We start from the raw sequence: 144,179 nt of genomic DNA, 5'->3' as shown, positions 1-144,179 counted from the left end.
TTCCTCCAGCGTCGTAAGGCCAGACGGCATTCCAGGAGTGGCTGCCCAGCTGGTACGTCCATGCTCAGCTTATGCTGCCCACAGGGAAAGTTGAAGATCCTATCTCAAATTTTTTACCTGAAAAAAATCTAGGAGAACATTGTTTGGAAACATTTTGTAGCTCATTTTGTGGATTATCTGCCCTAAGATAAGAATACTACATTTCTGTGAATTCGCTCAAATCCAGGGTACAAATCTGACGGTAAAAAATGGCTTTTAAAAATTTTCTTTTTAGATATGCAGGAAGATTTTTGACAGGAGCCAGTACATTCTTGATGTTAATGCAGATTTGTTTTTATTTTCTTCTCTGACACTTTTTAAAAATTTTATTTTAGGTATCAGCCTTTCAAAGCTCAGTTCCAAGTGAACATCTCTCAGTTGGTAAATGATGTCAAACTTATTTTTGGAACATCTAGAAATACCATATGGGCCCACTAATCTTCTAATGAGATAAAATTACCTCTGAAGGATAAAATTAGCATGCTGGAACTTTTCCAGCAATTATATTTTTACAGCACTACCATGTATATTATACAGTGTGTTTCTAAAGAATCAGTACTTTGAAATGTATGTTCCTCATGTCTTTTGCCAACTATATTTTGAGGAAATTTTTAATGTGATATTAAAAAAAAAAATCTAAATTTTTGCAAATAATTATCCAAGATGTATAATCTTATTCTTGCAAGAAGTAAAATATTAGTAATGAAACAGGATTCAAGAAAAAATGTTTTAAATAATTTAAAAACATAACTTATGCTCATAAATGTACTCTAATTTTTCTAAAACAATTTTTTACAACGTTCATTTATCTTGACAGCTTTCAATGAGGGTTTTCTGGGAAGAGAGAGGAGTGTGAAAGTAGGAGCCTATTCTATTATTATTAGCCAGTCTTCAGGTAAAAAAAGAAAGCACGAAATAAATGACCCTGCCCAGATTCCAAAAGCAGGAGCGAGCAGAGTGATGCAGCAGACGCACATTGATCCCACCACCAGGAGTTCAATAAACTGAAAAGAACCTCTGCTAGCCTGGTTTCCCGAAATATGGGAAACAAAATATAGGACTAAAGGGTCAGTTCTTCTAGGGATGATAGGTTACCAGTAACAATTTGCTGTGCCCTGCACTATTCAGCATATTCATAAATGACCTGGAAAAGGGATGAGTAGCCAGGTCACAAAGTCTGATGAGGCTATCAAGTTATTTAGGTTAATAAAGATGAGACAACCTTGAAGATCTGCAGACAAGTTTATGGAAGGGAGTGACTGAGCAATAAAATAGCAGATGAAGTTCAATGTAGATAAATGCAAAGTGATGCACAAGTGGGAAAATAGTCCTTCAAGTATGAAAAGGCAGGTTCCGATCTGGTCATTACTTCTCAGGAGAGAGTCCTGGAGTTATGGAAATGGCTCCATGGGAACATCGACCTGGTGCTCAACAGCTGCCAGAAAATAAAGAATACTAGGAAGCGTTAAGAAATCAGTAGAGAACAAAATAAGTAATATCTTTTTGCTGCCACAGAAATCCGTTTTTTGCTTGCATCTTCTGTATAGGTAAAGAATCATAGAAACACTGGTTGAGAGGGACCTCTGCAGGTCACCCAGCCCAGCCTTCCACTTGAAGCAGGACTATTGCCAAGAGTAGATCAGGTCAGCTGTGGCTTTGACTAGCTGAGTGTTGGAAACCGCCAAGGATGGTGATTCCAATACTGCCTGGGTAATTTGTTCCAGTGTTGCATGTTCCTTTTGGTGAAGAAATTGTTCCTGATGTCCAGTGTGACCCTCCCAAGCTGCAGTTGCTGCAGCTCAGCACAGCTGCCTGTTGCAAGTCCTTGATTTCTACTTGCCACCGCCAAGAAGTGTTTGGCCACATCATCCTTCGGATGCTGTTCTGGTCCCTGCACATCAGCAGTAGGATGGAAAATAGCGATGTCTTTCATGTAAAGCATGGCTAACTTAGCTAGAATCATTCAGGGTGGGAGAGGGGCTACAGGGCGTATGATAAAGGAACTAGTGAGCATCAAACAAAGCTAGCAGTAGCCAGGTTGAAAATACACAAAAGGAGGCAGGTTTTTGCACAACGTGTGGTTGACCTGTGGAACTTGTCACCACAGCAGGTTGCAGATGCTACAGATCTATGTAGGTTTAAGGGAAGACGGGTGAGTGCCTGACGGAGAAATCTGGTGAAAGTTACTATGGCCATAGAAACTACATCTGCCTCAGAAAATCTCTGAGTCTGAAATACTGGGGGCAGCGAAAGTGCTGTAGGGGGCTATTGCATGACCTTGCCTTTTACTAATGCAACATGATATTGGTCCAGCAAAGCCCTTGGCCTGACCCAGTACAGAAGCTCTGATGTTCAAGAAATTGCTTGTAAAACTTTACGCCCGTATCTGTCTTGCCTTGTTAATTATACTGGGAATTCTTCAGCTTATTTTCTCAGGCACATGAATAATTATTATTACACTTTGGTTTTAAGTTGTACACACAATCAACAACAACAAAAAACAGAACTGCAGACAAAATCCACATTTTGAAGAAATCAACCTCAGTCTTTGAAATGAAACTGCAGGGTGCAGTTGCTGGCCAAAGCCTTATTTCTAACCTATTTATATAATTGGTTCCACTAAATTTCAGAAGTTAAGTCTTTTAAAGGAAGGATATGCCTATGATTAAGACAACAAAACAGCACTCTGGAGATCTCAGTCTGATCTCTAGCAATGCCACAAATTTCCTGCCGGTTTTGGCAAACCATTGGGCCCTCATCTAAGCGTGAGCCAAGTTTTCAGCAGATTAGCTCATTGAAACTCCTTATGTTAAGCACTTGCAAAAGTGCTTAGAGAACCAGCTTTTCGCCTTGCGCATCTATGTAGCAGTGGAAAGCTTTGGGGTAGTAGTGCACGGGGCTGATCCACGGAGAAAAAACCACCACCCAAAGCCTTCTGCCTTGGGACAGGAGACAAAAGGGACACCGAGGGAAGGGGAAGGCAGAAAGAGAGGGATGAAGAGTGATGAGAAAAGGAGGGAGGTGCTTCTCACCTGGTCTCTGAGGCCCTGAGGAGCTCGGCCGGGAGGAAAAGGGCACCCCTGAGGAGCAAGGCCAGGAGGGTCCCTGAGGAGCGGGGCACCCCTGAGGAGAGGGGCACCCCTGAGGAGCGGGGCCAGGAGAGCCCTGAGGAGCGGGGCACCCCTGAGGAGCGGGGCGTCCCTGAGGAGCGGGGCCGGGGCGCCCCTGAGGGGCGAGGGCAGGGAGGCGCGGGCAGGCCACGGCTCGGGGGAACGCCACTCCCCGCAGCCGCAAGCCCCATCCCGTCCCGAGGAGCCTCCTGCGGAGCCGGCAGCCACTCCTCGCCTTCCCCGGGAGCCCTCCGGCGGGACGGAGCCCCAGGGCGGAGCGGCCCTCCCCCGTGCCCGGCCGCCCCGGCCCCAGGCAGGTGGCGCGGCGCGGACGGTGCGGCGCCCTCCCGCCATTCCCCCCGGGACGGGGTCCCTCCGCCTCCCCTCTTGTCTCCGCCTCCCCCCCCCCCCGGCCCGGCAGCCTCTCCCGCCCCATCTCGGCGCGGGTCACCCCGGCTCTCCGCCCGGCGCCGAGTGGAAGCCTCTCCCGGGGCGCCGCGCCTCCCCGCCCCGTAGGCAGAGCCCCTTCTTCGCTTCCCATCCGCGGAGACACCGGGAGCTGCCTCCGCTCCCCTCGGCCCTCCCCTTCTCCCCTCCTTTTTTTTTCTTTTCCCCCCCTCCTTCCATCCCCTCCCCCGCCTGGGAAGACCTGGCCGCTCCCCCCGCCCCGTCCTCAGTAGCCGCGGGCGCTGGGCGGCGGGCGGGCGGGCGGCGCGGAGCGGAGCGGGGAGCCTGCGCCCCGGGGCTGTGACCGCCTTCCCCTCCCTTCGTCCTGCCGGCTGCCAGGTATGAAATAAACCCTTCCCGACGCCGGCCGCCGGCGGGGAGAGGCTGCCCGAGGGTCCTGGTCCGGGCAGCGCTGGGCGGGCAGGCTGGGAGCTGGGGCCGGGGGCTGAGGGGGGCTGCCCGGGGACGGGGCAGTCCGAGGTAACGTCCGTGAGGCGATCTCTTCTTTATTTGCGATGTCGTTCTTCCCACACGGGCCGTTTGAAAAAATATGATGAGGCTGAGCGATGTCAGTACCTTAGGCTTGGTAGCTGAAGGGTTTTGTATAAAGCTCCTGCCCCTTTAGCCTGATGGATATATTTTTGATAGGACTAAAAGCTGACAGTTTTCTTTGGTCCTTTTTTTTTAAAAAAAAATTTGAAGCTGGTTTCACAAGAATGCTAACGGGGATAGAAGCAAAGGGTATATTTATTGGGTTTTCAGGGTTTTTTCTCTGTGCTGTGTCTTCCGCGGGGAGGACTCAAGGAGCCTCTTCACCCTTCAAAACAACCTCTCCTTTAATTCTGATTCATCCCCTCAGCATTCGCGCTACCATCCCCGCGCTCTTCTGGAATTGACACTAATTTCATCCAGATTCGTCACTGCTGGAAGCAGATTTATCTTGGAATGGCAAAAAAAGCCGTGCCAAGGTATTTAACTTGCAGGCTGTAGAGAAAGGGGACTCCTTTGGATCAGACGCGGAAAAGCAGAGCCTCCCGCGGAAAGCAGGACCGGGGATGGCTAAAGAGCTGTTAAAGCCTTCCTCTCCCAACCCTCGCCTTCCTCCGGGAAAACCCTGGGCTTCAACACGCCACTGCATAGGAGCGGCCGGCAGAAGCGGAGCGGGCAGCGGGAAAGGGCCATCCCAGCAAAGCCCCGCCGTTCCTCCGGCCGGTTGCCGGCCGCTGCCCGCCCGCTCTCCTCCCGGGGGCCGCTGCCCGGGGCCGGGTGTCCCGCCTTGGCAGGGCTCGACCCCCGCAGCCCCTCAGCGGCGGAGCAGCGGCTGGGACGCGACCCTTCCCCCCCCACCCCCGCCACCTCCCCCCGGCCCGAAGGGGCGGGGAGATGAGGTTTAGAAGGAGCGGGGACTACCGTGGGGCCGGCCCGGCACCGGGGGGTTCCGAAGGCAGAGGGTTAAGCCGGGCCTAGGGCGCTCGCCGGGCCGCCGGCTGTGCGGGCGCGCCGCCCCGCGGCCGGGGAGGGAAAAGCCTTGTCGGAGACGGAGCCCCTGTCCCCGCGGCCGTTCATATCCCCCCCGCTTCTTTATTTCCCGCTGCGGGTGTGATTTCAGAAGTGAACTATCACACCTGCCGTGTAAAATTAGTTCTTCTTAAGCCTACTGAAGCTGCCTAAATTTTGTAAGAGCCGGTGGGGTTTTCTCCGTAAGTTGGAGTGGAGGACGAAATCGATGCACCCATATATAGAGCTGGAGGAGTGAAGGGCGCAGCGGCGGATAAGGCTAGGGTAATGTTTTTTTCCGGGGAGCGTGGGATTTCCAAAATTTGTTCTCTATTTTGCTTTGTCAGAGTAGAACTGTGAATTGCAACTTTCAGGCCATTTCAAGAGTAAGGCCAAAAGCAGTTAAAAGAGCTGGTTAGTGTAGCAGCCTCTAATATTTTATGGTCTGAAAATTGCATTTAAAATTATGTAAGCTTAGTTTGAAATGTGCTGACTTTCCTACAGTAAGAAAGAACCCCCAGAGCGAGGCTGCGCTGAACAGACCAAGATAAAATGCTGCCAGGTAGCTGGACACAAATTTTCTTCTGTCTGAACTACACTGACATGTAAATTCACTCTGGGGTACCCTGAAGAAAAACATACTCTAGTTCTGCTTGACTACCAGCCTTCCCCCGAGCATTTGAGATGCATTCTCCTGGAGTAAGGTTATACTGACAAATATTTGAAGGATATCCTGAAAAGTGGGTGGGTTTTGTCCTATGAATGCAGAAGGATTTGATGTTGGAAGCAAGAAGTGAGAAGAACTGAAAATACTTTCAATTGTATAGATATGCCTGGCAGCTGGAATGCCACCAAACAGGGAGTCCTCACCATTATCAGCTGGGTTTGGAAACTGGACTAAGAATTTCAACATTTTCGTGGAGCTGAGGATCCCTCTCTCACTTTCTAGTTTCCATCTTCTTTTGTCTCCTTTGAAGCACTTCATCATACTGTAAAGACAGAGCTGACTCAAGGCTTCTAATTACTGTAAGCCAAAATACAACCCAAAATTTGTATGGGAAAGGAGCAAAGGAAAGGAGAGGGCAGAGCAGCTTGGGGTTTGGAGGAAGAGTGGAGAACAGCGTGGCAGAAAGTGTAAGTTGTTGAGAGTTTTTTCTTGTGTCCAGCTTGTAGCCTTCCCAGGGCCTTTCCTCCTTCCTCTGGAGGCTGTATTCTCCCTCCCCTTCACTCACCCTGCAAAGGTGTCTTTGCAGCTGTCTATACATTTGCATCCCCATCGTCTGCCAAGAGGAACCCCTGTGTTCCCCTCTTGCTGGCAACCTGTACTGGACCATGGCAACCTCTGATGTTGCCTGTGCTTAAATAGTAGAGATCGGGTTAGTAAACAGAGCTGAAGCGCATGGCTGTAAATGACAATGCTGCCTAGTAGGACCACTGCTCTGGTCTGTAATGAGAATTGCCATTTTCATTGAGTTCCTCAGCTTGGAATTCTTCCAGTTCTACTGAAGTGTAGTCAGTTCATTACAAGCAACAAGTGGTTCATTATAAATGATGAAAATCTTGGCTTCCAAGACTGCCTTTGTAAGTAGTGAGCACTCGAGTGCAGTATTTCAAATGGGAGGCTCCAATGCATCTATTGAGTGTTGTGTGTTTTGGGGTTTTCTCTTTTTAAAGAGTGGCGGAAGGGATCTATAGTACTCCACCCATTTGCTTGCAGAAAGTCTCTCTATAAAGCAGACAGTTATAGGTCCAGCTGGGACAGCCATCACAGTGGAATGACATCAACCCAGGCACCTCTAAGACTTTCTGTATGAACTAGCAGTTAGTGAATGAACTTTCCTTGGGGCTCACAAAATTTAGTTAGAGAGAAACATCAAATACCCAGACCGAGAGGAAAGGCTGAGAAAGGGAGGCGCATTCTAGGAAAGAACATAGAAAAGGCATTCCTGAGCCTGACAGAAGAACTGGGTTTCTTAATTCCTTGTGTCTGTTCGACAGCTATATTAGGGCAAAGCAAATTAAAATAAACTTTTCTGCATTAATATCACATTATTTATCATCAAACCATGCTATTTTGTGACAGGCTGAAAATAAAGAAAAGGAGAGGCTTCCTCATACAGCATGTAGTTAAGCTGTGGAACTCCTTGAGACAGAACATTGTGGATACAAAATTTTATACGGGTTCTAGGGAAGACTGGGCAACTATGGAAGAGAAATCCACTGAAGTTTCCTTACACTACAGAAACTACCTCTGGCTTGAAGTCCATGAGGTGCAACTGATTGTAAGCTAAGAGACTAAAAGGGACACATATGGTTGCTCTACCCTAGGTATCCACACTTGGCCAGTGTCAGAAACAGGATTTGAGGCGATGTGGACCTTTGGTCAGTCCAGGAAAGCTATTCTTATGTTATCATCATAGTATTTCTTTATTTTGACACCTTATCATTTACTTGTAGATACGTAAAATTATCATTCCTCTTCAAATTTAGTAATAATTGAGCAATAACCAAAACAAAACTTTGAGAGTAACTTTGTATATAAAAGTTAATGTTTAAATATGTGCATTTCTGCTATACCAATAACCTAGACTGTTATGGTCAACTGGTGTCTCTCTGCAAAATCTTGCACCTGGGATGACTCTGCTGTGCTTTCAAAACCTTCAGAAATCTTTTAGTATGACCACATACACCCCAGAGTTTAGGCCTGTGAGTCATGTAATCCCAGATGTCTTAAGAAAGTCCACACGTCTTCAAAATGCAAGTTAGTTCCTTTAAAGCCAGGGCAAATATCTTTATACTGCCTATGTGTTTTATGTATATCCTAGTAAGTAAACTCTGGGTCAAAGTTGGTGTTCCATGCAAAGGTGAAAAGCATCGAAAGTGATGCTAAAACAAAACCACTCTCTGAATTTGGCGTCAGAAGCAACAAGCTGTGTTTGAACCGTGCTGCTTAGTTAGCTAAATAGTGGTAATTGTTACCTCTTATAGAGAAGGAATATGCCTATGTGGTGAGGATGCCTGAAACTATAGGAGTCATTGGTCCATTATACAGCTTTTAAAGTGATGTTACCACTTATTTTTCTGTGTTGCACACATACTCCTCTTTTGGCTAGCCTGTAACCAGGCTGTTTCACTGGATAGTGGCACTCATTCTAAACTAAGCTCAAGAAAAGGAAAGCAGTTATCTTTGCCCTGGTTTACACTGCCATTACGATGTAAACCAGAGAGCTTAACCACATACATATCCCTGAATTGCTTAGCTTTTAAAGTTTAATCATAGGCCCTTTCTTTCTGCACAGCTGAGTTTTCTGTGTAATTGGTATGAAGGATATGAGAACAGAGCACAGCTTTCCCAGTGGCAGCAGCCAGTAGTTGGTTAATGCCACTGATACCAATGCTGCCAAAGGAGAAAAATGGTCTTTTCAGTAATATTTTGAGCTCAGAATCAAGACTTGTGGGTTCAGTTTCTGGCACTGCCACAGACTTCTAACAATTTTGCATTCTTTCTAAATGTTTCCCAGCTACAGATGGGAATAATACTGCTTTTTGTCTTTCCCATTTAAAGTATTAGCTCTTTGTGTGGTGCCTCACCCCATCTAGGTGGGGCTTTCCACATGTGACCATAAGGCACAGGCAGCGCAGTTCCTGCAGCCTTTGTGGGATCCTGCAGGAAAACGGCATGTGATGAGTCAGCAGACTTGTCCCTCCTACTTGGCTGAGCTTTCCTGCATGTATATAAACAGGAGACTCCTCTAGACCAGCAACCTACTGCTTTCCTCACTCACCTGTCCCCTCCAGCCATGGGTTTTGAAATTCTCTGACATTCTGAAGGGGATTCAGACACCCACACATAGGAAATGAATGAGGTTTTGGTGGCTGTGGCACACAGGGAGATACAACACAGGATCTGCAGGAGACCCACCTCTTTCAGAGCAGCATGAGCTGAAAGTATTTAACATGGGACTTGCCACCTTGTTTAGGTGCCCAGGTTGCTCCATCTGTCACATCCAGACAACATAAACTTTGAAAGGGGAAAGGAGATCTTTCTTAGTTGGTTCCTTAGGAGAGCAATTAGCAAGGTGCCATTTTCCACAGCAGGCAGATTCACAGGTCTTAGCTGGGTGGGTAATGCAGAAACATTGGTGACTTTTAGGTCACTTAAAGCTGCTGCTTTTTGGCCATTACATGAAGGACCACGATTGGTCTGGTTTCCTAAGGGATCCCAAGTCTCACGAGTGTAGTCTATCTGCCCATCTCTGCCTCGACATCAAGTTTTGAATGTGACTTTTTAATACATTGGTGGTTTTCAACCATATTCTGGCTACAACCAGTAGCTATAAAGAAGTAGAAGCTTAAACCATAACTGCATTCCTATGGGATAAATAAAAGCAGGGTATTGTACAGAGTGGAATGACTCGGGCTACTGCCCCACTGAGGGAAAAGCAGGTAAAACTTGGCTGTTTCCGCCTTCCCGTAGGTAGCTCAGCATGGATGCTGACTGACTCGTCTGCACCCATCATGCTAGAGACCGCCGGAAGCATCAGAGGCAATACAGAGACTATCTGAGGCATTTCTATATTAAGCAGACTGTTAAATTCTGTTCCACTGATGTCAGTGCTAATATTGCATGATTATACTTTGAAGACACTAAGATAACTGTGTGTGTTTCCAACGCGTATTTTCAAATCTCTCTTTCTTGTTCTAGAAAAAAAAAAGAGGTAAAATGGAGCACGTGTTACTACTATTCATATTTTTCATACCTATATTGGGTCTCACTAATGGAACAGAAACTGAACAAGATTTTACTTGGCACTTAAAGAAGATTCCCCAGATTGTGAGTGAAAGAACTTTCTCCCTCGACAGCCCTAAATTTGAAGCAAAAACCGAATTAGAGCTGAACAGCGTATGTGGAATTGAATGTCAAAGAAAATTGCCGATGCCAAGCCCGTCTGACTTGAAGGACCTCTTATCCTATGAGACTGTTTTTGAAAACGGTACACGGACCCTGACTGAAGTGAGTGTCCTCGGAGTAGTGCTTGACCCAGCTGGAAACACAACCACACAAAGGTCTTCGAGAAAGAAGAGGCAGATCTATGGAACGGACAGTAGGTTCAGCATCTACGACAAGCGGTTTATGACCACCTTTCCGTTCAACACAGCCGTGAAGATCTCCACAGGCTGTAGTGGCGTTCTCATTTCCCCCAAGCACGCGCTAACAGCTGCCCACTGTCTGCACAATGGCAAGGATTATGTTAAGGGTAGCAAAAGATTGAGGGTGGGCCTGATGAAGACAAAATCCAGGGGCGACGGCAGGAAACGCAAAGGTGCTAAAAGAAGTAGGAGAGAAGTTCCTGCGGCCCAGGAGGATCCCGAAGTTGCCACAGAACTAAAGCGACAATCCAAAGGTGGTGGGAGAAAGCAGAGGAGATCTGGGAGGAAGCAGGGGACCTCAGATGGCAAGCCTTCCTTCCAGTGGACCAGGGTGAAGAGTACCCACATCCCAAAAGGCTGGTTGAAGGGTGTCTCCGGGGATATTGCCCTGGATTATGATTATGCTGTTCTTGAGCTCAAGCGTCCCCACAAAAGGAAATACATGGAGCTGGGAATCAGCCCAACAATCAAAATGATGCCTGGGAGCATGATCCACTTCTCAGGTTTTGACAATGATCGATCTGGGCAGCTGGTCTACAGGTTTTGCAGCATTTCTGATGAGTCCAATGATCTCTTTTATCAGTACTGTGATGCTGAGCCCGGCTCCACTGGATCTGGCATCTATCTCCGCCTTAAGGAGCCGAACAAAAAGAAGTGGAGACGCAAGATCATCGCTGTTTACTCAGGCCATCAGTGGGTGGATGTCAATGGTGAACAGCAGGATTACAATGTAGCAGTCAGAATTACTCCTCTCAAATATGCCCAGATTTGCTTCTGGATACATGGGAATGATGAGAATTGCACACAAGGCTGAAGAGAGCTGAACCTGACTCGCTTAGCACCCGTATTACCATAGAGTGAAAGTCTGCTGCAGCAGTTACTGGAAGAACATCACTCCACGTCAGGATGGTTTTGAACTCAAAGCTCACAAGTAATGTTATGGTGACTTGAGGAACGCTGAGTTGCTGGGGGATGGGTAGAATTGTCAAACAAAATAATTCTAATTGTAATCAACCCTAGATATGCACTTAAAATCTCAAACTAATTTATGTTTGCAATTTCGATATATTCAAATAATTCACATCAGAAAAATATCACTACACCTGTTTGTCTTTTTTTTTTTCCCCAAGGGAAGGATTGAAACATCTCAAACTGGTATTATTACACAATATCTATTTTTCCAATGGATTCACTTTTCTCAGGGTTCTGTTCCAATTCTTCAAATGCAAGTTGTGCATACAGCACATTACGTGCAGAATGATCTAGAGAACTGCATGAGACCAAGACATTATTTTTGCCATTCTCTGAAGACCACAGCTCCATGTTGAGAAGCAGCAGCCTAGTTCGTGCTTGTTAGTTTGGAAAACTTCCTGCTCTGGTTGCTGCAGGAACACTTCCATGGAAATCCCAAATTTCTGTAACTGGGGATTAGACCTTAAAGGCAAGTTTCACATGTAAAACCGGTAAAAACAGCAAAAAGAAATTAATGAATGTAGAAGATTCCATGTCTGGAAGAAGAAGAAACATCAGGACATAATTTAATGCCTTTAAATCTTCTTTGAGAATCTACAGAAGTCTTAAACACAGGCATTTGCATTCCAGTTAGTATTTGGAGAGCTGTAGGTTTAGTTTCTAGTCAAATGTTTAGCTTTACCATTGGGAGAAGTCACTAACTTTTGAAGTGGCTATTTGACAATCATTTAGAGCTTCACAGATGACAGATTTTTTTTGGGTGCTAACCAGTTTTGCAGTTTTTATAAATTACTTTTATACGAGTTCAGCTTCATAGGATAGTATGTATTGACTGGGAGTCAGAAAGCAATATTTTAGTTTGGCTTTATACGGTTTTGCAAAATGGGTAGTTTTAATCATGTCATATTCAGACTTCACCGTAACATGAGTTACAGGGTTAAACTAAAAGGCTCGCCGAACTAAATTACACCACCTTCTGAATGGTAGAAGAACTATCCTGTACATTAGAACAAATATCTTGTTAGGTAGCAGCAGTAGTTAGCAAATAATTTGGTTCAATATGTTTGCTGAACCATATATTTAATGAAAACACAAAGTGAGCTTGACTTTTACACACCTTTAAAAACAAAACACCTTTTTAAAAATTGTTGTTGTTTGCTACACAAGTCTATATCTTTTATTTTATATCAAGGTTTTGAAGTGCACAGGATGGTTATGGTGCTACATTAATCTAATAACATAAAATGATACTGTGTATTTCCAATCATATCCTTTCGGTTTCAATACTTTTAAGATTATCTAATGCAACAATATTTCATTTTTTTGACTATAAGTTTATGTTGACCAAAATACATTTTCTTCCTGTGCAGAAGAAAAAAAATATAACAAGATTTTAAAATACTGTTTGTTTGCTGGTATCTTTAAAATATGCTTGTAGTATCTTTTGATAAAATAAGATCATTTTTAATAAGCCACGTTTTTGTAGATGATTGAAAGTATAAAACCTGACACTGCGAATGTGCAGGCCACTTTCATTGTAATATTATTGCCAAAGCATAAAAATCTAAGACTTGCTTCCGTACTATAACCCTAACAATATTTCATGAATTGCAAGAGATCTCACTTTAAAGGAAACTATTTCCTGTAATGTCAGCCTTTCCAGGGAACACTTAACTTTTTTTTATTTTTAATTTTGTGTGATTGCAGAAAACTAGTAATAATTTTTAAAGTTTAGAAATTAATGTTTAAGATTTTAAGGTTTATTATTTTTTATTGTTTTTAACATCTCTGTTAAGACATATGGCTTCACTGACCGTAATTTTAAATCACCCCAGTCCAGTATTTAATACTCTTGCTCTATGCAATGGGCCTACAATATTCTTTAGTTAGCTCTGTAATGGTTTAATTAAGTGCCTTTTTCCATAGTTACTGTGACAAATAAGGTACCATATCGTTAAACCAGTACAAGTCAACCCAGGTCCATGGATTTTGTTACAATTATTCTCATTGTTGCTTTGGGTCCAAAACTGATCAAGATAAGGTGCATTAGTAAGTTCCTTGTTTTGGTGAGTCTTATTTAGGTATACTCCTTAGGAACAAGAAATAGAATCTATTTCTGCATTAGTCTGGGAATCAGGAAAAAGGTAAAAATTAAAAATGTTGATCTCAGCTTTCAAATGGCCTTGTTATAACAATCATCTGCCATAAATACCTCAGCTACGACCTGAAGTTCTCATACCAGGCTGATAACAAATGTTTATCCTCAGAGGATAAATATTAGATGGTCAATGCCTCATTTTATGGTACTAAGAGATTAAAGAGGCTGGCCAGAGCAACAGGAAAATTAATCAAAGCTAAATATATTCAAGCCTTTGTGTCTGAGTACACATGCACAAACACATGCAAATATACGAGCTTGTAGAGCATGGGCTGTTTTGGTTGAGTCAGCGCCTTCAGGCAAAGGAATGCAGGCACAAGAAGACATCGACAAAATGTTATTCATGTTTTATCTTCCTGCTGGGCAACATTTCAGTCTGCCACTTGGCCTGATGGAGAAGGAAATGCTTTATGTAGGCATTGTGACTGCTTATTACAGGGACTTCTGAAATAGTTCATAAAACGAGTGCTTACACACAGCCCCCAATGTCCTGGAGAGCTCTTGGTACCAGCCACTGCAAATGGGACAAGAATTTCTAAGCCGTGATCATCTCAGATTTCTTTAAAAAAAACCCCTGCAATTAGTATCTAGTTATTAGTGAGAAAATGCGAGGAGGGGGTGTTCTTAGTAGATCAGATCTGCTGTGGTCTAGGACACTGGCATCAAGGCCAGGTTCCCAGCCCAGAAGGGGACAAAGTCCTTGTAATGTTTCCCCAAAGGATTTTTCCCTCTTTCAAGTACCAGGCTGTACATCATTTGTTTTCATCAGTACTAATGCTTTTCTGTAAAAGTTGCTATAGCAGATCTTTTTCTTTAACTATAATCCTGGCTTTAGGAAAAATCAAACTCAGTCAAATCCCGTTTCTGCTAGGGAGCTACTGGGAAGTTGTAAAGTTAACGAGTAAGTTTTTCCCGGGTCAAAGAGAAACCTCACGTACAAAGTGTTAACACACCCAGCCCAGTTTCTGCAAGGCATTTGTGCATGCGTTTAATCTGGGGCTCTGAGACATACCATGGAAATCAAGGGGATTATCTGCAATGTGAAAAATTAAGTCTAAGTTTGTATTATCTTAACAAAAGAAAAACACAATGTTAGGTAGCAAAATTATTTCTGTCACATGAGGTATAGGGTACCTGATGCTTTAAAAATGGCTTAAAGAAACTCTTTGACGCGGTTAGTATTTACCATCCAAATTTTACAGATTTATGAGTCTGTATGGAGCATGAGCCAGCACAGAATATGGCTTAAGTAAAAAAATAATTAATCTGCATGTGGAGGAGAGAAGCAGCTGGGGAGTTCCTCCTGTTCTGCTGATAAGGGTGACCTGGCAGCAAACAGCAATTAATACAGAAAGAGAGAGCAAGAGAAGTAGATGGTACGGAAGACCAGGAAAACGGAGGTGGTATGCAAGGGATAAAGAAAGTGTGAAAAGTATCACATGAAATGGCTGTGAGGTAGCAGAGAGACTTATCGTAAGAAAGAGGAGGCAGCTGGTAATAGCACAACAGTATAAATTAAGATGCAAAAATCACAATTTATATGAACAATCTCCTTTTGCTGTTAAAGGGGCGGCTGTTCTTCCCAGCCCACAGCACCAAGGAAAGGGCTGTGAAAGGGCTCTGGTTCTTGCAGGGACCACTAGCAGGCAGGGGGTTTTGACCCTGATCTACAATCTCTGCCCTAAATCACAGGGGTTACGCTTGTGCTCGTGTAGAGTCCTCGGGAAGCAACAGATCCGTGTCCTGGCCAAAAGGCTCAGCAGCATGAACCTCCCAGCAGACTGGCTCACCAAGAGTGTAGTAAGTAAAGGGCGTTTCTTTCACCTGAAAGGTTCTCAAACCTGGCATTTTGTTTGGATTCCTGTAAAGGCTGTTCCCCATTGGAAAGAAAAATAAAGCAACCAAAAAAAAAAGCAACAAAAAATCTCAGACTTGAAGCATTTAAATGTTGGCTCCATTTTTTGCATGTACCTACACATTCTAGCCAATAAATTTTTTCAAATACCTTCTGTTTATGTTTGCTATCTTTGTAGAAATTTAGTCAACTGCTACTAATTTTACAGCACAGAATATTGCAGATACTTCCATCTACAAATTCCTGGATTAAAGAATGAATGGGGGGAGGGGGGGAAAGAATATTGTTAAATTGAAAGCTTAAAATTGCACACTAATCTCAAAGGATTTGGAAGTATATTTGAGTCCCTGTTGCACCAGCCTTTCGCTCTGAGGGTGAGATAGTATTTAGGTTAAAAACCTCCAGAGGTAGCCTTGATGATTCTTTAATGTTTTTAACTTTTTAAAGACTACAGCAAACTTCAAAAAAAGTTTTTATAATATTTTTAACTGCTCAAAATGACAACACATTTGGGAAAATAAATGCAAACCTTTGCTGTATTAAGATATTATACAATGCACATGCTATGTCAATAAATATTCTCTATTGTTTTTCTTTTCCTACGTCATGATGTAGTTTGTTAGCTGTGGTGGTACAAACTGCGTTATGTAAACGCTTGTAACAGGTCATCAGTGAATCATCTGGGACGTGGTTGTACAAGACATTAATGTCTCTTTAAATTTGTTCTGGGAAAAAAACCTCTCTGTCTACTCTTGTCTTCAAGATAATTACTCCATGAGCAAATCTGATGAGGAAAAAAAAATGGGTTCAGCAAGGAAATGACTCACAGGCTGTGCCATCACCTATTCTGAAATAAGTAATTAGTTCTGTTTCTGCTATTAGCTATTGTTGTATTTTCTACCCCAGAGAGCTGGTGAACCAGGCCAAATTAGAAGTGTGTAGAATATTATAATCTTGGTTCTCAGCATTATCTTAACTCTGTGCCCTTGAAACTGCTGCTGATTTCATCACTGACAGTAAAAGGAGAGATTTTTGGCAAGGATGAGAGCTGCTGGAAATATTTGATGGAAAGTTTAGGAATTATTACAGCAGATATTAACAATTAAACAGATAATATTTAAGAGGGGCCTGGCAAGGGCTTCCCCACCAGCTCTGGTGGTCCTTACACGGGGGAGCAGTAAGGGCCACAGGGGAATAAATAGGATCGACAGCTTCGTCACCTGGACCAAAGTCTATTTGGGGCTGGTAACAGGATCTGAGTCTTTTCATTGCTGGACTCTACTTTTTGCCACCTTCTGGGAGAATATCTTGGTGCCTGAGAAATGTTTCTCAGCCCTTATCCAGGGAACACAAACAGAGACCCGGGGTGACAGCTGTGTCCTCTGCAGGCCGCTCCCAAGCCACTGGGAGGGATGTGGTTGCTCTGATGGAAGATATGTTCCAAGACGTGCTGTGGGTCTTGCATTCCCGTGGATCCTGGGAGGCTTGAACTGGCATCCTGTCTAAGCTTCTATTTGGCTCTAAAATGTTCCAATACAGCCCAGTTCCTTGTGCAGGTATTTTCCTGTCATACTTCCAGGTCCCATCATCTTTAACACATGACAGCAACTCAAGTCCACCAAAGAAGTGGCATCTTATGCCAGTTATTATGCAGATATTCCTGACAAACCATTCATTCCTCCTACTTTGAATATGTCTCTAAGCCTTGATGATGGCTTACCCTTCAGCCGTTATTGCTAAGAGAAAAGATCAGATATACTGGAAAAGCTACATAAATATTTTACAAAGATTGTGCCTCTTGGCAATTAAGTACACGATGTAGTTATTGCAGTTGCTATGGCTCTACTTCTTTTCCATGTGAAAGAGTTTGAAAACATTGGATGAAACCAAGTTGGGCTGGTTTTCAGACAAATTACTCAGCTGCCCTTTGGCTGCAGTCGCGGCATTCTCCCACCCCTCCCCTCCCCTCCCTTCCAGTTTGATTTCCAACTTTATGGATTAAATGCTGGTTTCAGCTTTGCTTAATCAAAGACAAAAGCAGCCAGGAGACAGCACACAGCAAAGGACCCTTTCCGGCTGTACCTCTCCACAGGCATTTTGAAGCAGGGCAGGCCCCAGAGGGAGGAGGGGACAAGAGAAGGCAAAGGTGAAGGCCATGATCAACAGCAAAAAAAACCCCACAGTGCCCTACTGAATGGAAGAAAACATAATTTCTGTTTTTCCTACTGTGAAAGGCAACCTTAGATTTTACATTCCTTTGCCTTCTCATGAATGATTAACTCATCAGCTAACTATTGACTCTTGCAGAATGCTACGTGTCCCCAAAGGGATTTACTAGTAATACGAAGGAAAAAAATATCTGAAAAGGAATACCTTAGACAAGAACCATATTTTTATTTAAGTAAAACAGGGATATTTTGAAAAATATTCTTGCAAAAAGGCAATGGAGACTTTATAGATATGTGTGGCGTATGGGTTTTTCTGCCACGCTCGTCTAAGTGAGATGTGGGTGCTTTCCAGAGCTGCCATGAGTTAGGTGGCAGAAGAACCACCAGTTGCTGGTTGTCTATCCCACCATCTCTCCACAGGGACAGGGATTTAGTGTGCTACCAAACTCTTGCTGCTTACTGTGGAGTTTGGGCTCAGACCTGGTCTTCTTAAATGGTGGGCATGAACAGAGGCTTCTGGGCGCATGGCCACTGACATTTTAGGGTTTTATACATTTTGCTGTATGTACCTATGGAGGACATATGAAGTCATTTTTAATAATGGTGGGTTGAAACAGTAAGCTCTGGTAACCAAACACACACTGCATCACATTCTTCTCTCATTTACATTAGGGAACCTTAGAGAGACCCACTGCATATGACATGTATTTACTCGTAATAGAGTGTTATACACTAGGCATTTATGACCTGTAAATGGGTTTATTTCTTTTAGAAAGAAAGAAAAAGGAAGTCAATACTCAAAAGGGAAAGTAGCTTTGATAGTGATCAATTTACATATGATATTTCATTGCTTGTAAATTAACCTGTTACTACAGAGATCCATGGTCAAGTAATGCTGCTTATACAACTGACATACTTGGGTCCTTCACTTCTTGCTTATTGATTTTTTCCTTACTGGTTGGGACTAAAATCAGGCACCTGTGCAATGGCCAGTGTGAGGTTAGTTTTCTGTGACAACAGTGTCCACAAGCTTAAAAAAAATACAGCTGCCACTAATTTTATTTTATTACCTTTAAACTGGTAGAGATTGTCTTTACAGGGTTATGACTTTGGAAACAGGTTTTGCTGAGTTATTTTGATGTACAAATCCATGGTACACACACACACACACACACGCACACACGCACGCACGCACGCACACACACACACACACACAGGGGCAGCTTTAAACTCCTCTTCAGCTCGAAGGCTCTGCAGAAATTGCATTAGCTATCTCCAGCTACAAGCATAAAAGAAATGCCATACAGTATTTGTGTATTTCTTCTCAATTCAGCCTTCACCTTTGCATCCTTCACATTAACAACATCGACTTTGCCCCCACCCTATAGTTTACCCATTTATTATCAGGCAAATGAAGCACCTTTTCTTGCTTTTTCTTTTGCATATCAGAAAGTTTACATACAGGTCACTTCTGAACTTGCCGATGCACTTTTTTCACCTCAATCCTATCTAGGAATTTTTGTTCATGCCTTTGACTCTTATCTTATGGCAACTATTTTTATAGAGGGGGAAAAGTCCTGGCTTTCCCTGCTCCAGTAATGGTTGGACTTGCTGCTGCTGTTCCCCACCAGGACAGCTGGGAAATTTGTGCCTCAGTCCTACAAGCAACGACGTCCATCGATTCCCTGTCACTTCTGGGTGCCGGTTCAGACTGCTTTTCTTGGTCTTCAAACAGCTTTACATCAGGCATGCACACAGCCAAGGGATGAAGGTGACTGGGGAACCTCTCCTCTGCTTTGCTGCAGAGACAGACCTCGGAGGAAATGCAGCCGGGGTGAGCCCAGACACCCTCCTCCCAGTGTCTCCGTCACTAATGTACAGGCTCAGACATCCCTTGTCCTGTGAATCTCGTGCCGTGCCTCCCCCATGACACCCAGCACACCCTCCCCTCCCCTCCCATCCCATCCCATCCCATCCCATCCCATCCCATCCCATCCCAATCTCCCACCAGGAAAGGAAGCTCCCTGACTGAGCGGGCAGTGCCAAGCCAGGGCCGCAGCCAGCAGCTGCACTCATGGTGCACGTTCCCTGTAGGGCTCATCTGGGCTCCCCTTGCTCCAGCCTCTCCTTCAGCACCTCGGTTGACCAGAGCATCTTCACAGTCCTACTATGCCTGCACTTCCTTGGGGTCCTGCTTTTTGGGGCAGGGCTAGTCTCTCTCTCTGTGCTTTAGCTATTTTTAATATGGTGTTTGCAGTTTCATCTCACACTTCCCCGCCTGTCTTGGGTTCTCTCTGTTGCTAATTCCACTTTTTTTAATTGTGCCCACTTTGTGGTTTCTCTTCATTTTCTACTTAAACACCACACACTTACAATTAAAATAAATAAATAATGCCTGATCACTGGTGCTATACAGCGAGGAAGGCTTTCTGTCCGAGAAACCACTTCAAAGTGCTGTTAAGGTAACAGCTGCAAACAGAAATAGACAAATTCATTGCAAGCAAACCAGTGTTCATAGCTCCAGAACAACGCATCAAATCTGGAGCCAGCCTTTGGGAAATGCTTTCATAAGCTCTGAGTCAATGTAAATGCAAGCTGCCAGCTGGAGGAGCAATCTTGTGTTGTCCCTTACAAAATAGCTCTGGGCTGCCCTGCTGGCTCCTCCTGCTGCGGATGCTGACTGAGGGAGAGGTCACAGACTCTAGACCCCAGCAGCAAGCACAGGGTTTAATCTCCTAGACACATCCTATTCTCCAGGGGAAGCTTTATTTAATTTCACTGATTTAACTGACTGCAAAAATAACAATGACTTGGCACTATTAATCAGATTATACTAACTGGGCTGTAAACGGCTCCCATAGCCTCGCAAGATCCACTGGAATAACAGTTTCAAGTGAAAAGTGAACGACCCCTGGTAGGGAGATGCGCCCATGTGGAAGCCACATCTGCTCAGCACCTGGAGAAATTCAGCAGGGACCTTCTCGGTAGCCGGCTGCCGGTGAGGTTTATCACACCAGTTATTTAAGCCTGCTGCCAAGGTAATGTCTCGTTGCAGCAGCATGGCCTTCTAGGGTTAATCCAAGGACCAAGCTTGGAAAAGAAAAGCTGTAGATGTTGTAGATAGGTCTTATCTGCAGCATTTCTTTACATACCATTTGCAAAAGAGAAAATCGCAACTCAACAGAAAGGGTAAAGCCTTCACATTCCAGTATGTACAGTAAAGAGCACCTGCCTTTTCCCCCCTTCAGTATCATTAAACAGCATAAATTTAAAACACTGTAAATGTTGGAAAGAACTTAAGAAACTCCATGCTTCATTATATCTCTACACCAGCCCTTTTTTTAATGTGCAAGGTGGAGCCAGGGCTGTAGGCGCAGCCTGTTTGCTGAGCCCATGCTGGCCTTGTGTGCTCGTCTCTTGCCACATCAGTCAGAGCCCACATACAGAGCCAAAATTACATGGTCCTGGGACAGAGGGGTGCAGCCATGTACTTTTTCAGGCCACAACACAGCTTTTTTTTTTTTTTTTTTTTTAATATTTGGCGAAGACTAAGCTTTGAGACAAGTATTTTTAGACATATAAAAAGTCACATTTCTAGATCTAGAAGCCAGCTCCTTCCTCCTAATTTGAAAGCGAATTTTTCTAAATTTTTAGGCTTGTCTGGCAATGTCACTGTGGAACCAACTATATTTTGGTAGAAACATGTTAAAGATAAAGCTCAAGGACACAGGACTGGTGGGAAACAAGGTTACCTATGAAGCAGGTAATTGCTAAAATAACAGCTGTTGCGTTAATAGGTAAAGAAATTTGGCAGAAAATAAACCCCCTTGCAGTCCGGCTGGTCCTCAGATGTCAGAGGGGCTCAGGCAGCTGGGCTTAGATTCTGAGTGATACCCAGTTCAGCACTGTTAGTCTGTGAGGGATTCACCAACAGTAGGATCACTTAGCCTAGTCGTGCCCAGTAACTTTTCATGGCCAGATTCACTAACAGTGAAATACAGGTTCCTGTTAGTCCACAAGGGGTTAACGAACAGGACGATCACTATTAGTCCAGTCATGCCCAATAACGCTTCACAGCCAGACTCACTAATAGTGCAGTTTACTGAAGCAACAGAAATACAGGTTCTTATCAGCTTGCTGGTGATAAATGCACTGTCTGCAAAGCATGTGCAAGTATAAAGAGCTAAAATACAAAACACAAAATAACAAGCTCGTTCTCTAAATTTCCCAGGGAATCACTCGGTATAACCAAGTGTTTGAGTCTTACCCAATAGGCATCCCTATGGGGGAGAAGAAGTTCAGCCCGTTGACTGATGCCAGTAGTCCGTGATGGTATCTACCTTAACGTCCCTCCCTCTTGGGGTAATTTTTATACTATCTTATGTTTAGGTGGAGCTTGAGCGAGTCTAGTCACACATACTTTCATTATTGATTGGTGTAGAAATTCCTCGCTTTGATTTAAATGTATAGACCAAGAGAAATTCAGAGCGCACGCTCAGTGAGGGGTGGTCGTACCCTGAAGGCGGGTAACTTTGGGATGGAGGTGTGCATTTTAGTATTATAATGAGGTTATAATGAGCAAAGTTCACTCACAGGGCATGGTGTCTGGGCATGGTTCCACGATTCCATCCAGCCCCTGGATCTGCAGTGATTTATGGACAAGTTTGGCCACGAAGCCTTCGCCTCACTCCCTCCTCCAGTTACCTCCCTTAGATTAGGACACTGAGCTCCGCCAGTGTTCCTAACATCTAAGAGTGCAGATGGCGTTGCTTAGGGGACAATCACTGAACCAACTTCCAGCATGCCGACTGCATTCCACTTGGGAAGTTAACTTTTATGAAATGTGGATATAACGTCAGCCTCTATAATTTCAACCTCAGTAATCTCACCCCCGGTAATCATTCCACACCGTAAGACCCACAGCGATCCTTAAAAAGAATGCTTGACATGATTTTTTTCTACTACCTATTGACTAAGTGCATGGAAAGAAAATTTTCAAGCAATTGGTGGGTTTTGGGGTGGTGGTTTTGTTTGGTTTTTATTTTAGTGGGATGCCAATGTCAGCCTCCTATCAGCAGAGGGCTTTTTAGGCAGCTTCACCAATAACAGAATAAGGGGTTCAGCAGGTAGGGCCATGTGCCCTCGGGCAACACAAACGCTCCTGTTGGCGATGATGATCAACCTTCTACTGACGAGGGAGCCTTCTGGCGCATATCTAAACAACATCCAGATATTACGGCCACAAAACTTTCCATGAGAGCAGAGCAGTTCAGACATGTGTCACGGTCAGATCACAGCTGGTAGCTGTAACCTGCCTCTCCGTATGGCCCCTTACACGTCACGGCACATGAATGCAGCGCACGTAGCAAGGAAAAGAAACCTGTGCTCCAGATCTGTTCAGGCTACCACCATCCTTATTTGAGAGGCACCTAAACCTCTCCCTTCTGCTATTTTCATCTATTTGCATCATTGTGTTCATTGGGAGATTCCAGCAGATGGGTACATTCATCACCCTGCAAGCAAGTACCCTGCTGCTGGCCCCCCGCCCGCAGAGCGGGGCAGCTCACACCAAATGCGCTGCTCCATATGCTTTTGTATCAGGGGCAACTTCAAGCTTGCAACCCAGAGAAACGGCTCATACACCAGCACTACTCTGGCAAAAACCAGCTAGGGCTACCAAACAACATATTTTATGTTTTCAAACCTGTACATAGAAGCTTTGTTACAAAGAACGTACAGTTGCACACTTCAGAGACCCCGCTGAAAACGCAGTATCAAGTGTATCACGTATACGTGTATGTATGCATATATATGGTACATCAGTGAATATGCTATATGTATATATAACTATGTACAATACATACATAGTAGTGTGATTGTAAATGTGATAGTATCTGAAGAGGAACTAACGATGCTGTCACAGCATCTGAGACCCTCATCTTGTGCCCACACACTGCGCTGTCTCCATCCTCACCTCTCCCATCACCCTCCAGGGACCTGCAGCTTCTTGTTTCTGTGTCTCCTGCCAGGCTCCTGAGCAAGCCGCATGTGGGAGAAAGTTTGAGGTCCTGCATTCAAAGGGCCAAGGGAGGATGGACAGTCCCATATCCTACAGAGCCGCTCTGCCCTGCCACCTTTGCCGTACGCTGAATTCTCCCAGGACAACTCCCCAGGCACACAGAGATCCAGCCAGCTGAAAATCAGGGTGCGGAGAGACATTCAGCCCACAGCCTCCCTCCTCCTCCCCAAATTTCTTCCCTTGCTGAAAAGATTTAGCACTGTGCTGAGTTTTATTAATGTCACAAAGAGCCAAACAGTAATGCTCAATACTGAACTTCTTTAAACTGTCAAATTTCTTCCTTCAAAAAATTATTTCCTTTTTAAATTTTTATTCCTGTTTTCTTTCCCCAAATGGCTACACACTATGCACAAAAGTATGCTGAAGGCCAATTGCTTAAACCACAGCTCTTCAAGAAGGGTTTTAAGAGCATAGAGGAGCGTAGGCTGACCATGGCCCAACAATGCAATCCTGCTGGGCTCAGTGCAGATGCCACGCTTGGATCTATAACTGGAAGCCTGGCTCAAAAGCCCCGGGACATGGTATTTCTGTTACACACAGCACAGGCGTGCCTTCATTCAGCTGCTGTCTCCCGTTCTGGATGTTGCACTTCACGGGAGGCACAGACCAGTTGAAGAGAGTGCAGAGAATACCAGGGTTGATCATCTATCTAGAAAACTTGACTGGCAAGGAAAGACTGAAGACAGAGGGCATAAGACAGAAGAATGACGGTGGTAACTGTCCAAACATCACCTTTGCTGCTGCAAAGAACAAAGGGAATATCCCCACGGACAGAAGAAATTACAGTTCAATGCACAGTGAGGAGGAATCAGGTAATACAGTAACAGCAGCTTTTTCAGGATGAAGGTGGTGATGTCCTGCAGCAGTGTTTGGAAAGGCTGTAGTGTGATGGAGGTCTTTTAGAAAAATCTGTTGGGAATTGTACACTTACGGCTTTAGAGCAGGGGAATATAGATGGCTCTGTATTTTCTGTGATTTCTGTCCTATGATCCCGCCCAACAGTCTTAAAGTGCAAACTTCACAAGCTCTGAATGCATTGCCTTTGCAGTGGAGTGCAGTAAGCTGTGTTGGTCTTGTTTATCTGTAGCAGAGAGCCAACTTTTAAGTGAAACAGCGTGCATAGTTATACAGAACTTTTATATTGGCAATAAAATGCTTTGGCCAAGAGACAAATATTTTATTTCACACAAGAGTCTGTTCCAGTGCAGCATAGATTGAATCGTCTTAGCTCTTCAGTTTGGCTAGGGAAAATGATTTCATGTTACTTGCACCTCTCATCCACCCCTGACAGATCTATCAAAATGCTGGACTTATCAGGTAAAGTTTCCAGTCACTATAAGTTCAGTCTCCGATGGCAAAGCCTGGCTGGCAAGCTGAACTGCACAACTAGAGAAATAATATTCTGTAAGCCTGCCAGCTATTTTAAAGGTCATTAAATGAGAGAAGCACATCCATGATGGGCTCTTCAAGCAAACTGTGCCAAACTGGTTGGTAAACACTTCATACACAAGACCAGCTACTTCATTTTTTTGCAGATTTCCAGACCAACCACTTGCAATACTACATCGGTGTAAAGTGTTTACTTAAAATACAAGCGAGGGCTATTCCTATGTTAGTGCCAAATGGGTGAATCACAGAATCATGGTACAGCAAAGACAACTTCACAGGCTTGAGATGGGGGATTTTCCTTGCTAATGACAGAAAACTTCCGTGGGGTACAGCCTGGTGTAGGTATCGCTGCAGCTCCCAGGGCTTGCAATTCTCTTGCAGTTCTCTGTTCCTCTATTTGCATTTGAATGAAATATAGAGGATTTTCCCATTTCTCCTTATCTAAAGAGAGATGGTGGTTGTAAGTGATGTGTTAGCAAATTCTTTGAGGTATTTCTAAAAGCTGTTAAAAGCACAAACAACCCAAATCCAGCCCTCGACATCAGCTGGAAAAAAAAAAAAAAAAGGAGTTGTCTCAAAAATCCACAAGCCAGGCTAAATGACAGAGCAGGATTAGAGTCTATCTTGATAATCAGTCATGAAGCCAAATGTCTGAAGAAGCAAAATATTTTAACAGATACATAAGCTACTTTATTACAATAAATGTTTGCCAGGATCCTGAAATCCTGGGGAAATAAATCCTAGATATAAAATAATATCTTTTGGGTGGACAGAACAGTGTAACACTTTGCTAAATTACATTTAACTGCACTGATTACATATGTGCAAGAAGTATATACCAAAACTTAATGTTACATCTTACTAACCACCAAGAACATAATCTGTCAGGCTATGTTTTAACATCTTCAGAAGATACACACTTCAATGGGGAACCACAAGGTGCACTTTTTCTAGATAACTTTTTTCTCTAGGTTGTGGAGAAACCAGGAAGGCCTAAGCAAACACGGCAACAAGTTTTAGCTGCCCCCCCAGTGTCACAGTTTAACCCCAGCTGGCAACTCAGCCCCACCCAGCCGCTCATGGCGTGGGGGAGAGAATCAGTAAAAGTGAGAAAACTCGAGGGTTGACATAAAGACAGTTTAACAGGTAAATAAAAAGCCGTGCACACAAGCAAAGCAAAACAAGGAATTCATTCACTGCTTCCCATGGGCAGGCAGGGGTTCAGCCATCCGCAGGAAAGCAGGGCTCCATCACGCGTAACGGTTACTTGGGAAGACAAACACCATCACTCCAAATGTCCCCCCCTTCCTTCTTCTTCCCCCAGCTTTATAGGCTGAGCATGACGTCGTATGGTGTGGGATATCCCTTGGGTCATTTGGGGCCAGCTGCCCCAGCTGTGTCCCCTCCCAGCTTCTTGTGCACCCGGCAGAGCATGGGAAACTGAAAAAAATCCCTGACCAGTGCAAGTACCGCCCAGCAACAACCAAAACGCCAGTGTGCTATCAACACCACTGTCATACCAAAGCCAAAACACAGCACCATGCCAGTTACTAGGGAAGAAAATCAACTCTGACCCAGCTGAAACCAGGACACTCAGTAACACAGTTCTAGAGCTGCTTGGGAGAAACAGGTTTATTTAGTAGTATCTCAGGCAAAAAAGAGTGTGGAGCATTAGAGACACAAACACACACATCAGTTTTATAATTACTGCTTACAATCCTAAACAATAGCTGAGCATTGAAATAGAAAATCTACTTACTGTCACTAGGTAATTTATTTATGTCACTTTGAAAAATAAGAGTATCTTTTGTATGGTCTCTTTATTAATAAACGTGAATCAACTCTCTCTCTAGTCTGTACAAGGACTCTGCTAGTAAGAAGGTGATTTCATCTGCGTATCTTGGATTTTAAAATACAAAGGGAATTTTTAGAGAGAGAGAAAAAGAGAACAACTGATTAGCCAAATAACTAACTTAATTTTATTTCACGTAAGTTTAGGACGATGCTTAAAAATAGCTCACACACAAAAACAGATGCACTGCTGGGTGATGTGTATGCGATTGGAGTTAATGGAGCTTTTGTGTCAATTAAAAATTAGCTAAGAGTATCGAATGCTGCCTTGCCTCTCTCCCTGTCTGGGGCCGGACCATGCCTTAGAGAGTAAAACATTTTAGCCATCCTACGGGCATCACAGGCAGTCAAATATTTTGAGAGAGAAACAAATTTCCTTCATGACGTGCCTTGGAGCCAAGGGCTCTATAAGCAAATTCTGCACAAACAGTACTTCAAGTAGGCATAATGAGGTAAGCAGCTGGGTTTCCATCAATACTGTTTCTGAAATGAGCACGCTCTATCGAGCTATAGGAAAGCATTTTGGTCATGCTGCTGCAAAAGCTCGCAGGAAGAAACACAAAGTGAACCAAGGTGCTGGTGGCACAGGACCCAGGCACCAAGGCAAAGGCGCTAGCAGCCTGCAAATTTATATATATATGTATTTAATTATATATATATATATATTTTTGTATATTTACATATATATTTAAAATCAGGACAGCTCATGTCCCGCAAAGTGCAGGGCTGAGCAAAGCCCATCGTGCTTGTCCATCCCTGAGGAGCAGGAATGCTAGACAGGTGGTAGATACGGTCATGATGGGGTGGAGGTGAGTTGGAAAGCGGTGATTTCTATACACTGCTGGAAACCTTTTCTTCCAAGCACAAAGGGAATGGTGGGCTCTATCCCAAAGACATGCCCACAGAAATAGCTCTTAAAATTTGATTCTCCTATAAAAGTGGAAAGACAAAAACCTCGAAGTGGCTGAAGCCCTGTGAACAACAGAAGATAGTTTGTGCAAAGGTTCAGAACAGATCATTAGCTTCAAAGATGCACTAATACCTAAGCAAGAATTTGTATAGTATGACAATCTTATTTAGATGGTATGCTGGTCTCAATATTACTAATTTTTTCCTGTTTCTTCCTTTGCTAATTTACTAAACTTGGTTTTTCCATATTTCAAAAGAGAAGTGATTTCTTCTCCTTGATTTTTCAAAATAAAGCCAAATGGCCAGGTTTTGAAACTGCTCTTGCAGTTGGCTGGAGCCAGTATAGGATTATTCCAGTAAGAAAGGATCAGTAAAAACCCTCTTGATTGATCAACCCAGATTGACAAGTTATAATTATAGACACATCATAGATACATAAAGCATAGCCTTATAATTAACTTTCAAATTTGACTAGTCCTACCCTTGCATTTGAGTAGCGTTTCAAAAAATCCCCTTTATTTATACACAGATGGACTCAGAGTAGGAAATGCTGCTTCTTTTAAAGCCTGGTGTCTGCTTGCAGTCGTATCTTGCTCTTGTGCACAAAAATCTGTTTGCTGACCTTTAATACCCAAGCTGAAGGCTTGCAGCAGCTTACAAGGCTGAGGGCACAGAGCCGCCCACTCCCTGGGGTCAGTCTGTACCCCACGGCTCCATCACCCACCTCCCCTCTCAATTACAGACAACCTGCAGCCCAAAGAACACACCATCTATCCCCGACAGCATTCCCTTGTGCATCCATCCTAGCCCACTCCTCTTTCCCCTCCTTAGCGCAATACTGTCCCTACTCCCACACAGGCGGCCTCTTTCCAGGCCTGGGTGGGCAAAAGAACAGACAAGGGCCATGGGAAGGAGCAACCTGTTGTTCTTAAGAGGGCAAGGGAGGATTCCTCCTACCCCATGTGACAGAGATCCTACCAGCTTCTACAGAGTTATAATTTATAACAACTAACCTGTCTCCCAGCTACAGGTTTAACTCTGAAAGATTGACTCAGCTTTCCTCCTCATGTGAGATCACAGTTCCTTGGATCTTTGCACCTTTACCGTAGCGTCATGTAGCATGTGCCTTCACTGTATGAAATCTCTGCCTCCAAGGGAGTGGGTTAGTGCTTTGTCAAGACCTTCAAAAAAGATGGCTACTTCAGGTATTTATGAGATTGAGGTAAACTGACAAATCTCTTCCATCATACTAAACTATATTTCAAAAATATGGGTCCAACTTCACCATGTTCAGCCTTGAACATTTGGATGTAGGTGCTTTCCAGCGTTGCTGCAGGGCAGATGTTCATCAGACCCTTCATGGGTTCCCCTACACCACCAGGGAAAAGATTTGCTCTCCTTAGTCCCTGCAGTGTGTGTCACACCCACACGCAAGTTTCTTCGCTTGCTTCAGTTTCTGCTTCTGCTCTGCCACCTTCGCTAACTCCCAATGGCAACTGTTCTTACACCTATAATTGCATTCAGAGATCTCTTGGGCAACAGAAGAAGCATCAGGCTTTTACTACCCACATCATTTGCAGAGTTTAATTAAGGGAAAGGGAAGAGGTGGTAAAGCTTTAGGAGCCAAAATCTGGAACCGAAAAAATGGCAGTGCTGTCTGCTTTGAAATGCATCTAGGCTCTCTCTCCTTCTGTAATCTCATCTCTGAAATTCTTATTTCATCCCCTCATTACCACTCAGCGTCTGCCACTTCCCACATTGCTCACAGCACTAGCAATATACGTAGAAAAAGAAAGGTTTTTCTCTTTTAATAAAATTTGACATATTTCATGTTCTAGAAGAGCAGGATCACTAACTCAGTGTGTCATCTTTGTGTCACTGCCACTACTTCTACCACATGAAGTTTCAGTTGGCTTTTCTAGGCATTAAGAGTTATTGGGAGTTTTTTTCCCCGTGCAGAATAAGTTGCCTGAGCAGGCAGCTCTTATTCTGGAGCGAGAGATGGGGAAAAGGGGGCAGGAGCAAAGATTCATGCCAAAAAGACAAAATGTCAGCTGTGCTACTGGTCGTTTAATGAACTAGATGCTGTCACCCCTCAGTAAGTAGCACCTCATTTTAACCAAAGTATCAAATTCCTTTACAAAGCAATCTTCTCCGCCTCCCCTCAAACTACAGTTTTTGCTGTAGACTTTCCTGCTTGGTTTTTAAGGCAAGTCTCTAGCCTTTGCAGTTGCCTTACTTAATCTTAAGAAAGGAAGCTCGGGTAGCAGCTTGATTTGGAAAGCAGCCTGAAATGCTAAGGCGGTCCCCAGGGTCTTAGAAGACAGCAACAATTTTGTCCTCACCATCCAGGCTTTCACCTGGGGAAACACCAGCATCAGTCCAGACACCTTCAACTCAAGGTACAGTACATTTTGAAAGGCACTCATTATAAAGCACAGCTAAAAATCTCAAATAAAGCCAATTCAAATTAATGACGAATGGAGAAGAGGAGCAGGAGACACTGCTAACCCCAAACAGTCAAAAAATTAGTCAGTTCTGAGGGACAAGTTGGGGTTTTTTTGTTCAAACCTCTACAGTAAGCTGAGTTCATGTTCTCCAGGTATTTACCACTCCTTAAGGCACCCAAGGCTTAAGGGGGCAGTGGGGGGTGGGGGGCTACCTCTCATGTGGCCAGGGGTTCCAGTGTCTAAAGAAGCCAGCACACAGAACAGCAAGAGCTTGGGTAAGGGACATATCGGCTGACTGAAACTTCTCTTCCTCTCATGAAAAATGCAGAGGAAGAAGACAGTTTCTTCCTCCCACAGATGGGAGCCCCTCCTCCCCACCCACTGTTCCCTATACCTTGTATTGAGAAGCGGTTAGTCATAGCAGGACACAGATGCGTTCGTGCCTGGATGATGAAACTCAGATGATAACAAGAACATGTTCTTGTCTACAAGCCAGGAGACAACCACTTGTTTTCCTTGCAAGCCAGATTTTATAGAATCATTAGGGTTGGAAAAGACCTATAGGATCATCACAACTTCTTTGTGATGGGGAGAACAAGAGTCGCTTTTGTTTAGCCTTACTCAGCATACCAGGGAAATACATGGGGTTTACTTCCCACAGGGTGCAAGCTGCTTCTTGCTCTTCCACCAAGTCTGCTTTCTGTCTAGGCTTCTATTTTCTCCCAGGATATCAAATGCCACACACACTGCAGGCTTGCACAGAGCTTTTGGCCGTGACATATATAGAAGACTAACAAGAACAAGGACCAAGGGTTGTGGACACGGACGAAGCTGATGCAGAAAAGCATTATTGCATGGCAGGGTCGTGCACCTGGCGAAGGAAGAGCCCTCACGCTGAGGTTTGGCCCCTGGAAACGTAACATTGCAAATACTCATTTGCAATTCAGTGAGTAGTAATTCATCATCTTAATTTGAATGAGACACTAATGAACTGGTCTGAATATATTTACAGGATTGGTTATAACTGTCCTCTGAAAATGCTGTCCTTACTCTGAGAGGACGTGCACAACACTGTGGTGAGAAGTTGAGAGCTCCCTGTATTTGGCAACACACAGCACATGGGAAGGATGGACAAAACCATGGTAAGCACTTCTAGGGGTGCAGTTACTGACCTTGTTCGGGTGTTCATCCTCAAATAGCTGTGTTTTCTCACTATTTGCTGGGCCTTACAGGTTTCTAATCCAGAACACCCTGACTTAACATCCTAAGGCTGAAGTATAAAAGAAAATTCTTCCAAGGCCAAACCTGATAAATTCAGAATACCAATATAATAGCAAGAAAAAAAACCCCAAATGAATAACTAAAAAAACCTCTGAAGCAATGACACTACTGGTTGTACAACTTGGAAATGTCTTGGAAATCCAATTCAAGATTCAAACCTTACCAGAGCATGATCAAGTAATTTCAGTGTTTTGTTGTTTATGATGTATTTCGAAGCAGCCCTTGGCACTCAGTACTGCTTCATCACTTCATTTTGTTACTAAATCAAGGTCTCTAGTTAGTCACCTCATACCAGAGAGACTTTGATGTACTAAACTGTATGAAACGTTTTCTCCTCCTTTCATCCTGCCATAAGACGAACCATAGCACAAGCAATTCCTGTAGCACCAAAGCTGTGCTAGCTCTCAAGAAGCCACTGAATAACACCTCACAGGAAAGAAATCAGGACCAGCACTACGAACTTTCACAGTTCCAATATTATTCTAGTTTCAGGAGATGAAGAGCTTTACTGAAGCCTCCTGAGGTGTTGCAGATCGAACTAGAGAATTCTCTCCCTCTCCCCTCTTTGTGAGTGGCTTTGTGCTCAGTCTGGCTTCGTATGGCTCTCTCCTGTACTGCTTAAAGATCAGCAAAAGCCATTACCATGTGCAGACTCAGCAATCAGTGTCAGGGCCTATATGCATTTTTCCCTTCTCAAAGCGTATTATTGTGTGCAACATCTCAATGACTATGAAACTGGCAACAAGATATTTACTTTGATCAAGGTGTTTATTGCATCTCAGGGGGCACACATGCACTGGGTTATTTTTTTGTTTTGTTTTGTTTTTTAAACTGAAATACAAAGAAGAGCCATTTTGAAATTAGCTTTTTATAGAACTTTCCCATTACTGTGTATGTTATCCCCACAGCAAATTCAGATACAACCACTTTTAATGGTACCATACATTGATTAAATAGTTCATTTGTAAGACTTTAAGTGAATATCTTTCCAACCCGATATGCCTTTACAGAGAACTGCCAAGCCACTTGTAACACTGATCAACAGTGACCTCATTGAAGAGTCAAGATCTTACGCCAAGCCATCAGCAGAAACAGTATGAGAACAAATAAAAATTAAAGAAACACAGTATGTACAGTAAAGGGCATGGATCTCTGGATCAGAATTAAATCTAATCACCAATAGTACAAAAGCTACTCACAGCGCATTCGGGGCAATGGAGAACACACTAGCCTAAGGCATACACAGGTAAGCACTAAATTAAGAGATGTACGTAAGAACTGAACAGAGATGAGCGACATCACTTGTAATGTTTTGACTACAGATATACCAAAGAGTGCTCTCGTATTTTAAATCCCTTAATGCCAGCAGAACTATGGTTGCTTTTTCCAGCTACATGGAGAGAAACTGACCCTTTACTTATTTTCAGTGCATTTAGCAAGAACTGATAAATATGCCAATTTTAAATGCAGAAACTTAAATAATTAAAATAGATTTTTTAAAAAACCAGCAATAAATATGGTATTCAGATGTGATTTTTCATTCTTGGTAAATCATCGAAAAGGTATTTGTTATGGAAGTTTATCTTTATATTACTTTAAATTATCTTAACATATACAGTGCCACAAAAATAAAACATTTTTTCACAACAATTGAGATTCCTGTGACTGGAAAAAAAAAAAATGTATTCCACACAATTTCATAAGTATTTTCCTTACTATCTGGTATTATCACACTATGTTTTGTAACAGATAAAGGAGAAATCGATCTTAGGGAAATTTTAGGTGTCCTCAAAAAGTTATATACATTGAAACCTTCAAAAACCACAGACATCGCTCCAAATGGCTCACCAAACAACAGCTGCATAATCTGCCCCCGTGGGATAGGTTCAGAAAAGCACTAGAAGGCATCAGAAACATACATCCATTGTTTAAATTGTAAAACACAAATAACCCAAGTACACAAATTTCGAGAGTAGGGATAACAGCTAAGGTAGTACACATTCCTAATGTTCACTTTCACAGCTGTGCTACACGTTTCAGGAGGAAGAGAAAGTCTGAGTAAGCGCTGGGTTTGGTACTGGTGGCTCACTTTGAGACTCTGAGCATCTGTTTGTAGACTCCAAACGCACGTTTTTATCATCCAGTCAGAAAAACTGCAGCTGTGAAAAAAGAAAAGTATTAGGTGAGAAACAGAATAATGAGTTAGATAAAGCACGTTCTAGAAAAAGCACCAAATCTGTTCCTCTGTTCACCTCTCAAAGGAGTTGTTACCAGTTTTTTGTGAAGCAGCAGTCTCACCACAGACCGTTATGAATCTGTCTACTACAAACCCAAGCCAAAAGCAGTGAGTCCTAGCAATAAATGGTGCATCTCCACTCCTGGCCATCTCCACCAAGCACCAGTTACACTTCCCCAGGGCTCGAATTTGCAGAAGGGAGAAGTGGGACTGGGTGGTGTCTGCTGAGGGCAGCCTGATCCCATCCGCTGCTGCTAGCTCCAGTGCAGAGGGGGCTTAGAACAAGTCTTGGAATAAAGCTCTAGGTAGAAAGAAAAGGGACTTCTGAAGGAGGCTTTGAAGATACGGAATGACTGTCCTCTCCTCACCTGGCAAATTATTCTAGTCTTAGTTACAAAATGTCTACTGTACTTCTACATTATTATTTTTTAATTGGCTTAAGTGTTCAATTCAATCTGATGTTTCCACTTGGCCCTCTTCCACATCTTTCTCCAAAACCCTGTCAGTAATATTTTTGCCTTTTTTCCTTCCATTCTGCAGTATTTTTTTTACTTCTATGTTTTTCTTATTTACTTCTCTGTTCTTCCACACTGTTGCCCTACACAGCCCTGCTCAGGACCCTATGCCTTTAGCATCCGGAAAAGCAGTGACTTGAAAAATCATATGGTGGGGAAGAACATTAGTTAGCAGCAGTTAAGTGATACAGACAACCTTCCCTTGGTGATCAGGACACTGAAGTTTTTCCTCTTTTGATCCCTTCACACCTATGATACCAAACCTATTTCCACACCCACAGGACTGGAACAAGCCTCTTCAGCACTGTTTTGCCCCCAGTACTTGTACCCTGTTATGATTCTATTTGTTTTAGTATTAATTTCAGGGGGAAGGGAATGAAAAAAACCACCCACCAACACCAAAACACATGAGCCCTTGGACTGAATGGAAACAAGGCAAAAAAATTGAAGCTATAGATTGAAGATAACTTTTCCTGGCAGTCACTTTTAGCAAAAAAAGTAGCCAAAGGTCAAGCTTTCAGGTTAAAATTTAAAATTAAAATTAATTAAATTAATTAAATTAAAATTAAAGAGTGTGGACAGAGAATTCAAGTTTCTGCTTAAACCCCCACACTATCCATTCACGTTTCTACCTACGTCCGCAACTACAGTTTTAACAGTCATGTTCATTCTACCAGCCTAATCAACGTCTGTGTGCCAGACATGTACCACAGCGTAACATGCTTAGGCAGGCAGCTACAGAATACCTTATTGTTTACAAGAAATCCTTGATGTTAAGATCCGCTAATGGGTCCTTTGTTGGAGGTTTCTTGGGACTCTGAGTAGCAGGAGTTGGGCTTGGCGAAAGCTAACAGATGCCGGCCAGGAAGGCAGAAAAAAAACCAAAGCAGACAAAGATACACGAGCATTAGGTAGATACAGCTGGTCCCACACAAGCACACTGCAAGCATACAAAGTTCTAAATTTTCTTTGAGTTCAGCGTGTTGCCATTTTGCTCAAGCATTGTTTAGACTCCACCCTTACCACAGGGCTAACAATGTTTGGCTGGTTTAATGGACACTGCTACAGAAACTGCACATTCTAATCAGTGCAGCTTCAAATCACTCCTCTCCCCACAAGACAGAATGGTATTAGGATCATCAACCCAGACAGAAGTTAAGCGATTGTTAGATGTTAAACACCAAGGTGCAGAATAAGCAGAGTGGGCGCTGCAGAGTACATCTGAAAATCCCAGCAGCTGGCATTTAAGTACAGGTTGTTCTACATTGGTAGTGTAGATAAGGACCCAAAGAGTACCAGAGATGCGACTATATTATACCTCCTCCGGTAGGTATAAAAGTAATCAATTATTCCACAGAAAGTGTCAGTTTTTCGAGTTCCATGCAACCCTTTTCGCTATGGAGCCAAGTGATTCTCCCATCCTGACCTTATTTTCCCCTGCCTCCACCTTACTCAGGGAACCTGAGTGTTTTGCACCTACAGAAACCCAGCAAGCCACCAGTCTAAATGAGATAAACCTGTTTTTTAATGAGAAACAGCTGTCATCCAAGAACTTGAGACCTTAGCTTGTTCATAAGCAGAAGGTCAGTTTTCTGAAGAATCCCCTTGGTGAGCTGGGAGGGAAGATGCAGAATGCAACTCCAGTAAATGACAAGCTCTGAACAGTACAGAAATGCCTATGAGTTCCACTTTGAGCTTTACTCAAATCTCCCCCAACACCAGACCTTGGATGTAGTTAGCTGTAGGAGACTTTTCAAACCTGTACCATTGTCTTGTACAGGGAATCGAAAAAAATGAAGACAGTTCATGTAAGTCAATGGTTGGCTTGGACAGACGTACTCTTTGCTGGGTAAAAAAAACGGCTGGATGGCTGGGCCCAAAGAGTTGTGGCGAAGGGAGCTAAATCCAGTTGGCAGCCGGTCACAGGTGGTGTTCCCCAGGGCTCAGTTTTGGGGCCAGTTCTGTTTAATATCTATCAATGATCTGGACAAGGGGATTGAGTGCACGCTCAGTAAGCTTGCAGATGACACCAAGTTGTGTGGCAGTGTTGATCTGCTTGAGGGTAGGAAGGCCCTACAGAGGGATCTGGACAGGCTGGATCAATGGGCTGAGGCCAACTGCATAAGATTCAACAAGGCCAAGTGCTGGGTCCTGCACTTGGGTCACAACCACCCCATGCAACGCTAAAGGCCTGGGGAAGAGTGGCTGGAGAGCTGCCTGGCAGAGAAGGACCTGGAGGTGTTGGTCAACAGCCAGCTCAATATGAGCCAGCAGTGTGCCCAGGTGGCCAAGGCGGCCAATGGCATCCTGGCTTGTATCAGGAATAGTGCAGCCAGCAGGAGCAGGGAGGTGATCGCGCCCCTGTACTCAGCACTGGTGAGGCCGCACCTCGAGTACTGTGTGCAGTTTTGGGCCCCACACTACAAGAAAGATATTGAGGTGCTGGAGTGTGTCCAAAGGAGCGCAACAAAGCTGGTGAAAGGTCTGGAGAGCAGGTCTTCTGAGGAGAGGTTGAGGGAATTGGGGTTGTTTAGTCTGGAGGAAAGGAGGTTGAGGGGAGACCTTATTGCTCTCTACAACTACCTGAGAGGAGGTTGTAGTGAGGTAGGGGTTGGTCTCTTCTTCCATATAGCAAGCAGTAGGACAAGAGGAAATGGCCTCAAGCTGTATCAGGGGAGGTTTAGATTGGTATTAGGAAAAATTTCTTCATTGAAAGGGTTGTCAAGCATTGGACCAGGCTGCCCTGGGAAGTGGTTGAAGTCACCATCCCTGGAGATATTTAAAAGACATGTAGATATGGCACTTAGGGACATTGTTTAGTGGTGGACTTGGCAGTGTCAGGTCGCTGACTCTATGATCTTAAGGGTCTTTTCCAACCTAAATAATACTATGATTCTAAATCAGGCAGCTGATACTGTAAGAAAGCTCTTCTGCAGTCCTACAGCTAGAACTGAAATAATGCATACACACAAGCTACTTTCTAGAGAAATGGAGAGCAATTAAACACTCATCTATCAGTGACACTTACCTGTACACCAGGGCCAGTGGCAGCTCCAAACGGTGGCCTCATCATAGGCTGCCCGTACATAACTGGCTGCTGGGGCATCATGGGTACGCCTGTGCCTGCTGGGGGCTGTAAATTAGTGCAGTGTGAGTCGAGTTCTGGGAGGAGAAAGGAGAGCAGCGTAACAAAAGAGACTCACCATCCCAAATGCTGCTCCTGGCTGCGGGACAGGTGGAGTACCTCCTGTGGCAGGAACAGCACTGGCTGAAGGCACAGCTCCCGTCTACAGAATTAAAAAAAAAAAAAAATAAAAAAATTAAAAAATGGAAGAATCTCTAACATCAACCATCTGGAAACTGCGGGGAGTCTCCAGAATTCTCAGCGTTGTTCTGAGAAGTAGGACTGCTGTGTAGCAGATAATGCCTAACTTCAAAACCACAATGCTTCAAAGAATGAAAGAGTTGAATGAGTCCCTGCGCTGATGCTCAGCTTGCTTTTCCCAAGAAAGCAAGGGTGACAGACTCCATTCTCTTAATGAACAGAGTCCATTTACTGAACAGAACTCAAAATAGGCCCAAGAAAACATGTATTCTCCTCCTCCTTCTACATAGTATAATAAAGCATCATAATTTCATAATTGATAGATGACATTACACTTGGTGTAGCACTGTATTTTAGTAAAAGCTTAAGCAGATTGTAAAGCTAAGGAAAATAACTGCTATAATTAGTTTCCAATTTTAAAAAATATTGCATTTTTATGCAGTGAGATTCATTTAAGTTAAAGAATAAAGTTCACACACGTAAGCCACAATCACAACCATTACATACTTTACTAAGGAGTGTTCAGTGTATCTTGTTATGCTTTTCATTCATATGTTTAATTTGTTATGATTTTCATTCAAATAACACAAGGAAATAAAGGTGACCTTTCACTAGGATTCAGGAAGAGAGAACTGATAGTTTAGTAGTCTGACTGCATACACAGCACAACAGCATCTTTGAACAAGGCCACTCCCCTAGCGTAACCTACACATCATCCCTTTTGGTTCCCTTGTCTGTAACTTCCCATGCATAGAGTCTCCTTAGGGCCTTGAAAGCATCCAAGTCTCTCCTTTTGCAGAAGTATATACAATCCAAATTATTAACAACTCTGAAGAGCGGCAGGAAGGATTCAAGAAAGGGATTTGAAAATGGTAGTAGGATTTTTAGGAACCTCATTACTGCTATCGTATGGCCTAAGTATATTGGCACAATTTCTCAAGCTATTACAGAAGCTGTAGGGTCATGCCTGAGCCTCCACATCCTTACCGCCTACTGTTGGCCAGTTATATCCCACTGTGCTTGGAGAGCAGCTACCACTCTTTCAGTTCAAAGGACAGTGCGTCTCTGGAGATATGTTGGAATTACTCACTGAACAGTCCACTTCTGTGAATGCTGCATTTAGTGCCCTTGCTTGATCCTTGCTTCCAGACTAAAATATCCAGTTTCTGAAGAAACTGGAAGACATGTCAAGATAACTTGTTCCAAATTCATTAATCAGCAAACACCCTACAGTTTCTGGCTAATAATCATTAAACTCTTTTCCAGTCTGTAAGTTTTTTGGGGAGCATTTCATTTAAAACCTATACCGCACTAGCAGAACATCTCTCCCCAAACTAAAACCAACATCTGGACATTCAGGTACGGAAAGCAAGAAAAAGACAGACATAGATTAATGACATCAGATGCTGTGATCTGACTGCAGCCACAGGAACATATTGTAGCTCAAAATCCAGTTAGGCAGTTGCCAAGAAAACAGCCATGCAAACTGAATCTGCTTTTGCCTCAAAGCGCAGGGAGCGCTTGAGGGAACAGGATTTTTTGAAATCCTGATGTTTTTAATCCAGAAGGTAAAAGGTCACAAGGAAGGGAAGAAGTGACCAAAACTTAATTGGTTCAACAGTGACGTGAAAAAAGCTTCATTTTGGTCTCCATATCTATTTTTCCTGCAGGTCTGTTTTCTTTGGTTTCAAGAAATACCTACGTGCATGATTTTGAAGAAATAAATATATATAGCACCCATGTTCCATGAAATGCTATCAAAACCACACAGCTTTCCAGAAAGGCTAGTTACTTATCAGATAGTAAAACTACTACAAGATCAGGCTGATGTTTCAAAAGTTAGAAATTTCAGGTAGTACAAGTCAGATAGTTCATATCCAAGTAAAGCAAAGACAGTCCAAAGCCATTATTTTCAAGCTTATAGCACAGAAATGGTTAATCACTACTACCCTATTCAACACATTGCCTGAGAAGAGTTCACTGGACAGACAGTCCAAGAGCAGCCATGTTAGGTAGCTTCTAGGTAGTTTTAAGCCAGTGGTAATAACTGTAGCGCAAGTGAGGTGCTGTTAGTATCTTCATGTTTAGTAAGTATAATAAGAGATCAAAAAAAATTCACTTACACTGTACAGTATTGCCCAGCCCTTCTATTAAGAAAAAAAGTTGACGTTACAACTAATACATTCAATGCAGTACCAAGTTCAGGGAATTGTTGTATCTGCCATAAGGTTAAGGGACAAGCTGGAACATGCTTAGAGTCACAGAAACATCTGGTCGTGCTCCCCCTTGACAGTCCTTCCCTTCCCTTCCCAACCCAACTTTTTTCCACATAGATGCTGTTTTATGCCCTGGGCAACTTTGATGAGATGTGGTATGACCCCTCTTCCGATTACTCTCGTAGCTTACTCATGATCAAGTTGCTCTTGTGCCAAATTTAGATTTTTAGGTCAATTCAACTCTCTTCTCTCAAAGTTTGTGCCTTATGATACATTTTTACTGGGCAATCTTAACTTTTCCAACAGACTGCTTTACACTGCTAGGCAAGCTTCCCACTTCTAATCTAACATCAATCACCTGATCAGTATGAACACTTTGTAGTCTTTTGACCTACTTCATTCAGGAAAGCTTGAGAAAAACCTATTTATTTTCTCTCCTTCCTTTGGATCAATACCATTATCTTTTGGGCAAGCAACCTGGGCCTTGTACTGGCAAGACCTGTACGGCTAGCCACACACTTGGAAACATCCACAGGTAGCAAGTGTACGTGTAGAGTAACATCTTGATACATATGCTAGCGTATTTTCATTGTCCTGAACTCAGTGATTTATTCACGTCAGCTCTAAATTTGGTCTTTTATATAGAAGCAAAAACTTTTAGCTAAAGTAGACAGGTGCAGTGCCTACACATATGCTTGTGTAGTCTCATAAAATACTGAGGTTTCAACACCATGGTAGCGACGGATTAACCACTTACCAATGGACCACTTGGGACACCACCAGTTGACCATGTTGCAGGTGCTACTTTTGGTTGCCAGTTGGCTCCTCCTGTTAACTTTTTCTCTCCAGCGTTCCACTGAAGGTCTCCCCTAATAGAAAGGGAGAGACACAGAGCTATTATTTACATACCCTTACAGTGAAAATTAAAACCAATTGCAGTATACATTAACATTAGGCTTGCGGCTACGTTAGTTTGTGGTATATGCAGTTTAAGTTATCAACAGAAAGGTACGCTTTTAGTGCCACTCAGTTTCAACAGTTGTTAGCAGCAGACACCAGCACACTCTATACTGAAGTCAGTTGCACGAATATGGCCTTTGTGGTCAGAATTAAAGAGAAGTATTACTTAGTATTGACCAAAGGTAATGTAGTATTGCATATACCCTTGCAAAGTAGGAAGAGGGACTGCTACTGCCTATTCTACTGGGACCAGGCAGTACAGCTGCCTGCTAGAAGTCTTTGAAAGATCATTTCATTGCTGGAGATCTTGCTCAGACAGCTGAAGGAGGAAAGCACTCAGTTCTGAAAAAAGTTGATAGATACAAGAGAAACAAATCATTTCATAAAGTAAAGGGCTGTTGCAAAACCAGGTTTTGTTAGAGGCTGCTCTATCCAGAATATACTAGACCATTTGGATGGGGTAGATTGAAGGAAGTTAATTTTGGGGGATAAACCTCATGATGTGTTTACACATATCCCTCCCATCATCTCCACAGAGGCACAGCACGTTTTGAAGTACACACATCATAAACTGGTCTTGCATACAGAGGAAGACTCAGCACAGAAGTAAGCAATCAGATTAAGAAGAGACATTCAAAAATAAATGCAACTCTGTAAATATTTCTTCTTGCAAAAAGCAGCTTTTCACTGCATGGAATGAACTTCTTTCCTATTTTACAAGTATTCCAATGCCTACACGAAAGCACATCCAGTGTCTGTAAAAAGATAACAAAACTATTACATATTAGCCTAGATTACTGAGGACAGCTATACAGTTTATCTGGACTATTAATTCATTTAAATTGTTTGGAAATCAGCTGTCTGAAATGAAGACAGTGAGTTACAGGGTTTTTTTTTAGAGAGCCAGACTAAAGCCAGCAAATTTAAAATCTCTGTCAGGAACAGTTAACCTTAATTTTTCAGTAAACCTGTACAGAACATAATATTTTTTCCAGAATTTTTCTGAACTGATTTTTGGAGGGGTAGGGGCACATGACCAATTCAGTGATTCTTCATAAACACTGAAATACATGCAAGACTATACTACAGATTTGAAATTTTTCTTTTTTTAAAAGAACATAGTTGAACTTACTTTTTTGAAGTGGTACCAGAAATTCCAAGATCTGAAAATTGTAATGAAAAGAAGAGGGGGGGGAAAAAGTGTCATGTGTTTATTAAATTACAGCATGTCTAATTAACAGCTCAGACTTCGTTGCACATGGGCTGGTACAAAGTTTTGGATGTCTTCATTTATAAAGCATCAGAGGACTGGCCATATCTACCCTTTTCTTCAGGACAAACTCTTGAGGAACAGTACAGATGTCTTATACTCAAGGAAGCCACTTTTGATCCATGAACAATTCAAACTAATAATATATTTAGGCCTATAAAACGCTAAGTCACTTAAGAGCATCAAAACTGTTTACCATGAGTGACAACACTAGTTTCTGTTCCTTACTATACATACTGAAATAAAAAGCCATTTTTATACACATAAATCTGAATGTCACCTGGAAGTTTTGCACTGTTTTATCTGCTCTATCATACACAGGAACTCCAAGCAGTGTCCTTAATTACTCTTTGGAAGAAGTTTTAAGCTAAGTTTCAAAGAAGACTCTTTTCACATGATCACTACAAGTTCTGTAGGTCACGAATTGCTAAGTTTGATTTCTTCCCCCAAACTTGGATATACCAAATGACTGGCAGAAGAGGTTCCAAGTGATTAAAAGTCCTGCTGACTTTAACCATGGTAGTTTCCCCTGACACCCAACAGAAGAGTATGCGTCATAAGATCAGTTATAGCTTTGCTGTGGTATTTTTACATATCCTAGCAGAGTATTTCATTTATACAATCCTCCAAAGTACAACTTTAGCAGTAGTAGTATACCTTTGCCTAGGTGGCCTCTAGCCCTTTTCCTGCTAGAGGAAAGAGAACTTTTTTTAGTTTAGCATTTCAAGAACATGTTTTGGAAAGTTCACTGTCTGAGAGAAGGTCTGCTCTTGGCTGTTGTGCATGTCTCACCCCACTGCTACTCTTCCTCTCATTAAGCAAGAAGTTAGCTATTTGTGTCCACCAGCTTTTCTGCTTAAATTCCACAGTGCTATCAGATGCTTTGGACAATTTTCACCTTTCCACCGTTAAGAGTCTGATGTGCCTCTGAATGTACCCGGGACGTTCACGTGCTACAAATCACACCTACCAAACAGGTCCCATTCCTTGACTCAGAACCTGGACACAAAGAAGGATGAGTTACAACCCCAGACTACCAGCTATCTGAATCAGGCCTTATACCTGCCCATAGCTTCCCTCATCCCCTCAGAGGAACAGGAGGACACTGAAAAAAGTGAGCTAAATTAGGCGGGCATTTAGCTCCACAAAACAGTAACATAGTTGTATGCCACACCACTTAAAACAAACATTTGTCACTTACTGCCTACTAAGTTTGCAAGAGATGAATCAAGATCACTTCCAAGGCCTTTGCTTGCGGCTGAAGCAGTGACTGTTGCTGTGGCTGAAGGTGCTATAGACTGACCAGAAGGAACCATAGTTGGCATAAGAAGATCACCTAGGCCATCAAACACTGGAAGTGAAAGGAAAGTGGGTTAGAAACAGCCACTGTGGTAAGAAATACACTATCTGCAACTTCACTGTTGCTCCAACAAATATAGCACAGACAACCACATCACAAGTCTTACCAAAACACAGTTTGACATTAAAAGTAATGCCAACGAGGGCATGCATTTCATTTTACTATACACTGAATGTACAGTAATCCTGAAAGAGCTATACCAATGAGAACTAATATGACAGGACAAGCCTAAAAGGACTTTAACTGGAGAGTTGAATCTACGTAGATAGAGCAACACTTCCACATTACACTTTTTCTTACAGCCATTCTTAAAGAGATGTTGGATGCACAGACATTTGTCAGGAGATATTCATTTAAAGGCTTTAAAAATAAACATCTTGCAGCAAACACCAATCAGAATTACTATGGCAAAGGCAGTCTTATACCATGACATCTTACAGCAACAGGATTGAAAGTCTCAAGATGTTACTGTTCACCTGCAAGCAGCAGGGAGTCAGGAAAACCTACTAACAACTATGAGATCAGAAGGACCAACCACACTGACATAGCCTTAGTACAGTCATCTAACTGAGAACTCCATTTTTTAGATCCCTTGAAGTCAAACAGCCTGGTACATCTCATGCCAGCATTCTATCTTCTAATCTGTATTTGAGGTACATGCTAATGTTAAGTCAACACGAAGGGGTAGCATGTGCACTGGCAAGCAACCAAAAAACCAAGCAGCAGTACTACTTCAATCTTTTTTTCTTGTACAGTTGCAGAACTCACCAATTTTAAGTTTGTAGCAAGGACCCAGCATGGAAAATATAGAATGGAAGAGATACAAACAAAATGATAGCAGTGATGAAAGTTTAAGCTTATTGTCAGGCAAAGAACACAACCTCAGTCTCCATTTTGTGTAACTTCAGGTGCCATGCAAGCTCAAGAACAGCTTCAGCAGCAGCAGCAAGACAACTTGCCTATATACTTTATTTACAGAACAGTGTTTTCCTTGCGTAACTCCTGATTCATGCAATCAAGCACATGCAAGGATGATGTTTACACTGGTTTGTTTTTTACTGACATGGTAGAATAAAAAAAAATGGGTACAGAGAGCTCTTGGGCACACACCAGCCTGAACAGCACCCTGAGTTCTTCCAGTAGAGAAGGAACAGGGAAATCACTGATGTTACTTGTACTCAGAGCCTAAATATGGTGCCATTAACTTATCTAACACATAAAACTCACTAGAAAATTCACAGGAAGAAACCCTGTGGCTCACCTGATGCATCAAATGAACTGCCAGTCGTTGGAGCTGTTGTCCCAAAAGCCGCATCAAAGTTAGGCTGTAGTAAGCTGGTTTGAGCTGGAGTGACTGGGGATGGTGATGGAGAGGGAGCAATAAAAGAACCTCCAAAGCCTTGAAAAAGCCACATAAGAGAGGTGCAGACATTAGAGTCAGTCTTGTTGGACTGGTCTAACAAAAGCTCAATCTATAGAAGGCAAAATAATAGAGACAATTCTTACTAGGTCATTGTAAATAACTCAGTACTACACAAGCACCCTTGATATGCCAGGTATGACCCAGGGAATTTAAGCTTTTGTGAAAGTCACCAACAAAAATTTTAATGTTTGTTATTTAGATTTCTGCAGAGGTAGGCCAATGGAGTAGAGAACCCAATTCTTCCAGTACTACACCCTATACCCTATAGTTCTAGGTTGGTAATCTTACAAGCAGAATACAACAAACACGAATTAGTTCAGAAAAAAGAGGAACAGAAGACTAACTTAAGAAAAGCATATGATCACCCATCAACTACATTGGAATCTCAGTTCAGACAGCAGTGTTTACTAAACCAGTTTAGCCTCTCTCACCATCTTAAAACACCCTGGTCTCCCTTGTCAAGATGTCTTCAAGTTGCTACCCCTCCCCACTCCCATGCCAAGGCAGGATCAATAGCATCCACAAGTGAACTGCTTGTAGGCTGGAGGATCTCCATGATTACAGTTAATGCATATATATATATGTATATATTGTAAACCCTATTTATATAAATAAACCCTACTCATGGAGATTCTCTAGTCTACAAGCAATGCATGCCCATGCTTAACTATTCTTAAAGTTCCTCCCTTGACCACTACGTAATTTGATCTCCCTTGCAATTTAAGCTTATTTGTATTATCTACAGACTCTGTAAACTGATTAAATATGCAAAGACTCCGCCAAAATGAGAGCAGACATATGACACCTTCTTAATTCTCTTTAGTCTACAAGCCATTCATCTTATTCAATCTCTTCTTGAAAGTGATGGCCAAGACCTCTATACTACATTTTCAGTCTCTCAGCCTCGTTCTTTCCCAGCTGCCCTTGCATAGAAAGGATCACATCTGAGCTCAGTGCTCCACCTGCTGCTACACAAATACTGCAGGAAGAGCACTCCGCACAACCTGCAGGCTATACGTTTTTCCCCTATATCAGAGTAGGAGGCATATTATTTTGCCACAGCTGAGCACAAGACGGTGACAAGCAGGTGCTCTACCACTGCCTTTAGTTTCTTTTCAGGGAACATCCCGCCTTACAGTCTACTGTCCTTATTTGTCCAGCTGATCACTGCTGCCTATGGTCAGAAGCTTGAACATTTACTCATTTGAAGTTTCTCCTTTAGATTATTTTCTCCAATTTGTACAGACCATTCTAAGTCCTGTTCTCATCCAAAGTAAATACAGATCTTTTCAGACCGGTGAAACCTGAAAAAGTTAAGCATGCTACTCTTACAGCCACGTTGTTGAAATTAAGTACCAAATACAACTTACCAATTTAGAAAGGATCACCTATTTCCATTAAAACCTTATCGCTACTGTCTTTTTACTGAGACAGTTTGTACCACTGTTGTTTAAGCAGCCAACTAATTCCTTTCTTCCTCTTCTTTCTTCAGCTTTCTTTAGTTACCAGTTCAGTAGGGAAGTCAGCTTTTTAGAAATGGCAAAATAAAGAAAATTCTGAAGATTTTCTAACCACTTTTTTATCCAAACTGCTTTCCATGATTGCAGGGTATATCAGTTACAGCATGTTACACAGACATCTTACAGTGACAACGGCACATTTCTCAGCTATGAAGTTAAGCATCCGCCAGACATTTAACTACGAGACAGGCTAGAGCTAAACATACAGAAGTTGTATTCAAATTGCAAGCATCGATTGTATCAAATGTTACACTGAGATCTCAGATGCTCTCCCCAAAAACTTTGTTTTCTCAAAGAACGAAGACTAAACACCAAACGCCTCACTAACGTTGAAAGAATAGGAAAAATGTATACACACACACTCAGTGCAAGCATCAGACTTATTTACACATTGGCATATTTTAGAAGAGAAGCAAGTTAGCAGTAGCTAATTGTATTCAACCCAAAACCCTCAGCGGGGAAATGAGAGTAGTGTGCCATCACCAGGTCCTGGGCACCAGGCCACCAACTTGCTGTACCACCAGCAGACAGGCTGTAGTTGTGGAACGCCTGGCCTATATGAACAAATACATTGGCCCCAGACACAGCTGGGAGAGGACAGCAAACCCGACCATGCACTACAGGTCCAGGAGAACACAACCTGATTAGAAACACCTCATAAATTACATCCTTAGGCTGAAGCTTGCCAGATTGCAGGCAATGACCAAAACCACTTAGATTGTAACTTAAACTGGTCCCTTCAGATGCTACTGACCAAGGGCAACGGCTGGAGCCAGGGAAGCAGGAGCAGGAAGCAGAGCAGCCTGTGCTTTCTGCAGTCTGAAGTAAAGAGCAATTCAAAAGCCTGTGTGAGCTTCCCTGTGTTTCTTAGGCCTGCCTCAGGGTTATGACATCAAGAAGTCCTTATCACCCAAATCCTACTCCACAGCAAGTCACATGCTCACAGATTCTAACTCTGAAACTGGACAAACGCACTGGGATCAGAGATCTGCCCTCAGCTCTCCAATGTCTGTTCTTGAAGCAGATGTGTCATGGGTAATTTAGATTGGAAGGTCAGCCAGCCCAACACCCTGCTCAAAGTTGGTCTCATCAAATCAGGTTGCCCAGAGATTTGCCTTGATACCTCCAGGAGAAGAGATTTCACCACCTCCCTGGGGAGCCTGTTGTCACATCTGACCATCCACATGGTAAAAATAAGAGAGTTCCAGCATTTAACTGGAATTTCCCACCCACATTGCCTTTTTTCCTATGACTGCGCACCTCCAAGAAGAACCTGGCTAGTCTTCTCTGTAACTTCTCTAAACTCCAGTGATGTAGTTTAGACACCTCCAAGGCCTCCCTTTTGCATTCTCTTCTTAAAGATGAATGGACCCAGTTCTCAGCCTCTCCTCACGTGTCATGTGCACCAGTGACCATCCTGATGGCCCTCCACTGAACTCACTCTGGAACATCTTCATCACCCGCATCAAGAGATTCTCTCTTACATTCCAGAAGTCCCCTGGATTACCTGCACCCAGCCACCTTGCTCTTCCAGCACATACTATGGTGGGTAAAGTTGCCCGTGAGTGCCGAAGCCTGTGATAGTGAAGCCTTCTCCAGCTGCATAAAAAAAGGCTTCCTTTACTGCCTCTTCTTGAGCAGGTAGTCTGCAGCAGACACCACTACAACATCACCAGTGCTGGCCTATCCTCTGATCCTTACCTAAAAACTCTGTCCTTGGTTCAGCACCTATCCCAAGGCATTCAACTACCAGCAAAAAAGTACTGATCTCCAAAGAATCAGACCAGAAGCTGGTTAACAAGATAGAGGGATGCCAAAGGCAGCTGACTGCAGCAATTCCTAAAGCACTGGAACCATCCAAAGACCCTATGCTCAGTTAGATCCTTTGAATTTCCTGAGTGAGAACAAGCAGCTTCGCAGCAGGGCATGACACAATATCCATTTGTAAGATTCTGTTTAGAAAGTTATGTTTTTGCAAAGCCTCACAAAGTGTCTGTTTCTCCAACTACAGTAGAGAGCTCTCCCCAGCTTCAGGTGAAGTTTGTATGACGACTGGTCTTAATTCCATAGCTTTTAGCTCCTGTGTATTTAACAGAAGCCATGAAAATGCTGTAACAAATTAAGTTCCTAGCTGTCTAGGGCTTGCACAAGACCCAGAGTGAGTCTGCAGAAACAGCAGCAACCAAGTTACTGAGATGTGTTGTCTGGACATCCCCAACTGCCCAATTTTGAGGCTGTTTTTACTTAAATATTCAAGTGAGCTTTCTTATAAGAACATGCTATTAGAGTGAATACTGGGATACACATGCACACAGCGTAATTGGATAGAAAGATCTAGAAGGGAAAATGGCTAGACTATTGTATTTATCGGCATAGTTCTAGTCTTGTCTGCAGAGAGGCTTAGAAGAGTATGAAAAAATTCCACCACATTTCCTGTGAGACAAGAAGATACTAGCAATTTATTTGACGGCAGAACACTTAAGACAATGATGCATAGTAAGTACACTCATAACATTAAGCGTATAAACTCTTAGTACAACCAAACATTCATAAACCATGAAGGACAAGCCTTCAGCCACCATATGAAAACTGGACAACCTTAAATTTAAAATAGGATTACACTGCAGGCTATACATCTGCCATTATCTAGGATGAACAAATGCTTAGCAGTATGCTGTGATGTTTACAGACTCTCTGTATCTACCAAATAGAGAATAAAATCTACTTGGAGCCCTTTTTAATATATATGACAAAAAATATTAAAATCACCTGTTCACCTCAAACGCTTCAAGTCTGCTTGAGTGTTTAGACTTATATCATCCCTTTTATAATTTAGGTTTTGATTTAATGTGACTCATCAGATTCAGAGAGCGTACTGCTGAGGTTTAAGCCATCTGGAGCATAAGCAGGATTAGCTTCTTCCCAACCACATCTTTGCGCCCAGTCCCCCAATAATGCACACAATTGCAAGTGACTGGTATGTTTCAGAATCTCCTAGTCAACGCCTGATCTCTGGCCTTAAGCTACCCATAGGCTAACTAATACAGAGACCTACTGAAGCAATATTAAAACAAAAGGTGGCCTTCTACCTTAAAATCCTGAAGCTGCCTGTACTAAAGCTTTAGCGTTTATCTGGTATGTCCCACTAAGCACTGGAACCTATTGAGAACAGATATATATGTTATTATTCTCTATACTACTACCTTCCTGTGGCACAACTAGGCAATGCCCACACTTAGAGCAGGTACTAGCTGAAGTGTCCTCTTCTGAGATGGCTTTAGCATGCAAGCACCCACCTGTATCAACTCACAGCACTTAGAGCAGATTACATACTGAGGTATCTCACTTAGGTTATTTATTTATCATACAATGAAGCATCTCTCACAAGCATATAAAGGCAAAACATACATAGGGGTGGACTTCTGATACATATAAACTGGCATAAGAGACCTGCAGACATACAGACAGCAACTGATGTCGGGGCCCAACATACTTAGAACGGTTAGCAGTTGCCTAAAGGGCAGACTATCACTCCAGCTCAGAATTAAAGCCACAAACACATGTACAACATGTACATGTACAACATGAAGATAACAGTCATCTTTGAAGTTTATAGAGGATAACCTACCAACCAATTCCACTGACAAATTCACCTTTGAGAAACATGGGGGACCCTAAACCAAGTCTTCCTCAAACCAGAAGTGCGTTAGTTTCCTTCAAACCTGAGGAAGACATGCTGGGATCTTGTTCTCTGCAAACTCAAAATGGGACAGGGAGGAGTCACAACTGTTTAGCACAACCACGACAGTCACTAAAATACATTGGTATAGCACAAGTTTTGCAGAATGGTACAAACAGAATTTGGCTGAAGCTGCTTATCTGTAGGATGCAAACTACAAAGACAGAGTTATTCAAGGTTTGAAATAGGTGTGACAGTGATGCCACATTCAGCACCAGCAGAGACCTCATCTCAGCCAGCATAAGGAGAGGATCTCTATCATTTCTAGACCCTTGCGCTCAGAAAAGCTCTCTCTCATCACCCCACTCTCTTTCACTAAATGCAAAACTGCTACCTAGTCGTTCAAGCTCCCAACATAAAGCTGCCTCAATTAAATCATCCTAGAAACAAAGAGGAATTAGCAGTAAGGAACAAGTAGCATAGCCTAACAATACTGCTTAACCCAAGAACTGCTACAGTCAAAGAAACTTTATGTATACACTCCTATTCAGTGAACAGTACAGAAAAATAAGGTTTGTGTAGGTAGGAGGTAGGAGAATGAAGAGCACAGGAAGAAGATCAATCTAGGAACTTAACTTGTACTTCAGTCTAGTACCTCCATTGTAAACCACTGTAGTTTTAATTTAAGATGTCTAAAGTACTAAGAAATCTTGTGAACAAGAATTTTATTCCACTGCAAAAGCCCATTTACACCCAAGGAACATAAATGGCTTCAAAGACCATTTCTTAGTTTTGCCTTAAAATAACAAGTTTTTAGAAGTTCTTTATTACCAGCAAGTAGGTCTGCAGAAGCTGAGGAACTAGAAGCAGCCTGGGTTGCGGGCTGGGGTTCAGAAGCACTACTTCCAAAAGCATCTAAAGGGAATTCCAGAAAGCATCAAGAAAAAGTAAAAAGTTTATTATTAAATGCATCAATTCAGCACTTATTGTCAACAAAAGATGACAAAAGGATAACCATTTCATTCATCAGAAGAAAATGAAGGTGTTTGGCCATCTTTTTTGCAGAGCAGTACCATGAATGCAAAGCTCAGGTGGAAAAAAGGAGGTGCAACAAACCAGCACTTGAAAGAAATCTCTCTTCTGTTAGTTGGGCCTCTTCTCAGAAAACCCATAAAAACCACAGCATTCTGATCAAGAGGGTTAAACCCTTAGATGAATGCACTGGATGATAGATTAGAGTAATTGTAGCCAGAATCTACTGGCTCATATTAAGTCTTTTTAGAGGAATATTTCACTAAGGTTTGAAAATTCACTAATTCTAGGCAACATTCCTGTTTTACAACACTCCTAGAGTTGGTTGTGCCCATCCTCATTTCCACCTTGTCAAATCCAAAAAGATCCTGGGATTCAGATACCCAGTTTGAGACAAGTCACCCTCAAAACTTCAGCTGCTTTGAGAAACAGAACTGAGGGAAAACAACATGACCATAGAAAGTTGCAAAGAAGGAAAAAGAACACAACAGACTTTCATTGGACCTCTGAGGAAGAGCCATACACGCATTAATTGAAGACAGAATGGCAAGTGTCATGACAACAGAATGACCACACTGACAGCTTATTTGCAGTTCGTTATTGTGCAGTACGAAGAACTGGATATGCTAGTATGAGCCATGCTGCTACATAGAAAAGCTGTGAGAAGGGGAAAATGCAGCTTTAGCCGAATGCAAAGGTAATTAAATGAAGTGATTCAACTCTGAAGTGGTGAGGAAAGAAAAATACCCACCACCAAATAGGTCAATCACACCTGAAGAATCCACCTTTGCTGGAGAAGCAGTGGGTAGAGGAGAGGGGGCTGCAAATGCATCCACTGCAGTAAGCACAGGATAAATAATATTTAGTATCAGCAAGGCAAAAATGATAGCTAAATATTTCAAAGCTACATGGGCTCCACCAGTTTGAACCACAGGGTCGGTAAATTCAGGTAACAGTCTTTGGAACTGCAAACAGAAAGTGTTGCATTTCTCACACAGCAACTGAAAACCACAGTACTTTAAAGAAAGCTTTGCTTATTAAGAATTTTCTTATGCTTAGAGGAGGATTTACTCTCTCAACAACCACTTACTCAACTTCAGTGTCAGCCACTTTATGGTTTGCATCCTCAGCAGCTGCTAATCTTGTGACCAAAGTGTCAAAGCCACAACTTAGTATTTCAGCTTATAGATGTAAATTGGCAAGAAATCTTTTTTTTTTTTAAATTATTGAGGAAAAAAAAAACCCAAACAAAGCATAAGTCTGTAGGATGGCATGTGAAGACAAGCACTTACCAGATAAGAGATCAGCAGTGAGAGAACTCTCAGGCACAGGAGAAGCTCCATGCGGTGGAGATGAAAAAGCATCTTCCAGAAAGGAGAGAAAAACCAAGGAGAAGTCAGTTTAAACCATTACACAGCATCAATGCAGCAGAGTATTGGAAGAATTCTCTCTTTACCTGTACCAAAGAGATCTATGCTAGGAGTAGCATCTGGTTTAGGTGGTGCAGGTACATCAGGAACAGACTCAAATAAATCTAAGGCCAAGAACATAACATGTCTTTAACTCATTTTTGAAAGGCAGGACTGCAAGCATTACTTTCAAATTTTGCACATCGTATCTAGAGTTAACAGGCTCTCTGGTTTGAAAGCCTAGCACACAGAATGCATGCAACAACGATTTGTTTGTTCTGTACTCCTGACAGATCAATCCACCAGAATCCAAGAGTTAAAAACAAAATTACCACCAAAGATATCTAGAGCAGGAGGAGCGGAGGTGGTGGCGGTAGCAGAAGTGGTGGCAGTAGTGGTAGTGGCAGTAGCCGTAGTAGCAGTAGCAGCAACAGCAACAGCAGCAGCTGGAGAAGGAGTTGTTGCAGGAACTGGAGTGGCTGCGCTAGTTGTAGGGGTAACTACAGGAACAGCAGTCTCTGTTGGCTTCATAGCAAAGAGGTCCAGCTCAGGAGCAGCCTCTGCACTACCTTCAGATGGGGCAAAGGGGTCTTGTAAAAAGGAGAGGGGAAATATATGTGTATGCATACTTAGGATCAGTGAGGGAGGAAGTCAAGAACAAAGCAACTACAGGCAATGCACATACTGCAAATACACGCACACACGCGGAGGAGGTCATTCTAACATCTAGCCTATTTATCCAGACATGTTACTTATGTTTTTCCAAAATAAAGACCATCTGAAAGGCTGAGCAGTCTAGTTACTAAGGGACAGAACTTTCAAAGGCTGTTTGACAGGCCAAAAAAGACAGGAATGAAAGAACATCTGGTTTAAGAGGTTACTGCTTACAAAACTCAGCACTGCCAATATCATTTATTAGCACTATTGAATAAGCATAAAGTTACTGGGACTCAGAAACAGGCAGTTTTGTTAAGCATGCTCTTCAGTCTAAGGTTTGTTTTGACCAATTGAAAACACTATGAAAATTTCAGAAAAACACACTGCCATGTAGTTTAAACAAAAAAGCCAGCAAAACAAGAGACTATCTAATGACATAAAACCCACCATTTCCTGAACATGCATCAAGAGCTGCTGCTACAGGGGTTGGGGGAGCTGGTGCTGCTGCCCCTTCAGCTGCTGCAGGGGCTTCCCCAGGAGAAGCTGCAAAGGCATCTTGGGTGCAGTTTAAGAACAGAAATTAAGAAGGATAAAGAGAAGAAAAATACTGTAAAAGAACCAAGTTAAATTGCACAGGTAGATCCCCTTATACAATATGAATGTTGTTACTCTGACAGCAACATGAGTCATGCAGTGCAACACACTGTCTCCCCAACCCCACATGAGCAAGTTCTAGACAGGGTTTGAAGATGAAGCTTCTCAGGTTGCCCACAGGAAGTACAATGAGGGTAAGAGGTGGCATTATTCTCATTGTATAAGGGTCCAGAGCAGCATGCTCATGTACTACCCAAAATTAACTAATAAAGAAAGAGCAAAGATATGGCAATCAGTTGGTGTTAATAAATATATTAAAAATTTGCATGCTCAAAGCCCATAATACATGTGATTAATCTGCAACTGTGAATTTACTTGCATAGTGCTTTGCAAACTTGAGCACTGTTATGAAAAACAATCCGATTACATTGGCAGAGATCTGCATCTACCGTTTCTAGCTTTTGAGCCACGTCAATCATGCAGCATCTGAGAAATTGAACTTACTTGTTTCTTAACAGTATCCTAATCAGATCTTTGTGAAGCCATAACCTGATGCATAGGTTATAGTTACTCAGCTTGCTTCTGACAGATCAAGAAAGTTCATCTTAACTACTGGACAGCCACAGTTTGTCTCTCCTTCTTTAAGGATCACTTCTAAGGCCACGCAGTCAAGTCAGGGAGGACAAGTGTTTTGGGCTTTTGGAACAACTTGCTCACGAGTTTTCTTTGCATTTTGATTGCCACTTGTTAAGTGGCATGATTAAATTTCAAGCTCTGAACTTTTACAGCATTATTCCTAGGCTTAAGCCACCATCTGTAGCTCTTAATTCCATGAAGTAGTCCTAATGGTCAGTGCCATTTAGACTACCCCCATAGGCAAGCATTTTCTTCACAAAAGGATTGCACAATTGAGATTAAATGATTCAATATGTCCATATAAGCCATTTTTTCTACTGCTACAAAGTTAGCAAGTTAAAAAAAAAAATCATCTGTTGGGGAATACTACAATTGCACTGTCAAACTAGTACAGGAAAAAGTTTAACATGCTTTAACTTGAGTGTCAATTTTAAAATGAAAACAACCATTTTAAAAACAAGTTTGTGCCAGTGAATCTAAGAAGCTCAAAAGAACATGCATTGAAACTTCAACAGAAGAGATGAAAGCCAATTAGTCTTGTACAATAGAATTAAAATGAGTTAGTAGCAAAATGTCTGCTAAAAAACCCATTTCAAATATAATTCTATTTTTCACATAACAGGGTACAACAAAAAACTGGATGGCAGTTGTCCAAGTAAAAAAACCGTAATTAGTCAAACATCACAGTATTGTATGTATACCAGACACTGGCATATACCACGTAGAAGAAATTCAACACAGAACTGGACTGAAGAGTTTTGAATTGTACTGCTTGAGAATACACTATGCATATGGTCATGTGTGTTGGGTTTTGCTCTGCAGGGCCAGTTGTCAGACAGAGAGTCACCCTGGGCTCTTTCAAAAGAGGGCACTTCTGTCCACATAAGCTTGTAGGCCAACAGCACAGTAGTCAGTCAACACTACTTATAATTACTTCCCAGCATGAAAGGACAGACTCCAGATTTCATATAAAGCGGGATTTCAGAATGGTTGGAGTTAGTCATAAGTTCTATGCTGGGACCACTTCAGCCTTAGAGTAACACCTATTCCTGTCCAGATGTAGAGTATTGGAGTTGCACCTGCAACAGCTGCAGAAATTGAGGTAGGCACAAATTCCTTTCAGCCCACAGATGGCAGGGAACAGCTAGCTTGGCACTAGCTTTATTATTTATGGCCATTTCTGAATAAGGTTCTAGGCAAGTATGATGATACAGGAAAATGAGAATGCTTATGTTAAATGGTAGGTGGGATAGACACCTAAGCTCATAAGGGAATCTAAAAGAAAATGCCATTTTAAGAACTTTAAATATTAGTTACTCTGAGAAGTTCAAGAACAATATGAGTGTAGGGACAGACCAACTGGAACAGGTGACCCTACAGCTCACAGTTCAAACCAAGGGTGTTTGTTTTGGGTTGGTTTTGTTTTGGTTGTGTTGTTTAGGTTTTTGGGGTGGTGTGGGTTTTTTTGGTTGGGGGTGTGTGTGTGTTTGGGTATTTTTTTTTTATGGTTTTGTTTTTAAGTTAAGGCTAATCAAGTTCTTTGAAGCCTTTCAAAAGACTCTGCTGCACCTGCACAGATGCCCTCTGCTAAAATCTAGTATCACATGCAGAAATGGATACAAGTAGTGCATATTTTATTAGTAAAAAAATTGGACTGTATTTTTTTTGTTTCTCTGTATGAGCGTAATAACCCTACATTTTCATATCTAACACGGCAAAAGAGCTTCTCCCTTTAAAGCAGTTATTATATTTACTCAGTTTATGCCACTTCCTTACATGTGTGCATCTTCTGCTTCAAAACTGAATCTAGCTTTTGACTTCTAGAAGTAAGTAGCACCTGATCCTCACTTCGGTTTATAGACAGCCTGGAAACTTAAAGAGATGTTGCTGAAACCTCTGCAAGTTTACACTACATGGAATATCTATTAGGAATGATAGGTATGTATCATGTACTGCATAACACTTAAATAAAAAATAGTTCTTATTGCAATGACATGCAAAAAAGGGCATTTTTAATTTCTGAAATACCAAAGTAGTGCTTCAGTACATCTTGTCTGCAGCAAAATAAGTGTTCCTGAAGAATGATCTGTCCAATTTAAATAATTCAGGCTTTATTTGGTGCCATGGTATCAGTACATAAGTTACTTACACATGATGATACCATTGACTTATAATCATTTAATATATTATGCAACATGTGAAACAACCCTGCAGAAAGTCACAAGTATAGGAAAGATCATAGAACTAAACTGTACAGGTGAAAAGAACTTTTTCTCTTTTCCAGAGGTTTTTTTCCCTCTTCAGTCATCTTTCATTACTTTTCAACACAGAACCTGGCCTGAGCTAACAAGAAATATTCTGTTAGGCTCAGTGCTAGGAAAGACTCATGGATTTCTTTGTTGTTGGTGATGGGTTTTTTTTGTTTTTTTTTTTTAAAATAAGCCCTAGTCTGCTATACCAGCATAAGGGACATTCATTAGCCCTCAAGTGCCAAAAAGTTTTGATCACCTTTGCCTTTACTTTCTTTAAAGGGAAAACTATAGCTCTCCTGCCCACTTATGATTCATGTCATCTGACATTTTCACAGTGTCTGCCATGACTTGTTACTTGCACCACTTACAGTGTAATCACACAACAGAATATAGCTCAAGAGCACATCACTACCATCCCAAAACACTGTGACCAAGTTCTATTATTGAGATACGTGGCATTTCAAGATATTTTGCCTTTCTTCTACCTTTAGACTTCTCCCTGTCAAGAAAGATTCCAGCTACACTTTGAGAACAGCCTCCTCTTGTTTCTCTTAGAAACAAGATAAGGAATTCTTCAAGTTGGCGCAAGTAACTGAAAGCTTGCCCATTAATCAGATAGACAGAATTCTTCAAAAAAGCTACGCTGGATCAATCCTGCATTTCTCATCTGCTTTCCAAGACCATGCTAGAGATGAAGACATAATGCAGAGCTGCTTTTTCTTTTAAAGACAAAGCTCAGTTACAGGCAGTATGCTGACTCCTATCAGCTAAACTACCAGCAATACAGTGCAAGAGAATAACAGTCAACCATTATTCCTGCGAAGTCTCCTCTTCTGCTTCTTCCATCATCTTGGCTGCCTTTTTCCTGCAGCTTTCAGTTTCCTTTCCCTACTCAGCCACTCCCTGAAGACTCTTTACATTCTTTCTCCCAAGATCACTGCTCCTGCACCTTTTCCTACCACACCTCACTGCAAGGAACAGTGTAAAGCAGCCAAGAACTGGCAAGCTGCAAAAAGTTAAGGTGATCTTAAAGACTGCATCTCCAGCAGACCTCAAAGGTCAAACTCCTACTTAAGATCTAGTGTCAGTATGCCTAGCACCACAAAAGCTAGACAGCAACAGTGTCTGGCCAAAAACTACCACTTCTTGCACTGTACATAGTCTTAAAGTAAGAAGGAAAGGAAGGCTTAAAGGCTTCAGGAAAAAACAACAAAACCAAACCATAAGCAGAGAGATGGGAGTTCAATATAGACTCCAGGGCCTTAAAAGGGACAGGTCTGTGGGTGCCTTGAAGGCACTGCAAAAGTACCTTCAGTAGTGAGTGTGTTTAGAGATTTTTCTTCTCGAGAATTAGGTTTTCAAATACAGAAACTTGATGCTATTGTAAATAATAAAACCTTGCTTCTTTCTGAAGTGTTCTAGGAAACAGTCATCTAATATACAATGCACTGAGATTTATAGTATTTGAGCAATAAAATACACTCTCTTTAAGAGATCAAGCCATGGAGGTCTGGACACTGCAAAAGTAAAATTCTTTCCACACTGGAGGATGAAGACAACTCCACTTCTTAACATGTGCCACTAAGTAATCTAATGATGAGGTAAATCTCTAGAAACAAAGAATCCAACTCTTTGTCACTTTATGAACATGGAAGTAAACACATGATTTGGTAGCAGCCATTTTTCCAGGCACAGAATAGTAGAAAAGGTAGAAAAAAAGAAGAGTACATCTTGCTGATGTAGTACTGGAAGAATAGGCAACGGTAGGTGTTTTTCTAATCTGGTTGCAAGTTTACAGTGATTTCTAACTATTTAACTCTCCGTTTTTTTTTTTTAAGTAATATATTTATGTTATATTAATAGTACACACCAGAAGTTTCACATGCTATGCATCTGCAGGGGTGTTAATGAGCACAGGCCTTGGCTTCTGCAACAGGCTTCTGAGAGTAACCAACATCAGACCCCCTCTTGCTCCTAGTGGTGTCCAGTACCGCTGCCCATGAAATTAAAATTGCTTCTGACCTGCCTGATCCTGTGGTACTTGCACTATTACCCGTCCTTGTAAAAGGAGGGGTTAAGTAGCAGGTAGCAGCTGTACTCCTTTCTTACAGCTTCTCATCAGTTTTATTGGGGATATCTTAGAGGCAACTGTTGAAGTAAGTACTAAACAAAACTTTGAACTGGGAACTTTCAGTCTTTAGGAAACATCTTTGTAGTCAAACTGTTTATGTACAAGCCCTTATGTCACTAGAAGTGATAAACATACCCTCACAGAGAATATGCTGGAATTCAGTCTTGATAGCAAGTAAGTTACTACTAATTCCTGGCATCCACTGTCATGCTGGAAGCATGACTGGAAAAATACAGTAGTCTGGTGTCTCGAACACATTAGTCTGTAAATCAGAACATTTCTCCATTAACCTGGGCTGGTGTAGTTTTGAAAAATGATAATTTCTCATGCGCTATTGAGAAACCTCCTACTCCATGAGAGTGACAAGAAAGCTGACCACATACAGGGAGGACTTTATTCTTACTCAAGAGATTAGCTGCTAACATTACAGACTGAAAGCATAACTAAAGAATATGTTTCTTATACATTAGTTGTATAGTTGGCATTTAGTACAAATTCATTGCCACTTTAATTTACTGTTAATGCTATGTGAAATAAAACCCAGACCAAGAATGCTGAAATATAGTAGTTTCAGCTGGATCAATACTATATTTACAGGAAAGACTCAAAAGAAACACCATATGGCTCAAGCGTGACATGTAATGAAGGGGCAGGAAGCTGCCACGTCCATCCACTCCAGTGCAATAACTACGAAAGCAGAACTGCTTTTCCCAAGAATTTTAGTACAGTGCATAGTTATTAAATAATGTGGAAAGAATACCTGTCTACCCCAGCATGGACCTGAAAACTAATGTTCTTAGCTGTTCAACCATAAGGTAACTCAGTCTTCAGTGTGTACAGTTTTCCATTTCCGTATATATGCAGAGGAGTCTATTAGCTAAAAGCATGCCAAACAAAGAGGTAGTTGGACAGCTTACATTTCCTGTTCCATCTAGCATCCAACACAGGCACCTCTGGTGTAGTTAGTTAAATTAGAGACCTTGTTACAATGGCTGAACTCAATATTGCTTCATCTACCTTATGAGCTGGCGTAGAGCACTAGAGCAACCAAACTAACCTCCAAAGAGATCCACTTCAGCAGTGGCAGCAGTAATAGTTGTAGTTGTAGTGGCAGCAGCTGAAGTAGTTGTAGTATCAGTAGTTGCAGCTGTAGTTGCACTAGGCTCTGGGGCAAATGGATCTGAAATCTGTGGCTCAGAGGTAACACCGGAAAGTGCAGCCAGATTATCTATATGCAACCATATAATGAAGATCAAACAGGAAAAGTAAGGGGAAGAGGGAGAGAGACCACAATCACTCAACTCCAGAAAGATGGAGCTTTTAATAAGGAGTCTTAACATTCAAAAGTCTTAGAAATCAAAAATATTACTCACCCTCTCCCAAGAGGTCTAGTGATTGTCCATTAAAATGACAGCAAAATAAAGAAACAGACCAGTTAGTAGAACTGCCAGATCAAAGATGTTCATTAGCCATGCATTCATTCTCTAAGTGACATGTCTAGGTCAAACATAATTTCTCCACTTGATTTTCCAACATTCAAGAAGTTATTGTTACATGACAAAGCTCATTCTGTTTAACAGCTCTATTCCAAACAGAACCAGTACAAAAGTTTCACATATTTGGTAAGTTCCTTAATATCTAAATCACCACCACATAACACAACATCAGCGATGTGTTCAAATGCTGGTAGTATTGTAATTTCTGTTTTATTCAGCTGTGTTTTTCTTCTTAAACTGTAACAGAGAGAACCAAGTAGCAACCTGTAAGGGTTGAACAGGAAGGTCTCCTACCTTTCACTGCCCCACAAGAACCACTTCTTTAGAAGCTCAGTTCTCTCTGGCATTTGGCTTTGCAGCGTGAGAGTAAGACCAAAAGTAGGTTGACTTCTTTGAACAGCTAACATCCCCCAAGAACACCGAAATTTTCAAATGCAAATTCCTGAGCCTAACAGGACACAGATACACGACTTTCACCCAGTAAAAGCATACATGGGAAGAGTGAGCCCCAATGAACCCAGTGCTCATATATAAGGACAGTAAACAGGCATAGTTGAAGCTTATTTAAATCAATAAGCAGGGGATACTCAGACACCAGAGAGAATCTCAACATAATTCTGCTTAGCTGCTGGCATTTTCTATACCAAAGTAGTCAGAAAGCAGTAAAAAAAAAAAAAAAAAATCAACATTACAGTCATTAAAAGTAGACAGAATTCAGCTTACTGTTCTGCCTAAGTGAGCTGTTGTGATCCACCCATCAGCCCTAGAACCCTTCACAGAACTGGCACTAAAGCCAGGCTACTCTAGCAGAGAGTGGCTTGCAAATACAGTGTTAGGTTACTTCAGGATAAAATACATGGCATTCCTACTGCCCCAGGTATATTCTGAGAAGCAGACGGGCTGTGGTTCTTGTACTTGAGACAACTGTTCAGGAAAAAAAAAAAAAAAACCACAGAAAAGAAAAAAGGAGAACAGCTCCTCTTTGAAAGCTTTTCTTGCATTTGTGAAAGAGCAAGCATACTACGCAGAAACAACCACCTCTGTTAACACTTGCTATGAGGAGTACAAATGTTTGACAGAATAAGCAGGCTGGCTGTTTCAACTTCGGTTCCTTAGTCAACTGCTTCTGCAAGCCTATGAAGCATCCTTATTGACAGATTTTCCTACAGTTTGATGTCCTCTGAGATCAGTCAGATTAAGCTCAAAGCCAGATGAAGCTTTACCTACGTAAAAACCAAATATAAACTATAAAAACCTGTGAGAACTATTCAGTTTGGCCTATTACATTTTTATACTGCAGTTAGGTAGTTGAGCTCAGACTATTCTATTTTTTAACCAGTAGCTCAGGGCTGCTCCTAGATTCATTGTACACATAACAGGGCCATGGGTTCTTCCGATCCACATTGAACAGCAAGCACACAGTCTAGATGCTTTACTACAGGTCAGTATGTAGGAAGCAAAATGCTTTGAGCAAGCACATCTCAATCTTCACAAGTTTGTCTATTTTACAACACTTCTTAAAAAGGCACCAAGAAACCACATGTAGGTATTTCCATAACTGGTTCCTTGAGAGCGCTCTACATGAGACTGACTGCACGAGCTGAGGTAAGTCAAAATACCATTCTGAAAGAGCGTAACGGTATATTAAAAATGCAGCACTCTGGTATCTCATTACTGCACACCAGGTGGACATCTCACAGCTAGACTTGAAATAAACAACTGTTGGCAAACTCTTACCTTCTATTAGCTTATTCTTTAATGCATTTTTGTTAGCCAGTTATGTTATAGATCACAATACAGTGAAATTACAGTTATCCAGCAGGGCAATCTACACCTACTGTTAATATGGGAAGGATTAAAACCAATGCTTTATTGCATAGTAATATTAAACTAACAATACTAATAGCAAACCTATGTTCTAAGGTACACTGCAAGGTAGTTCAGAACAGAAATTCAAGTAAATTTGCTTTTATATCAGTCAGGCCTCCCAAGGATGCAGATTTTGACCTACTGTATCTTTTGTAATACTACAGTCCAGTTTGCCTGCCAAATGCCTATCCATTCACCTTGCAGTATGCTGCAGGCAACTTATTACCTATCCTACCTTGATCATCTCCTGCTAGCACAGAAGTGTAGATTTTTCACAACATATAATTCATTTGCTAGATAACTTATGTTGTATTCAGAAATATAGTAGGTATCCAAAATATAGTGTACTGTATATACCACTAAACATACAGTGTACTGTACTGAATATACTGTATATGCCAGAATACATAGAACCTATACTGCCAGTGAGACTGGGAAAGCAGGATCATTTGTCGATGACATGTATTCCTAAGGTTTATGTGACATTTAAAGTGCCAGTTTGACGTTGCATCTTGAAGTATTTGATATTCATGTTTTCCTAGTTATTCTGAACTGCGGCAATTCTTAGAGCTTCCTCCCCCTGCTTCTTCTTTCACATGGATTCCAAAAAAAAACTTGCTGTGGGGCAGAAGAGTTCTGCAGATGAGGAAGAAGCTCAAGTAGCAGGGAGGCACTGTTACACACCCTCCCAAAAGTCTTGGGTAGAAGGAAAGTCATCTTGTCCAGCCTCCTGCTCAGAACAACATTAAGCCCAACACTAGATCAGGGCAGTCATGGCTAGTCAAGTCTTGAAAAAATCTCCAGGAATGGAGAGTCCACTAGCTCACACTGGAGATCTGCTCCAGTACTGCCCTGTTCTCCAAGTGAAATAGTTTCTTCCTTATGTCCAGCCAACCTCTGAAACCGCAGTCTGTTGTTATTACCCTTCATTATAGTCAATTATCATTTCCAAGAAAATTTTGGCTCTGTTCTGCAACTCCCCTTGAAGTAGTTGTAGGCCACTATTAAGAGTCCCCTTTTAGCCCCCTTTTTGCCAGATGAAAGAGGCCCAGCTCCCTCAATCTCTCTCTGCAGAGATATGCTCTAGATCCCTGGAGTCCTGGTAACCCTCTGCCAACCCCCTCTCCCTTAAACAGGAGAGCCCAGAACTGAACTGGATGCAGTATTCCTGGTTTGGCCTCACCTGCACTAATTAGAAGGTTCTGTAGTATCTATGAGACTGTATCATTTATAATGACTACCAGCTTCATCCTGCAGATTTAATTTAAGTAAGGGATGGGGTTTTTATTTACTTAACACAGGTTCAAAGGTTTTCTCATTACCATATGAAACATTAAGGGAAATTTCAGTATTTTCACAAGAAAGCCATTCCAATTCTCAATTTATGCATGTCTGGCAATTATTTAAGAGTTTAAAAAAGAAAAAAAAAGGGGCGGAGGGCAAAAAAAAAAAAAGGCAAGATTGCAGTGCAGTAATGGGTCATCATACCTGGACTCCTCCCAGCAGTAAAACAGGCAAACTACTCAAAGCTTACTAAGTTACCAAAACTCTATTCTGAAAGATAAGACTGAAGTATGCTTGATGAGGTCTGCAATAATCCTGGCCAAAGGAAAAAAGTTAGCTGTCCTTTTCTGTTGTGAGATAGGACAAGTAGGTGCATTACTACTCAATTTTACAGTTTTCAGTAATTCAGAAGAATAAAAACACCTAAGTTCCAAGCTACAGGTGCTTTGTCCAAAAGAACAAAGCAAAAAAACCCAAATAAGTCATCTTTCAATTGCAATGCGAATCAATATTTTACAATATTAATGGTTATCTACTCTGCATAAATGAGCAACTGCTTAAACAGTAGCCAAGACGCCTGAGCTCTTTCAAACATCTCAAAAGCTTGTGTTCTAGTTCTTGGCAATGACAAAGCAAAGCAAAGAGGATACAATCACAAATTGCAGAATAATTAGTCCCAGACATCCTAGAATAGATGACTCTCTGGTCTTGCTTTCTGAGTAAGATTACATTTCAGTTAATAAAATTGACACTTCTGGAAAAAAATTGAGTTCAACAAATTAAATAGGAATATGCAAAACACCGTCTACATGACAGCCGTAGCTATCCTCTCCTAATGAAGTGGCCGAGATACAATGTCATCTTTAATAAACTAAAGCTAAGAACAGAAACAGGGAATGCAGAAGCCACTAGTACCCAGTATTAGCATTCATAGCAGAGTTAGCATGACTCAGTGGAGCATTCCTGCTGTGAGAGGGCTGATGAGTTCATTAAGCTGCCACACAAGTTAAGATCTCCTGATTACACAACAGTGGGTTTACAACCATGTAAGTTAAATCACATTAACTGGCCTAATTCCTTGTCTTCACAGAACAGGAGTGAACATTGCCTACATTTACTGCGGTCCTCTTCAGATCACCAGCTGCTAGTGCTGCCTTGGAACAACGGGCTCAGTTCAACACAGACTCAGATTTCAGAGAGCTGGTTAGGTATTCCCGTCTGAAAGGAGTTAGCCCTCTACTGCTATTTGCATATTATTACTCTAAGCAGATTTTAATAAAATATGTTAAGTGTTGTCACAACTAATCACACGTGCAGCAGAACTAATTTGCCACCACTGGCTTTAGATCCATTTTTGTTTTAGAAGATATTTTTGATCCTCCCCCTACTGATCTGTGGGCTTTGCTTTATGAACAGAAGACCTGATTTCTGTCCTCACCTTGTCAATAAGCACCTGAGCAGTTCTAGCTCTCCTGTTTAATAGGTACCAACCCTACCTGTTCACCTTCAGCCATCCCCTTCCTGCTCACTTTTAGTCACATAATCCTGGCTCCCCCAGCTTTGCAGTCAGACCATTATAAGCAGCTTATACTATTATGCATAACCCTGAAAAAAGGAGTAGCCTTTTGCTGCGAAGGGACGCCTGACTGTCAGGTCAGCAGAAGCCTGGAAGTGAGCTGGGAACATCCTGTGCCAGCAGAAGAAGAGCCAGGTTTCAGTTCAGCCAGGCAAGAGTATGGAGACTGCAAGAAGAGATGCTGACAGTGAAGTTTCTCTACCTCCCCATGAAGTGGCTCCAGCAGGGGCTGCTGGAGCTGCCTGCCCAGTAGCAGCAAAATCTGGCTGAAGATCCAGAAGATCACTGGATGGTTTAGAAGAGCTGCCAAGGAAAGGAAAAGAGATATTAAATAAGGGAGGAATTTGTCCATTTTAATCAAGTTTAAAAAAAATCGTGACTGGATTGTAGGAATTACCCTTACTTTGGATGACTGATGAAACCATTGAGAGACACTGTTTTTTTCAGGCTTCAGGATTAAAGCAGTGGCCACGAACACCCCTACTGCAGTAAGTGCCAAGATTACATTACACCCCAGGATGGGGTTTTAACTTACTTCCATTACTTGACAATGACAATGTAACAGATCTACGAGACTTTCACAATCCTAAAAACCTGCACCAAAAAAAAGAAAACACCCAAACAAAAACAAAAAACCCAACAAACAACTAACAAAAAACCAAACCCCAAACAAAAGACCAAACTCCCAGGTGGTCCCTAAGGACAGAGCAATTAACTGCTGCAACTGAAGCCAGCTCCATTCTACTTCAAAATTTCATTGTGCAATGTCAGAAAGCAAGAAACCTGCATTTCCGGGCAAGAAATAAGGATTAGGTAGAAGAAAGTTGGTAAAACTTCTATGCCTTAAGCCAGCCAGGTATTTGCTTAGGAAACAAGGCCTTGTTCATTTAGAACATCTAAATAATAAACAATAGAGGTTCTTTCTTCAGTGAAGTACTTCACCTGACATTTAACTGAAGTTAGTCACGTCTCCAGACTTTTGCTTCAAGCTTGGAGCTTTTACATGTCTAGAGCTCTCATTTCTGCTCATCACAATGAGCAACAGTGGTTTGTTCTGGTTTTGACTTGAAAGCAAGGTTCAGATTTTCTCATTGGTCAAATGTTTACTTTTTGTTAACCTCCAGAAGTTCCTTATTTTTGTGCTTCATTAACAGATTTGAACAGCAAGAAAGAGCAATCTCAATTCAGCAGCAGTTTTAGAAACAGAACACTGAAGGTCAAAGACTACTTTAGATTTGCACATTACTTCAGTCTATTCAATTAAAAGTTTATGTTGGGAACAGTACAACATCCCTACTACACTGAAAGCAAATCAGAGTAGCCACAATTTGTTGTTTGTTTGTTTTGTTAAGAGCTCATTTGTGATCTGTACTGGTATAATAATGCAGTCTGTTCCATACTGATGTACACTACCTGTAAAGTAAGCAAAATCTTGCAGGCGAGCCTCCTGTTACAAGTGTGGCTTTGCCATCTACATCAAGCTCAGTAACTAAAATGTGCCTTTTAACTCACCTGACTGGAGCAGCTGTAGATGAAGTTGCAAAAAGATCAACTGGAGGAGATGTATCAATAGTTTTCGCTGGAGTAGAACTAGGAGACGTAACAGTTGTGGCTGGAGAAGACTGAAGAAATATTTTAAATATACGTTCAGTATACCAGCATTTCTTCACAAACAACTCACACACAGATTCGCATACTTTAAAAATCCAATTTTTCCATCAGGTTGTCTTACTGTGAGCTGTTCCCCCTTTTGAAAGAATTTAAGGAAGACTGGGCTAAGTTTTCAGAGGGTGGTAGAGCTGAGAAACTCCAGGGTGACTCTACCTAGCAATGCCTGGCTCAAGAGGAAATGCCTATTTTATGCATTCAGAGCACCTGCAAACACCAGCAACCCGTCTCATATGAGCTTTAGTCCCTTGGGGTCAAGGCTTACCCAACATCTAGGCAACTAACTCAGAGACTTGTGATCTGGAGTTGCCTTACCTGCCTTTTAAAGTCCCCATTGGGGTAACTAACAGTTCCTATGTGTCAAAGGATTCTCAGCAACTTCCAAGAAAATAGCTTGCTCCCCATCAAACTCTCTCCTCTCAGTTTTAAGACTGTCCTGAAGATGGGAGGAACAAAGTATTTTTGTAGGTTTGTGTCTACATCCGTCAGACCCTTCATTTTGTCTACAGAATGAAATATCTGTTCATCCACAACAGCACCTTAGTACTCTAACCATAGAAATGGTGGGAGAAGAGAAATGGTTAGAAGCTAAATTAGCAGTGTGTACATTAAACTCTCTTCAGTCAGAAAGTTTAAGAGCCATCAACAGTGCTAACAGTTAAGTCCTTGGGAAGATATCTAAGACAACTCAGCCTATGATTTTGCTTCATTAGCTCCTCCAATTCTGGATAAGATACTTAAAGTATGGCAAGGACAGACACTCACAAAAGTATATTGCAACTCTTCACGGTAACTTGAGTCTTCAAGTGCACAGAAGAGTGTCAATTTAATTCTAAAAGATACCACAAGCTTTGTTACAGCATCTCACATGCCAGAGAGATCCCCTTCCTATGAAACAAGTTCTATGTTACTACTGTTTGCCATTCTGACCACTTCCAAGAAAGAAAAAAAATGGCAAATTTGAAGCAATTCTCTTCTGAGTTTTGCTACTGCCATCCCATCATCACAGCTCTAGCAGGAGATGGATATAAGCTTGCTAGACTCTCCTCAAGCCTTTACTAAGGTTTGAGACTAAATTGGTCCAAATTCTTCATGTAAACTAGGGAAGAGGGGGTTATTTAACAGTGTAAGAACACTCTGAGCCATAATGTAGTTCACACCAACTGCTACCGTATCGGATAAGAGGTTTGTTTTTCACGAAAGTGCTCTTTGGAAAGAATTTTAAGAGCTTTCAGTAGAATCAACCATTGAACTGTCTGTCAGATTCAGAAGTTTTCATTAAGTTCTTCCTGCACTATATGCACTATTAGGCACAGAACTTTTGCACCTGGCAATGCTTCAGGGATACCAGGAACTACTATTACTAACATCGTAAAGCTCATCAGTTTAACTGACACTCAAACCAAGATGTTTTCACTGGCAACTCTTGCTTTAGATTAAGGTGAGCAGTCTCACTAATAAAGGCCATTCTGGAATTTGGTATATCAGATGAAAGTTTTCTTGGCTTTTCACATAAATGTAGTTTTAAAAGAGCCAGTATTTCCTCCTGAAAAGCTACAAATGGAGTGAAGAATTTTGAGGACAAATAGTACAAAGTAAGTTTCTCCCCGACATGAGGATTAGAAAAAAAAATTGAGACAAAGCTGTAGGTATCTTTTATGTTTTCACAAAGTGTGACCATCAAATCCCACACTGCTGAAAGTACTATGGTCCTTCAGATCAGCAAAGTGCTTTTACTGGGCCGTTATTTACAAGGCCATTCAAAGATGTAACTTTGTTACTTCAGTAGGGCCTGGGTGGCAAAGTCTAAAAAGCAAATAAGGAGAAGGAGATTTAACTCCTTATGTCCTTAATATGTTCTACAGCATACCATCTGAACAAGAACTAACTAGTACAGCAATTGACAGTATTTACCTTGCTCAGAGGAGAAGGAGCCCCAGATCTAAGGGGAAAAAAAAGTGTAGGTGGGTTTCAGATAAGTACACTTTTGGAAACTATTTTTCTAGTCATCAAAATTCATGCAAAAAGACCAAGAGATAAGCATGACAGCTTTCTGCAGATCTCTACAATCGATGCCCTCCTCATTTCTCAAGCTTTCATTTGCCACTTTAGACAAGGAATGCAAATTGTTACTTCAAAGCTTAAATGAATATTTTAAACTAATTGGTATCACAGGATTATTCTGCCTTTTAAATAAGATCTTCTAAATGGAAGAAAGGCAGAGATGCATGCAAGCATCTTGCATTAGGGCCTACAGGAGCCAGTAGGAAAGAGCTATTGGAACAAGGCATCACCATTTTATAAAATCATGCAACAGTAGCAGAATAAGACCAATATGGAAGCAGTTATCCAACATGAGTATGTGTCAGCAAATTTTCAGTCTACTGTTCTCTTACAGAAAGTAAGAGTTACATTAAAACAGTGATATTTAAAAGTATGGAAACAGTTAGTTGGAAAATCCAAGCTGAAAGTTCTCTTGCATGCAAGAAAAATCACACTAACCGACAAAGCCTTAATCTTAAGTTAAAATGTATGCCAGCGTATTTGTTTACTTTCATTATTATGAGGTATGAAAATACTGCTACATATTTTTAGAGCTGCTTTGATCTATGAGATGAAAGGAGGAGTTGAAGTTAAAACTGCACCAGTATTGAACCATCCCATAGGCTACTGGAATTGGATAAGTCCTAGGAGCCGTAGAACTGATTAGAAGATCCGGAGCTAAGACAGAAATGACTAAAAATAACTTAATGACTACATTCAAAAGCAAGCAACGGTTTAGGTACAATTTAAAGAAGATATCTACTTCAACTTATTCAAGAGATCATAAAAAAACCCCTATAACCATGTCCCCATGCACGGGATATGTAACCATATATATGTACTCACCCTTCGCTAAATTGCAAGGAAAGCAACAGTAAAAGAGAAAACACAGGTTTAGCTTAATCCTTCCTAGACTTAGCCATGACAAGTATCTAGTAAGAAGATGCAAAGCCATTAGAAAACAAAACAATTTTCATTATAAAAGCCTTCGCAGCAGGGAAAACCAGTTCCTTCTAGGAGTTTTCCATAGTTAATTTTACTTCATTTTGGAAGGTGTCTAGTTGTTCGGTGTGTCATTTCCCCCACCCCCAGTACAAAAAAAGTGTTGCCATTGAGATGTCTTTGTAAGAGAAAGGTAAAGCCTAGTCTTACCACAGCTTATTTTCTAGCTAAGTGACAAAAGGAGGTAGGGGGTAGCAAACCTAAACACCAGCTAGCCTCATATTGTTACTATTATGCCTCGATACATAGTACAACACATATACCTACTTGTTGCCAGGTTTTTTTCCTTCCAGTGAGTTTAGATGTTGCTCAAGTGTCTCCATGAGACTGCTAGGAGCCTTGAAAGCAAAGAGAAAGATACACTTCTGAACACTATACATCGACCTAACAATACTTCAAAATCCAGCACCAATTTCCATGAAGTCCACCATGTGCATGCTCATGCTGTTATTTTATTTACACCACTGAAAATAGTGGATTTCCATGCGAGAAGTAATCAGGCAAAGACAGCTTTTGAAAGGTAATACTGTGTCCAAATTTGCAGAGAGAAAACGTTTACCTCTGCTAAACAGCACCTGAAGCCTAAATCCAGGATGTGCTGCTGATCATGCTTTGAGTCAGCATTAAACACTGACAACAGCACAGGCATCCACAGGGTTAATTTTAAGAGTAACAGGTTCGAGGTCATCCATTCAGTTTTGCTTGTAGTCAAACCTCCAACACCTCTCTCACGACCAGAGGGTTAGATAATATTTGCAGTCTAAACAACACAACCTAAAAGCCCTTTCCAATGCCTCCAAAAGCAGCTACCTTTGGTTCAAGAGTCCCAACATCACAAAACCTTATAGCTATTCCTTCTCAAAATAGTAGCCAGGGCACAGGTTGCTGAGCCCAGCAGCTAACTCAAAATTTGGGAAGATTACTGTTTTAGACATCTACAAAAACTAAGCTTTTTCAAGCCTCCCTGATCTTAGGTTTTATTTTAAGCAGCCTTTTTGTGGTCAGGCAATACTCCCAAGCATACACTGTTGTTACAATGATAGATAGCAAAAGCAGTTGTAATTACAGATGACAGTGTGCTTAGCTACTCTGGTATAAAAACAGAGTCCAGATAAGTAGAACCCTACATGATCAACAAGCAAGGAGGAAACCCTTGAGAGATACAATAGCATATTAATAATTCATTCATTCATCAGGGTTACCAGTTCATCAATGGTACAGTCTTTAAACAGGGAATTCTCTTTATCAGTCTCTTTCAGATAAACCACTATTCCTGACAGGGTTTTCATAAATAATGTCTTTAATTTCAGGGTATATATATGCATTTAAAAAGTCAGTTTGTGATGCCTGAAAACAGATTATCCACTGCTATGTAGAGTATGCTGAAAGCCAGCTGGGTGGCTAAATCAGATGTTTCAGAATGCTTAATACCTGCTAGTACCAATGCCCAGCTAAGCCTGTCTATAGTATCTGCATGTTAATTTCGGCATTAAAACTAAGCAGTAAGGTAACTTAACACATGCAGAAATTTAAAATGCTCAGAAAAATCCAGTCCTCAGATGATGTCCCACATACATATACAATGCAGAAACATCTTAACTACTGCTGCTTTTATAGGCATATTTGTTAATTTTTGCACCACAAGAATTTCATTAAACACAAGTGACTTAGATACAAGAATTCTCCAGCAGCAAGAAAAAGAGGAACAAAGGCTAGCATTTGCTAACAAAAAAAGAAAAAAATATTCAGACTTCTATGTATTCAGAAAGGCTATAGCGTAAGACACAAGCTGTGCTTAAACATGTAAGCAGAAAGCTATGTTTAAAAAAACCAACAAAACAACATTATTTCCTGTTACCAGTTACCTCTACACACTTTAAATAGCTTTCCAATATATTATTCATAGGTTTCTTAGAAGCCAGCAAGATAATATGAAACTCATCCAAACAGAATTCACAGAGGAAGCTTCAGAAAATTTCTACCTAGATGCAAAAATTTGGAAATTAAATATTGTCTGGTATCCAATTTGAAACACTGAACATTGCTTAATTTCTTCTAGATACTGCTTCAACATTAGACTAATCCATCAGTCAGCATCAGGGTGGAACCTTATATATGGATCCCCCACTAGATATCTGGGGCAAGACTGCTATACTTAAGAATTGCTAAGAAATAAAAATGAGCCAAGCTCCTCAGCTGCCAGGATGCCTCCTCAGCCTCCAAAACCTAGCAGCCATACTAGGAAGCCCCAAGATGACAGCTATCAACTTGTATTTTAGTATTGTGATCACTTGTTTGGATTTACAGAGTATGTATACACACCAAGCATCAACACAACCAACTTCTTGTGGAATACTACTGACTATTGCTATGGTTTGCTTTCAGAATTTAGGTATACCATTGATATTATATACCATTATATATTACTTACTAGCTGAAATTGTTTTATTATTCACCTTTTATTTATTTCTTTCTCACTGAAATACACTGCCTAGGTCTTATACACAATCTACAGCATGTTGTAAATTAGCTTTAGCAAGTGAGTCCCAAGCAGCCTGTGGGAGAATACAGCTATGAGGGACTACTTGAGAAGACCACTGAGGTGGTCAGGCAGTTGGACTAGATGATCACTGTAGATCCCTTCCTTGCAAAGGAACTATTCTATTCTGTTTTGAAGTGTTGGTTCATGAGATGAAAGGGACGCTCTGGTAGCAGTAACTAAGGTGCTGCTGAGCAAGTACAGCACTGACTGATGATGCAGAACAGGGCTTCTGTAGTCCCAGCAGCCAGCCTTTCCAGCAGGCCGACACAACACAAACAGAAGCAGATAAAAGTGCTACAGGAATTTATAAAGTATGTTTCATTAACTGAGCTTAAGATGAGTTCTTCTGGTTCAAGGACTTAGTTCATGACTGACTGGGCCTTGTTAAAAGGAAAAAAAAAAAGCCCCTGAGTTGCAGAGTTAGGTGAACATACTATTTCAGCTATTTCAGAATTGGATTTGGTATTCCACATGCTGCTAGAAGTCTAAGCTTTCCTCTGCTGAAAGACTTACCAGGCTTCATAGTCCCGTCATATCCGAAATCCATAAAGATTAAAACTTTCCACCTTCACATCATGTCTCACTTTCAGAATTTAACTGGTTTTTTTTAACTGAGAGAACTACTATTCTGATGCTGATTTAAAGCAGGCTTTCAGGAAGCTTTAAAAAAAACCCAGCACATTCATAGGTTATGAACACTTAGGATTTAGAGCTGTTAAGCAATTAGAGCTGCTCCTCTGTTCCAATTTTACTGGCATCAAAACTGCCACGAGTGAACTCTTTCACATGGATCTCTTCCTCCAAGTAAATATCCTTTTCACATTAAACACAAAGCCAGGCACCCAGGCCAATTTGCAAGTGATATTGAAAATGGACCAGCACAATAGAATTTAAGCAGCTACATCATAAAAGTCAATTTTGATGTTAAAAGTTTTGATACATACTGACAGAGAAGTTCAGCAATCAAACCACAACTTCTGCATTTCAACTTCAAGTTCACTGTACCTAGACCAAGACATCAGGGCTAGTGCTGCTCTGAATTTCACCTCTGGACCAAGTCTGTCTCAGGGAGAGATTATGAAGCAAGTCACATCACCACCTCTACACAGTCTGTCATCAAAAATGAACTTGAGCTACAAGTTGCAAGAATCTGTCCTTCAGCAAGGGAAGAGCAAAACAGCCTCCCCTTCAACTATAGGTCAGAAGTCATTGTGAAAGACATTATTTTAGTTACATCAGTCTTCAAAAATAGCTTTGGGTAGTTCTTATTTACAAGTTAGGAGGGCTTTAAAATGTTAGGTGGTATGACTTTCTACCAACATTTACATTCCTGGTGTGTGTCCTAATTACAGAACTTTTAGAGTCTTTTGGGGTCTCTGTAATAATTAAGAGAAGCTTACCTGTGTAAGATCAGGGATGTCACCTTTGTCAATTCCAACTTGCTGTGGATATAAAAAAAGGTAAAATTATTCCACTGCAGCAGACACTAATTTTAACTAGAACTGTGGTACACTCTTCAACCTATAATGCACTTCATCTTTAGAAAAAGACTATAAAGTTAACAAGTGCATTTTTTTTTAACAAATTAAATATCCATTTAACAAAACAAAAACAAAAAGGAGTTTGATTCTACCCAGGTAAAGTTCATACTTCATACTGCAAGTCAGGCAGGGCTTTCTGGTCATACACTGTTGTCTCAGACAACAGCATTAGTGAACTGCCAGACACATACCACCCAGATACCTGACTACCGTAAAGAAGTTCTCCGAAATTCAGCCAGTAAGCAAATCCTATAAGACATCACTAAAAAGTTCTAAAGCTCGTCACTGTTGTTCCGTCCTTCTCTCCTAGCATTTAAACAAAACAAGATGAGGTTTAAATCAGCAGTCTTCTATTAGTTGTCCTGTTGCTTCACTATGGCTCTTCAAAGTGCCTGTTGGTGTAGCTTTTGCAAAAGAACAAGCTCCACTGCACCTAGTAACCCTGAAGCAGAGTCACTATAAAGCCTGTCTTGCAAAGCTGACCTATAGGTGTCTGAAGTAATTCACTCCCTCATATCAGACATCCCATACCATTCAGGAGTCTAGCAGGCTCCTTCATAAATAGTTAAGTAAATTAGCAGAAACAAACTTTTTATTCCGCTCATTACTCCTGTCCATTATAATGAAGCATGAAACATGGAAAATGTGCATCTTGTGCCAAGGAGCCAACTACCATAAATGAGAGCCCACCAAAAGGGTTAATTAACCATGTAATAGTTGTGTTGTCCATATAAGAGGATAACAAGGATCAAAACCAAGAAAATCTCACATTCCAGTTAACTTGTAGTTGGCTGCCAAGATGTAAAAAGCAGACTTATAAAATCATTATGCTTTATTCCTAATTGCTCTGCCTTCCTCTGATGTTCAACCCTGTCCTAGAAGCATACATTTATTACAGCATTTCCAAGAAATATTGATATGGTTGAAGTCATGTTCTCTGTTATGCTATCAGGAAAGCTGAGGCTGGCTGCACAGTAGAGACATGGAAGTCCTAAACAGCACTTAACTAGTTCAAGAAGAGCTGAACAAGCAGATCCAGGAATTTCTACGCTGCCTCACACTTATACACAGTGAGTCAGATGCTTAACAAGTGCAATTAATATTTTATATGGGTGCTAAAAAATTCACAAAATGCTTAAGTGCCAGACTCCAGAAGACTGGAGGTCACTTACCTCTGCAACTTTAAGAAACTCTGATACTCTGGTCATTCGAGTAAGAAATCGTTTGTAGATTTCAAGAGCATCTTTACATTGTCCCTTTTTCATTTCAAAAAATTTCTCTAGAGAAATAATTCGGCAAATTTCAGTTAAGATATCTTACATTAGGTCTGCATTCATCAGCAATTCTAGTTTTCAGGAAAATCAATAATATTGCACTCCATTAACATTTTTCTACTTGGACAGTAATCTAGTGGTGTTCCTAGTCCTTAGAAGAACTTAGAAGTTGGGCTTGCTGAGCTGCTAAAGAATTATATAGACCGGAAAATTGCACCCCAACCAGCTGTGGCATTGTGTATGATGTAAATCAGCTTTTTAAAGTTAAAAAGGAAGCAGGTGAAATAGCTACCAAACTTAAATTTCAGAGTAATTAAGGATACTTAAACATGTCCTCTCCAAAGTTGTCTTCACTCCAAAGAACAGTACTTTTTCCACTTGAGCAGCTCTCTAAAGTTGGTTTGTATCTATTCTCAAGCACAACTGCCACATATTTCAACCTGAACTTACACTTTAAGTAGCAATAGACAGCAAAATCTCAATCCAGTTATGCCCAACACATCTGTATCTGTTTTGTAAGCTTCCCATGCCTATAGTTTCAGTCAAAACACCTGGGACTTACTTTTATGAGACCACCAGAAAGCACTGCAAGATGGATTAAAAAAAAAATTGTCTGAGCTTTACAGTTCAGGAACATATTTTTGCCTGTTCAGTCTCTGTAACCTCTGTTTCTTCCTGTTCTAGCTGCAGCCAGAGTTTTAGGTCAGTCATGCTGGCCAAGCAATGTCAGTTTTTAAGCTGTCTTTATAGACTAGCTGAAGTGCTCACAAGTTTTAATAGTTGGAGCTCATTTTCTGTAGTATCAGTTGTGTTTCCTGCAGTTTATGGAAACTCCTGGTTTTAGACTCCATGACAAAGCCTTTTGCAGTGACAAATTAAGGTGTTATGCTGATGATCACTCCAAGCTGCTTGAGATTCAGAATGCGCTCGCAGCCTCCTATACACTCTGTAGGCTGATGGTAGGTAGGGCTCTGGAGGGGATCCAGCTTTGGCAGTCATGCTTTCAGACATATCAGGAATGTTATTCAGGAGTATATTACTTCATAAGGCTATCACACAGCATATATAACACAAGGATCTGGGCATCTTAAAAATGCATTCAAATAGAAAACAGTTGCTTTGCTAACTTTTGCAGGACATATTGTGGAAGCTCACACAGCACTCTACATTTCTTTAGGCACTGAAATGTTTAGTACCTTTAAGTACACTTCTGTACAATTTTAAGGGCATATGACAATCCAGCCTCAGACAAGCACTAATGTAATAGGTTATGGCTTAAAGTTTTCTCTCGCTTCGGAACAGAATAATCAGGAGAAGTGTATTAAATTTTAATGAAAATTAAGTAGAAAAAAACCTGAAGCAGATCTGAAACTCGTGTTTTCACTTGCTCATGGTATGTGAGGTACAGACAGCGGCTTACTTACCTAGTAAGTTAATAACCCCATCATTGTAGCAAGCAAAAAGTTTGATAAGATCTTTAAATAGAAGCATGAATGCAGCATTTATGACACCATTTGTCAGTTCATTTGGATGAACCTACAAATAAAATACCAGTTATTTACAGCAGATTTACTGAATGCAATCAGAAGTTTTAGCTTGCACCAGGTATCTGATGCGGTTATAGAATCAAGCACTGAATACAGGCTTTCACACAAAGAAACCAAAGGTTTCAGTTAGCAGATCAAAGTTTGTTTTCTTCACCACTCCAAAACAATCTACTACAGAGTACCACCCCATCAACAGTAAACATCTTCGTCTTGAATCCTTCACCTATCACAGAGGTGGAAAGCAGAGATGCTATTAAAGCTTTAATGAAACTGGACAAAATATGTCAGTTCACAGCTGAACAAAACCCCAGTAGTCTACTAGGTAACATAGGTGGGTTATGATGTCAAGGCCCTTCCAGTTCTCACATTAACTTGGTCAGAAAATAAGTGCTTATTAAATAAAAGATCTTTGTTTTATTATCAAAAAAAAAAATCTCTGCTTCCAAGATCATTATCACAATTCCTAGGCCATTTAAGTAATGAAAACATATTAGCGAGATGTGTATTTCTAAGGCTTTCCTCTGAAAGCTGTAGTTGGGCCCAGCCTTCCATCTGGGCATGTGTCCTTCTACCCACCAAGAACAGAAGAACTTCAAGATGGATTCCTTCAGAGACCTCTTTGCAACATTACTGTACCTGCTACAGAAGCTGACTCATGGTTTTAGCCTTAAGGCAGATAATAATAAATAATAATAATCCCACCAACTTTCATAACATTATTACATTACAAATATATTGTAGACACTTATATCTACAAATAGTCTAGATTAAAGTTTATCCAATCCAGCCTACAGCTGAAAACTAGAAGAAGGTTTTGGGGAAGCCAAAATAAAACCTACATGTGATATTTTAATGGCTTTTTCTCTCCCCCAAAAAGTAGTTGGTTGCCAAGACACAGAGAAAAGATTCTTCTGTCTTCTTGCTTTGTCTGTTTCTTCCCTTCACTGATGCAGAAGAAACTCCCAGCTCCGAGTCAGCAGTCTTCAAGAGCCCTCATTTCCAACAATGTTCCCCTACCCTCTCTCAAAAAACAAAAAGTAGGATCTACACATTTTGTACATATAGGAAAGGGCCATCCTTCACCTTACTCCACCTCAGGGGAATACTGAAAAGGGGATTTTATTTTTTTTGCCCACATAATGGGATGATCAGTAAAGTATTACCTACAAGGTGAAATGTTTAAATTACAATGCAGCATTTATAAGTCACTGCCCAGTGTTAATGCTGGGTCAGCTTCAATACATACGTCGAATTCAAGTAGTGCGTCAATTTGTTCCTGCAATATTGGCATACTCTTCAGTAGCTTTTCAGGAGCCATTGTTCTCATTACACCGTCAGCTCTGCAAGCGGGAATACAGATTAGAAGCCATGGTGTTTCACCTCTCCCCAAACTGATTTGCTGTCTACATTTAAGCTTAAAGCTGCTATAACCCATTTCAAACTTTGGAGCACTATCTGATTCTCCTGCTTCCCACAACATCACAAGAGCTGGCATGGAAAATGCTTTAACTAGCAACGCTCCCTTACAGAGGGCTAAGAAGGGTTTTACGTTAGAGTGATGAATGCAATAGATTCGTCTCTTTCCATAAAGAAGACACTCAGTTTAAATAACTTGACAAGAATTACTGTCACAGAAGTACTTAGAGCACTGATAGTCTTTGTGCATTAAGTTTGTTATGAATAACTAATGACAACTCATTGATAACAGTACTTTTTAATGACATGTCTGTGGTCACTGAGGACAAAAAAAACCTATAGGTTGGAGGGTTTTTTTCCCCATCAAGTGTTACAATACATGCATGCCAATCCAGTGGCAATTCACGTTAGGGCAATCTTTGCTTAGAGCTTCTTTCCTCAGTATTCCTGGTACTAATTAATTCCATTACTCCTTCATAGCACTTCCACTGACTTTGACCTGCCTTATCAGTCCTGAACCATTACTCCAACAGGTTCGCACAGTGGTCATGGATGTGTAGCATTCCCTAATTGCTGTCCATAGACTTGTAGCAGTCTGCACACATGCCTGTTAATTTCTGAATATCACAAAACTGACAGGTATAGCGTCTCCTCTTGGGGAACGCATACCACCACTTTTACTTATTTTATGCTATACTCTAGGGAAACACCTTGTTCTGAGCACCAGAAATAACATGCATAGAAAGCCTTTCCAGTAACATACAGCAAGGCAGGAATAGAAGGATTCCCAGCAACTTATGTTTATTTAACATGAAGTGTTTGAAGACACTAGCTGACAAAGGGAGCTTAAGATGCTAGCACTGCAGGAGCCTGCTGGATCAAAGCCTGCCTGAAATATCAATCCAACTAGCTACTAGTCTTCATGTCAAAAACTTAATGATTCACATTCTAGATAGGCTCAAGAGATAACTACTTTGGTCCCCACTTTGGGAATGGCATCCAGCTACACGACAGTTTGAGAAGCAGGAGAGGAAAGCCTGGCAGCGATACCTGTATTAACAGCTCAGAATCCCAAGCTGCTGAATACACCAGAACTGCCAGAACAATCCTGTATGCAACTCATGATTAGCAGGAACATCTTTAGCATGCAGTCAATTAAGCTGCACCTTCAAGGGGTGTTAAGCCACTTGCTGTTGTCTGTCCTTCAAGATAGAATCTAGAGCCATTAAAGTCCCAGTCAGAGGAATCAGAGACCAAAAAAGTGGTCTGGTAAATACCAACATACTACTGTGGGCAGGGTTAGCTTCTTTTTTTAAACCACAGTCCTTGTAGGAAATAAAACCAGTAGTTTACAACCTTGTTCTCTTCAGTTTGTAACCATTTGCTGTGTTGCATGCTAAGAACTTTAGGTGTTCGCTTCAGTTTTCCTTTGTAATCAGTCATCTTTCTTATGGAAAGGGTCTGGAGAGTAATGATATATCCTAAATATAGCTTCAGAGCATTTCCTTCTTCAAATCCTAAACACAGTCTCACTGCAGCACAATTTAATGAGAGTCAGATTTAACGCCTAGCACTAAAAGCTCCCATTTCTGCAATGCTTCTGTATTTGCCTTACTACCCACAGTCTTTCCTCTCCTCCTTGTACAATTTTTAACCCATTACAACTACTTAAGAAATCCAACCATTTTGGTGTTTCATTGTATCTAAACAAAAAACATAAGAACTAAGTCACTGAGACACTAAAATTAAGCGTAATGGCACAAACAAGTTTTTCATGGGTCTGGCATCCAGATCAGTTTACATATCTAAACTTTGCTTACCCTTTCTTCACTCTTGCAAAGTCAAATGCCATTTGCCTGTAGGAAAACGCTTTTTCATTCAAGTATCTACTATATCGCCTTATAAATGTGGACATGTCATAACCTGCAAAAAAGTCAGGTTTTACATTTAATTTTCATGCTTGTTTGGAGGTTCTTTAGTAAACAATAATATACAGTCAATAGGCCCTAATGTTATGTGATCTCTGTTGCACTGGACAACCATACATAGAGAGCAGGCATCATAAGTCATCTACCAGCTTCTGAAGAAAAATGAGTAGTGCTGCATCAAAACAATATACCACTGTCCTCTGCTTCCAACAGATTCATCCAGTGCACCAGTGGCATGATTCCTGGGGAAACCTGCTCGTGGGTCCTACACAGTTATGTGGAAACATTATTTAATGGCAAAGTTACTTACCTCTCTACTAATGCGGAAAAATGCCAATTTAACGAAAAGTTTATACTTAACTGGTACATGACTTCCAGAATAAAGATCGACTTCAACGATCCCGCTATTTCATATACATCAGTCCCTCTAACTCTTGCATCAACCTTCAAAATTGCCCTGACTAGGTTTACCAGAACAAAGAAATTATGATGGCATTCACAGAAATTAGTGCCTTCTTTGAACTACTATACCAGAGATCATCAAGGCACATGATACTGTACAAGCAGCCTCAAACTTCAGTGACCTTCAAACCTGTAAGACTTCTGAACAGTTAGTATTACAGTCTTCAGGTATTTCTTTCAAAGTTTCTTCCTCTAAGCTACAGAATGTGTGCAGAAGGCAACTCATCATCCTCTTCAGGATTTGTTACCTTTGTTAAAATCCACACCCCTTGACTTAGTCACTGACTGTATTTTTCCGTAATACCTCTCAACGTTGAGTATCTCTGCCAACTCAGAATTAATACTGCCAACTCTGATACTTCATTATCTATGAAATACTGTTGTATTCTCTCTGAAATGGCAATTTAAGTTTAAAGAAAGTGGCAAAGAACACATTTAACAGAATTCATTGTTGCCAAATACCAGTATTTTTGAACATGCATAGCATGTTTTGCTTAGACAAACACAGTTTTAATATTTGTTTGGCTTTGTTCCTGCCCTGTGTTGCCATTTCTAAAAGATGCTCAAGTGTTTTTGGTGTCACACGTCTCCACTGAGAGATGGAGTAACATGGCATTGCTTTGACCTTGCCCATTCCTGCATTCTGCATACAGTCTACATTCTCTGACAGCTGCTGAATTATAAGTTTCCTCTCTCCTCTACTACAGCTACCATGAAACAAGCTTTTCCTCTCTTAAGTGAAGCAACAGGAAAATTCACTAATAATTCTAGAGTCTAAGTAGAAAAGTAGACTATAAGCTTTAGAGACAACACCTCCTTAATTTTTGCCTAGACCTTCTAAATTCACTACTCAAAACCAGCTAGTTCTTTTGGTGCCTTCCCACTGCCTCCCCAAATTAAACATTTGTATAGACAACTCCTAAAAAGTGCAGTGTCCACAAGCAACCAAATTACCATTTAAGGATGAGTAAAACAAAAAAAACTAAATGGAAAGTTATCTATTCATTCCTTAACTCCCATAACAGTAAAGGAGATAGCTGACCCAGCCCTGATTTGAACCAGCACTTTTTAAGGGAGTTGTACCATTTCACCTCGAGTAAAAATTTTTCAGGAACAGAAACACTGTACTGTAGTTGTCCAGCTGTTGACTTGAGCTCCTGTATTCATTAAGTACTTATAAAAAGGTTTCAGTTTCACATTTTTATATTATTTGCACCTTATGAATGAAGGAGCCAATTAACAATAGTATCTTATTTGGAATCTTTTTAAGATTATAGACATGAGTAGGCTTACCATGAGATCCACTTTTGTCCAGAAAATTGCTGAGATTGAACAATGTGTTTCTAGATGCCAGGTACTGAATAAATCTCTGCAACACAAAGTTATTTTCTTATCACAGGTTTTATCTGAAGACTTTGTACCTCCTAGCAAGAAGATTACCAGTCTAGCTCCACCATACACACATGAAAGCCCAGATTTTCATTTTAGCCTGCAATAACTTCCTCAAAACCCTTTAATCCATTCACATTAATTATGTTTAGCCTGAATCTCCACTAAATGTCCACTAAATGTAGATTCTGTGCAAATACAAACCAGATTGTGGAAGAAGCCGTAAAAATGGTTAATTTTCAAAGAGATTTGAAGAAGCACAACATTTATCTGCTTTCAAAGCAGCATATCCAGGCTAGTCCCAGACTTTTCAATCCAGCTGCCCTCAGTTTCAGCCAAGCTGAGGACCTGTTTCAATAACAGGCCCCACATCAAGTATAGGGACTAACAGACTGAAACAGTTACAGAAAGCAAATCAGAATTTTGGCCAAAACTTGGAACAGAAAAATAAGACAGGAGTAAAGTTTACACTGTGACATTGGAGAAGTTCATTGCATGAAAACACTTTATATACAGCCAGGGAGGAATTGTTTCATGGTCATACTAATGCTCTTTAAGTAAGCTTTTTGTTTTTACACAGACATACCAGTCTATACAGGTCAAAAAAATGCAAGGGCAAGGAAAACACAATCCAAAACGCTATCAGATTGAATTTACAGCTCTAGGAAGATTTTAATGCTCATGCAGAAAGGGCAGCTATTTGGATGGCAGTACGCATGTGCCAGAACATCAACTTTGACTCTAGTCAAAAAGTCCCAGCTATCTTTAATCCTGCATAGCTGTTTTCAGCACAGATAGCACACATTGTCAACATCCCAGATCAGGCTGCTGCTTGCTCTTATGCTACAGTTTTGTAAATGAAGAGACAGATAATCGGCACACCTCCAACTACGTTATTAAAGGCAAGTTTGCTCCTCATCAAGAACCATACTTGCCGTTTGCTCTCAGGTCCTTACTGGTTCAGAAGAGATGCCTTTGCACTACTAACATCTTTTGGCTTGGAGTCTGCTCAGTGCCAATGTGGTCTCAAGAAAAAGCTGATGACACTTACCTCATTGCCATGAACCATTAGATGATGTGTGGTAACTAAGGCTTTGAATACAACCACCCAGCTACTATTTGTTGCTCGCTCAAAAAGTGTATCAGCCATCTGAGGAATATTCACGTTTGTTTCATTAGTTGCTTGGATCAAGTCTGTATGAGAGAGAAGAGGAAGGTGTTAGGTGCTACTCCAGGCTGCAGGCCATGGTTGTGAAAAACAACAAGTTCAGTGCTTAAGTTCCACATTTGGGGGGGGAAAAAACCCCACCCACCAAAAAAACCCACCACCAAAAAACTGATATTATATTAGTACATGCCAACAGCAACATTGGTCTGACTTTTTCACAGAATGGTAAGGGTTGGAAGGGACCTCTGGAGATCATCTTGTCCAACCTCCCTGCTTGAGCAGGGACACCCAGAGCAGGGGGCACAGGAACGCGCCCAGGTGGGTTTTGAATGTCTCCAGTGAAGTAGACTCCACAACCTCTCTGGGCAGCCCGTGCCTCTGCTCTGTCACCCTCACAGGAAAGAAGTTTTTCCTCATACTCAGGTAGAACTTCCTGTGTTCCAACTTGTGCCCATTGCCCCTTGTCCTGTCATTGGGCACCACTGAAAAGAGTCTGGTCCCATCTTCCTGACACCCATCCTTTAGATATTTATAAGCACTGATAAGATCCCCCCTCAGTCTTCCCTTCTCCAGCCAGAACAAACCCAAGCCTTTCAGGCCTTTCCTCATAAGAAAGATGCTCCAGTCCCCTGATCATCTTCGTAGCTCTCCGCTGGACAGTTCCCTGTCTTTCTTGAACTGGGGTGCCCAGAACCAGACACAGTACTCCAGATGTTGCCTCACTAGAGCAGAGTAGAAGGGGAGGATAACCTCCCTTGACCTGCTGGTCACACTCCTTTTAATGCACACCAGGATACTGTTGACCTTCTTGGCCACAAGGGCACATTGCTGGCTCATGGTCAACTTGCTGTCCACCAGCACTCCTAGGTCCTTCTCAGCAGAGCTGCTTTCCAGCAGTTCAGCCCCCAGCCTGTATAGGTGCATGGGGTTGTTCCACCCCAGGTACAGGACCTTGTCCTTGCTTTTGCTGAATTTCATGAGGTTCCCCTCAGCCTAGCTCTCCAGCCTGTCCAAGACTCATTGGATGGCAGTACAGCCTTCCACCTTATCAGCCACTCCTCCCAGCTTGGTATCATCAGCAAACTTGCTATGGGTACACCCTGTCCCTTCATCCAGGTTACTGATTTAGTCTAACAGTACTAGCTTTCCAGCAACTCCATCCTGAGCTATGTCCCAACTTTTCTTCATCTTCATCCCATATGAAGTTATGGTGTACAACATCATATGACTTTACTGCCTGTGGGTTTTCAGGTTAATCAGGGTGGTCTGCTACCTCTGGGTTAGATGACTAAGTATTATTGAATTCTTCACTTACAGGTATACATCAAGCACGCTGAACCCAGTCACATCAACAAAAAGAGGTATCACCAGAAATAGATACTCTAGTCATCTCAGAGGTTAGAGTTTCATCAGCATGCTACAGCACAGCTCCTAGAGTCTCTACAGACCTAGACAGCAGAAGAGTGCATTCAGGCATGGATTAAGACCTCTTCAACAGTGAGAAAGAAGTCAAGGACAGACATTTGTTTATCCTGCAGAATAACAGTCTTCTGCAAGCAACTGCACCTTACATAGAACATATAAGACATTAGGCTGCCTTAGGAAACAAGAATAAAATACAGCTTTGTGTCCTGTACATTAGGAAGGTGTAGACTGGCACAGGAGAGTACGTGAAATTAAGGTAAATACTTAAATCATAAGCAGTAAGGCAGCAAGCTTTCCACTATCATCTCTATCCCACATCTACTGATAGGATCTTTGATTTACTACATCACCTATTACCTACAGACTCTTGCTAGGCAGCCGGCAGTGACCTTCCACATGCTATTACCTAATTTTTAAGACACAGTTGGAAACTGCATACTGCAACTGCATGACCAAAACCCACCAGACACAGCCCTGGCAAGACTTCAGGAGAAGGCATCATGCAACACAAAGAGCACAGAACACAGACCTAATTGTAGGGTTGAGGCTTAAAGTTTGAAGACCTAAACAGAAAAAGTTAAAAATTAAGGAGTTTAACTACTAGACTAAGCATTATCTGTGTTACTAATAAAAATACTCATCTTTTGCTTTCCTTGAAAGGACAGTAACCATTGTTAATGATTTTCCATGTAATTCTTCTTCCCCTCCCCTAGATGAGAAATGTTCATCCAACTATTCAAGCCATTCAGCAATGACAGACATGCTACCCTAGAAGCAGACAGGCTATTCTTTGACTGATCCTTGCATACCTAAACCATGTGAGTGTGCTGTAAAGATTCTACAGGAGTTCAATTCACCTGGGCAGCAGGGTCACCACACTCTGTAGACTTGCTTGCCCTCCCCAACACAATCCCATAAAATGTAGAGCATTAAATCCTGCTAAGAATGGAAAGCCAAGGTTCAGACTGCTGTGAAACTACTGATTCTGCCTCTTCAGGGCAGGAAAAGTCCAGAGGACAGGTCTGTCTAAACAGACCAATGAGTCACATCAGCTATTAAGAACCACCTGGTGTGTTCAGAAATCCACACTGCTGTATTGAAGCATTCAGAAACTAGTTTTTGTTGGTTTTTGTTTTTCTTCATGGCAAGTTATTTTTATGGGCTTTTAAATTAGTCTGTTTAATAGAAGTAAAGATTCAGAAAATCTATAGCTCAGAGTCAGAAGCCTGTGAAAACTGCAGTGCTTGTGTTTAAAATTGTCTTTTGTATGGGCATAAAAGCTGCAAGTTGTCTTCAGTTTCAGGTCAGTGGCATGATTTTCTATAATGAGAAGAAGAAGACAAAAATTATGTGATCTGTTCACCAAGTTTGATTTTAAAATGTTTGTTGTCATGGTGTTGTTTTGGTTTTGTTTTGTTTTTGTTTTTTTTTTTTTTGCAGAATACCTTCTGAAATGTAAAGTTAACTTCTATAGCCTCAGTAATACTACCCTTGAAGAAGGCAGTTTTGTAGACAAAGTATTAGAGTAGTAAAGCCATGCCGTTGAAGGACAGCAGTTCAAGCTCAGAGTTCCAACAATTCTCCTTGATCTTGTACAAACAGGCCAACAACCTTTTATTCTGTACTGCTGATTAATGCATTATAGAAGACAGGGTTTGTAAAAGCCTAGAAGCAAGGCACAAGTGGCTTGCTCACTGTTTACCCTGCTCAGACGTTTTCCTGCTGATGACAGCAGTTGTTCTTAGCATAAGGAAACATGCACCAAATTTGCAAGCTTTCAGTCCTAAGTTTCAGTACGCGGCTCACTAGGGAAGAGGGGTGCTATAAAATGTGTATCCATCAGTGGATGTTAGATAATGAGACCTCAGAGGAGCCCACCCACAGCAATGCTGGCAACAGGGGCTACAAGGCACTACCCCTATAGAAGGCGTGCTGCAGTAGCATAAAGTCATTCAGTCATTTCTGCCTCCTCTCCAAACTGCTGGAGGGTACAGCATCTTAGTCTGCAGCTCTGAATGTTTTAGTACAGGAGTAATTATAGTGTGCCAAGTAGGGAGGTATGACTAAATTTAAGCCTACTACTTTCAGCACACGGGAAAGAATTAAACCATACACGAAGATTTTACTCATCATCTGAGGAGGGAAAAAAAAGAAAAAAAAAAGATATGGGTTAATTCTTGCAGAGCTGTTTCCCATTAAGTCACATCACAAAGTTAAGGAATTCAAGCCTCCTGGGTTTCTTTCCCCAATCTTTAATCCTTGTTTGTACTGTTTTTGTATTTCCAATACCATAGTCTCAACTTAACCAGCTACCATCAGTGTCTGGAGCAACTCAGAAGCATCGCTAACTTTAATGAACTCTGAGCAGCAGAGTTAGGTGGCTGAGCTGAATTTTAAAATAAGAATTGGCAAAAATAATTTGCCTTCAGTGTGGTAGGAAAGAATATGTACAAGGAAAAAGAAAACACATACAAGGAACAAGAATGTCTAGAAACTACATTTTTTTTAAAGATTCAGACATTTACTGGCAGGACAGAAAACTTAGTTTTCAAAAGAAACATTCAGTGTCTTCCAAACAAGCCACAGGTGGACTTGTTAACAGGGAATAGATAATATTAAAAAGTACCAGCTGAAGCACAGCCCATCAGAAGCCATATGAACCAATCTTACAAAGGTGATTCTGTTTGGGGTTACACAGAAATAGTACAAAAAAGGATTAAAGGTACCTACCTGATGAGGTTTCTGCTACTGCAGGCATCCATGTCAGGTACACTGAGAGCTAATCCCTAAACCCAAAACCAGAGCTCAAATACAAATTCCAAGCAGATTAAAGAACTGGGAGTGATACAGCAGTAGCAGCTACTGCTTTCATCATGACTTTCACACAAGTGGAGAAGTTGGAGAATTAAGACCTTTACCCTTCATTTGAATCTGTTTTACTGTGGGACTAAATTATAATTGCCAAATCACAGCACATGATTTCTCCTATTTCCTTCCTTCACATCTTGCTAGCTGCTATTTTGAACACTCCTTCAGTCCAGAGATCCTTGTTTAGATTAGACATTTAATTTAGACTTGAATATACTTCTTCTAGTTAAGTTTTCAGATGCAAAACCTATGCTTAAAGAAGGAACAAATGGTTGTCAATTCTTTGACACCATAACTTAAATCTAAACACCAGCCTTTAAACTCTTTGACTAGCCAAGTTTTTGACATCGCTTTAAGATATCTGTAACTTATTCAGGGAAGAGAAGCAAGGCTAGAGTACGATTAATGCCTTCATTAATAAAAAGACAAACCTGCCAAAATGAGGGAGATCAGTAGAGTGTTCAATGAGGAAGACCAAAGTAAGTTAAGACACCTTAGCTCTCTATGACATTTCAAAGAGACTAATAAAAGATGCAACTAATGTTGGTGTTTTTGTTGAGCTCGTAAGGTAAAAAGAGAATAGTGAGAAAGTTTCACTGTCTTCAGAATTTCAGACTTCTTCAGGCTCACTAAAAACTACTTCGTGATTTTAAGTGTGTGGTTTCTTGGGTTGGGTTGGTTTTTTTTTCATGAGAGATGCTACAAGACTTTAAAGACCCTGTCTTATTCCTTTACCTTTTCAGATTGTATTCTAGATCATGGCAGTGTTTTTTTCCAGTTTGATTTTGTTGGGATTTTGTTACTTAGTTGTTTAATAGACAGACCTGGGATTCCCCAGTTCAAAGTTAATTATTCACAATTTACATTTCAGTATGCAGAGAAACACCAGCAGAGCACAAGACCTCTCTGTTCAGAGGGATACTGGTGCCAATTTAAGAACAGCTGTCATTCCAGGTTGAATTAACAGGCGAGCTGCCTCAGGATCTCAGCTGTGTCATACAGTCAGTTCCTAAACTTTGCCAAATCTCTCAGAGTAATCCCCTTACAGACCTTCCTTACTATTATGCTTAACACTACAATAGTCTTCACAAGTTATTCTTCTGGCTTGTAAGTATTTAAAAATGCCTTGAACCTACAGAAAAGGAAATGCAGGATTGTTCCAAATCCCAGCTAGTCAAGAACAGAAAGAAGTGGCTTAAAGTAAGAGTGTAAAAGCCTCAACCAAAGGGGTTAAATAGGCAAGTAACAGTAAAAGTCCTCACTTGCAAGACACAGAACTGTATCAGGAAGCTACTACACCATTGTGCTAACCAATGCAAGAGCTGAACTTCCAGGTCTACAGAAGACTGACCACAAAAACAGTACTGGAAAGCAGAACAAACTTATTGGTTTCTGCTTCTACAATAAATGCTCATGAGAACATTAGATGATTTTATGTTGTTGGCTTGGACTATCAAGCAATTCAACAAATGAGAGTAAGGAATTTATCTGTGTGGTTAAAAGTTTACAACCTACTGTTTGCACCCCCAACTTGTCCTGCCTCCACAAATTTATATCATAATCTGGTTTGTAATAATCTCCCCAGGCAGAACAGCAATTCATGCTGTCTCCTCCTCCCAGCCCAGAAGTCTGCCTCAAGAGCTGCTACATCTCACCTTGACCCTAGCAAGCCTACCCTTTATCAAAGTCCAGCATCTTCCAGATATTGCCTATGTGCTTTCATGCCTATGCCAACTCAAACCTAAACACAATCTTCCACAGAGCATATGCTCTCCAGGTACTCTAAAGATTTTCCCAGTAACACAGCTATGGTCCTTGTGACTACAAATAACTAGGGGAACTGCTGCCTCCTCTCTCCAGCCCTACTTCACAGATCTCCTTCCCACACATCTCTGACTCTTGTGAATACAAGCATTTGCTGCAGATCCTGAAGTTTGAGAGGTCATGGCAGCCAGTCTTTGAAACACACAACTGTACCCCACACCAAGACAGCCTTTTATATACAATTTCTTCCTCTCTGCCTACTCATAGGCATACTTTTACAACCCATAGTATTAAGTGTTTTGCAGGAGAGTGAGTTTCTTCTTTCCTATCAATTGCATGGAGAGTTTGTGGAGAGACAGGGCAGCTGACTGAGTACCAGCAAGTTTCTCTTGGCACTTCCTACAATTTCTCAAACTAAGAGTTTAGTTTGCCTCAGAATCATCTTATCACACTACTCCTTTTTAAATAAACAGCACACCACACCACTTCCTACATGACCAAATACCTGTTTTGAAAACAAAGTGGAAAAATCTACTGCCTATATACATTGCCAGAACTTATTCTGATGCACTTCCATGTAGTCTGCACCCCTCCTTCCCAACCATATGAAAGCAAGATATTTGGCTTTAAGTCATCTGCAAAAACCACCTCAGGTTATTAGCAGTATTAAACCAGTTAAATTGGATTTGTGTCCCCTTCAGTCCTTAAAGATTTTTAGATACAGCTTTTCCTCCTGAGAGGTTCAGGTGCAGCTCTCTTGGAAAGGGGAAAATAACAGCCAACTGTCAGGTAGTTATCTACTGGATCTGAAAGGATGCAACTAAGGCAGCTGTTTCCCTAAGTACTAACAATAAGGGATAAGAGTGATCATAATGTGTTAAAAAAAGTCTTGCCATAGGCAACTGCTTCAAGTTTGGTGAATGCTTTTTATTTAAATCAAAAAAGTTCCCGCAACTTACAGGTCCACTGACTGGGGGGAAGAATAACTTGCATTACCTTTAGTGTTTACATTTGAGCGTTCTCCTTGAGGGTAATACAACTGAGAGATGACATTCAGGCCAGCTGCAGAAGCTCAAGTTTAAGCAGCAGTCACTGGGGTTTTAAGTATGGTCTTTAAGGCTGCTAATCAATTAGTGATGAATATATTTTATGGACAAAGTCCAAGGCCTTACTGACACTCATGATCCAACTATTCAGAAGAATAAAAGCTTCAGTTTTACTCAGGAATTAAGTATCTGGAACAATAGAGCTGTCACCCAGAAGATGGGCTACACAGACTCCCTAGTACAAACGTACTAAGGAAAGCAGCTTTTTAGCCTCAGATGCATAAAGCCAAAACACTAAGCAAAGGGGAAAAGGCCCCATGGTCAAAGAATCCTGCCTCGTTTCTTCCTGACCACAGCCACCACAGCTTTTGCAAGCAGCTTCACTGCAGCAAAAGCCTTAGTTATTACACATTAAATCTTTCCCCTGTCCAAAGTAGTGAGAAGCTCAGTCTTGAACTTCATTTGTACAGAATTCACTCACTTTGAATACCAAAATATTTGTCTCGGACAAAAATACAAGTTCAGCGAAGCAGGGGAAAGAAGGGAAATCACTGCTCTACTGTTCCTTTCCTCTCACCCACAGACCCCATTCCAGACTCTCACTCTACCCAAATCCTGCTCCACAAATAGCTCAACAGTTACGTGTATTTTTCTGCTTAAAGACAAGAACTGGGCAGTTGTTCTTATGTCAATATGAAACATCAAGTAACTCTGGAGCTAGATGTGCCACTTCTCTATTTTACTGATTTACTCTAAATAGCAGCAGAGCCACAAATCACCATTGTACTACCTTTTTTGTACAGCTCTCAATAGTTTAAGATACACAAAATGCCATTTGCATTTAGTGGACACCAACCGATATAAAATATATAAAAGCAATTGTCTTGGAAAAATGCTATTCCCCATCCTATCATAATATGGCATCTTAGATGCCAAACTCTAGGGGAGGCAGGGACATGGGAAAAAAACCACATTACAAGTAGCATTTATGTTAAGCATTTGATCCATAACTTTTTTGCATAAAAAGGAACTTTTATCCTACATGACAAATCTCAGACCCCATTCTACAAGCCATTTCCTTCAGCAGTTCAAACCTGGAAGCCTTAACCAAAATACACATTAATTTAGAGAAGAAATATGAAGCTGCAGCCACCAGCCAACCTTCTGCCAAGCCTTCAAAGCATTTGTTCAGTTTCCTCTAAGGGGTAGAATTGTTCTTTCCATCCATGCACGCATTAAAGCCAGAGTTCCATTGCATCCTAGGTCTTGCTGCATACAACAGAACAAGTTTAAAGGGGGTATATTGTTGCAAGATTATTGCTTAGAAGGAGAAAAGCCAGCAAGATCTAGTTAACTGACTACTGTAACTGGATATCAGGATTCCAGCTGTGGCCTGTGATTATCCTTCCATGAGGGTGAACAACCCCTAACATTACCTGTTGGTTATATCAATTTGTAACTCTCATCACTTGGTTGTTTATTAGAATATCAGTAACAGGACCAACTGCTGCTTTTATCCAGAACAGCACAGCAACACTAGACGAGTAAGGATTTCATGTTTTCCACAGCAGCGTGAGGTCATTTACTGTAATCTCTGCACTAGAGTGTTTTCTAATCAGCCTTTACATGTTGGGTTGATCTTACACTCCAACCACAACTGGCAGAAAGTGGTAATCAGCTGAGGTATAGTATGTGAGCTATTTCAGTTGCTGTGCTGCTGTCATTTTTATTCTAATAAGAATGAACCCTGGTCAGTGCTTTCCATCCCCCAATGTTCTTTGTTCCTCAGAAAACCATTTGTTTTTAATAAAACTTGTAGAAGTGAAACTGTCGCTATCAACTCTGCCCAGAACAGCAATTTGTAATCTGCTACAAATCTGAATGAGACTGAAAATATATTGGAAGCAGCCTGATGTTTCAGCTACGCTGCTTAGCTATTACACATTGGGAATATATAAAAAAAAAAAAAATAGGGTGGGGATGAAACAACATGCAAGCAACTTCAGTGACATGTTAATTAACTACAGCCTGTATGCTAGAAATGGGTCAGCTGAGTAAGCAGGCTCAGCAGCTGACACATCTAACTTTGAATATCCAGACCATGGACTCTATTTTTCCTACTGTCTCAGCCAGATTATTCCAAAAGTCCAGCCATTTTGTCAGTGGACATTGTGGGACAATGTAACCTTCAGTAGGCTAAGCCTGTAAAATAACCAAACAAGGGCAGAGACCATGCGCTCAGCTGAGCTGACAAGCCCCCCAGAAGCTTAGCATGGGTTGCAATTCTTAACTGGGAATGAAATGTCCACAACTATGCAGTCCTGTTGAGAACATGAATATATATGTAGGAAAAAAGAAATCAAGTGTAATGTAAACCTGTCCATACAGTCAGTGCCACAATATGACCTCCTAGAGACATACTGAAGCAATTGCAACTAAACAGCAAGTACTTTTTAACATGGGTCAATCATTCCAATCCATTTTGTTTTGTATCTATAGCACAAGAGAAACACCATTAGAGTTCCTAAAATGAGACAGCTGCCTCATATGTGAATGCTGTGCCTTAAACAGTTTTGTTTGGGGTTTTGGAGTTGGTTTTTTGTTGCTGTTGTGAGGTTTTTTGTTTGTATTGGTTTTTTAATCAAACTCATATCCTTCATGAGTAGATAGAGCTTTACTCTTTCCTTGCTAAAAAAAAATGTGAAAGCAAACATGCAATTCCTTTACATTCATTCCCCTGTACTACACCAGTTAAACAAGAATCCTTTGCTTCTGCCACACAGACAGGTGAGCTTAAGTCTCACAAACCTGGAAAAAACTAACATCAACTACCAGTAGACTCTACTCTTCAATATGAGCCTGCAGCCTTTCATATAGAGCAGATTTTCTTGATGTTGCAAAATAATTCTGTTGAACTCAACAGAACATCCACCTGAGAGATGGCAGAGGCAGTTAGGACTACTAACATTCAAGAAACTGACAGTAGTAAGTTGCTATCTAAGAGTTCAAAGTCACCAATGCCTTTGGAAAATGAGTTTGCCACTTGCAGTGGAAGTCTAACAAGCTATTGATGAGTGGGGAAGTTGGAATCCATCACACAGGCTCACATCCAGGCAGCAAAGCTTCACGCAGAATCAGAACTCTAGACTGGAACACCCAGAAGTGTCAATTAAGCTCCTAAGGATGATATGGAAGGGAGTTTTGAAAAGTAGCTTCTCATAATACTGCCTAAGCAATTTCCAGCTTCCTGATAAACAACATGAAGTTCTTTAAACTCACCTATTCCAAGTATAGCAAACTTTGCCTGTTAATGCTCTTGCTATTCACAAACAACAGAGCAATTTGAAGTTTAAGCCAAGCTTAGCAAAACTAGAAAGCCTCTAAATGGCTTAGAATGAAAGATCAGATCAGAAAGTCACAGGCAAGGCTCACACATGAAGACAGCATTCTGTTTCAGATGCCAGTAACAAAACATCACTCATAATAAAATTTGCATGTTTTCAAAACACTGGCACACTAGATATACTGACTTCCTCTGGCTTGCTGCCCCTTAGCAGAATGTATGTTCTCCTATAAATAGGTTTAGATGAAGATATAAAACCTGGATTAAGAGCTACAGGCACAATAACCATACTTTGGATTCCAGAGTCATGCAGCAAGATCCAAACCCAAGTCCCCATTTGAAAAGGTTAGGTTTTAAAACTCCAGGGTAGCTATAGAACTGATGCAATGATATATTAAAGCTTGCATCTACATTTGACCTCTACATAATGAGAAACAGCAGCCTTCAGAGCCAGGAAACAGGCCAGCTGGCTTCCCCCTTTCATACAAGTCCGATATTCTCTGAAACAAGAAGTGAAAGAAAGAGTCCTTTTAAAAAACAGTTTGAACTCCCACTTCAGTGCATTTATGTGGGCTCTTCAATTATGTGCAAAAATGTATGCTCTAGCTAGTGCAGTCCTGCACTGTGGCAAGATAACCAATCACTGCCTTATTTTGAGGACCTTGCTCTAAACTTGTAAACTTGCATACATTTTTAAGAATGTGGGCGACAAGTCAGCATGTTTTATTCATGCTTTGAGCAGTCATGTCTTCCTCTCACTTCTATGGAAGACCATTTTAGAACATGCTGTAAGCTATCAGAGAGACTTAAGAGATAGAACAAAACTACACCAGAGGCACTAGGGGCCTGCCAGGCTCTGCAGGCTAACCGCTGACCATCTGCTATGGAAGAACCTGCTGCCATTGTGTCATCCACGCTTGTGCCAAGCCAAGAGTCAGTCTGAACTGATCGACTACGCTGTCACCAGTCAAGCCACAGTCTTATCCAACCTCTTTATGACAGCAAAGTGTAAGATGCTTTCTTGAAAAGACATGTTCTTTGGTCCCTTAAACATATGGTAAACAATCTTAGCTCAAGAGGACACCAAACTCTCCAGTCTACCCTTGCCGGTGTTTCACACCTCAGCCATAACCTAGCTTCCTAAATACCTAGAAACAACTAGCAAAGAACATGGCTTTCTTTTTCTTTCCTTCTCCGAGAAAGTAAAGCTACCTTACCAAAGCACACAGCTCAACTGTTTTGTTAGTGCTTCGTGGCCTAACTACAACACAGGAGATCCTGCCAACTTGCTTTCTACCTGTGGTAATTTTGCATATTGACTTACAACCAAGAAAGGAGTTGATTGCCACAAGTCAGAACCAAGCTGTAGAGGCATCCTGTCAGCAACCTGCAGTTCTCAGTACATGAGAGCCAGGGTGTGCTTTCTTGGTGGCCTTCAAGCATGATCATGCCTACCTACTCGCAAAATCTCCTCAACAAGAAATATCATAGCACATGTGAGTTTTATTGACAGCTAGAAAAAACAGACTCTCGGAAAGGCAACTGACTGACACACTGCCTCAGCTCAAGTGGCCAGAGTACAGATCGCGTGAAAACACAACATTAGCATGACACCAGGATTTATCAGCATCCAATCCCTTTTACTAAACTAAGTTAAGATACAATCTAAAACAAAGCATGAGATCGCATTATCCTGGGCAGGAAGAGAAACAGAAGGGTATTTAGATTTGGCTCATCTGGAAGTCAGTGGTAATACGGTGCACTACCATTTCCTATACTGTGCCTACAATTAATCTGCACGCCCCAGACACCCAGTGGATGCACCATGTACCAGCATCCTAGAAAACACTGTTCTAGTATTCCATCTACATTCACAGTGATGTTTTGAGCTTGATGTCCAATACCACTTGTGGCACTAGTCCAGATTGCTGGTATATTCCCTTTCCTAGTAGACTGCAACTCTCAAATGCTTCAGCAGATGTGCTTCATAACCTAAAGAGAAATATTTTTTTTTTTAATGAGCACAAGCGGCTTACTGGCTACCAGCTACAACTGTTGAATATACCTCTGAGCCCATCCTTGCAAAATGTTTTGTATTGATTTTCAGTGCTTTTAAGCAGCTCTGCAGAAGCAAACATGAGCAAAATAGCAAGATTAAAGTATTAAAAACAGTTTGAAGGGTCTAGTATACAGTTTGCAAGAATCTAGAAAAAGCAGACTTAACCATACTCTACAAAGTGACAAGCTAGCCTCTGCCAAGTATTCTGATTGCCTTCTAGCAATTGACAACGTCTGGTTTATTCCAGTCTTATTTAATCACCAGGCTCTCAGGCAAGCTAAATTTTGGCTAGTAGGAAAATCAATCAACCATGCTGAGTCTGATGGGGTGAGATACTCTAATATCAACTTACCAACAAAGCCTCACACTGCAATCTTGCTGGCGCTGCTGACTCAGGAACAAAAGTACTGCTACAAACCCTGTGCTACAGATCACTGCCTGCAAGTCTACCACAAAAGCTTCTTCTATCATATCATTTAGTTTTAGTTCAGGATTCAGCCCCATGCTAGATGACCAGTTCTTTCAGCACACTAGATGTCCTACGCTGAGATTCAGATCCTGACTTCCTGGCTTGCTTTATTCCTTGCTTTTTAGTTTTCATGGTATTTGAAACCCTTCTCTCCAAGCCAGGCAGAATATTGCTCCTGATCTGCATGCCACGTGCTGACATTTGGAGATCAAGTTTCATCAGACACTCAATGGTAAGACTACTGTATTTCCCCTAGGCACACACCAGAACTCGTGCTTACCCACATCCTGATCTGTGCCTTGAAAAGAAGCTCCAAAAAGGAACAAGGCATGTTAACTTAAGGATACTGTTTGGTACCACTGACTCACCTTTAGACTATAGTAAGACTAAGGAAAGGGGTATAATGTCATGCCCCCAGCCCCAGAAACACCAGATCCAGCTCCTTTGGCAGTGCCATATGTCCACAACTGACTGAGGAAGGTCTTTTCTTCAGGAGCAGGGGGTATATTGGGTGCATGTGGCAAGGTTTTGGTAGCAGGAGATGCTGCAGCTGTGACCTCTGAGAATAGGGGTCTCTTCCACAGGCTGCAGGAAACATCTGGTCCAGCACCAAGGAGTACCTCCTGCACCACCTCTGACCTTGGTGTTCCTTCTGCCATTTCTCACTTTTTCCCTCCTCCTCCTCTGCCTGCCCAGTGTTTGCAGCCCTTAAACACATTTTCCTGGAGGTGCCACACGCTTGGTAGATGAGCTCAGCTGTGTCCTGCAGTGGGTAAATTGTGGAGCCGGCTGTGTCTGGCATGGAGCAGGCCCTGGTCTCTTCCGACAGAGGCCATTCCTCCCACCAACACCTTGCCATGGGCACCCAGTACCAGGAGGGAAGGTAAGCAGGGTAGGAAGAGCAAAGTAGTCTCAAGATTCTTGAACATCGGAAGAAAAATACCAAGGCAGGTGTGCCTGTATTACCATTTCTTCAGAAGTGGAGACTAAGAGGGCAGGAAGTTCTCCTCTTTGGCTACTAATTTGCCCATCCAGCAAGAAGCAGGGAAGATGAACAGCATAAAAAAAACCTGCTGTATGCCCTTCAGAGTTATCCTGACTGCCACCTACTTTTAAGCATTTCAGAGGGTCCTTCATGGGGCAGAGACAGAGAAGCATGGACTGACCACACCAACAGAGCACTTCCCTGTAGACCTCACAGAATTCCTCACTACTGGCACAGGCCCAGGCAAGGCACACACAGATGATGGTGGGTTTAAGGGCTAGGCTGGGAAATCATAGACACAGATCAAATCAAGTCACAAGAAATCAAACTGCAGATTTTTGTTTGTTTGTTTAAAAGATGTTAAATTGCTGCCACCCAGGATCTAAGGAATTAACACTAGGAGACTATTAGGAAACATATTCAACTACTAAACAGAAGCAATTAAACTATGGACTGGTCACTGTCATACTGATCAACTCACGAACAAAGCAGCCTCAAAGAAAGACCTGGCTACTCCCTTATCAACATCTACTAATGGAAGTCAGTACACCAGAAAGATCTGACTTTCCCAGAATTTGTCATCCATGACCTTGACAAAGAACATTTAACTGAAGGATCTTGATGACTCTTGAAAACAGACTAAGAATACATGCCTTCAGCTGAGAAAAGGCCAAGAGGAGGGAGGGTAGGACTAGTCAATCTAGCTTTATCAAGTTACACTGTTTGCATGGAAGAGTTTAATATTACACTGTCTACCCACTGTTCTGTTTCCTCATCCTCCCTTTCCTTAGGCATTGTACCATAAGAAGACTTAAACAGAGAACAGTTCAGATGCACCAAATCAAAAGATCCTGACCATGTTTCAACCTTTGTATCGTAACACGATTTCGAACTTCTACCCAGCTTGAAACATATTTTGAAAAATTACTAGCTAGCTAAGTCTTAGAAGGGTAGCCTGTTCTTGGTACTACACATGCCTTTAAAAAAGTATGGGGTCGGGGAGTGGGGAATTGAAAGGTAATGCCATTGAAATACTCAAGATCAACTAATCTGAAAAGCCTTATTAGCTCTCCTTACCCATGACAGACATTTCTACTCCTATTCAGAGATCTACACACCTCCAGATAAAGAGAGTCTTCAATACCGTTTTGGGAAAGGACATGGGAGAAGCCCACAAAGACTGATGACGCGCGCATGCACAGGCGCGCGCACAGAATTGAGGAAAATTGCTTGGATTTTTTTCCTTTCAGGTGTGAAGGAGATTCATTGGAGTGACAAGGAGTTCACAATTCAGGATGTATCCAGCTGTGACAACAAAAATCAAGACACTGTATTACAGCTTGTTTAAAAGTTAGCATTGAAGACCAAGTCAGTTGTCACATAGAAACTGTGACAAATTACTGCAATACAAGATACAGTGAGACATACAAAAGTAGTTTCATTAGTAAAGCGTGAAGGATTAAGCCCAGTTTGTACAGAGACTCCATTCTCGGCAATTTTCTTGAAGGTGCTTCCATGGCCATAAAGACAAAGTGTCACCTGGACTGCAGAGCAATGCAGTACTCGTACGTCTGCGCTACTCCTGCTAGGAAAGGGCCCCAAGTGCCAACAGGCTTGGAACACTCCCCAAATCACTTCAACAGCAACCAACTTCTAAAATAGGCATCCAAGTTAACCTTAACAGTCACTGAAGCCTAGTGACTCAAGATAGCTCCACTAACCCCCACCTCTCCCAAAAAACAGAGGCAGACATCAGGAATCAGACAGAGGTTTCTACGACTAGCCTGCACAATCTAGCAACTTTACCTTTACTGAGCCTATCAAAAAAGTTTAACCCATTGCTTTTAGTCAACAGCCACTTCTGTTTCAACACTAGAGACCAGCGATTCAAACTTGTTAGGTCATGCCCCCAGTTTGCAGAAAGGCAGAACACTGCAGGAACAAAACTGTCTGTATAAGCAAAATACACCAGCCCTGCAGTTCATTTACCAGCATGAATTAAATGATAAATCTCCTTTACAGCCTTTGTTTGCCAGCCACATACAAATATGTAAAATTAGACTTGGGATAGAAAGATGTTACTACAGATACACAGGTCATCTCCACAGCCACAGAAAATCAAGTCCTGATCGTCATCTGCTTTGTTTCCACACTTCATTAAAATTTCCCAGCTCTTTATTAGGCCTCCAGAAAGAGCCTTCTATCTTATGAGAATTATTTTGAAGAAGTAAGGAGGCACCATGTGGTCTTTTTAAACTACACACTGCAGAACTTCCTCCTGCTGCAAAGCAATTCACTCCACAAAAGAAGTTAAGGAAAATCCCAGACATTTTGATCCTTTACAGAAACAGGAACTTGTTACGACCAACTACAGATACAACAACCTCACTGGTTTCCAATTCACTTCCCTAAATGAAAGCTTGACTTGTCTGTTTCTGAGCAAGATCCTTTACAAAAGGAGCTGAGTTCAGATCTACCTATTCTTCCCTCATTTATCATGTGTTTTAACTCTTGAAAGTCAAGTTATTTCTCTTCTCCAAAAGCTTCTCCCTGTTGATACCATCAGTCACCCCCATTCAAGGCTGAACACTGGCTTTTACTTGCCCCACACAATTAAATCCTCAATGAAGTCTTCACATACCTTTCAGAACAATTCTGATAATGAAACTTCTATGCTGTGCACTAGGATCTCCCTCCCAGTTGAATTACCATAGCTCATAGATCTTTAACATAGTCCATGTACCTCATTCACCCACTCCGCAATGGCCCTTCTCACTGCAGCAAAATCAAGTGCCTAATCTTACTTCTCCATGGAAATGCTTTCCGCACTTGCTGTATCTAATTGTCATTTGTTTAGCACAACATGGTTAGCTGAGGGAGATGAAGTCACCACAATGATATGGCTTCAAGACGACAAGTTTGTTATGTCCAAAAGGGTCAGTGCCAACTGTAACGGCTTGCCCCATGCCATCAGAGCATCCTAGATTTACATTCCTTTTCTCCCCACAGGGACTTGGGAAATATGTTTAATACCATCTGGCACTACTTCCGCAGTTGCTAGAAATTCACTAGTATGTGAGCTGGAATTCAAGAAAACGGTAAGTCTTACTAACGAGTAAATGATAGCAACCTAATCATGCTTCAGCACTCCTTACATGACAAGCCTGTGCAGCACCCAGAGTCCACGCCAAAGGACAGCCACTATGCAGCATCCATATTAAAGCCTGCATTTGTAAGCTACGCAAGTACAGAAAAACCACACAAAGGTAAATACTTTGCAGCTCAGCTTTTGTTCACAGAAGACATTTATTCTGTTCTCTCCTCCCTTCCTCACACACATGCACTCACACCCAAATCATGCTTTTTATTCCTCAGAGCAAATTCCCTCTAAGTAGTACTCACTGAAAAAGACTAACCCAAACTAAAAAAAAAAAAAAAAAGACACCCCACACCTTGCCACCCATCATCTTTCCATAGCCCTCTGGAACTAACATCTTCTGTAAGAAAACATACGAGGATGGGCATCATGTCCCATCCTCACAGGGCTACTTAACTCATGGTAAATACTCGACCCCTCCATTTAATTTACAAAGTCCTACTGCTAAGCAGGTTAGTGGAAGATAGGTTGTGTGACATGACTTCTGGCCCCTAAGACACTAAAAATTATGGAGTTCCCTAAAGACACAGAACCCCCACAGCAATACTAGAATTACAGCTCTTCATAAAGCATCGCTCCAGCCATCGCTCTCTGGTACCTTAAGTTTTAATCTAAATCCTTAGCACCCCAACTCAAAACTTATCTTAAGGCATTTGCAAGTTTTACTTGTCATTCTCTTCCCCGTGTCTTCAAATGCTACTTATCCAACTTGAAATGCAGTCAGCCACGTGGCTCAGATCTACCTCCACCTAGCAGTACCTCCTGCATGCATGGGGGTATTGGTCTTTCAGAGGATGAACTTTTAATTTACTCTCCCATGACAATATATAAGGCCCATTTAAACAGATGTTCTCAACATATATGTCCGAGTTTAAGGAATGCCTAACAATTCAAAGTTCTGAGGAGATGCCTCAGGTCTAAGAGCCTGAGAATATTTTCTTCTTATAAAACATGAAATTGATTTTCATTTATAGTCCACAATTTTGAATGTGCATATCTCCTACTGACAAGATTCTGTCTTTAATGATACCAGTTAGTTACACTCTCAACTGTTATATACAGCTTGGAAAATAGGAAGAAAAATGATCAGGGATTTATCTTCCTAGGAAATAATAATTTCTCTTCCTCTGCTGTGCCTTATATGCAGGTGGGTATGAAATTGTATAGAATGCTACCAGCTTCAGCCTCTCCCATGCTCATTTTCTGAAGTAGTAATATTAGCACCAATATCCAAACACAGTCCCTTTCTAGACCTTAATACAGCACTGGTAAATTATTTCTACCTCACTATAATCCTCCCTATTCTAGATAGTACTTACATATATTATAAATATATATATTTGTGTGTGCGTATATGCATATAAATACACACAGAGAGAAACAGCATGCTTCTAAACACGAGCTATGCTGTTCTTTTAAGCTAAAGCTTCAAGTAACAGATACAGTAGGACTGGCCTACAGATTAGGAACTGTCAACAGCCACCAAACAGCAACATAGAATACGTCAATAACCAAGATGATTTTTTAAAATATATGAGCAAACAAGAGAGAATACATGGTATCAAGACAGCTGATCTATTTAAACAACGATTTAGTCTCAAGCCAGTCTTCAATCAATGCTGCTTACATCAGCATCTCTTGGACATAAGTACAAGAGTATTTAGATATACTGGAAGACCAACATGCTGTTTGTCACTTTATGGGTTAGCTATGAAGTCATCAGCACCGAAATCTGGAATTATTTTCCAGAAGTAACACTACCTCTTTTTAAAAAATACAGCATCATCAGAATTGTACTTACATGCACCTGCATCAGCATTACTTAGTAACAGCCAGCAGCCAAGAGACTGTTTGGTATAAAACCTGCTGATCTTTACTGGAAAACATTTATTACCGTGCCCAGAAGAAATGGGGAAAACACTTAACTTCAGACATTAAAAACTGCTGTTGATCTACAGAGTTCAGTGCTGGACAGAATCACTACTGGTAAACAAGGCCAACGAACATAATGCAATTAGATTCTTTCACCATTCTACTCCTTGGTGTCTCCAAGCAGGGACTGACAGTTGAGTGGGTTGAAAAGAAATAAAATTGTCAAGACAAAACATCACTAGCTCATTGCATTTTTTAAGAAACGTTTTGACTTCAACCTTGTTTCATGCATTAACTAGCTAATGCCAGTCCACAATAGATCATACATCTATGAGACCAAACCACCAGCCATCTTCAATGAAACAAGATGCAAACTATCAAGCAGCTCGTGAAGCTGCTCTCTGATATTTGGGACCTCAGCAACAACCCTTAAACTTTCCAAAGGCTATCCCAATCTAGAGAGTAGCATTATCCAAGTGCCCTGCCATTTAAGCTCACCACCATCTACATCTCTTCAGGAGTCTGCTGTGGAGATGGCCACACTCCTACCAGTGCTTGGCCAGCTCCTGGCATTTATGTCCTTGCCTAGCTTAATCCAAAGCAGGCAGTGACAAGCACGTGTCCATCCTGCCCTACGTCCAATTCCCTCCCCTCTTTCCAAGCCCCTGCTCCTCAAGGCATGCTTCCCACTGCCTTCCTGGATAAAAGGCAAGAGGTCATGAGGAGAAAAAAGGAAAAAAAAAATGGCCGAAAGAGCAGTATTATGCAATAAGAGAAGAAATGCAATAACAACTCATCCTCTCCTGGAGATTTCTCATAACCCTTACGGCTTGCAAGCTGGATTACAGCAAGCGTGACAGCCAGGTGGCTCACAGGCCCACCGAAGAGCCCCGCGGGCAGCCTCCTCAGCCCCGGGTCTTCGCTGGGGAAACAAAAAGGGATGCTCACAGTCCAGGTGCTTTTTCTTGGGCCCCATCACTTCATGCGTGGTGGCTTTGCAGACGGCTCTGGCTACGGCCGATCCCGTAACGCTGTACTGAGCAGCTGCGATGCGATCTGTCAGCGTCTGACCCGACATCTTCGCTGCTGGCGTGCCTGCTGCTGCCTGCTCTGCAGAGGCGGAAAACACGGGAGGGGAAGGGGAGATTCCGGGTTTATCGCCGAGGGGAGGCGCGGGGTGGGGGGGGGGGTGGGGGGGGGGGGCACGGCAGAGCCACACACGGACACACACAGAGCCACGCCACACGCACAATGGTACTTCAGGCAGCCCGGCCCCTCCCCAGGCGCAGCCCCCCCCCCCCCCCCCCCCCCGCCCCGTTGTGTAAGCTTTTGCCTCACTAGAAACCGCCTGGGGCAATAATAAAGGGTATTTCAGACGCTGCAGGGAGAGGATGAAGGGGAAATCATGACGGTAGCTGAAGGAAGCTGCACACAAATAATGCCTGAGCCCCCGGGAGGGGGTGGGGAAGGATCCCCCCCTACCTGCCCCGCCAGCGCACAGCTCCCCACCCCCACCCCCCCCCCAAGGATCCGCCGCCGCGCCCCGGCCCCGCCGCAGCGCCCGCCCCGCCGCCTCCCCGGTGGCAGATTATAGCACCGTTGCGCCATGTTATGCCCTGCCGGTGCTTCCCGCCCCCACCAAACCCTGGCCCCGATGGAGACCCCCCACCGGGAAAGGGGGCGCCCGCCCAGCAGCACCCCGGGGTGGGGAGAGAAGAGGATGGATGAAGCGAGCGCCAGCGGCCGACCTGTCAGTGCGTCCTTCCCTCCCGTCCTCCTGCCGCCGCCGCTCCGGGAGGGCACCGCCGCCTCCCGCCGCTAGCGCTCCCCGGCCCGGCCCGGCCCGCCGCCCTGCCCGCTGGCGAGGCGCCCCACGGCCGCCCCCGGCTCTGCCTCCCACCCTCCCCCCGGCCCCGGTAGCCCCAGGTGCGGGGCGGGCAGCCCCCTCCCGCCGCCGGGGATGCGCTGGGCGTCCACGCCCGGCAGCCGCCGTTGCTATTTCCAGCCGGCGGCTTAATCCTCCCGCAGCCTAATCCCCGCGCTACTGCCGCAGCAGCGCCGCCCCCTACCCCGGTGCAGAGGGCGGGACGGAGCGGCGCTGCCGTCGCCGGTCGGTGGCCCAGCGCAGTCAGGCGGTGCGGTGCGGTGCGGTGCGGCCGGGCCTGGCCGCCCGGTACCGCGGGGCAGAGCTGCCCGCCCCGCCGCGCCTCTTAAAGGGGCCGCCGCGCCCCACGGCCCTGCCGCCCTCCCGCTAGGTGTGCGGCGAGGCGAGGCGAGGCGCGGCCCAGCCCAGCCCAGCCTAGCCCGGCCCAGCCCGGCCCAGCCCAGGCCGCCACCCCCATCCCCATCCCCATCCCCGCCTCGCCTCCCGCTTCCCGGAGGAAGCGGCCGGAGCTGCTGCTGCGCGGGTGGGAGCCCTGGTGGGGGCTCCGCGGGGCGCGGAGGTTGCGGGGGAGCCGAAGCCACCGGTGCTTCCCCTGCCTGCAGTCTGGTCCCGTCCTTAACGCTTCTCATAACGTACGGAGGCATCCCAAAACTGCACGTACACTCGATCTCTCCAGAACCTTTTTATGATGTTGTTGTTATCAAAGACAGCCGAAATATGTCCCCAGAAGGGTTTTCTTTCTGTTATTTAATATATCCTAAAGGTCTCCGTTACAACGCAGTGCTAAGCTAGGGAGGATGTATTGCCGCAATTTTATGGTGTAATTGAAGGCTCGCAGAGTGATCGGTGGAGTATTGAGAAATGCGGTGTACATATATTACCATAAATCGGCTGAACTTAGTTCTGGAGTGAAGTGATTTAAGTGGGTGGGGTCTAAATGAAGTGGTACTGGCAGCAATTACTTCGAGCTGCCGTTAGAACACATTTCAGAAGACGATGTAAATGCGTGTTATTAATTAGCTGAAGAAAACAGTATGTACAGTCAGTATTGAAGATTTGCGCACATGAAGTGATAATTGGGTTCTGTTGCATACAAAGGCGTACGGGCCCATTTTCATTTTTTATGCCAGGAGCAGAACACTGACGAGGGATTGTGGTCTGTGACAGTATGAAACAGCAGCTTTTTTACTACTACTTTTTTTTTTTTTCACCTAACAGCCAAGAGATTTTAAAGTCCTAGGTAGCCTGAAAGCTTGGGAATCCTATTTAAACAATGCTCAAATTCCAAGTTACCGTTTCTATGGAAAATCTCTTCCAAAATAACTGTTAAAATGGTGCCTGCGTCCATTGCAGACGTGTTCACATTTTCAGTTTTTTGGCGTTGGTTAAATCTCCTTCATTTGTGCAGAGCAGATAGAGGCGTTTGGATTTCAAGATTCAAATGTTCTCTCAAATGCAGTGTTTGAATATGGAGAGGGATTTAATTTAAAAAAAAAAAGTTTTATATTTATGTGTTTGTTACTGTCAAGAATAAGTGTTAGGGGTCTGCAAACTTTGAATGTTCTTGTAAGTGAGATTCTCATATTCTGGTAACAAGAACGCGTATAACCACAGTGTCCGTGCTTGTCAGACTTATTCAATAATGAGCGGCAAATGAATAAATGCCAGAGCTGCACAGAAAGACAATATAACACTGTGTTCTTTAGCATTACTATGGTCTACTGTTCAAGTAAAGACAAATTTTAGTAATATTTAGAAATCATGTTTCATTTACCGCAGAAATGTTAACTTCAATTCCTGGAAACTCATCGTTACTGGGGTGATTGGGGGATCTAGGTGCATGTCTTAGCAGAAGCACACCCACATTTACCCCTCTGCTTCTCGGTCGGTTATTGGGGTCATAGTGCCAATTGACTGCAGAGCAAAGAAACAGTTGGAATCTACAGATGCTTCATATTCCATTACTGGCATTAAGAGTGACTCTCAACTCTTCTTGGTAATACTGATAGGAGTTTAGAATGACTTGACTTTCAAAAAGACAGGAGGCTTCTTTTTAACTGGTCTATTATAGAAAAGGAAAAAAACGCACAAACTGTTTCAGAGTTTGCTGATTTCACCGAACAGAAATTTAGAGTAGCTTTACTTGCCGCAGGGAAGATAGTTTTCAACTTTACAGTAGGCAAAGTACTTAATCAACAATGCAACTTTTTATTGATGTCTTCTGAACCAAGTTTCATGTGGAGATCTGGATGCTTTCTGAACTAGTCCATACTGTTATCAGCAGTTTCTGTCACTGATGTTCTCGGCTGTGTCGCAAAAAACGATGATTGCTGATAGTCAGCTCATTTTATATCTTCATATTGTCAAAATATTTGAGCAAAAGATAAGCTAGACAATTTGTATTATTGTCTTAAAATTTATGTGTTGCAAACTGAATTTCAATGCAAAGAATAATGAGATCCTCCAGTATTTTAGTTAATAAGCCAGTAGGGTGCTAAGTCCTGAGCTGGAGCATGCAAAAGGAACGCGTTGCAAGATTACAATTACAGAAGCATTTCTAAGATGTTAATTTGTCTCCCATTATATGCAAATTCAGCAACAAATAACCAGTGTCATTAATACAAACCACTATGAAAATTTGTCTTATTTACATCTGTATCATGTTTGGTCAGGGTTGCTTTACATGGGGCTCCCCTGTTTCTTCTTGAAGTCCGTAGATGGACTTCCATTGACTACTGCATACAGAAATTTTGTTGAGCAAAACCACGATCACTCGACCCTAAGAGGTTTGAGAGGTATTGAGACAAATCTCATTCTCAACAAGCATGTTGTCTGAATTTTTAGTGCATGAGGACCTTTCCGAAAAACCTAAGATGTTTTAAGAAGGTGAGACAAAAAGAAGACATCAGTACTCTTAAAATTCAGAGTAAGAGGATGTGATTTACTGAAGGTGTATTGCTTTTGGATTTAAAAACAACCACCACCACAACCCAAAAAAATCCCCAACAACCCCACAAAACAGGAGTTCAGATTTGTAATAAAAGCCACACAGGAGATAGGAACCATCTTGAACAAGGAGAGACCATGGAGGGAGCTGCCCAGGCCTAAACAGAGAGGGGCTTGGGGTTAACATTTGACAAGGTAGTTTTAGACTCAGTCATGAGAAGTCACGTCGTGGGCTGGCTCTGTGAATCCCAGGTTCACAGCTTGCCTGGTGTGATGCACTGGGAGGTCTAGATGAGGGCCATATAAGCAGCTGGAAAGTGTTCTTGCTGTTGAGAATAACCCAGAATTGTGGGGGGTTTCTTCACTGTTTGTAACTGTGTTTTCATCTTCATAACGAAGACCTTAAAGGAGAGAAGATAATGACAAGCTGAACAGCCATTTTGAGACAAATGCTCGAAGAAAATTCTTAACTGATTTTGAAATGAGAAAAAAGAGCAGGCCTGTGTTAATCTCACCTTCAGGCACCCACGTGAAGGGAAGGAAGCATGTCTAGAGGCTGAGTCATCACACCTCACACCAGAATTATGCACCACAGATGCCCGTGTCTCAGGTGATGTGAAGCATGTTGGACTCTTATTTTGTGCACTTATAAGTTAGGGCATTCTCACCCTATTTCCTTATGTTCTTGTTTCCCATTTCTTCTCCTGTTTCCCTGTTTTTCCTCTTGAGTCTTCCAGTTCTTCAGCCACCTTTGATGTCCTTTCCTCTTGCCTTTACAGGCCAGGCAGATGTTCAGACTCCATCCTGTTTGTGCCCAAGCCAGCATCAGGCCCAGCGCTGTTGGTTTGCTTCTCCTTCTTGCTCTTAGGGCCAGTGGTACAAGTAGAGCTCCTGGAGAGGCTGGCTGTAACCATAGTGATAGCAGCAGTCCTGAACAGATCTGTTTAGTTCTGGAAAGGGGGAGAAAAGGACTTTTCAAAGGATGAGCATCCTCCCGACTTTGTATCAGGTTGATGGATCCAGGTAGGTAGCAGTATTCTCCCTCTACGGCACCTGCAGCAAAAGTTGCAAAACACCAGTAGATGCCCAAATTACAAAATACCCAGGAGTTTCCATGCTTCTGCTACTAAATAGAACCTCATCACTTGGTCTTGTGTGTCTTCTGTCCATGACAATTCATTCACCTTCTGTACTCACCCTCCTCAACGGCGGCTGTTCCAGCAGTTCCTTTAGTTACTGTGATATAAAGCAGCAATGAGAAATTAAAGCAGGCTGTCAAATCTCCAGTCAGAATTATGGGTTGAGAAGGATGTAGCCTCGATGTGCTCATACATCCCAAGTAGACTATTCATTAAATTTGGGGGGACCACTTGAATTACTTTCCTTGTGTATGAATCTAAGAGAATAACAATACGCAGTGGTAAGGGTACAGGCTAGGAGGTGTGAGTAGACTCTACATCCCAGAGGAAATGCCTTTTTTTGTGTGTTTGAAGAACTACAAAACTTAAAAAGATCATTCAGATAAGGGAGAGAATTAATATGAGGGAGAAAGTTCTGTGAAGAATAGCTAACAGGCTCTTTTACTGGTCCATAAACCATGTCAAACCAAGGTCATGTTCTGCAGAATATGAAGCAATTGGCGTACTGCAGAGCTGATGATTGCGGAAAGGTGGTAATTGGCACATGTTGTGCTGTTCTGTACAGAGCAGCCAGCTATGTTCCTTCCCCTTATCCAGCACACTGGTTCCCACAAGGACAACCTTAAAATCTGTATAACCTTAGAGACCTCTGTTGTCTGATGCGTAAATGGACCCGGTCATCCACATCACAAGGATAACTTTTGCCGCTGGAGTAACTTTTGGCTTGGGCCTGGCAATAACACCAAGCTTAATAGACCAGAAATGGGACAGATGGACACACGCATCAGAAATGGGACAGAAGTCCTGTAATCATGAAAGTCAGTACCCATGAAACTCCTCACTATTTGGTATTGATTTTGGCCATTGATTTTAGCCTTGGTAGAGCCTCCAAAGCAAAAGTCTGGAGTTATGAAGTGTATTGCACTTCCACTTAAAGTTGGGGGGATGTTACCTTTTCTTTTATGCTGAGCACTAATCTTATTCTACAGATTTATTTAAATGAGTCTGTGTACTGAAAGCTACCTAACTTGCTGCTTCTATACGTAATGTGTATTCTAATATAATCAATGTAGAAATAGCAGCTTTATATTGATATTGGATAGATGTGAGAATTAATTTAAGAAATTCCACAGGTCAGCTTAAATACAAATATTTAATATTCCATTGAAGTTGCTGATAGTGGGAAGGCGAACATCTGTCAAATAACTTAGGTGAAGTCATGCTAGGCTTCACAGGCATTAGCATGAAACAGATTTGCAGGACTGTACAGAAACAGATAATTTAATGCTAATTGACTTTTAAAATTTATTACTCATTGTCTAATTGACAGTCCTGTCTTTGAACACAAAGTAACTCTGAAGGCATTGATCACAGCTGCATCATCTCCTCAAAGAGGGAAGGATGCTCCCTGAAACAAGGTCCAAATTTCATTTCTCCATGTGACATAGAAGATGTGATCCATGGAACAGACCACTGACTTTTAACCTACCTTGGCTTTGTGGTCATTAAATTTTTCTGTTCAAGCAAATCCAACCTTTTTTTTTGTAAAAGTGCATTATTTTGTTATTCATACTGACAAAGTGCCAGCATTTGGCTGTCAGTGGTGAATTGCTGTTGTATTAATAATTGCAATAATTGTACAATTGTGGTAATTGTATTTTAATACAATAGTGGTTGAATCCTGGCTACGGCCATTGTGTACAGAACCAGGGATACTTCACTGACTGTCACTTGTCCACCTTCTGTCTGCTCTGCCATTGCAAACATTATGCTGCAGTAGCTTACATTGAGGGGAAGAAGCATAAGTGGCGCAAACTATGGCTGAGAAGCAGCTAGCAATAATTTACAAAGGAGAAAGCGTCTATATATTCTTCCAAAAAGAAAAGGCTGTCAACAGAAGGCAATTTTGTTTCTTTGCTGTGCTAAATGAGTAAAGCATAGCTGCTGTCCTGAAGACTAAGCCTGGTCTCTCACCTACTTGTCTGGCTCTTGGAAGCAAATCTAGGTGGCAAATTGCCCATTTCTGCAAAAGGGGGCTGCTGTTAAGCAGTAACTTTAATGTGCTGAATAGTTTTTGGTAAATTACATGCATTTACAGCATGTTTTTATTTCACATGTTGTCCGGTACCTGCAGGAACTGGTGGACAGAGATTGTTAGGCAAAAACTATTAAGACAGTGGGCCTTCAGTCAAGGACAGGAAGGACAACCTACCTCCTGTTCAAGAGCTCTGCCAGGTGATGTGAACTGTTTTTTTGAGCTTTTCATCATCATTGGAGTGGGTTTTAACCAAGTAAGAACTTGATGTATTGAAGAAAGAAGTTGAACTACACAGAAGATGTTGCTGCTGTTCAGCATAATGCATTTTCCTCACAGTCAGTGGAAGTGTGGTACCACCCAAACTTTGGGACAGAGCTTTCAACCACATCCCATGTGCCCCATCTACTGCTGCTTTAGGCTCAGAAATACACAGCTGTTCAGTAAAGTGACAGCAAAGTATTGTCAAAGTTTCCTAAGAAATTTCTGAAGTCACAATTTCAGTGGCAGATTTGCTCAGCAGAGGTTCAATAGATGTCAGATACATGTCAAGTAAAAGTAAAATTTTCAACCCAGAGGATAGAATACATTTTAAGCAAAAAAAGATAAGCACGTATTTAATAGGGGAAGGAGATTATGATTTGTGATATCTTATGACCAAATATGACCTCTGTTCACTTGAAAAGAAGCTGGATTAGGCAATTAGATACATGAATGTATGCTAAAACTTATATATGCAGATATGTATATTATAGTGATTTTTTCCTATGTTTTTAGCAATACTTAATCCCTAATCTTTTAATAGTTCTGGTATTTTCAGTGCACATTATAATTTTGCTAAGACCTCTGAGCACAAAGCTGATTCTGCTAATGTAAGACCTAATTCTTCAGCTCTGCTTTTCAAGTAGGTAGCGTGACTGGTGTGGCTTGGTATGTTCTCACTTCCTACTCTTCCAACCTTGCGGTTGCTCTTTAACCAAATCTGTCCACCCGCAGGAGGACATTTTTGATTGTACTGGCCTCCAGTGGCAACCTACGGGCCATTTCAGTGGTGGGATGTAGTCAGTCAACTCCTTCTTGACTTCATGCATTATACATTTGATTGGTCTTGCACAATGTTGACTGTGTCGCAACCATGTAAAGGACTAAGCACTTCTGATTTTGGATTGCTTGGTAAACTGGGATCGTTAGCAACATTTTAATACAGTCAAGTGCATATATCTAGAAGCAAATCCTATAAGATTACTTGCTGGAAAGCTTTTACTCTGAGAAAGGATTAGGGGTCATAGCAGGCAAGCAACATATTTGAACTTCCAGTGTGATGCTGTGTGGAAAGACCTGGTCAGACTTAGGACTCTATAATCAGATACCACCATCAGGACCAGTGTGCGATTTTCATTTCTATGTATGGCATAGATGACACTGGCACTACAAGACTGCTTAAGTTCTGATTTTCATGTCCTCTTGAAAGAATTTTGAGAAAATGGACTAGGGTGTTAGGAGGCTCTTTCTGTCTTCTTGATAGAGAGGTCCATGTATCCCCTCATGATAGACCTATGAGGACCATGGCTGTAGGCATTTTCCCATAAAGGGGAAGAATTTTTCTACTTCTCCAAATTAGCTAAAACATTTAATAAAAGAAGAAGCAGAAGAGGACAAATAATTTTCTTTGTCAGGAGCATCTGTAAGAGGTAGGATTTTATTTCTGGCTTTTTCTTTTTCTGCCCAGCTGTAGATGTTGCTACTATTTTAGGAGAGAGAGATGCATCCTTTTGCACAGGATGGTTGGCTCAAGCTGCCTCCAAGCCAAAAGAGACATTTTCTACTGGCTCTCACAGGGGCAGGGCTGTACTACAGGCTGTTTGCAATCTCCAGTCCTGGCACAGAGAACTGTAATGAACAGTGACAAATGTAAGTTCCTCTGCCCATTCCTTAGTTCACTGTGCACTGTGATAATGACCACTTACTTGGAAAAAACACGTATATTCCAGCACAGGAGTAAAACTGGCCACTCCTGTGTTTGCACGCACACCATGCAGGCATAGGCATTGCCCAGTGCAACCCTGATGCTTGCTGCTGCTCTTCCTTCAGCAGTTCTATCCAGTGCACGTAATGGGGCCATGTTTGCTTGCCTGTGGAGCGTTCCCCATTTCTTTTCTTGTATCTTCTGGCTGTGGGATGATTTTCTGATTTCATCAAAGCTGCTTATATGGAATAGAAATCCAGAAAAGCAACCCTCAGCTTCTTGAAAATCAGGACTATAAAAAACAGAGTCATGGATTTGGCACTGAGTAGACAGATGAGTTCATTTATTCTTAAGACCATGGTAGGAATGTTTCCTTGTAGGCTATCACAAGAAAGCATAATTTCCACAGCAGGTGCAGGACCTTACTTTAGTTAGTAAACTAAAATATTACTTTAAAAATATGCATCAAAGTTAATTTTGCTTTGAGTTTTGTCCAGTCGGGTAAGAACAATGTTAACTGCTTAAAATATACAAAAATATACCAAATACAAAAAAAGGTGTTTAAACATCGTCTTTAACTAAGTCAAACTGCATTTATCCTGCTGCTGTAGAATACTCACTCTGAGAATACTCACAGGAAAACAATTACCTGTTAATTACTTTGTTTTCAGAAAAAAAGCCAAACATTTCCTGATGCCACCTTGAGTTCAGCCTATGATAAGAATAAGCCCAACATTACTGAGATTTTTCAATCTTTGTTTAGCTATCTGGCGAGACAGCCTGTTTTCTAGAAGCGCTGAGTGCCGCTGCTCGCCTTGGAAGTGGTGGTTCTATGAGTATCTTGCAGCTCTGGAAAGTGTTGTTGTTTTTTTAAGATTTAAAGATTGACAGGAGCAAGTTATTGACCCTGCTCCAGATTAGAAATGACATATGTGGGAGCTAATATTGTGCTAAATTTGGGGTGAAGTAGGAAATTCAAGGCTAGAACTAGAAAATGCGATGCTATTAATCATGCACACTTACATATGTAGCATGCGTGGTTTCATCAATAAATGCTGCTTCCGATGGGCAGAATGGTGAAAATGATTTCTAGGGGGAACTGTGATAAGGGAAGTAGCTTGATAATCAGATTCTCCCAGAGTGAGGCCAGAAGAAGAAAGCATACTAGAGCCTGCAAGAGCAGGAGGCTAAAGATGATTACAAATTCTTATGCCTGAAAGAGAGGAACAGCCTCTAGAAGCAAACATGGATCAAGACCAAGATGTGGACAAGGATTGCCTATCTGATCATATTTACTGGCCTACATATTCTTATCCCTGGGTGTAAAAATTAAGTGTCTATATGGAAGACTTCAGTCTAAACTAACAACTGATCCAGATCTAGCATGGGTCTCATTTCCATGTGTTGCTAATAGAAAAATTATGGCCATTACTGAATAGCATTGGTTGTTGACATTTTTGCTTCACAATGTACTTTGCTTTAGCCTTCATTTCTATGGCGTCTTCCATTCAAAGAACTCCAAGTACTTCACAAATGCTAATTTAACCTCTGACTCCACTGTGTGGAAGGTAATTATTATTACCCCCAGGGACTGCCTTTTTTTTATGTTGAGGAAGTGCTTACCATGTTGCTGGCACTGCTAAAGACCTTCTGTAATAAGCTGTTTGCGGTGCTAGAGACCTGAGGAGCAAAACCAATAAAGGGCTATCTCTGTTCGATGTGAAACAATTCTACTAGTAAATCTCTAAGCAGTAGGTTTAAAAATGGGCAAGAAAATGCAGCTCAGTGAAAAAAATAATTAAAAAAGACACAGCAAGGTTGTCATATAGAAAATACATATGCCGTGCTATACTCCATTTATATTTTGATGTACAAACAATATGAATAAGCACATGGATGCATATCTGTGGCTTTCAGCTGTGTAAATGGCAGTTAGTAAGTCTTATGGCTGTACTTAACAGTGGAGAATATGGAAGTTTATCCTTTTGCATCTTTTTTGCATTTACAGCGTCAGACTTGGCAGATTGGGGCAGAATGCTCAGTATTTGTGGGTGTTTCTTCCTGATGAGTTTGAGTGGGACTATGGTAGAGGGAGGCTAACGCACTGCGTAATGCTAACGTATTTATATTTATATCTTTTCAATAATTAATTATATGCATTTATGTCTCTTTAGTAAGCATTCATAGGAATAAACAGCCCTTTCTGTATGTCTGAATTAGACATTGCTTCTTACTTACACTGAATTTCGCTGTAGTCATAAAGCTATTTGATAACTACTCATGAAAAAGACAGAAGGTGCATACCATTCCTTTAAACCTGGATATATGCATTTTATGTACATTAATAATAGTATCATCGTTAAATAAATTAATTTTTCGATCAGGATGAACTGTTCTGTCTCTCTCAAGACTGACATTGGAGGGTTCACTGAATCCATTATGAAAGTTTGATATCCAGAATGCTTGATAGTTGTTCTGATCTCCAGTAATGACTTTGGGATAGATGTAATGAAGTGGAATAACTCATTTAGACTGCATCTTGTCAACATCATTATTAATTTAAAACACCCATTTTTTCAGTTTAAAAGTAACTGTTGACAATCTACCTTGGCAAACAAAGAACTGAGCGAAATAGTGGGGCTGGATTTCCAGTCTGCTGCTGCCTTTTCATGCCACTCCTGCCCCAAAAAGGATCTGTAAACCTACCAGGATTATCCCACAAGTATTTCTATTGGCATAAAAACAATGTACAATGTGTGTACACGTTGTCTCTTTCCAGCACTTGGGTAGGAAAGATGGCTGATCTCAACCATGAATGACAATAACGGGGACACAGCAGCCCTTCATCATGGTTTTTCTAACCTCTATCAGGCACCAAAGAGAATTTTAGTGGTCACTGCAATGCATCAAATAGACCATAGCTCAGCCATATTGATGAATCTAGGCCCAAAATTATGTGGTAAGCCTTTACTTAAAATGCCAGAGCAGACTGTAGAGTTAATTCAAACTGTTAGAGATTGCCATCGTGTTTAGACTGTTTGGAGGATATGAAAAAACACAGGAATGCCCTTGTGTGCTCCAGTTTTCAGTGTGTTGGTTCTTCACTGCACTCAGACATCCTTGAAATGTTACTGAACTGCCTCAGAAATTCTGAAGGAAGAAGTTTGTTCCTGTATCACTGGCTCACAAACTGGGAAAAACAGAACCAGAATTCTTCAAGATTACTTTTCTCTTGTGCGCTGGCAGCAAAAGATCATGAGGTAACACCTCTTTACCCAAATAAATCAGATGCAGGCAGCCTTGCCTGTGCACCCCTCACACACTTACAATTCTCTGCACTATTACCTTGAAGGGTAAGTGTCTGATTGCTTTGTTTTACAATTCAGCCACACTCTGGCCCAATATTCCTGTAGAAAGGTTTCATATAGATGATTTATGAGAGCATGGAATGTAAGAGGAGGGTATATAAAAGTACAGAATATAAAATGTTAAAATTTGGCAGATTTGCTGTGTGTGTTTGATGCAGACTTAAAGGAAGAACCTGGGTCTTACAGGCTTCATTCACAATCAGTGGTCTGAATTACAATAAGTGTAAGACCTTGCACAAAGGCTCTGTAAGAAGGATGTGATTCCTCTGAGACAGCGTGGGGTTAAGGGAGACAGAAGTCTTCATGAAGATCAAGCATATGCTCTTTACAATGCAAAATCCCCCACGAGCACAGGAATACGAAGAACCCGCATACAGTAAAGTTTTTTTATTACAGCTTTGTCAATCGCATCAGAAATTTCTCTATTCACAGACCTGGAAGTCAGGTTTAATTACAAACTTCGCTGTCAACCCTGACACACAAAGCTATAAACAAAAAAAAATTCTCTCTGAACCTCACTGAGCCATCTTTAAGTTTTGCACTGAAGTTTGCTGATTTTGAACAGCTGAGTGAGGTGGATTCTTCATGATTGCTAAGCACTGTGAGTCCAAAAACTTGATTCTGGCTCATGTTCAATCCACAGCGATAAGAAACTTTTCCTGGTATTTTAGGGGAAAATTATATAGCTGAGATATCGGTTCAAGTGCATATGCATCTTCAGATTGTGGGTTTTTTTAAGCAAGGATAACTAAGCATTTCTTTTCGATGTAACTTACATAGCAAATAAAGAATTAGATAATATTTCTGAGTGGCTTTGAATATATTCCAGCTCGGGTCATTGTATTTCCATTCTCCCAAAAAGACAATACTAAATTACAAAAACTCACAGTAAAGAAAATAAGATAGAGTGTTCTTAAAACAGTAATAATAACCACAGTGAACCTGCTTCCAGCACCCACTCAAGAAACATGTACGAAGTCAGCTACTTAACATTTAATGAACTAAAAAAGATGAGTTGAGTCATACCCAGCTTGAAATGAGCTGAGGATACTTTGGGGATAGTTTTTTGAGAAGAGGTTACCTAAACAAGGAATACTTGCATGTTGCTTTTTACAGTACCTAATATGTGAGTGTTATCTTGAAAAGAGTAAGCAATGTGAAATTATTATAGAAAAATAATCCCTGGGGGAAAAAAACCAAACCAAAACAAAACATGGTTAAAAATGAGAAGAAGCTAGACACCTGTAATGGGGGGAAACATGAGATCATTGCAAAAACTTTACTCTCCAGTTCTCACTCAGAAGGGTGATGGCCTTGTCTTTGGCTGTTTCTACATTCTATAACCTCTTCAAAGGTATGTGTGGTTTTAGTTCTCATTTACACTCCTGTCATCATTACAACAGAGTACATTGTGCTGGCAATACCAAAAGTTTGAAGAGATGGAGATCTAGCTCTAGGAATGTGATTCATTTATTGAAATATGGGCATCTGCCTGAGCTATTTATCTGCTTTCTAGCCAAGAAGTGGCAATTCTGAGGTGCACTCCATCTTACAATAAAATAAGTGTCTTCATAAAGACCAGATAAATCCCATGTATTTCTCTCCCTTGACAATAAAGGAAAGCCAGGTAATGAGCTCACACACAAATACCCATGGTGTGGGCATCTAAAGTGACCTCAGAGGAATCTTATTCCCAGCTTCACCAATTTAATTTTAACTCTGTTGCCTTTACTTCCCTGCTAACGCTATTGTTATCCCTGAATGAACGATGCAAAGCAGAGATGATGGGGTAGGACACTTGACGAGTATTAGCTCTGGAAAGCATGTGATATTCTGGAACCTTTCCAGCGTCTTTGTATGCTTCCACCAGGGATTTCAAGAATGTCACCAATTCCTTATACCTGGCAATTTCAGAGGCTGCTGAAGTGCAGGATGAACACCTGGTCTTCAGCAATAATAAAGGCTCCAGGCTGTAGCAAAGACCACAAAACCTGAGACCTGCTGAGCTGCTGAAAATACTTCAGATCATCCTTCTTTTCAGTCCTCTTTGAAAAGGAAAAAATATTTTAGGGGGGGCAAACTTAGAGCTCTCCACAAATCCTGAGTAAATGGGCTTTCATATTCTTCCTTGAAACTGAGTGGGAGAGGTGGGGAAAGAGACGGGAAGGGAAAATCCCTCTGTTTTGCAGACACAGATGGAGGAGGAACAGGACATCTGCTCCTGCAGCGGGCTGCAGTAGCGGCTGCTTCCCTGGAAGAGACCATCAGGAGGGTTTCTGACCTATTTGTGCCATGTCCTTTTATCTCCTGCTACTTACATGACCCAGTAATACTAGAGCAGAGAAAGTTACTGTGATTTATTCAGCTGTCTACATAGCTGTTTCAGGGACTCCCCTCTCCCACTGCTTAGGCACCCCACAGGCTAATCCCCACCCTGTCCATATGGCTGTGTAGGATGGGTAAAAGGGTTTTACCTTAATATTATCATCCCATTTCCTCAGCAAGTCGACTTCAATATGACAGATTTTACTAGAAATACAATACTAAAAGGTCTTCATCCAGTGTAAATCAGAGTTATTTTATTAGGAGAAGAAACTGTCTGCAAAATTCAGAAAAGATGCTCTGTATTGTTGTATTCTGTACTGTGACACTTAGACTCAGTGGCAGCTCTGGTGCCTTTTAGCTAGTGGGAGTGTCAGAAGAAAATTTAGTGAGAGACTGTGCGCATGTGCACAACTGTGCAAACAAGCGCACATAAAGCGATGGAGATTTTTATCACGATCACACAAAACAAGAAGGCACCACAACACATGAGAAGTATATGAATGTGTGCCCGCACGTTAGCCCTCAGTGCTTTTTCTAAGCTCATATAAACTTGGGGAAAAATCTCTCCCTGAAGGCGAACAGAATTTACTTTGCTTATATGTAAGCACCAGGGAAGCAACTAGTAGGAAAGATGCACGTCACTGTGTATATCTACTGAAAAGTCCCTCAGTGTGGAAGGTGACTGCTGACTATGGTACTACGAAGGCTATAAGTTATTCTTTCATGTGAATATAAGTTTTGGAATTTAAATCTAAGAGAATATCCTCAATACTTAGATTTCATATTTAGATTTCCTTTCCCCAATTTTTGAGCTTGCATAGAAGTGGCAGGCATAGATCATCACAACATACACTGCTCCAACACGCTTGCAAGAAATAGCTAATGTATAATCTGTCAAACCTGAAAATAGTCTTCATTTCATTTAATGTTTCTCTCTATGATTCAGTACCTTCTGTGACTTCATGATGCATTTGATTGCTGACTAATATACATATAGTTCTTGTGTGTAGTTCCTTTAGTTTTAAAAAGCAATGCTTTCACTTCTGGGAAGTAAACTTTGATAAATATTATTCTCCATAATATAAAACTTTGACAAATACTATTTTGCCTTCTGACAATTTTTTTTTTTTCTGTACTGATGAAAGACCAGTAAGGTTCATATTTCATTCCAGATTACGGTGTCATGTTTCTGTAATAAAACAAACTTGTATTTTATCAGTAGCTGGCCAGCATCCTTGCTACAGGTTTTGAAGTCACAGTTAGACATAATACTAATTCTACTATCAAAAATCAATCATGGAACAATTCACCACTGTAAACTCTGGATTCAGCCCAATCTGTGCACACGTGGGAGATGCTAATCCTTTTATTTCCCCTCCCCTTTTTTGAAAAATTAAAAATCTGTAAGAGCAAGGAACAAAGTTAAATATGACATTGATTTTATATGCTTGCTTTCTGTCTCATCTATGATGGCAATGCTCAGAGCATGCCAAGCAATGCTTGTTTAACATGATTTACATAGTTATTCTTCCTGATTTTTCCTCTAAAATCCAACTCATTCTCTCGTTGGTAGGACCAAATACCAAAAATTTAAATCAGTGCAGTTGTTAAGATAAGGGTATACAGATTTAAAGAGTTATTAAAAGAAACTATAATTTAATTCAGCGGGCTAACAGTCGGTAAAGGCTAAGTCCTATTTGCCTTACTTATGCGAGTTATTACATTGCAATGAGATTAGTCACCTAACGTAAGTAGGAGTTGGTTCTGTAACAAATCTGCAAACACACACACAAAAATGGAATTAATCCTGAAATACCATTTTTAGCTTGCTCTCATTGTGTCTCTTTAATATTATAGAGGTCTCCTAGCAGTGACAGTTTTAACTTTGGCTCACTTGCTTTTTGAGAGATGAAGTCAGACCTTCATTTGAATGGTTTTTTCGTAGTTTAATACCCTCATCAGTTTTATTTGAAAGCTAGTCTAAAAAAAAAGAATAATAAATTTGATGAGAGCTGGTTAAAGAAAGCGTTGCATTGAATCTGGATTGCTCCCAGCTGTCTTAATTGAACAAAGGGAAAGTTTCCAAATACACCTTCTATATTGGCTGACTGCCTTAAAAGTTGTCTGAAGCCGGAAAAAAAAGTCCTTCCTCTCCAAATTAAAAAACATAATGTAAAAAAAAAAAATCTATTAAAATCTGTTTTATGAAGTTAGACCAGAAATAATATAAAACAGATTATTTCATTACAAGTTGGCATCAGAATTAAGCTATATTATGTCTCTGTCTTGGTGTTGGAATAGATAACAGGGTTCTAGTTTTTGTCATTGTGTAATTTTTGTATATGGATAAAAACCTGATTTTTGAAAGTAAAAAGTCCTGTTCTCATTTGGATAGGTGTAAATCAGTAAAAGTACCAGCACGATTTCCTAGTGATGTAGAAGTCGGTCTGCAAGGTCTGGCGCCAAACTGAAACAGGGGCTGCCGATACCTGGAAGCAGTTGAAGCGAGCCAGCTGGTGGCATCGAAAGAATCGAGTGGAGCTTGTATTATTTTACCACCTAGAGAGAAGATAAACTCGAAATGCAGTGTTTCATCGAGCTGCATCGTCCCTTCGAAATATCACCCCATAGTCTGTCGTGGCCACAGGTCTGCCTAGCCTGGCTTTCAAGCAGCAGCTGAAGGGCAATCCAGCAAACAGGCTAATAACTATCAGCGAAAAAAGTTCCAGCCTTGTTATATTGGTGCTTTCTGACAGTGGGATGGGGTTTCTGCATCCCTAAAGTGCCAGGGAAATCCCTCTGGTGATGGGGAGGGCCTGTGGGAAGGCAAAATGAAGCTAGTGGTGGCAAAGCTGTGCAAGGACTTTTCCTGGGGCAGAGGAACAGCAGCACAGCAGTTGTTAGCAGGTGCTAGCATCCCTCCGCCATGAGGGTTTTGAAACACAATATCCACGCATGGGTTAGCAAAAATCCCTTTAAAATCAGTGTGTTCTGTTTTTGCCTGGGACAGCATTCCTGGGGTGCAGTCTGCCAAAACCCTCCGGTGGGATGCCAAGGACCTTCTGCAGGTTGCTCTGTAATGCTGCAAAGGCGGCGCTTGTGTAATTGAAGACAGCGGTTCGTAAGTCATATGTAACAGCCTGTGCTCCCACCATGAGACCAAATATTTTTCCATATGGGAAGTACACCAGCTTCTCAGGAGCAGCAGAAATGTGATTTTCATAGTAAATAAGCCTGAGCAGAGGAAGGCAGCACAGAAAGCATATATTTAAAACAAAGGGGTGTTATTGATTATTATCTGTATGTGATATTTCAGTCTGTTCACAACAGCAGTCTGGCTTACTTTCTCTACCCATAATTCACTGTATGCATCACATAAATTGCAGATTCACAGGAGCTGCTACTTGCCATTGGGTGTATGGCAATTACACCCAAATTATACTAAAAAAATCAATATACATTGGATTTAGTATGCAGAGGCATGTAATAAAATAATGTTGTTTTCAAAGAGCTTTTCAGTCTCTTAAAAGTTAGGCAGTGCCAAAATTAGGAGAGTAACTCTAATTCAGCTCACTTGTGAGTGCAGTTAATGATACTGTAACTAATGACACAGTCACATCTTTTTCCCACAGCACTCCTGCCTCATTTTGTCTGGAGGATGGACAGACGTCACTGAGGGGCAAAGGTAATCAAATATTCCACTTTCAGTAAGCTCAAGCTTTACTTACACATTATCAACACAATTATTCAAATCCTCTATTGAATTATTAATCTCCTCATGAGATTTACTATGATGATCTCTTTGCAATATTATCACTGTTTACCAACATTAATTAATGTATCCCTACAGCTCTGTTTTGAGGTTACTCTACCCTCAGTTTTCTGCCCAGGGACCTGAGACAGAGAAACCTGAAGAACAGATGTTAAACCCAGAATTATCAAGTATTTTCTAAATTTGGGTGCCCAATTTTAGAAGCTCAGGGCCTGATTTTTCCCATGTGTTCAAAATGCAACTAGCAATTTTAACTGCAGCTGTGAATGTTTAGCCCTTTTCTAATTTAGACCCAGATGTCTCCCGTTGGCCACAAGAAAATGAAAAATGACAGAGGCAGGGATAGCATCAATTTCTCCAGGGCAGCATTCAATTGCCTGCAGTCCCCTGCCTCATTCACTGCACATTTTGTGACTTCTGGAGCTAGTGAAGCAGGAGTCACACTGACAACAGCTAGACTGGCTACATGACCCTGAAACGTTCTTTAATTACATGATTGCATATGAGTTTTTCCAGTTATTTCCACTTATTCAGTGCACAGAAGGAATGATCTTCAGAAAAATACCATCATTTGGGTGTACATAATCCTTCATTCCAGCATCTCCCAAATACCGAGAGCCTGACTTTGCAAACTCTGTACACTGCTAAGTCTTCTTTAGCACATTAATGCACTGACATACTGGGGGGATGGGCATCTCCATGCAAAATATTGAAACTATTTCTTAATAAAAGGCAGGGGATTTGGGTTTGGGTTTGTTTTGTGGGTTTTTTTTTCCAGTATTATGCTCTAGAGAGGAACAGGCTTGTGGTGAAAGCCTAAGGCAAGGAAATAGGAAATCTAGTTCCAGAATGAGTTTTGCCATAGACTTTCTTAGTGACCTTAGGCACTCCTTATCCTTGCTGTCATTCCCTTTCATCATCTAGAGTTTGGGACTAGCACAAGGTCTGCTTCAGGGCAGTTTCATGGAGCTCGACTCATTATTCTTGATAGAGGGTCAGATTCTCAGGTGGAATGTGCTATGAAAGTGTGAAGTATTATGCAACAGCATGCTGCAATAGAAGTGTCAAACACAAAGTGGTGTTATGAAATACTATTTATGGTATAATTTTATTAGGAGGTAAGCCTTTATAAATTGTTTACATGCTGTACAAGAAAGCTTTATTAATATCATTATTTCCCTTTAACCTGACCATGATGATTAGGTACCAAGGCTCTGATGGCTAGTATAAAATGTCCAGCATTGCTGCCTGACTTCAGAACTGTATTTATACAGAATACCAAGGAAATACATACAGCTTGCCTTTAACTGGGATGACTTGGAGTCCAAAGAGCATTTCACTGTAGTTTTACACATTTAATACCCTGCTTCTGGCAAATTCTTTACCTTTTGCATTTACTGCTGTAGCCTTAGCTTTTTCAGCTCTGTAGGGGTCTTGGCTACAGAAGCCTGGCCCCACGTATTCCATTTTCCTATGAGACTAATTTTAGTTGATAAAAGTAGCAATGTGATTGCCACCTGAGGGAGTTTTGTAAGGACATTCACCTGGCTTTCTGAGTATGGATAAGTAGTGCAAAATACCAATAAAGAATATTTAAACAGGATTAAGAACAAACTAAATGGAGCATTTCTGAATTGTCCTCGGGGATTACTATCAAATGTGAGTATTTCTAATGGGGCTTTACATAGGATGCATGGCTGCAGCATATGCAACACTCCCCATGACCTCTAACACTCCTGCTCTGCAGAGGACAAGGACTGACAATATAGTAAATAATGATGATGACTGCGCTATCACACACACCAATCTGAACTATTTGATTAACCACACCAAAATATATTTTAATATAGCTCAAAGCAGCCTTATACATCTGGGAACAATGTACTCAAACTGTGTCTATATAAGGGAGATGTGTCCAGGAGAGGATGCAAGGACAGACAGGCAAGCAACCCTACATGAGAAGACATGGTATGCTGGATGGGGTTCCAACCAGCAGAAGTGTTCAAAGATAATACTGTAGGTGGAGCTGGGTGAGATGGATATTGAAACACCACACAGAGTTCGTTTTTATGAAGATAGGGCAGAATGAAAAAAAGTGCAGGCAAAAGACACAGAAACGAGATAATTTCTGGCAAATTGCAGTCATGACATGAGGTAGTTAAAGATGTTAGAATTTTAAAGAGAGATTTAATTACAGTGAATCAGTATCTTTCTGGATAAAATACGATAGGTAGGATAAGTGTCTTGAATGTGGTAAGGAAAGCTATTAAAAAATCAGTCCCTGGAATTTTAAACTGGGAAATAGGAATTAATAGGAAATTAGTAGGAAATTATAGGAATTAATAGGAAATTAATAGGAAAAAAGATATAATTTTTTTAGTGAAATGGTAACTAATCATGGGAACATGTCACCACCAAGGATACCGGTCGATTTGCTGTCCCTTCGGGTTCACAGCTTGGATGCCATCTGGAGGATAGGCAGTAGTCCAACACAACACCAATATCAATGATATATAGGACGATCTAATGAACCCTTTTGGCCTGATATTCAACGAACTGAAGTTCCTGGGACTTCTGCCATTGACTTTAACGAAGGCAGGGTTCATCTTCTGTTCCCAAGGCTTTAATAATGGAAAAGGTATTAATTACCTCCGCTCAAATGAATGAAGGCAGAGTGATGTGCAATACCGTGGAGGAAAGCTGCCAACAGAAAGCAGCAATGATGCAAGTTGAAACCAACAACTTTTTTTTTATACTGTATGAGTATTTTCTGCATGTCAGCTGCATTGTCTCTTGAAGCACATCTGTGTGGTCAGTTCCAATTATAGAACACTTCTGGGACATAACCCCGCATACAGCGGGAACCAGGGCTGCATCACAGGCTTTGGAAAACAGCAGATTGAGAGGGGAGATCCTAGTCATCCAGATTTCACCGAAATAATGGATGCAAATTTGGTATTGAAGGCGAGCAAAGTTGTCAAAGATGGGCCAAATTGAAGGCATCTGCATTCTCAGTGAAGGGAAGCAGGATTAACAGCAGTGGATAATTCTGGGCTTTGGGGATGACTGCATCTCTGTCAATGAGCCAAGAGAAAAGATAGATTCTTCTGCTTCAGCGGGGCTGACTATTGCTTCAACTTCAGAAACTGTCTTATTTGTATAGCTGCATTTAGATGCCTTGCCAGAAGTGAGGCTGCTGGCTATGTACTAGTTTCTTTTAATAAAGACATGTTCAAGTGTTACAAATCTGCAGATGTTTCTTTCCTTTCTGTCTCTGAAGCATACCCTGCACATAAAAGGCAGATGAGTTAATTAACCCCTTCCATGTTGAGAAGATTTTTAAAATCTAGAACATTTGCTATAATAAAAAATATTCTGGGTTCAAAGGTCAAGTACAGCAAATACTCTGATAAGGCTGCAGTTACTGAAAGCAGACTTAGTTTTCCTGCTTTCATTTAGATTTGCATTTTGAGGCACTGGATCATGAAGTGCAAGAAGTCCCTCTAAGGTACAGACATGATCCAGTAAAAGATAGACATATATCCAAGATTAATTCACACCTACAGGCAAAACCACAAATGTACAATTGATTGGAAAGTTCATGAAGTATCCTCCAAAAGGAGACCTACATCAGATATTTCAAATAATTTTGATAGTAAGTACATACAGTGAAGCCATCAGAATAGTCAAACAATAATGATTAATTTTATGCTTTAGCTTTTTGAAAACACCAGTTCCTCCTGTGAGCATGGAGAGAAAAAAATGCATAAATTAGTTGGTTCCAGGTTATCAACCCTCCCTGGGATATGCCTTTCTCATTCAGAAAACCCTTAAATACCAAACTGAGTTTTTAACAACATCATCCTGGAACAATGTTTATGTGAATACCCCTCTGCCCTAGCCATCCAAATACAGACCATGGTTCTCTTGGGCTTTCTCAGGAGGCAGAAGCCTTTTGGATCTGGTTCACAGTGTCTTAGCTTGACCTCTGCTTGAGGGTGACCGATGCTGGAGCCTGTGTGGTACAGCTGAGCAAAGACAGAGCTTAGGACGACAAGACAGCCAATTGAAGTCACTGCACTGAGACACTGTGAAAAACCCTCCTCCATCCTCTTATAGTTTTGTTGTGTTAAAAAGGTCAAAAGAAGGGTAGGCTGCATTAAAAGCAATATTGTGAAAGACCTGACAGATATTATACCATCATATGAGTCTCTGCTGGGGCTACAGATCCCAGATATGATAAATTCTTTATAAATGGCTACACTAAAAAGTTCATCACCTAATCACAGGAATTTAAATGTCAGGCCATAAATCCAGAAAAGAAATTCTAGGACATATACTGCAAGGGTTTAGGACCTGTTTATACTATAGTGACCAGCCTAATAAAAAAAAAGAATACACTGGGATCCAAAAGGGAAGGAGGACAACACAGCATTCATATACTTGCATTCACTTTCACATGTTTGATTTCCAGAAAATTCCTGTGTTTTTTCATAATTAGACCCAGAATGTAAGAATTCTGCACTGCTCTTTCTGTCATGACCTATGACCTAAAGGATTCACTTAGTCTCAGTTCTTCTTCATCTTCTTAGCCAAAACCAAAAAACGTTTTCCTTCCTGTTGAAAGAAACACACTTGTAAGTACCAAGTATTACACTCCTGCCATCTGAAGAAGACCAAACCCATATTTCAGGTGTATGTTTCTGAGGCTGGCGGCAATATTTACTACCCTTAAAGTAACTGCTCTTGTAAAGCATAAAATGTTATTTCTCTGACTATATATTGATCAGATTGATTTTCCAAAGCCAGATGCCTCTTCAAGGCTTCTAAACACCATACTGAAACCACAGACAATGCCAGTTGTGCTATACTGACACGGTCACTTCAGTGAATATCTGTCTTTCTAAAGTTCACTGTACCTTGTTTTCCCTCTTCTGTTTTTACCTTTCCTGTCAGGCGGGAGAATGACAGCATGTCAGAGAGGTCTGCCTGGTCCAGCCTTACCTCTGCCTCTGGCCTAAATTGGAAAATAAGAGGATAACTGAGTAAAAGACCTCTTAAGAAATTGCTGATTATTAGACTGAATGGGATAGTTTTACAATCACTGACCAAATTCAGACAGAGCCATATCCAATTCTATTTCCTGTACTTTTGATATTACAAAAGCCATCAAAATTCTTTATAAGTGCTGCTGCAATGTTACTCCTACTCATCTTGAGAAGAAAAGGTCCCAGTACTACAATGTTTTTGTCATTTGACAGCTTCATCATATTAAACTCTCTCTTTCAGTGATCCTGCACACACTTTTGATATATTCAAGCGGGCTTTTTTTTCCTCTTTAATATTCTTGTATATTTTGTATGTCAGGGATACAGATCTGTTCTCTTTTTTTTTTTTTCCTACTCCCCAGCTACAATTATTGCTTTCTATTATATATATATGTCTTAAACAGTTTAGATAACTAGCATTGATTCATGACATTTGGTTCCTACAGATGCTGGAATACTTGAAGCAGTATCTCTTTCTATGTATTGTCATTTTCTAAAATCCAGCAAAGTAATTTACTGTCTATTGGCGAAGTAAATGTCACAAATAGCGAGGGGCTTTCAAATTCCAAGCCTTCAAACCCCTGACTAGTAAAATTCTAGCTCATGTGTAGTCTACAACGTTATCATCAATGTGAAACAGCTGATCTTAGTTAAAATATGGGAATGCATCTCCCACCCCCCTTCTCTAGCTCACACAGACGACGTGCAGATGCACACCACCTTCTTCACTCGAGTATTACACGAGAAACCTCACCGATGTTGTTGGGAGATGCGCTGCTTGAGTAAACATCAGATGACTGGGACTATAGATATGGATCGGTAAACAATTTTTGAGTCATTTGACTATTTAAATAGTCAGTTAAAATATCCTTCTTCTTTTAAATTCACTAGAAGTTCCCACAACCTAAACTGACTAACCAGCATCTCATCCATTAATTATGTCAGTAGAAATTATTGGTGCAATATTATGAGTAATTGAAGGAAATTCTGAGGCCTATTTCACATAGACACTGCACCAGCTGGTCGTGTGTTGTCAGTAGCTCTGAAAAGATAGCAACACAGCCAGTGGGATTCAGCTCCAGCTCAACATATTTGAATCTAAGTGCCTACTGTTGCCCACTCACAAGCATCTAAAGCCTTCTGAGCACCCCTTGGGTGTCCTGCTGGGCCACCAGCACCTGCTGCAGAAAGGTTTGGGTCTCCTGCAGGTCCCGCTGTCCTGTGCGGCAGCTCTGTGTGGATGAGTGAGGTACACGAGGACATCTGCAACGGCACAAGGTGCCTGTGTGTGGGTGCTGCATTCCACTCAGGCCTTCGCTCAGTGATAGCAGGAATTTGGACACTTGGCCCACATGTAGGCCTAGATATGCAGACATCTACGTGCAGGTGTTTGCATCCTTCCCTGTATGTCATCTAGGAGAGAGGCTTATTTCAAGAGGCTGTTTAGGCAGGGTTGATCCTAGCCTTGGTGTGCCCTAAATTCCTCCAGAGATACGCTGGGAGGCCTCACAGCTGTCCACAAATGCAGAGTCAGGCAGTGGGACTGAACTAAGAGGGAGGCGAAAGGAGACACAGACCTCTGCCTCAAGACAGGGAAGCTCTCCAGGCAGCACTGGGTCTGTGCACATGCCCTTGCCGGCGCTGCTGGCTGCCCCCGCAGAGGAGCTGCTGCTGGGGAGGGAGCTGATAGGCAGCGCTGCTGACGTTGCTCACCAAGAGATGGACACACCGACATGCTGCAGCACAGCTGGGGATGAACGATGCTGCCAAGGCCTCTGTTTAGCCTCTAGGTAGATTTTACATCTGAGAGCTGTCTTTGCAAAGCCATGGGCACAGCAAGACAGCATCCCCTGAAACAACACAACAACCTCTGGCCATGGCACTTGAGGTTGCCAAGGTACTTGAGGCACTTGAGAATGACTGCCAGTCCTTGTGGATGCATGGGGAGGAAGAAGGGGCTGACGCACAACTGATGTCTGTAAATGAATACATCATTCGTGTAGAAAATCAGACTCTGTATCTTCTCTAGCACCGTGTTTTCTTTTCTCTAGTAAAGTTTCCTAACTCCATACCCCAAATTAATATACTGTGCATTGGCTACGAAGGCCAATCTGAAAAGTATTTAGCAACTCCAGAAGCTACTAACAGCCCTTAGGAGCTCCCTGGTACTGTCCAGCAGCTGGCAGAGAAGTGATACATGAATATCCATAGATATATTTATAGGTGCATTGTATATCGGTGTAGCTTCTGATCTCATTAAAATCTGCAAGCTTGCCTTCCTAAAATGATCCTGGGATGTGTGAACAAGTATCTGGCCATAGATGGCACCAAACAACCACGAGCAGAGCAATCCCTTCTTGCTGCTGGAGCGGCTGGCTGAGGCTGCTGGCTTGTGGCTGCACCCTGGGGCAGCCCCAGCAAACAGACTGTCTGCCACGAGATGCGAGAAACTTGACAACTTCTTCCAAAGCACGACTCTGCATATCCCCCCAAAATCAAACAGCCTTTCTGAGCTTCACAACTATTTTTCCTGTTTAATTGCCCCCCAGCCTTTTTTATTTTTTTAAATACAGCTGCACAAAAAAAGCCATATCACAGTCATGGATGTACTATGTCGGCACTTCGAAAGAGCATGGGAAGGGACCATTGCTGCTCTGAAGACCCAGCATTCTGAATAGGCTGTTGCACAGGATTGTGTGTCATGAAGCCTAGTTTTTGCTTTTACAAGCAATTAGGTAAAGTAATCCTATTCATTAACTGATGAAGCTCTATCTTAAAATCTAATTACTGATTTTTATTCCCACAACAGTTATCAGGATGGTGTTTTGCTTCTGTGCCTCTCTGAAGCTTAGAAAGTTTTGAATTTCCAGCCTAGGTTAATTTGTGGACATATTATCCTTTCTCATTCCTGTATCAATGTTGTGTTTTAGCTTAAATAGCTCTTCTTCCTACTTGGTATTTCCTGCCCAACAGAGCTTCCCATCAGGCCCATTAGACTGTGCAAATCCAAAGGCCTGGGAGGAAGACAAGTGATTTTTTAGCTTTCACCTCCCTAACCTGAAGATATGCCCAGAGCTTTTCCCTCCTTGACTCCAAACAAAATGCCCAGCTCCCTTTGGGGCTAGAGCACCGCAGCCCAGGTAAAGGGTTTGTAAAGATATCAGCTTGCTGAGGGCTATCCGGAGGGCTTGAGCCAGGTGAGATTAGGGGAAAGATTAGTAAGGAGTAAACAGGCAAGGAAAGAAGTGAGGGGATGGGATCTCTGGAGAAGAGGCGATGGGGTTGAGCAGTGGTGCAGGTGGCCCGGGGCAGACTGTGTCTCTCGACTAGCTTTGGAAGCTTCTGCCATTGCCTGTTATAAGCAAACCAGGGAGGATAGAAAACAGGCATTGTGGACCACGTGTGAGGTCAAGGCCTCTCTCAATTCACTTCATGCTATAATAATTCTGTTGGGAGTTTTGCCTCAGTAAAGACTGAACACAAAGTGTAGAACTAGAGTCTAAAAAAGGCTCAGTTGGCTCAGCCCAAAAGATTCATATAGGGTCTTCATCCCAGGAGAAGGCAAAAGGACAGGGGGAACATAAAGTGATACTGCTTTACATGTGCAGCTTTAAGGAGTCTGGCTCTTCTTCTGGTTTGTGTTCTGCTTATGCTCAACTCATCTCAACATTGTAGTAAAATGAACTTTGAGAAGTTGCATCTTGTTAAATAAGTGAGGGTTAATAGCTCTTGTTGCTTAGGCATTTCATGTCCTTGACATCTGTTTCTTTCCTTTTGACGATGTAGTGGTGGCAAATTTAATGTAGTCTCAAGGCTTCTGACTAACGCCAACATTTATTTGAAGAGATGCATAAATTATATGTAAAACAGATAAGCTGGTATCCAAGCTCAGGTATCACAGACTCTTCTCTCACTTAGCACAAAGTAAAATACCCTAAGCAACCCTCTTCTAACTTCTTTGCTACGGGTAATACATGATTACTCTGCTTTGTGCAAATAACAGCTGTATTCCATGTTTGCAAGTTTTCTGTAATTTGTATTAGTATATTTTCTTTTTTAAAGTACATTTCTCTGTTACTGTCTAACAGAATGAAATGTTGATTAATGTCAGCCCTCTACAGGAAAACAGAAAGGAGAGGTGGGATAACTAGACTGGCCACTGTCCTTATCTGAGCCTGCTAGAATTAAACAAACATTTTCTGTCTTTCTTTCTGTTTGTTTAATAATGTAATAGCAATTTTATTTTATAGCTTTCCCTGAACTTCATCTGTCCTTCCATTCCTTTTAGCCATTCAGTCTTTTTTTTTTCTGATTTGCTTTTCTGTATTACCAATGACCCCCTCTGAATTAATATTTGTATAAAAAAAGCAGAATATTTTCAGATTCAGTTTGGAATTTATTTTCTATCATCTCCTTCACAGAAGTCAAAAGCAGAGTACCAGATAAATTCACCTGCCTTCCTGCAGATCCCAGGACACCTAATATCAAACTGATGTTTTTTAGATAGGCTGAGCGTTACCCATTTTCCAAAACTGAGCAGCACTGAGGGTTGGTTTGTATGATCTCAGGCAGTAAAACCATGTCCACAGGCACAGGCAGGTAAAAAGTTCCCAAGGTCCCCAGCATTCCTGGACTCATGGAAAATTAAAAGACTCTTCCATCAGGTCCCAGAGGGATTTGGAGCACCTACTGGTGGTGGCATAGAGGGTGTTATTTTTTCCTGACCCTGAAGCCTTGGAGCATGAAATTTTATTATAATCATTGTCCCATTGCAGAGCTGCAAAATTTATGAGCATTAAGAGCACAGCAGTGAGTTTCTTTTTCTTTGTAGAAGACCACCAGTGGGTATGGGATGCACCCCAGATGCACACACATACAGACACACGCACAACTTTCCCTACCACACCCACAGGCAGGAAGGCAATACAGCTAATACACCTGAAAGCACATAAGCAGCATCTATTGCTTTTCTGGGTAAAGTGTTAAGTCATTCACTCCTCTTTCTGTTCAAAGTAAGCTTCATTTCATCTAAGCTCAGCTGATAATTACTGGAGCACATTTTCTCCTATTTCCAAAGATGAAACCACACCAGCTTCTCCATATGAGATGTGGTTATCAAGTCACCTCCCCGTTTCCTTTAGTGACATTTGTTTCCTAATCTCTGAATTATTTCTGGGTCTCTTCTCAAGGCTGGTAGTGCAGGCAATCTCCCACCTGGGCTGCATGGGGAGGCAGGTTTGCCTCCTGGCTCATGGGCCACCTCCCACCCAAGGTGACCTCTCCTTCCGTATGGCTGCAGAAGCAGAGATGCACCATGATTTGTCTTCTCCCCCATGTTTCCCTTTCCCATTTAATTCTCCTCACAGCTGCTAATTTCCAGCATATTTTATCATACTGAAAATGTGTAGAAATAAGCTTTTCCCTCCAATAACTGAATATTTCTTCTGTAGATGTTAGAACAAAGCCTACTGCATCAGGAACACGTACACAGCAGAACCAGAGCACTAAGTAGCCGATTCCTAGTATGTGTTACCGATGCAATCTTCTGAGATGCAAAGACTTTGTGACACACTGTGAATCATCAACACAAAGGCTGAATAGCCTTGCACTAGAAACTGAATGCTGGGAGATCCAGCAAAATCAGCTCAGTTCATCTGAGGTCTCCATTCTCATCCATCTTGAGTCCTGTCTGTGAATGTCTGGATTTACCACTTGCCTTTCTAATTTCACCAGAGAAAAGCTTTTAAATCTAAATATATAAATATAAATAGATTAATATATAAACATTTATTTTAAAAATATAAATAGATATAAATGCTCTGCGGAAACCCAAGTAGATGGTATTGCCCAAAATGTTGCTGAGTCAAACACAGTGAAATTTCATTTGAGAAGATCTGCCTTCCATGAAACCATGACACTGACTACTTGTATTTTTAGCCTCTACTTCTTTGCTGCTACAGTCTCATAGAAACCATTCCAGTGTTTTGCCTATTAGGCTATTCCATATATTTTTCCCTCTTTGTAATATTGCAAATGAATACATTGAAATATTTCAATACATTGAAATATTAGTGTTAGTGGTTCCAAGATGTCTTCATATATTTCCTTTAAAATCCTTGGTGTGAAATCTCTATACCTGTACATTTAAAATGTTTAAATTTAGGAGGCACTGCCTTGCATTCTCCTGTGTTAATTTTATAAAAATGAAAAAGAAAACTCTGTGCCAGCTGAAAAATTGTTGCTGTGGTTTGTATTTTTCTTTTTCCCTACATAGGCTGAGCAGAGAGCTGCTTCTTTCATACCCCTGAAGTCTAAGGAGAAAGTCAGAGCCTAACGTGAGAACTTCACCCTAAAAGCCACTGCTTTTAGGCAGTGGCTTCAGGGAGCCCTTCCTGCCACTGTGGCAGTGGGTGTTTGGGGCTACCCACCATACTACACACCCCTCGGTGCCTGCCGTGTTCACCAACGCCCACAGCACACTCATGGCCATTTCCTCTTCAGCTTCCTCTTGAGAAGCAACCATAAATCGAATTCCCTTTCAGCCACATGATTTGCAGTTTTTGGATTTGCATTCTGATCAGACACAATGTGATTCACCAGATGATTTTTCTAAGCATTTGGAGAGCTGCAAAGAAAGCAGCATTTCTGGTTTTAGTACTCCATCCGCTGTTCAATGACACGCTGTGCCTTTACTTCCCGCCTGCTCTACAGCTTTTCTCTCCCCAACACTTAATTCTGATCTTCAGGGCGTATTTAAGCCCTACAAAATTTAGCAGATTGCAAAGCAGTTGTATAGCTACTGCTACAGCTGTGTATCTTGGCAGTAACTGCATTACCAATTCTCTTTTCTCTCCACAGTTTATTACTTATGATATCTAATATCAGGCCTTCCCCTAGAGAACCTAATTGATACTGATGATATTGATGACTGTGGGTTGGGAACTCTCCCTCTCTGTTGCGGTAGGGCATTTTGCTCTCAGATTGCACCAAATACTAGTTACAATTTTTAGTGTATTGAATTTTAAATTATATAAATGGGAGCAGATTATTTAAATCACTTTGTTTTCAGTGTGGAAATAGGCTTCCTATGGCTAGCTTACAGCCATCACTGGAGTGGATTTTGGGGAGACATCACAGTGTGGCCACAGTAACCCTGAGCAGGCAACTGCTGGGGTGGTTCGGGATGGCTCAGTGCACTCCAGCAGTTTCCTCATGATCTACAACCATCTTCGGTTGTCTCTGTCTTGTCATATTGCACAATGACAGCCAGTGCGGTATTTTTCCTCTGGACTTCGTTGCTAATGAAAAATCACAACAAAAAGCTTGCTGCTTCATTGAATCATTGAATCATAGAACAGTTTGGGTTGAAAGGGACCTTTGAAGATTATCTAGTCCAACCCCCCTGCAATCAGCAGGGATATCTTCAACTAGATCAGGTTGCTCAGAGCCCCGTCCAGCCTGACCTTGAATGTTTCCAGGATGGGGCATCTACCACCTCTCTGGGCAACCTGTGCCAGAAGCTTCAGAAAGCTTCGCTTAACCTGAAGAACAAAATTCACAGCATGATGTGGAAGTGCCGGGAATTGGTTTGGTTCTCATATACTATGGATGTGAACTTAAGCACCATCTGCTTTAACTGAAACATTAAAATAAATCCTAAAGGCTTTCTCCTGTCAGTTGGTTTTGTAAAACACTTCTGATGCTTTAACCAAATTGCCCACAAGAGCTATGCAGGTACAGGAAATCAGGTCCAGCTAAGAGAAAGGGATACGCTCAGATATACTTAAATATTGCACTATACTATTTTGGACTTAAATTACATGACAGCATCTTTCTAAGTTAACATACCTTTGAAGGCATACATGTGTGAGCTTAACTCATTCTTACTCTGTTGGAGCATTCATATGTGATCTCTCACTCCTGTTAAGTGAAACACATTCTCAAAGAAGATATATATATTAAGGGGGAATATTAAACATGAACCTATTTTTTATAATGGATACCTATGTCCCCAGTACTGATGAGAAATGCTAAAATATGTTGATTAAATGCTGGCCTATGTTGGGTAAGCAAATGAAGCAGCTGAAGATCAATGTTATCATAAATACATAATTAAAGGTGAATTCTTCATCCTAAAGGAACCAGGCCAGCCCTTCAAGGAACTGCAAAACCTGGGAGGTCTTACCGACATTGGATCTGTGCATAGGCTGAGAGCAGTTACTGGTCCTCTGTGCTTGGTGCTTCTTTCGGCTGAACTGTGGTTTTGTTAAAGTATCAAAGATATATAGCATCAAAACAACTAAATATCACAACTGAGCCTTTTTAGATCACTCTGCTTTTTATATATGACAATTACAGTTTCTGTAGACAAGCGGTGATTCAATAGATCATTAACACAAGTCACACAGGCATTCATAGTGCAATAAAACTGTTACTGTACCTTTGGGAAAGCATTGCTTTTATTATAAAGAAAATCTGTAAATGCATTTGCTTTGTGTGGGAGCTCCTCTACTCCTCTATCCATGAAACGCAGAGGGAATGATGAAAATATCAGATGAAACACGTCACAGTTTGAGAGAGAAGGTGTATTTCCCTGGCTTCTTGTTAGAAATGTAATTAGCTTTCCAAACTGTCACTTACTACCTTCTGTGGGTAGCATGGAGGATGCAAAAACTTACAGTGCTCAAGAAGCCATGAAAGACTGCAAATGATACGGAGGTTTTGTCCCCAGATCCTTTTAACAGGGCATGGGACTTCTGCAGTCTGCGCAGCACCTCAGCCTGAAACAACAGCAATCCCCAAGAATGTTGTGAGTGGCAGGTCAGCAAAGTCTGAAATCAAAGGCCATTGCTTTCAGCGAGATGATCTGAACACAGGAAGAATAATATCTTTTTGATGATACTTCCCCAGAGGATAACCATATGGGATTTATAGCTATAACATGGTACTGTTTTTTTAAAGGGCAGTGCTTTACTTAAAAGATGTGAGACTGTAACTCAGGAGTTACTCCTCACTGGCATTGGTTCTGAACTAATGATTTGGTTGTAGTAAGTTTTAAAAAAGATGTTAATCTCTAACATGTCTAAGCTAGTAGAGCAGGAAGAGAAAATAAGCATTAAAGCACAGAGCATGCTCAAAGGAAACACCATCATTAAGAAGATTTTTTTAATCAAGTGTCCAGTGTTAACAAGTCTACACTAGAACAGGCTGAAAGGGCATTTGTGAGACTTTCTGCATGGCTGGGAAGGTAAAAATATGGCTTCTGCATTGTGACATTACAGACATTCAGCTTTTGTTGTCTTAGATGCTCCAATACCCCTGTGAGTCCTGGTCTCCACTGAAGGTAACTAGCGGAGACCTCAATTTTTTCTTCTACCTTAGGTTCAGTTATTAGGTTTCCATTTTTCAGATTTTGTATTTCTCTTCCTTTGTATCATGAAATGTAACACACATAGTTGTACTTGCACAGCCAGCAAACCCCAACTTTGATGCTTTACTGATTGTGACAAATTGAGACGATTAAAAGCTTCAGGATAAAATGCCTGTCAGGGACCCCCAAAGCAAAATTCTCAGGACATTGCTTTATTTTGTGTTGTTAAATCTAGCTGAAAGAAAACAGGGTCTTTGTTTCTTATGACTTTGTTTCCTTCCACTATTTCTTTCCTATACTAAGCCACAGACTGTAATCCTGTTTGTCATCACAATCTGTCGTGGGAATTATGATACGATGCTGTTCTCACTGACGGCAAAACTCGTTTTGACTTAGGAACACAGGCAACTACATTGTATAATCTCTTTCCTCAGTTTATATGATATAGAGTCAGCCCTAAGGTATCAAATGCGATAAAGAGTAAAACATTCAGTTCTCAAATAAGGAAAAGAATTAGAAGGCGGAATGTTCTAGATATGAGAAAAACCATCTCAAATTGATCTGTTTCTGTGTCAGGCATTTTTAAAAAGTGTCAGCCTCCCTTACTTACTGAAAGCCAGTTTATTCACCAGGCTCAAGGTGTTTGAACATCTTACGTAAGGCTCTCCAGGTTTGAGACTCACAAAATCAGAGACTACGAACCAAAATTTCATCCTGGGCTCTATGCTTTCTGCATAAGATTGTGCAAAGTGTCCTGCAGAAGCACATGATCTGCAGTGGAGCAGGATCCCCCCGTCAGAGAGGCAGCACTGCTCAGCGTAGCATGGTTCACGGCAATGCGAAGGAATGCTCTGGGAATGGGATGAATCCCCAGGATCAGCCTTATGTAATTTGTTTTCTTGTCAGAGTGTGACTCCAGTTTTGATATCACTTTGTTGTGAAGAAGTCTTGACCATATTCAATCCCAGCTGCTGTTTTCCTTCACTGCCCTCTTGTTAAATCAATATGAGTACAGGCAGTCAAATTTGGCATATGACTGTTGGCATCTAATCTTGATCTATTAAAAAATTGCAAAGAAAGAAATCAAAACACCAAAAATTGTACAGAATTTTTCTTATAGACAGAGAGGATCTTTATCAGAAAGGAAAGGTTACACGAGAAACAATACACAGGGTATTGGGTGCAACACAATGATCTGCAGATTTCCCTCTATGCTTTTTGTGCACCTGGAACAAGGAAAGTACTTTCAATCTATTTTTATTTTACATTATGAAAATATGCAGCCTAAGAAGGATGTTACACAAAATCTCCATGGGTTAGGAGAGAACATAAAGATCATTCTCTAAAAGATTGGTCACCCTGAGTCTCTCCACAGGTGCTGCCTAACAAAAAGACGAGCAGTCTCTATACTTATAAGCAATCTTATCTGCAAACTCTGTGCTTTCCTTGCCTCATTTTGTGCATCGTGTTGATTGAAGGTACAGCCAGATCTGCTCGGAGAATTGACAAGGTTATCAAAATACAATCTCAACGTTTACAGTGAGGAAGAAAAAAATGAAAGGTTTCATACTAGCAGCAGAGATAATGAGGGAAGAGATTTAGACAGCACACATTCAGCTTCTTTTCTCTGCTGATCTCTGGAGAAAAGACAGGTCATTCTCATACTGAAGAAATGCTGAAAGGTGGCATTAAAATTGGAACTCAGAAACCCTGCAGTGAATGTAGGGAAGGTGAGTGAGCAGGAAAATAAGGTAAAATCAGCTCTGAGAGCCAGAGTATCAGTGACATGGTTGGCAAGGGAGGTTCTCAAGGAGGAAAAAAGACGAAGCCAGAAATGCTTCTGCACAAGGAAATCTTGAAAGCAAAGGAAAAATAGATGTACATGTTTCAGCTACAAAGTACATTTTAGCTACCAAAGCAGTGAATGAGGATCTTGAGAACAGTGGGACTTTCCTACTCCCAGGATAATCGTGCCTATAGATATAGATTACTTTTATGCATCTGACAGCAACCTCCTCTCATGGACTGCAGGCAGAGGTTTCGGTAGTAAGGCACTCACACCCGATGGTGGTGTCCTCCTCCTGCCAGGCCAGTGCCTCTGCTCCCTGTCTGGCCAGCCTTCCTCCTGAACCCTCTAGGTGTTTTTCTATGTGTCCCCCTCCTTACACCCACTTTCCCGGACGACGCAGCTGATGTGCTGAGGGGACTTGGACTCCTACTGTCCTCGTGTCCTGTTCACCTCTGCAGATTCAGGAGCTGCTTTCCTCTATCTTATGGTCAGTGAATCCTGAAATACTTTTCTGGACAACAGAAAGAGTGTCTTTAGGAGAGGTAGAAATCTTCTCCCTCCCCTATAAGGATGGCCTGTTGCCTCCTGGTTAGGGCCATTTTCTGCAGAAGCTGAAGACCTAAGTTTCAGTTCTTTCAACCCGAGATAACAGTTAAACAGATATATCCTGGGGCATAACTCAGCTGAGATCTCCCAGCTGGCTTTTAAGAATCACCAACTCCTCTTCAGCTGATAAACAAGGCAGATAAAACGGACATATCCCACAGCGGTCTGTGGTCCACCCTGCCTTATCCCGGAACTACCCCCTCCAAACAGTGATTTGCTTTTCTGCTCAGTTCAAGATACACAACTCTGTGGATACGAATAGGAAGTTCCTGTGCACATTACGTCTATGGCATTTCTAATTGTAATATAATTTTGGCTTTCAGGAAGGCTGGTCAGACTTGAAAATGTAATAGGAACTGATCCTGATGATAACGATAAGGACGACTAACTAACAAAGGGGTGTTTGGTGTTTAGTTCATGTTCTCTGAGACAACAGCCTGATAATAAAAGGGAACAAAAGAAACGTGATGAATGAGAGTGGGACTCCTAAGCGGAAACAAAACACAGTTGCAGACAAAGATAGTGAAATAATGGGGATCCTTTAAACCAGTCGGCACTTTCCCCCAGAACCTACAAGACATGAAATTCACATAGGCCAAAAAGGCTGATTGCTAAACACCCATGCATTTGTAAACAAGGTGTGGTTTAGAATCGGGGGAAAAGGGTAAAGACTAGACGACGTGTTGACTGAACAGAACATTAACTGGGTCAACTGAGACTTCAGCGCTCATAAGACTTCAAAGACTTATTTAAATAATATTCCTATCCTATATTTCAAATGAAAAATAAAATTGAATGCAAACGTTTCCCTGCTTTCAGACTTGGCAACACAAAATTTGCCACTTAGCAGCAGAACACAAAAATTCCACAAGTGAATCTGGTTTTTTTTGCATCCAGTTTGGATGAAATAGAAATAATGGAGATTATCAAGGCAAGTAACCAGGCTGAGGTCTGACGTCTTCAAATGGATGCAGGTGCTTTGGTTTCCTTTTACATAAATACTGACAATTTAGAAATGCCTTCAGCTTTCTCTTACTACATTATAATCAAAGGCATAAGAAACAACAACAAAAATCCTATTTTACCATGTTTTCACTGCTGAGTTTAAACATGGCTTAATTCAAAAGTGAAAAGAGATCCAACTTCATTGCTCAGTGAGTTAAAATTGCTGCACCTCTGATGCATCACTGGGCCAGGGTGCAATGCACACATCCCCACAGTGCTCCAAAGCTGCCTTGCCCAGAACACCTAGGGAAGAATCACAGACCCTCCAGCAGGCCCACAGGACCTCAGCCGTGCTGCTGCTGGTATGCCATCGCTCTACCACATCGTTGCTACCAAATCCTCTTCTTGTGAATGAGTTAAAGAATTAATGGCTGCAATGCTGTTCCTCTCCAAGCGCACCCTGAGCAAAGCCCTCCTTCCCCAAGAGACCGAGGAGCTCCTGTATAGTTCCTCTGCATCCCAACCTGCCCTTCTCAAACACCAGTCAGTGGTTAAAAAACCAACACAAATAAAGTGAATTCTGAAGAGTGGAGCATTACACAGCCCTTCTGATGGGGGGAAATGGCTGCTGGGGCAGCGTGAGCAAGTGATTTGTCTGGCAGAGAGGTGCAATCCCTGTGCTGGTATGGCCACCTCAAATTTCTGGGAAATGCTGGTATGCCAATGTTAGCCCTTATGGCTCAACATATGAACTCATGTACAACCAATCACATGCCTGTGTACGTGTGCCTTTTGCATATCTGTGTAAAACATAGACTGGCCAGATACAAACTTCGGCAAAAGTAACTCTAGTCCCTCCAGACTGTGGCAGGGGGGCTGTGAAAAATCTGACCTACTCCATGTCACTGGGGAATATCTGCAGATTTAAGTTCTAGTTACATGGCAGGTTTGTTTCATTGTTTGGGTTTGGTTTTTTTTTTAGCTATGGTAGGACCATTTAGAGACCTCTCGGCACAGATCCCTCCCTCCTTATCCCAAAGAAATAATTTCATGTATTCACGCAAGAGATTGCATTCATAAGATACAGTATAACAGAGGAAAATTACCTTCCTAAGTGAGAAGTGTGATCAACACTTGCTAGAAAACCTTTCAGGACCACTTGTAAAAATAGCTGAAGTTGTGCTGTTTGTATTAGCACTCTGAACTATTCCCAAGCTGAGACCAGATCTTTGTGTTTTCCCAGGCATACGGGGAAGTGTTAATGTGTACTGAGTCAGAACAGTGTTGCTTAAGGAGCTTAATTAAATTTATCATTCCTGGCTCACGGTGTGTCAAGACAAGTCACAGAATGCACTGAGCCGCCAGAAGAAGGCAGATAAGCACAACACCATTTTCCGTGTTTTCTGAATAACCAGCTGTGACAAGGGAAGCATCAGTCTGAAAATAGCCCTGTTACCGTTAACATTTTTTCTTAGCAATTTCTCACTATAACAGAAGAATGTGAAAGTGGAAATAACTGAATTGCACATTGAAAGGGATATATTTCATGTGAATTAAAGATGTTTATCTTCATTGAAATAACCAGACAGGGGGCTGCCATGCTTCATTCAGTTAAAAAAGACTTGGTGTTCATGTCTATTTTCCATTTACAAATGCGAGTCCCTGGGACACGACAACTTAGCTGGAAGAGCTCGTCTTGAAATTATCACTTGGAATCCAGCCCAGTTTGCAATAATCAGAGGTTATTATCTGATGGGTAGAAGTGGAGAAAATAATAACATGTTTTTCCCTCCAACTTTTAAGTGACTTTGGTGGGAATGAAAGAACAGCTACCCCTGGCTAGGCGGAGTGCCTGCCTGCCCAGGCCAGTCTCTGACACTGGATGCTGAGAAGGCTCAGATGTGCCTGCCTTATCTATGTCTGACACTTTTTAAAACTTCTCTATGCTTTTGGTCTCTATGGCACCCTGTGGCAATGAGTTTCTCAATTTAATTACACATTATGTGAAAAAGCATCTTCTGTTCATTTTAAGACTGCTACACAGCAATTTTATATGATGCTTCTAGATCCTAGGTTATGAGAAATAGCTGTTTACTATCTCTGTATCATTAATGATTTACAGATATCCATTAAAATTCTTTAAGTCACCTTTTTTTTAAGCTGAAGAGTCCTGTAATGTTTCCTCCTCTTGCCTAGATTCTGTTTCCAGTCTCTGATCCTAATTGCTGCTTTTCTGAAGCTTTTCTAGTCATGCTGTATCAGTGGAGCAAAAGTCCATGCAATACTCAAGACAGAGTTTCACCAACAGCTCACAGGGTGGTATAATCACAGTTTTTGCTTCATTTTCATATCTGCATTTAATGAGTTGTTGATACCTTAAACAATGTCAAGTACATTGGTGAAGTATGACTTCCACCTGTATAAGCCATGCTTACTCCATCACATATAAAACATTTACCTTTACTTTATCCTTTTATGATTCATCATTTACTTTTCACTAGCTTCATCACGTGCAAGCAGCTCCCTTCTTGAACTTGAGATGTTGGTGCCTTTTCCATTTTTGCAGAGATACTGGATTTGAATACCTCAGACTCACCGCTACAGAGTTATTCCTCTGTAGTCATATGTAGAAACAGCTCCTGCAGACTGCTCAGGACTAAATCTACAGCAGCTTTTTCTCTTGTGAATCATCTGACTAGTTGGGCCAAGAACAAAAACTGTCTAAAACTGTCACGTCCAAATAATACTGTGCTGTGAAACTCTTCCTAATCCCCCTGCAGACAGCTGAAGTTTCCCATTGCACCTACCTGATCCTTGCAGCCTTTAATCTGAGGGTGATTTGCAGCTGTTGTCACCGCCTGGTCAAGTCACTAGCAGCACAGCCTTGATCATCGGGTGGATTTATCACGCTTACCTTCACTTATTGAAGAGGTAAGCATTTTGTCAGAGCTTGCCAGGCAGGGTCCTGAGCTTTTTGTTAGCAGAGAGGGACAGCCGCTTGAACAGCCGGGCTGGTTCCCCCTGTTTGGCACCCTGCCTTGGGATGGGGTGGGCTGTCCTCTAGATAGGCCTGTCTGACCTCTGAGTACAGGGTAACTGGGTTTTGACTATCATTCCTTCTCGACTAGGGAATTTCAACCCAAATTGATTTTATGGCACATTTTCATTCTGTTACCAATTTGAAACTTAGCTTCTTTTAACAAGGACTACCGCTCCTCTAATGGCGTAATCTGCTGTGTTATTCAGATATATTTGTACTCTACTGTACTACAGTACCCCAGTGATTATCTTCTAGCAGATGCGTACTATTACAAACATTTAAAATTAAATGTTCCAATTCACTAATCTCGATCCTTTGACTCCCAGGACTCACACAGAGCACTTTTATGTGGAAACTTAACCTAATCCCTTTTTGTATGCCTGATTTTCTTTGGATTGTTTGGACCAATCTTTGTTGTTTCCTATCTGGATTTTGTCATCTTCTCTCAGGCATGCAGAGTGTTTTTGGTTTTACCCTTTTGATAATGAGTCACTCCAACTGGTGTGCTTTCCTGCACCTGTCATCCTTCCTCGCTGCTCCATTTAAAAATGCTTCTATGGTGTTTTTTTTTAATCCTAATCCTAATGCTAGCAGACTCCTTCTGCTCCACATTGAAAGCTGGGGCCTTCACACATTTTGTGTTTGCCTTTGTTCTGTTTACTGGAATGCTGTTTATGGAAACAAAGATGCGTAAACAAAATACTGGAGATGTTCAGGGAAAAGAAATCTTAACTGACAAATAAAAACGTGTGTAATGTCCTCATGGGAAACTTAATCATAGCAGTCTGATTCAACAAGAGAGCAGAGAGATGTGGTGAGTCTGTCCATCTCGCTGACAGACTTCCTTGACATGGCTCAGGTTGGTTAGGAGGAACTGCAAAACCAGTTCGTGCATAATCTATTAAAAATAGAGATGCATGTTTTTAAATAAACAAACAAAATTGAAGTATTTCTCAGCCTGTTGACATTTATATTACAAAAATAAAGAAACATGCACACCCGCACACACAGAGATGAACCTTTTGAAGTAAATGATTGGCTGAAAATTATGTCCTCCGTTCCGATGTTCACTGAGGCATGCTATTAAGCTGAGCTAATTTCTTGTGTCTGCATCAGAAAGCCATTACCCCAACTGTCGCTATGGTTTGCACGTGCCGCACAGAGGAGGACACAAAACCAGTGTTCTCTTCCTCCAGGGACTGCTCCCAGAAAGCTTATGCTGCCAATTGCACGTCCTTGAGATGCATCCAGATTTGTCCTGTTTCTTGGCCTGTGACAGGAAAACCCATGTCGGTATAAGGCCCATGAAAATAACAAAGCCTTATGCCATGCGTGCCTCTGCTCTTTCTCCACCATCAGCCTTACGTACAAAGCTGCCACAGGCACCTAAAGGACGTGCTGGGGAGGCTGAGGCTGGGGCCATTCATAAATCCGAGCCTTTGCAGAATATTCCCGATGCTTCCTCTCCCGCTCCACTATGCCAAGGGCATCTTGGGTACAAGGGAGGATTAAGCCTGGTCAAACCAGTACTTCCCAGGGATATTACCTCCCCCCAGAAATACATTTTAAATTCTCCCGAAGATTAAAGCAATTAGTATTTACAATTTGATGGCTCAGAGCAAGGAACCGAAAGCTCTGTGTGGAACTTCCTAGATGTGTTGTGCATGCAGAAACCCTTGGGTATTTTACACAGAAATGTTGATTATAATTATAGTACTAGAACATCTTTATCTGCCAAAGCGTCTGCCTTGCACCTGCTCTCCTGCCATGGAAAGAGAGCAATGAGAGAGAACAGAAACTGCAGCAGGAAAGGGAAGAAAAATAGTAACCTCTTTAGAAAAGCTCCATCAATTTTTTCTTCAAACAATTTTTTTCTTGGCCTCAGTGTGGGGAAAAACAAGCACAGCTCCTCCACAGTTTCCTTGCTCATGGATATAAGCAATCTTGTGAAGGGCATCCCAGCTCTACAGTTCTTTGAAGAACCGAAATGAAAGGATGGATCCTCAGAAGCTGGTATTTTCTCTTTGTCTGGCTGAGCAGGCACAGGTCTTGCAGCACCAAGACATGCTTTCTTTCCCTCCCACTGACAGGAGTGTGTTTATCGGCACTGCGGCATCAGCTGAGAACCGACACGACTCCCTCGCAGTTCAAAGTAAAGTCACTGCAGGTATCAGAGGGAGC

The 144,179-nt window shown here is 41.6% G+C and overlaps 2 protein-coding genes across 10 annotated transcripts; one reads left to right on the top strand and one right to left on the bottom strand.

Annotated features, from left to right (window-relative positions):
- The first annotated feature begins 3,457 nt into the window (after positions 1 to 3,457).
- PRSS35 (serine protease 35) lies at positions 3,458 to 15,831 on the top strand. Its single transcript, XM_064447710.1, has 2 exons — positions 3,458 to 3,935; positions 9,571 to 15,831. Exon 2 carries the CDS (start codon positions 9,817 to 9,819, stop codon positions 11,056 to 11,058), a length of 1,242 nt encoding a protein of 413 aa, XP_064303780.1. The 5' UTR covers positions 3,458 to 3,935; positions 9,571 to 9,816; the 3' UTR covers positions 11,059 to 15,831.
- A 16,274-nt stretch (positions 15,832 to 32,105) lies between these two features.
- SNAP91 (synaptosome associated protein 91) lies at positions 32,106 to 104,027 on the bottom strand. 9 transcript variants are annotated; one of them, XM_064447700.1, is made up of 30 exons: positions 103,834 to 104,027; positions 102,713 to 102,874; positions 82,660 to 82,802; positions 81,513 to 81,588; positions 79,650 to 79,752; positions 77,660 to 77,753; positions 76,291 to 76,402; positions 74,765 to 74,871; positions 73,452 to 73,493; positions 69,777 to 69,847; positions 68,379 to 68,406; positions 66,309 to 66,418; positions 64,999 to 65,099; positions 59,945 to 59,959; positions 59,629 to 59,799; positions 53,406 to 53,513; positions 52,634 to 52,891; positions 52,349 to 52,426; positions 52,185 to 52,256; positions 51,644 to 51,727; positions 50,692 to 50,775; positions 44,500 to 44,637; positions 43,080 to 43,229; positions 41,741 to 41,771; positions 40,406 to 40,517; positions 39,556 to 39,579; positions 37,311 to 37,394; positions 37,136 to 37,240; positions 34,854 to 34,954; positions 32,106 to 33,515 (listed from the first exon to the last, which is right to left on the bottom strand). In XM_064447700.1, exons 2-29 carry the CDS (start codon positions 102,840 to 102,842, stop codon positions 34,862 to 34,864), a joined length of 2,724 nt encoding a protein of 907 aa, XP_064303770.1. In that variant the 5' UTR covers positions 102,843 to 102,874; positions 103,834 to 104,027; the 3' UTR covers positions 32,106 to 33,515; positions 34,854 to 34,861. The 9 variants fall into 9 exon arrangements, with proteins under 9 accessions (XP_064303770.1, XP_064303771.1, XP_064303773.1 ...); XM_064447701.1 differs by lacking the exons at positions 39,556 to 39,579; positions 103,834 to 104,027 and adding an exon at positions 103,513 to 103,644; XM_064447703.1 differs by lacking the exons at positions 39,556 to 39,579; positions 103,834 to 104,027 and adding an exon at positions 103,513 to 103,644 and having other exon boundaries at positions 43,080 to 43,214.
- Between the last annotated feature and the right edge of the window lie 40,152 nt (positions 104,028 to 144,179).

The sequence above is a fragment of the Phalacrocorax carbo genome, chromosome 3, assembly GCF_963921805.1.
Source record: "Phalacrocorax carbo chromosome 3, bPhaCar2.1, whole genome shotgun sequence".
In the NCBI taxonomy this organism is placed as follows: Eukaryota; Metazoa; Chordata; class Aves; order Suliformes; family Phalacrocoracidae; genus Phalacrocorax; species Phalacrocorax carbo.
This window is presented reverse-complemented; position numbering and strand designations above follow the sequence as displayed.

Bases quoted from the DNA above. Each gene is read 5' to 3' on its own strand.
- SNAP91 (XM_064447700.1), bottom strand. From the start codon at position 102,842: ATGTCGGGTCAGACGCTGACAGATCGCATCGCAGCTGCTCAGTACAGC. The intron at 81,589-82,659 runs GTAAGTGTCATC...TTTGTGTTGCAG, and splicing joins TAATGGTTCATGGCAATGAG to AGATTTATTCAGTACCTGGC. The intron at 53,514-59,628 runs GTTAGTTTGGTT...ACTGCACCCAAG, and splicing joins TGAAGTGGATCTCTTTGGAG to ATGCCTTTGCAGCTTCTCCT.
- PRSS35 (XM_064447710.1), top strand. From the start codon at position 9,817: ATGGAGCACGTGTTACTACTATTCATATTTTTCATACCTATATTGGGT.